The following is a 121896-nucleotide window of genomic DNA, read 5'->3' on the forward strand; positions in this document are numbered from 1 at the left end:
CTGCTATTTTTGAAAAGTCCTGAAAATGTGGCGCAAATCTTTCAGAGCGAACATTTAACTAAAATCTTTGCTTCTATTTATTTTTTGTAATAAATATAAATAATAATCTGCAAAGTAACTAGTAACTAATGTTTTCAAATAAATGGAGTGAAGTAGAATATTTGGATCCGAGATGTATAGGTTCGTAGAAGTTAAAAAAAAAGTGCAAATGCCTCAAAATGTTAACGGATGACCAAAACCTACTCAAATTCCCTCAAACGGATTTTAACATTGTAACATTATTGTAGTAACCATAACAGTGTAAGGCTAATGACATTGAAACACTGCAATACATTGTAATATTGTAAATTACAATATTAATATAATATACTATTACAATTTTAATAGCATTGTAACACTAAAACTAAATAAATAAATTCCAACTCACCAGTCTGCCAGGTCCACAGGCCGGGGAGAGGCAGGGAGCCAAATCTGTACCTCTCCCCCACGCTGTTCTGAGGAGGAGAGGCAGGGAGCCAAATCTGTACCTCTCCCCCACGCTGGTCTGAGGAGGAGAGGCAGGGAGCCAAATCTGTACCTCTCCCCCACGCTGGTCTGAGGAGGAGAGGCAGGGAGCCAAATCTGTACCTCTCCCCCACGCTGGTCTGAGGAGGAGAGGCAGGGAGCCAAATCTGTACCTCTCCCCCACGCTGGTCTGAGGAGGAGAGGCAGGGAGCCAAATCTGTACCTCTCCCCCACGCTGGTCTGAGGAGGAGAGGCAGGGAGCCAAATCTGTACCTCTCCCCCACGCTGGTCTGAGGAGGAGAGGCAGGGAGCCAAATCTGTACCTCTCCCCCACGCTGGTCTGAGGAGGAGAGGCAGGGAGCCAAATCTGTACCTCTCCCCCACGCTGGTCTGAGGAGGAGAGGCAGGGAGCCAAATCTGTACCTCTCCCCCACGCTGTTCTGAGGAGGAGAGGCAGGGAGCCAAATCTGTACCTCTCCCCCACGCTGTTCTGAGGAGGAGAGGCAGGGAGCCAAATCTGTACCTCTCCCCCACGCTGTTCTGAGGAGGGTTCCAGACAAGAGCACCAGGCATCATTCTCCTTTAGAAATAAACAAGAAAAAGGATATATATATTAAAAAGAAAAACATCAGACCCGTCTGAAGTGAGTGGTAAAGGAAAGGAAAGGTACTATGATTACCCAGGGTAAAAAATAATCTGCAAAGTAACTAGTAACTAATGTTTTCAAATAAATGCAGTGGAGGTAAAAGTAGAATATTTGGATCCGAGATGTACACTGTAAATCCCTGGAACATGTGACGCGTTTAAACCTAAACACCATGTGTGTAATAATAAAATGCCAAGTGTTTATTAATATTCATACAATACAGTAGAACACGAGTTCACTCAAACACCTCACGAGAACACCTAGTGTTCAAATTCTAAACACCTATATGACTGACTTTGATTGTAAAAACTAAACACGTTTATGTGTTTAAAAAGTGTTACAGGGATTAAACATGTTCTTCTGTTTATAATCTAAACACTGTGACACGTTTAAAAAGTGTTACAAAATTATGTGTTTAAAACAGTTTATGACCTAAACGCTTGGGTTTAGTGTGTAGTGGTTCGTAGAAGTTAAAAATATTGGGGAAAAACTTAAGTGCAAATGCCTCAAAATGTTAACGGATGACCAAAACCTACTCAAATTCCCTCAAACGGTTTTTAACATTTTAACATTATTGTAGTAACCATAACAGTGTAAGGCTAATGACATTGAAACACTGCAATACATTGTAATATTGTAAATTACAATATTAATATAATATGCTATTACAATTTGTAATAGCATTGTAACACTATAACTAAATAAATAAATTCCGACTCACCAGTCTGCCAGGTCCACAGGCCGGGGAGAGGCAGCCATGGCTGCTGGGGGGCTGGGGCCCATGGTCGCTGCTGCGCCGATGGTGGCAGTGGAGCTGGGGAGGGGGACTCCGGTCCATCTCTGATGGCAGGGTGATCCGTGCTCGAAGGTCCATGAAAGAATTGTATACTGTACGAAGGGGTTTGCTGGTTGTAGGCTATATCACCCACACTGTACTGTACATTATGTGTTGCATGTCGTTATAGGTGAGCTGTACTGTACTGTACTGTACATTATGTATTAAAGCATGTATCTATTTAGAATGCAATCACAGTTGCGACCGCAATGTATCTATTTATAATGCAATCACAGTTGCGACCGCAATGTATGCGGTATCCCGGCGCAGAGCCGGCTCCGACCCAAAATGGACCGGACGGGGGGAATCACTCTACACCTGAAATCAGGGGGACGAAGCGCCGAGGCGCTGCGAACCCCAAAAGCGGAATCACAAGGATTCCGAAGGACAATTCCAATCTGAATTCAAAGGGACGAAGTGCCTAGGCACTGCGACACCCCAAATGCGGAACCACAGGGATTCCGAAGGATACCGAGGGACATAGACGACCCACCGAGACGGTTTAAATGGTTGTATGCGGCACAGGCGGGCGAGGACCGAAGTCCAAACGCTCGGCAGCCACATCCAGCCAGGACCAAAGCAGAAGGCGCCCCTCTCCCACTCCCTTACGGGTGTAGGCCAGGACGCCTCTACTTTACTGTGGGGCCTTGAGCCCACGCGGGCCGGGCAAAGAGTGGTTGTACGCAGTGTAGATGGGCGAGGGCCGGAGCCCAGACGCCCGCCGACCAAGCACAACCCGGAACTCTAGATTGGTGGTATATTCCCCTCCCAACGGAGGAGCCTTACCCGAATCGGGTTACGAGCGTAAGGCGTCCCTGTGGAGCCCAAAGGGTTGCAGTGAACGTTAGGTCACCGCACTGCCCTCCAAGAGGGTGCGCCGCAAACGTTGCCTGCGATCCGAAGATCCTAGCAAACATGCAGGCTTCATGCGGATTGACACCGTGCTCTTCCCCCCGACCGAATCGAGGCGAACTGCCGATCGAACAAGGCGGACGCCCCCGCACCGACCCCCACGCAAGCCCATGGGTTCCCCACCCGCCATGGCGGGCAGGCGGATCCATGAACGGCATGCCGGATCAAGCAACGAGAGCGCCCCTCGCATCCATCAACAACCCTTGCGGGCACAGTTCGGAAATACCACCAAGAAGGAGCAGAAAGCCCCGCTCCGCACCCAAAGAGCACGGGTCGGGGAACTGCTTAAGGGGCCTTGAGCCCCCGCGGGCCGGGCAAAGACTGGTTGTATGCGGCACAGGCGGGCTCGGCCAGCTCGGCAGCCACATCCAACCAGGGAAATTGTCTGACTACGCTGCTTCCCGTAAGGGATGGCAATGAAGGTCAAATAATTTAGGCACAAGAAGTTTGAGGTGACCTCATGGGTAGGAGGACACCTCGGACCCGCCGGCCACCGCCGCGCCCGCGAGGGACACTGATCGACTGATCGACAGTAACAGTAAAAGGAGACAGGAAACAGCCGTACTGTACTGTACGTGTACATTATGTGTCGCATGTCGTTATAGGTGAACAGTAATGTACTGTACTGTACATTATGTGTCGCATGTCGTTATAGGTGAACAGTAATGTACTGTACTGTACATAATGCGTCGCATGTCGTTATAGGTGAACAGTAATGTACTGTACTGTACATAATGCGTCGCATGTCGTTATAGGTGAACAGTAATGTACTGTACTGTACATAATGCGTCGCATGTCGTTATAGGTGAACAGTAATGTCGCATGTCGTTATAGGTGAACAGTACTGTACTGTACTGTACATAATGTGTCGCATGTCGTTATAGGTGAACAGTACTGTACTGTACTGTACATAATGCGTCGCATGTCGTTATAGGTGAACAGTAATGTACTGTACTGTACATAATGCGTCGCATGTCGTTATAGGTGAACAGTAATGTACTGTACTGTACATAATGCGTCGCATGTCGTTATAGGTGAACAGTAATGTCGCATGTCGTTATAGGTGAACAGTACTGTACTGTACTGTACATAATGTGTCACATGTCGTTATAGGTGAACAGTACTGTACTGTACTGTACATAATGCGTCGCATGTCGTTATAGGTGAACAGTACTGTACTGTACTGTACATAATGCGTCGCATGTCGTTATAGGTGAACAGTAATGTACTGTACTGTACATTATGTGTCGCATGTCGTTATAGGTGAACAGTACTGTACTGTACTGTACATAATGCGTCGCATGTCGTTATAGGTGAACAGTAATGTACTGTACTGTACATAATGCGTCGCATGTCGTTATAGGTGAACAGTATTGTACTGTACTGTACATAATGTGTCGCATGTCGTTATGGGTGAACAGTAATGTACTGTACTGTACATTATGTGTCGCATGTCGTTATAGGTGAACAGTAATGTACTGTACTGTACATAATGCGTCGCATGTCGTTATAGGTGAACAGTACTGTACTGTACTGTACATAATGTGTCGCATGTCGTTATAGGTGAACAGTAATGTACTGTACTGTACATTATGTGTCGCATGTCGTTATAGGTGAACAGTACTGTACTGTACTGTACATTATGTGTCGCATGTCGTTATAGGTGAACAGTACTGTACTGTACTGTACATTATGTGTCGCATGTCGTTATAGGTGAACAGTAATGTACTGTACTGTACATTATGTGTCGCATGTCGTTATAGGTGAACAGTAATGTACTGTACTGTACATTATGTGTCGCATGTCGTTATAGGTGAACAGTAATGTACTGTACTGTACATAATGCGTCGCATGTCGTTATAGGTGAACAGTACTGTACTGTACTGTACATTATGTGTCGCATGTCGTTATAGGTGAACAGTACTGTACTGTACTGTACATAATGCGTCGCATGTCGTTATAGGTGAACAGTAATGTACTGTACTGTACATAATGTGTCGCATGTCGTTATAGGTGAACAGTACTGTACTGTACTGTACATTATGTGTCGCATGTCGTTATAGGTGAACAGTACTGTACTGTACTGTACATTATGTGTCGCATGTCGTTATAGGTGAACAGTAATGTACTGTACTGTACATTATGTGTTGCATGTCGTTATAGGTGAACAGTACTGTACTGTACATTATGTGTCGCATGTCGTTATAGGTGAACAGTACTGTACTGTACATTATGTGTCGCATGTCGTTATAGGTGAACAGTACTGTGCTGTACTGTACATAATGCGTCGCATGTCGTTATAGGTGAACAGTACTGTACTGTACTGTACATTATGTGTCGCATGTCGTTATAGGTGAACAGTACTGTACTGTACTGTACATTATGTGTCGCATGTCGTTATAGGTGAACAGTACTGTACTGTACATAATGCGGCGCATGTCGTTATAGGTGAACAGTAATGTACTGTACTGTACATAATGCGTCGTTATAGGTGAACAGTACTGTACTGTACTGTACATAATGCGTCGCATGTCGTTATAGGTGAACAGTACTGTACTGTACTGTACATAATGCGTCGCATGTCGTTATAGGTGAACAGTAATGTACTGTACTGTACATAATGCGTCGCATGTCGTTATAGGTGAACAGTACTGTACTGTACTGTACATTATGTGTCGCATGTCGTTATAGGTGAACAGTAATGTACTGTACTGTACATAATGCGTCGCATGTCGTTATAGGTGAACAGTACTGTACTGTACTGTACATAATGCGTCGCATGTCGTTATAGGTGAACAGTAATGTACTGTACTGTACATTATGTGTCGCATGTCGTTATAGGTGAACAGTACTGTACTGTACTGTACATAATGCGTCGCATGTCGTTATAGGTGAACAGTACTGTACTGTACTGTACATAATGCGTCGCATGTCGTTATAGGTGAACAGTACTGTACTGTACATAATGCGTCGCATGTCGTTATAGGTGAACAGTACTGTACTGTACTGTACATAATGCGTCGCATGTCGTTATAGGTGAACAGTACTGTACTGTACTGTACATTATGTGTCGCATGTCGTTATAGGTGAACAGTACTGTACTGTACTGTACATTATGTGTCGCATGTCGTTATAGGTGAACAGTAATGTACTGTACTGTACGTTATGTGTCGCATGTCGTTATAGGTGAACAGTAATGTACTGTACTGTACATAATGCGTCGCATGTCGTTATAGGTGAACAGTAATGTACTGTACTGTACATTATGTGTCGCATGTCGTTATAGGTGAACAGTACTGTACTGTACTGTACATAATGCGTCGCATGTCGTTATAGGTGAACAGTACTGTACTGTACTGTACATAATGCGTCGCATGTCGTTATAGGTGAACAGTACTGTACTGTACTGTACATAATGCGTCGCATGTCGTTATAGGTGAACAGTACTGTACTGTACTGTACTGTACATTATGTGTCGCATGTCGTTATAGGTGAACAGTAATGTACTGTACTGTACATTATGTGTCGCATGTCGTTATAGGTGAACAGTAATGTACTGTACTGTACATAATGCGTCGCATGTCGTTATAGGTGAACAGTACTGTACTGTACTGTACATTATGTGTCGCATGTCGTTATAGGTGAACAGTACTGTACTGTACTGTACATAATGCGTCGCATGTCGTTATAGGTGAACAGTAATGTACTGTACTGTACATAATGTGTCGCATGTCGTTATAGGTGAACAGTACTGTACTGTACTGTACATTATGTGTCGCATGTCGTTATAGGTGAACAGTACTGTACTGTACTGTACATTATGTGTCGCATGTCGTTATAGGTGAACAGTAATGTACTGTACTGTACATTATGTGTTGCATGTCGTTATAGGTGAACAGTACTGTACTGTACATTATGTGTCGCATGTCGTTATAGGTGAACAGTACTGTACTGTACATTATGTGTCGCATGTCGTTATAGGTGAACAGTACTGTGCTGTACTGTACATAATGCGTCGCATGTCGTTATAGGTGAACAGTACTGTACTGTACTGTACATTATGTGTCGCATGTCGTTATAGGTGAACAGTACTGTACTGTACTGTACATTATGTGTCGCATGTCGTTATAGGTGAACAGTACTGTACTGTACATAATGCGGCGCATGTCGTTATAGGTGAACAGTAATGTACTGTACTGTACATAATGCGTCGTTATAGGTGAACAGTACTGTACTGTACTGTACATAATGCGTCGCATGTCGTTATAGGTGAACAGTACTGTACTGTACTGTACATAATGCGTCGCATGTCGTTATAGGTGAACAGTAATGTACTGTACTGTACATAATGCGTCGCATGTCGTTATAGGTGAACAGTACTGTACTGTACTGTACATTATGTGTCGCATGTCGTTATAGGTGAACAGTAATGTACTGTACTGTACATAATGCGTCGCATGTCGTTATAGGTGAACAGTACTGTACTGTACTGTACATAATGCGTCGCATGTCGTTATAGGTGAACAGTAATGTACTGTACTGTACATTATGTGTCGCATGTCGTTATAGGTGAACAGTACTGTACTGTACTGTACATAATGCGTCGCATGTCGTTATAGGTGAACAGTACTGTACTGTACTGTACATAATGCGTCGCATGTCGTTATAGGTGAACAGTACTGTACTGTACATAATGCGTCGCATGTCGTTATAGGTGAACAGTACTGTACTGTACTGTACATAATGCGTCGCATGTCGTTATAGGTGAACAGTACTGTACTGTACTGTACATTATGTGTCGCATGTCGTTATAGGTGAACAGTACTGTACTGTACTGTACATTATGTGTCGCATGTCGTTATAGGTGAACAGTAATGTACTGTACTGTACGTTATGTGTCGCATGTCGTTATAGGTGAACAGTAATGTACTGTACTGTACATAATGCGTCGCATGTCGTTATAGGTGAACAGTAATGTACTGTACTGTACATTATGTGTCGCATGTCGTTATAGGTGAACAGTACTGTACTGTACTGTACATAATGCGTCGCATGTCGTTATAGGTGAACAGTACTGTACTGTACTGTACATAATGCGTCGCATGTCGTTATAGGTGAACAGTACTGTACTGTACTGTACATAATGCGTCGCATGTCGTTATAGGTGAACAGTACTGTACTGTACTGTACTGTACATTATGTGTCGCATGTCGTTATAGGTGAACAGTAATGTACTGTACTGTACATTATGTGTCGCATGTCGTTATAGGTGAACAGTAATGTACTGTACTGTACATAATGCGTCGCATGTCGTTATAGGTGAACAGTACTGTACTGTACTGTACATTATGTGTCGCATGTCGTTATAGGTGAACAGTACTGTACTGTACTGTACATTATGTGTCGCATGTCGTTATAGGTGAACAGTAATGTACTGTACTGTACATAATGCGTCACATGTCGTTATAGGTGAACAGTACTGTACTGTACTCTACATTATGTGTCGCATGTCGTTATAGGTGAACAGTACTGTACTGTACATTATGCGTCGCATGTCGTTATAGGTGAACAGTACTGTACTGTACTGTACTGTACATTATGTGTCGCATGTCGTTATAGGTGAACAGTAATGTACTGTACTGTACATAATGCGTCGCATGTCGTTATAGGTGAACAGTACTGTACTGTACTGTACATTATGTGTCGCATGTCGTTATAGGTGAACAGTAATGTACTGTACTGTACATAATGCGTCGCATGTCGTTATAGGTGAACAGTACTGTACATTATGTGTCGCATGTCGTTATAGGTGAACAGTACTGTACTGTACTGTACATTATGCGTCGCATGTCGTTATAGGTGAACAGTATTGTACTGTACTGTAAATTATGTGTCGCATGTCGTTATAGGTGAACAGTAATGTACTGTACTGTACATAATGCGTCGCATGTCGTTATAGGTGAACAGTACTGTACTGTACTGTACATTATGTGTCGCATGTCGTTATAGGTGAACAGTAATGTACTGTACTGTACATAATGCGTCGCATGTCGTTATAGGTGAACAGTACTGTACTGTACTGTACATAATGCGTCGCATGTCGTTATAGGTGAACAGTAATGTACTGTACTGTACATAATGCGTCGCATGTCGTTATAGGTGAACAGTACTGTACTGTACTGTACATTATGTGTCGCATGTCGTTATAGGTGAACAGTAATGTACTGTACTGTACATAATGCGTCGCATGTCGTTATAGGTGAACAGTACTGTACTGTACATAATGCGTCGCATGTCGTTATAGGTGAACAGTAATGTACTGTACTGTACATTATGTGTCGCATGTCGTTATAGGTGAACAGTACTGTACTGTACTGTACATAATGCGTCGCATGTCGTTATAGGTGAACAGTACTGTACTGTACTGTACATAATGCGTCGCATGTCGTTATAGGTGAACAGTACTGTACTGTACTGTACATAATGCGTCGCATGTCGTTATAGGTGAACAGTACTGTACTGTACTGTACATAATGCGTCGCATGTCGTTATAGGTGAACAGTACTGTACTGTACTGTACATTATGTGTCGCATGTCGTTATAGGTGAACAGTACTGTACTGTACATTATGTGTCGCATGTCGTTATAGGTGAACAGTAATGTACTGTACTGTACATAATGTGTCGCATGTCGTTATAGGTGAACAGTACTGTACTGTACTGTACATAATGCGTCGCATGTCGTTATAGGTGAACAGTACTGTACTGTACTGTACTGTACATAATGCGTCGCATGTCGTTATAGGTGAACAGTACTGTACTGTACTGTACATTATGTGTCGCATGTCGTTATAGGTGAACAGTAATGTACTGTACTGTACATAATGCGTCGCATGTCGTTATATGTGAACAGTACTGTACTGTACTGTACATTATGTGTCGCATGTCGTTATAGGTGAACAGTACTGTACTGTACTGTACATTATGTGTCGCATGTCGTTATAGGTGAACAGTACTGTACTGTACTGTACATAATGTGTCGCATGTCGTTATAGGTGAACAGTACTGTACTGTACATAATGTGTCGCATGTCGTTATAGGTGAACAGTACTGTACTGTACTGTACATAATGCGTCGCATGTCGTTATAGGTGAACAGTACTGTACTGTACTGTACATAATGTGTCGCATGTCGTTATAGGTGAACAGTAATGTACTGTACATTATGCGTCGCATGTCGTTATAGGTGAACAGTACTGTACTGTACTGTACATTATGTGTCGCATGTCGTTATAGGTGAACAGTACTGTACTGTACTGTACATAATGCGTCGCATGTCGTTATAGGTGAACAGTACTGTACTGTACTGTACATAATGCGTCGCATGTCGTTATAGGTGAACAGTACTGTACTGTACTGTACATTATGTGTCGCATGTCGTTATAGGTGAACAGTAATGTACTGTACTGTACATTATGTGTCGCATGTCGTTATAGGTGAACAGTAATGTACTGTACTGTACATTATGTGTCGCATGTCGTTATAGGTGAACAGTAATGTACTGTACTGTACATTATGTGTCGCATGTCGTTATAGGTGAACAGTAATGTACTGTACTGTACATAATGCGTCGCATGTCGTTATAGGTGAACAGTACTGTACTGTACTGTACATTATGTGTCGCATGTCGTTATAGGTGAACAGTACTGTACTGTACTGTACATAATGCGTCGCATGTCGTTATAGATGAACAGTACTGTACTGTACTGTACATAATGCGTCGCATGTCGTTATAGGTGAACAGTACTGTACTGTACTGTACATTATGTGTCGCATGTCGTTATAGGTGAACAGTAATGTACTGTACTGTACATTATGTGTCGCATGTCGTTATAGGTGAACAGTAATGTACTGTACTGTACATAATGCGTCGCATGTCGTTATAGGTGAACAGTACTGTACTGTACTGTACATTATGTGTCACATGTCGTTATAGGTAAACAGTACTGTACTGTACTGTACATAATGCGTCGCATGTCGTTATAGGTGAACAGTACTGTACTGTACTGTACATAATGCGTCGCATGTCGTTATAGGTGAACAGTACTGTACTGTACTGTACATAATGCGTCGCATGTCGTTATAGGTGAACAGTACTGTACTGTACTGTACATTATGTGTCGCAATACCAACCCCAGTACACAGTGTGTTCAGCAAGGCCAGTTGTCGGTGTGGCAGACCTTCCTCCTGTGATGCTTTCTTCTGGGTCCCAGATGTAGTGGTGACAACGTGTGAAAGAAAGAGACAGATGCTCATTATTAGCTAGTTGTTGTTCTTGCTTACTGTAAATTGTTCTGGATTAAAGGCATCTGTTAAATGCCTAAATTGTAAATTGTACATTGTTGATAAAATAAAAAATATACATACAAACACCTTGCTGTGTGTGTGTATATATTTAATATTATTTAATCAACAATGTACAATTTAGGCATTTAACAGATGCCCTTAATCCAAATAGTATAGGTAATATAGTTACCTTGCCATGATGGGACTCCAAGGAATGATGGGAAATTAAATGAAATTCTTAGATTGTCTTGAAGAAATGAAATTTGTCAATTGTTTTATTGAATGAAACACAAACACACACGCACGCACGCACACATACACGCACGCACGCACGCATACACGCACGCACACACACACACACGCACACACGCACGCACACACGCATTAACATCCACACCACCACAACGTCCTTATAGCCATGTAGGGTAATACGGTACGGAGCTGCACTAATTAATATCTGTTAATTTATGTCACTAGAAGAGTGACACAAATTCAACGTTTGCCACCTGGAAAGTACTACGAAAAGAGGTTAATCAAACAGAAACTACAACATTTGGACAACCTGGCGGGAAGGAAACAACAAGTTAGGGAAAACTCACACAGCTTCAACAAACACACGGCACACACATGCGCGCTCGCTCACACAGACACACAGGGGGGGAGCGCTGAAGTCCTTCAGCGCCCCCCCCCCTGTGTGCCCCCCCCCCAAACACACACACACATACACACCCTTAGGCCCATCACAATTACTACATAAGTATTTGTGATAATTGCAATACTTTTGGGATAATAGTCAAAATCGTTCCCATGTTAAAAAGTAGTGGAAGTGGCAGATCTAGGAGCTCAAAACTGTTTTGATCTCGTAGATCTGATACTTTCACTATTCATGTATGTTTTATTGTAATTTAAATCATTTATGAATACTTGTGACGGGCCTAATGTACCTCAATGTAGCAGCTTGAGCGGTCCATTTGCATGGGGATTCCAGACAACATAGCGCGCCCACTATCGTTGACCGGGCGGGGAGACCCCCCAGGCATCTCGACCCTATCCCCGGCGTTCGGAAGGTCACTCCCCTGGCGTTCCCAAGGAGCATTCCAGACATCAAGGGCAGCTGGCATAATTTTCCTTAATAAATAATGCCTATAAATAAATAAATAAACACAAAAAAAGGTGTTAAAAACAAGTGTTAGAAATGACTACACCTGTACGTGCCCATCGGCCTGCTTGAGAACGATGCAACTAGGGAACCTGATAATACCCGTTGTCAACTTGTCATAGCACCCGTTTTAACGGGTCCCTTTTGTGCCCATACTGTATATGGAGGTCTCTACTGTATCTGTCCGTCTGTGCCTGAAGAGTGCAAACCGACTGTGACAAGTGGTTAACCATTCTCTGAGTCTGACCGGGAACCCATTTTGGTGTTAGCGCTATGTTATGCTTTAGCTATTGAAAAATAGCAGATCTACAAGCTCGTAGCGCGCCACTCGGTGGCGCGCTATGAGCTTGTAGGTCTGCTATTTTTGAAAAATCGAAGAACGACTGACATTTTTTTAGAATCTGATCTCAGGTCAGAATGGGTTCATCAGACCAGTGTGTGTCCAGTGGAAACCTCGTATGAATCTGATCTTAGGTCAGAATGGGTTAAGTAATCAATTAGCAGCTGTGGGGTTGCCGTGGCAATCAATTGGCTGAGGCAGAGACTGGCAATTGCACAGGTGAGGGACTTGGGCTCATTAGGTCCCCTGGCAGAGCCTGACCAGAGCCTTTTGTGGCGTTTCTGGACAACCGTGTTTGCCACCGACCCCTAATTGCTACTCCACTACATCTCAGACGCAAATATTATGCTTTTACTCCACTACATTTATTATTATTTTAAATCTCTGAAATGACAAATACAAAAAAACTAATAAGACCATTGCTGCGTCTAAAGCAACCAACTATACCAAAGATTATAAAACATTAGCCAAATTGGTAATCACATCAGAAAGGCAAAGATTTAGAAAAGAACAGCTCGCAGTGCAAGGTATTGCCACTGCAATGCTGAAAAATACAATATTTCTAACAGCAATGATGAATACTATTAAAAAGTATAAGCAGTGTTGGAATTCTCATTTCTGAGGACAACTTTAGTTTTTTTCAACCAAGGTTCATGTTTTAGGTTGTTATTAGAGAAAGCAAAAGATGAGTGTTGATTGGTTTATTTTCATTTGCTGCTTTCTTTCGTTTTAACGATTTTAGCATTTTTTGACAGGGGGGCGGGGGCATTCGAACATGGGGCTAAATACATTTATTTTACAAAATGTTATGACAATTTCTTTAATATTATTTACTATAGTCCTACTAGACCCCAGAAAATTACATCTGGCCACAGAAGATCACAGGATCAACTGAATGTGTAGGAGGATACTGTTCACATTCAACAGATCCTGTGATCTTTTGTGGCCAGATGTAATTTCCTGGGGTCTAGTAGGACTATATTAAAAAATAAATAATAATAACAATAAAATCGCTATAGCATTTTGTAAAAAATAAATAGAAATAAACATATTTAGCCCCATGTTGGAATTTGGATCCGAGATGTAGTGGTTCGTAGAAGTAAAAAATATTGGGGAAAAACTCAAGTGCAAATGCCTCAAAATGTTAACGGATGACCAAAACGTACTCAAATTCCCTCAAACGGTTTTTAACATTGTAACATTTTAACATTATTGTAGTAACCATAACAGTGTAAGGCCAATGACATTGAAACACTGCAATACATTGTAATATTGTAAATTACAATATTAATATAATATGCTATTACAATTTGTAATAGCATTGTAACACTATAACTAAATAAATAAATTCCAACTCACCAGTCTGCCAGGTCCACAGGCCGGGGAGAGGCAGGGAGCCAAATCAGTACCTCTCCCCCACGCTGTTCTGAGGAGGAGAGGCAGGGAGCCAAATCTGTACCTCTCCCCCACGCTGGTCTGAGGAGGAGAGGCAGGGAGCCAAATCTGTACCTCTCCCCCACGCTGGTCTGAGGAGGAGAGGCAGGGAGCCAAATCTGTACCTCTCCCCCACGCTGGTCTGAGGAGGAGAGGCAGGGAGCCAAATCTGTACCTCTCCCCCACGCTGGTCTGAGGAGGAGAGGCAGGGAGCCAAATCTGTACCTCTCCCCCACGCTGGTCTGAGGAGGAGAGGCAGGGAGCCAAATCTGTACCTCTCCCCCACGCTGGTCTGAGGAGGAGAGGCAGGGAGCCAAATCTGTACCTCTCCCCCACGCTGGTCTGAGGAGGAGAGGCAGGGAGCCAAATCTGTACCTCTCCCCCACGCTGGTCTGAGGAGGAGAGGCAGGGAGCCAAATCTGTACCTCTCCCCCACGCTGGTCTGAGGAGGAGAGGCAGGGAGCCAAATCTGTACCTCTCCCCCACGCTGGTCTGAGGAGGAGAGGCAGGGAGCCAAATCTGTACCTCTCCCCCACGCTGTTCTGAGGAGGAGAGGCAGGGAGCCAAATCTGTACCTCTCCCCCACGCTGTTCTGAGGAGGAGAGGCAGGGAGCCAAATCTGTACCTCTCCCCCACGCTGTTCTGAGGAGGGTTCCAGACAAGAGCACCAGGCATCATTCTCCTTTAGAAATAAACAAGAAAAAGGATATATATATTAAAAAGAAAAACATCAGACCCGTCTGAAGTGAGTGGTAAAGGAAAGGAAAGGTACTATGATTACCCAGGGTAAAAAATAATCTGCAAAGTAACTAGTAACTAATGTTTTCAAATAAATGCAGTGGAGGTAAAAGTAGAATATTTGGATCGGAGATGTACACTGTAAATCCCTGGAACATGTGACGCGTTTAAACCTAAACACCATGTGTGTAATAATAAAATGCCAAGTGTTTATTAATATTCATACAATACAGTAGAACACGAGTTCACTCAAACACCTCACGAGAACACCTAGTGTTCAAATTCTAAACACCTATATGACTGACTTTGATTGTAAAAACTAAACATATGTGTTTAAAAAGTGTTACAGGGATTAAACATGTTCTTCTGTTTATAATCTAAACACTGTGACACGTTTAAAAAGTGTTACAAAATTATGTGTTTAAAACAGTTTATAACCTAAACGCTTGGGTTTAGTGTGTGGTTCATAGAAGTTAAAAATATTGGGGAAAAACTCAAGTGCAAATGCCTCAAAATGTAAAGGGATGACCAAAACCTACTCAAATTCCCTCAAATGGTTTTTAACATTGTAACATTTTAACATTATTGTAGTAACCATAACAGTGTAAGGCTAATGACATTGAAACACTGCAATACATTGTAATATTGTAAATTACAATATTAATATAATATGCTATTACAATTTGTAATAGCATTGTAACACTATAACTAAATAAATAAATTCCAACTCACCAGTCTGCCAGGTCCACAGGCCGGGGAGAGGCAGGGAGCCAAATCTGTACCTCTCCCCCACGCTGGTCTGAGGAGGAGAGGCAGGGAGCCAAATCTGTACCTCTCCCCCACGCTGGTCTGAGGAGGAGAGGCAGGGAGCCAAATCTGTACCTCTCCCCCACGCTGGTCTGAGGAGGAGAGGCAGGGAGCCAAATCTGTACCTCTCCCCCACGCTGGTCTGAGGAGGAGAGGCAGGGAGCCAAATCTGTACCTCTCCCCCACGCTGGTCTGAGGAGGAGAGGCAGGGAGCCAAATCTGTACCTCTCCCCCACGCTGTTCTGAGGAGGAGAGGCAGGGAGCCAAATCTGTACCTCTCCCCCACGCTGGTCTGAGGAGGAGAGGCAGGGAGCCAAATCTGTACCTCTCCCCCACGCTGGTCTGAGGAGGAGAGGCAGGGAGCCAAATCTGTACCTCTCCCCCACGCTGGTCTGAGGAGGAGAGGCAGGGAGCCAAATCTGTACCTCTCCCCCACGCTGTTCTGAGGAGGAGAGGCAGGGAGCCAAATCTGTACCTCTCCCCCACGCTGGTCTGAGGAGGAGAGGCAGGGAGCCAAATCTGTACCTCTCCCCCACGCTGGTCTGAGGAGGAGAGGCAGGGAGCCAAATCTGTACCTCTCCCCCACGCTGGTCTGAGGAGGAGAGGCAGGGAGCCAAATCTGTACCTCTCCCCCACGCTGTTCTGAGGAGGAGAGGCAGGGAGCCAAATCTGTACCTCTCCCCCACGCTGGTCTGAGGAGGAGAGGCAGGGAGCCAAATCTGTACCTCTCCCCCACGCTGGTCTGAGGAGGAGGCAGGGAGCCAAATCTGTACCTCTCCCCCACGCTGTTCTGAGGAGGGTTCCAGACAAGAGCACCAGGCATCATTCTCCTTTAGAAATAAACAAGAAAAAGGATATATATTAAAAAGAAAAACATCAGACCCGTCTGAAGTGAGTGGTAAAGGAAAGGAAAGGTACTATGATTACCCACGGTAACTGGACTAAGGAAAGGAAAGGTACTATGATTACCCAGGGTAAAAAATAATCTGCAAAGTAACTAGTAACTAATGTTTTCAAATAAATGCAGTGGAGGTAAAAGTAGAATATTTGGATCCGAGATGTACAGTGTCAATAAATTAACACATTAAAACCCTTTTAGTTCTTGTACTGTTACTTAAACATGGTCTAGATGTTGTACACCAGAATCATGATGCAACACAACACGACTGAACAGTCATCATCATTTGACTCAGGTGTGTGTGTGTGTGTGTGTGTGTGTGTGTGTGTGTGTGTGTGTGTGTGTGTGTGTGTGTGTGTGTGTGTGCGTGTGTGTGTGTGTGTCCAATCCAAATCACAATGTTGCACATTAAGCTATATCAACTGTGGACCCAGGGGGACGATTTGTATGAAATGTATACAAATAGCTAGACCTAGAATGCCTGTGATGATTTAATTATACTTCGTAAATGTTCATGTATCAGAGGCATAGATGGCTTCCACCGTTTCCTTGTAGATATGAATATGTGCGCCATAAATGTGATGAATGCTCCGTTTGTACTCACCCATTAAATAATTCCAAAGATGTGGTGTGAAAAATGGTCCTCTAGTTTTATATCCATGTGAATGTCCACAATTGGCAGGTGGTGTGATTAATTACCCAGCACCTATCGCAAAGCACCTGCCAATTGTGTGACCGCAAACTTTTGTGTTTCCCTGCAGGTCAATTGGTGATGACGTCTGCGGTAAACAACAGGAAGGTTCAACTATCACTCCGGCCCCCCCCTCGCCCGGAGAGAAAGGCGTCCGTGTGCATCTCTTGAAAAAGTGGAGATAATTCACTAAATACGCGTTTTGTGCCAGAACTTTCACATGGATATAAAACTAGAGGACCATATTTCACTCCACGTCTTTGGAATTATTTAATGGGCGAGTACAAACGGAGCATTCATCACATTTATGCCGCATATGTTAGAGTTCTACCACAAAATACGAGGGTGATCTATGGCTCTGTATGTGAAATACTGTACATACTGTAGGTGACAACCAGAGCCGTTCTAGGGCTAACAAATAGCAGATCTACAAGATCACAACATGTCCAAACAGCCACACACACACACACACAGTCACACACACACACACACACACACACACACACACACACACACACACACACACACTAAAGTAACCAAAAAATAGCCACTGAGATTCATATCACATCACACAAAACAACAATACATGCTATAACTCAGTGGTTCCCAAAGTGGGGTCCGGGGACCCCCAGGGGTCCTCGAGGGAGTTCCAGGGGGTCCCCATGCAGCTAAATGATCGTTTGGAACCAAATGGACCTGTAACTCTGAGAGACCCCATAAACGGATCCATTTATACTCTCAGAATTAAATAAACATTGATTTCACAATATATAAATTGGGGGTCTCAGAGATAGAGATGCCATTAAATGGGGGTCCGTAGCGTAGACTAATGTCAAACTGGGGGGTCCTTGAAATTATAAACGGGTTGAGAATCACTGCTAGAGCCTTATAAACCTTCTCTTATGGGGGTCCCTGGGGGTCTTCTCTTATGGGGGTCCCTGGGGGTCTTCTCTTATGGGGGTCCCTGGGGGTCTTCTCTTATGGGGGTCCCTGGGGGTCTTCTCTTATGGGGGTCCCTGGGGGTCTTCTCTTATGGGGGTCCCTGCATGCATATCTCTTCAAATGGGGGTCCGTGGGCTAATTATAGTGTCAATTTGGGGGTCCTTGACATGACAGTTTGGGAACCACTTAACTAACTATAACTATTTGCTGCTATACATCAAAGTGAAATTATCAACTCCTTTAAAGGTAATTAAAACAGCTAAAATGAGCCAGTCCACCAGTGGGCCTTGAGGGTGTGGTTCCAGGTGGTCCGCATGCAGATATGAGTTTAACCAAATGGACCCTTATAATAACCTTATTAGATCTGTAACTCTTGAGATAGAATGAAACCAAATGGACCCGTCAACAGTAAAAATAATAATAATAATAATTGTTTAATGCCTGCATTGGGCTAATTAATTTACCAGAAGTCTAGTTAGCATTTTTGATCAACGTTTGCCTGTTATCTCTCCTAATGGTTCCAACATCAACACAGCATGGGCGTGTGGACAAACTCTTATCCAACGGCAACAAAATATTCTTTAGTTTTGGGTCCGAGAGGCTTAAATGTCATCAGATGGTGGTTCCGTGGCTCAAATGCTGAACACATAAACAACGGGCCCGATGTGTAAAAGGTTTTAAAGCACTGATCTTAAAGCTAACAGCTAACAGCTAACAACACGGCAGCAAACACTCACCTGTTGAGGGGCTCTCAGCTGGATGATATGAAGGCCTAACTTCTGTTTGATCAGCTTCTTCTTCTTTGTAGAACTTATTGGTGTTTCTTCGTTTTAGTTTTTCCACCAGCTGGTAAAACAAAACACTGTCGACTCTCATTAGCTCCATGTTCATGTCGATGAAAGTTACATTCCGACGTGTTTAATATTAAAACAAACGGCTGTTGTTGTAACAAACAAACACTATAGCAGCGTGCTTGTATTTGGGCGTGTGACGTAGTGTCAGTGACTGTGTGTGTCAGTGTGTGTGGTGGTCGTGTGACCAAGAGGTGGCGCGCGCACCCCCCCCCCCCCCCCCGCACGCACGCACGCACGCACGCACGCACAAAAAGCACGCACCCACGCGCGCGCGCACACAAACATTACACACACAAACACACGCGCACAATGTATTTATGTATTTATTCATTCATTAATTTCACGACAGTAAAACTGAATTGGCTGCATTGAAGTGTATGATTCAACTTTTCATGGTTTATATTAAATTGTTTTAAAATGTTAATAATGTTATAGTATATATAGGCCTATAGTAAAAAGTCATGACGAAATATTAAAGAAGAGTAAAGCTCCAGTTGCCACGTATTGCTGTATACTGCAATATTTTTTGATGAGAAATATTTTTTTATGGAATATTTTATATTGGGTAAAATATACCCGTACGTGTTTGGTGATGGTGTAACAAAAAACATGTTTAGTGTTCTAGGGTTAATAAGGTAACAAACATTATGTCATTAGTATGAATGTAGGCCCGGCTAAGTGTTGAACTCTGCTGTCAGATGACAAGTCAACATTGGTGTATGGTGTATGTATGGCGTCTCGTATGACGCCGAGAGGCTAAAGCGAGGAGACGTTTTAGCTGTCAGACTCGCTGCTTTAGTCGTTGTCTGCATGAGAATCACTGCTCCAGGCCAGGCTACTGCTTTTGTTATATTTTATTAAATGTAGAACAAATACCACAGTGAATCACAGCATAATGAAAGCGATTGCGGTCAGCGAAGTTGGACCTTCCTTCCCCGTTCACCCCCTCCTCTCTCCTTCCATTCATGAAATGCCGCCTTGCGAACAGCTGACTTTACTATGAGTGACGTAGGCTAGTAGCACGCAACACCACGTGAGCGACAAAGTACAAAAAATAAATAAAATAATACTGGCCAAAACAACATTCCAATAAAACAAAACAAACACGTGAAAAACTATATACATACTATAGGCTACTGTTTTAGTGGGTTTAATGAGCTGGAAGCCAAAATTGTGTAAAGATAAACAAATAAACACTTTAAATCATTTACGTTGTGCATGTGCACTGAATCTATAATTTATGAAAGTTAAACTTTTTTTAATGGAATTAAAATTTCCATAATATTTATTCAGTTTTTATTTTTGGAAAGGTGCTGTATATGAAGATCATTTCACGACACTGACCTCATCAAACCCTGGATAGCCATACATGGAGAATACTGGATCATCACCTATACATCTGCATATATGGAGCCGGGCCAACAACTCTATACATCTGACCTCAAACCCTTAGATCTCCATATATGGAGCTGACCTGTTCTGACATTCCATAATGTTGATCTGCCCTCATCAAACCCTGTACACTCAAGACACACAATTCACATAATTCACAATTCGCCAGTACACAATTCATTCCATATGTTGATCTGACCCCTATATGCCCCTATATATTATTATTTTTTTCTGAGGGGCCCCTGGTGCCCAAGGGCCCCTGGGCACGTGCCCAAAGTGCCCATATGGTAGATCCGGCCCTGCCCTGGGGCACACAACCTCGCCCTTTTAGGGCATCTTATACTCAAATTGAACTGAATTGTCCCTCCTTCATTCATGTAATGTAAGGCATGCCGGCATACAGGCGTGGGCCAGCTGGCTCTCGGCCAGCTCAAACCTCTGGCCTGCAAACTGGCTCGATCTCCTGGCGCTGACACCATAACCTCCCTCCTCCTATAAGGACCTCAGAGAGACACACAGAAGACAGAGAATTTTTACTGTAACTCCAACTGATCGCATGCAAAATAATAGCTTTCTTTCTCGTACTTCCTATTCTAATAGGGAAACGTGCTTTGAAAATGTCTTTAACTGTCTGTGCGTGACAGAAGTCAGCGATAAGCAACAACACACCACCATGTGGTGTCCGTTTACTTTACACACAGTGGGACTGGTCCTCGTTCGATGAGCCAAGTCCACCTACAGAGCTGTCCTGGGACCTCTCCTCACCTGGTGGGTCCATTCCAAGTGGAGTTGGACCTGCTGCATGTTCATGATCCTCAGCTCACATTGCATTCTGAGAGAGAGAGAGAGAGAGAGAGAGAGAGAGAGGGAGAGAGAGAGAGAGAGAGAGAGAGAGAGAGAGAGAGAGAGAGGTGCTGTTATATCTTCAAATCATTGTCACTTTCTTCAAGGAAAGATGCATGTTGAGTTAAAACTCATAAGTGTGGAGCATGATGGATCTTCTGTCTACAAGACACCTCAGACCTCAGACACAACTACATCTCCCAGAGTGCATCAGCTGCAAGATGGCTGCTGGTGCTCATTTGGCTGATTGAACACACCTGTTAAACAAGCAAGCTGAAGGTCTACACAAGAGAGCTCTATAAACCACAACGACGCCAATGGTCGGTTATGTTTATTCTACTTATTCTACTTCTACTTTATTCTACTTATTCTACTTCTACTTTATTCTACTTATTCTACTTCTACTTTATGCTTACGGCTTAATGTGGTTAGAAATCTGGCCTTAATGGGCTAATGTCTGTAGATTAAGTTCATTTTGGAACTTTCAGTATAGCCTCAGTTTGTTTGAGTTTGCATTTAAATGTATATTTACTAACTTAAAAGACTACAAAAATGTGAATCTATAATGATTTACCATGTTTAAAGGCATGTCAAATGCCTATAGGTTACTTGGAGCTGATCTCCAAGCTCTACAAGTTCAGTGTTTCCCTTTAAATACTTACTTACTTAAATACTTATACCTAACATTTGTTGTTTACAAAATTCTCCTAAATGTATTCAATCTTAAAGTTTATTCAATCTTAAAGGTTACAGTAATCTAAAATGTTTAATTGAAAATGACTTTAATAATTTTGGTTAAAATGTCGACTTTATAAAAAAAAAAAAAATTAAGACATTACATTTTGGCATTCATTGGGTTAAAAACACTATCGTTAAAACACATTGTTTAAGACGTTTGATTATTTAAAATTTTTATTTAATGTTTAAAATCAAGCATGTTTAAATTTTATAAAAAAATATTGTTTGGCATTGTTGTTAAAACCTTTGTTTCCTTGTTTTCGAAGGTTGTCAACCTAATTGAAGAATCGACCAACCAACCAACCAGTCACAAAAGCAACTGTGCAAATATCTGTGTTGTTGTATCTTCAAAACATTGTCACTTTCTTCAAGGAAAGATGCAGATGAAACTGGCAATACGATTACGAATATTAATAGTGGTTCAGTTAGTGATAATACTTGGTTTATGGCTGGATTCCAGACACATCGTCGTCATTGAGAAACAGACGACCCCAAAAAACGAGTCGACGACGACCCCAAAAGTAGAAAAGGCACTGGCATCCTGTCCCGGGACCTCTCCTCACCTGGTGGGGCCACTTCTGGTGGAGTTCAACTGGAACCGGACCATGGAGGACGTGAGAGCAGAGATGAAGCCTTCTCTGCTGGAGGAGGGAGGACGCTACAAACCGCCAGACTGTATTTCGCCTCATAAGGTTTATAGATTAAAACACATTTAGTGCCGAAAGTGCTTCAAAATAGGAGCTCTGGGGTGCCAGAGTTGTCTGATCGCTTTTACTCTGAAAGCCATGAACCGGAAACACTTTCCTAAAAAAGTTGACTTGACAAATTGACCTAACATCCTGATCATCGTTTTTGTCATTTCGTCATTTTTTTCAAATCCTCAAAAATGATGAAAAACGGCGTGCCATAGTATGCCGTACGATATGGGCTATAGCCCACGGTCCAAAATGATGAGAAACGAGGCTAACTTTTTTTTTCAAAATTTCAAAAAACATGGGCTATAACCCATCGTTTTTTTCATTTTTTCATTTTTTTCAAATCCTCAAAAATGATGAAAAACGGCGCGCTATAGTATGCCGTACGATATGGGCTATAGCCCACGGTCCAAAATGATGAGAAACGAGGCTAACTTTTTTTTTCAAAATTTCAAAAAACATGGGCTATAACCCATCGTTTTTTTCATTTTTTCATTTTTTTCAAATCCTCAAAAATGATGAAAAACGGCGTGCCATAGTATGCCGTACGATATGGGCTATAGCCCACTGTCCAAAATGATGAGAAACGAGGCTAACTTTTTTTTTCAAAATTTCAAAAAACATGGGCTATAACCCATCGTTTTTTTCATTTTTTTCAAATCCTCAAAAATGATGAAAAACGGCGTGCCATAGTATGCCGTACGATATGGGCTATAGCCCACGGTCCAAAATGATGAGAAACGAGGCTAACTTTTTTTTTCAAAATTTCAAAAAACATGGGCTATAACCCATCGTTTTTGTCATTTCGTCATTTTTTTCAAATCCTCAAAAATGATGAAAAACGGCGTGCCATAGTATGCCGTACGATATGGGCTATAGCCCACGGTCCAAAATGATGAGAAACGAGGCTAACTTTTTTTTTCAAAATTTCAAAAAACATGGGCTATAACCCATCGTTTTTTTCATTTTTTCATTTTTTTCAAATCCTCAAAAATGATGAAAAACGGCGTGCCATAGTATGCCGTACGATATGGGCTATAGCCCACGGTCCAAAATGATGAGAAACGAGGCAAACCTTTTTTTTCAAAATTTCAAAAAACATGGGCTATAACCCATCGTTTTTGTCATTTCGTCATTTTTTTCAAATCCTCAAAAATGATGAAAAACGGCGTGCCATAGTATGCCGTACGATATGGGCTATAGCCCACGGTCCAAAATGATGAGAAACGAGGCTAACTTTTTTTTTCAAAATTTCAAAAAACATGGGCTATAACCCATCGTTTTTGTCATTTCGTCATTTTTTTCAAATCCTCAAAAATGATGAAAAATGGCGTGCCATAGTATGCCGTACGATATGGGCTATAGCCCACGGTCCAAAATGATGAGAAACGAGGCTAACTTTTTTTTTCAAAATTTCAAAAAACATGGGCTATAACCCATCGTTTTTTTCATTTTTTTCAAATCCTCAAAAATGATGAAAAACGGCGTGCCATAGTATGCCGTACGATATGGGCTATAGCCCACGGTCCAAAATGATGAGAAACGAGGCAAACTTTTTTTTCCAAAATTTCAAAAAACATGGGCTATAACCCATCGTTTTTGTCATTTCGTCATTTTTTTCAATTTCAATTTCCGCAATTTCCGCAATTTCCAAATTCCGCAATTTCCAAATTCCAATTTCCGCAATTTCCGCAATTCTTCTAGGACACATTATGAGGCTGATTTGAATGATTTGGGTTAGAGGTTCTTCCTTGGCCTACTTGGAGTGTGCAACTGTGCATGCAAAGTTTCACACCGATTGGTCCATTGGTGGAAAACAATACCTGCTCCCGGCCTTTCTAGCCCGGCTGTGATAACAAAAAAGGAAGAGGCAAAACACGTTAACAACTTTCATTAGATAGCTAGATTTAATCAGCGACTTTTAATGAACAAATATAATGTACTTATGAAACTATAACTTCTTCAGTAAACACCTAAGAAAGCCCCATCTCCTACCATCTGCATGGTGTGTAATATGATCCATTTGCTGTGCCAGACAGCTGTTTCAATGATAACCACCAACCCATATAAAGAATAAAGGTACTTCAATGATAACCACTAACCCATATAAAGAATAAAGATACTTTGTTAGGGTACCCAATGGGCTCTACTTAATCTCCTCCTTTTTTCCATTACACCAAATATCATTTGCGAAAATAGCTAATCTACGAGTTCACAATACATTGCAATTGAACTTGTAGATTGGATAACATCTCCCCCAGAATAGAGATGCTAGATGACATTGTGATGGTGTCACAATGCCTATTATGACCCCAGCAAGGGCCACTCCAGAGTCCCTCTCTGCCAGGAGACCGGGATTATGTGAAAGAGATTGATTTTCAGAAGCCACTTTTTGGCACTGAAATATCAAGGCAGCATAAGTTTAGCTTTTTTTTTTTTTACCCCAATACTGCTTCCAATATTCTTAACAATACATACATTTATTCATTTATACACGAGAATATACAAGCTTTAAATGATTGCATTTATCTATGACCCATTAAACTCATTTATTCATTAAAGATATAAATTAACAAAAGCAAACTGAAAAAAAAAAAAAAAAAAAAAAAACATCCATTCCAAGCTTGAGTATCTATATAAAAAAAAGATGTATCAAACATGGTTTGGGTATAAAAAAGGAAAACATACAAAAGAACAAATGGGCAGTTTTACTTCATTATACAACAGACAGTGACTTATTTTTCTATATCCTTTCATTTCTGATATGAACATAAAGTCAACACATCTCATAACAGTGTATATATTTTGGTATGTAACGCTGGATCAGTTCTGTGTTTCAGGAGACAGACATTTTAATGAGGTATTCAGATAATATTTAATCAGAATATATAACATATTCAGAGTATAACTTCTCAGCACTTGTCTGGGTAACACTGAACTGACCTAAATTAAACTCAATTACACTGCAACTTCTGTAGGGAGACAATGGGACGACAAATATTCTTAGAAAAGCACACTCCTTGACTGAAAATCCTTGAGTCTAGTGGTTTCCAACAGCCCTGATGCACATGCCATCATGTTAGTAAACAATGTCAAGTTATCACTTTTTCCTCCTTAATGTTTGCCGTTAAACATTTTATACCGTAATTTCATCCCCCTATTAACTTGTATTTAAACATTTTCTTAGATCTTTTCATAGAGGAAGAGGTGATAATGTATCAATGGCGCCTTCATTCTGCAGGCATCTCACTCATAACATGTGACAACCACTATGTACTCTGGTGTCTCTCACAGTACATTCTTGTCATATGAACCAGTAGTCCTTTTGATTAGTTATACTGTAAACTACAACTTCTAATAAGGTTCATGTGAGTAAAATAATGTAAACTTACTAAATAATGTCTGTACTCATAGTTTTGTTAAAAGTGTAGCCCTGTTTTATTAGAATACTCGTATGTTAAATTCCCCAAGCATTTCTCAGTCAATTGTGAACTGAACCACAAGGGAGTGACATCCTGGAGTTTCCTTTAATGTACACTACAGCAACAACTAGTATTTCTTCTTTTCATTCTGCTGTTGCATGTTCAGTCTGGTGGTGACCGTCTCTGATGCACCTGGAAATATACAATATCATGTGAAGAACCTCGACTTCTCAAGGTCAACTCACTTGGACATGTGGAAAGAACATCGTCTGTGGATATCGTACAACACTGATGGAGATCAATGCATTCATCATTCTGTAGTCTCTTGTTATGTTGTTTGTGTGTGTGTGTGTGTGTGTGTGTGTGTGTGTGTGTGTGTGTGTGTGTGTGTGTGTGTGTGTGAGAGAGAGTGAGAGAGTGTGTGAGAGAGAGATCCAACCGGCGGACCCGGTTGGATATCTCTGCTGTCCGGAGGAAACCTCATAACTCCAAAATATACATTTTTAAGCAAATGAATAAAACCAATTTTAAACGATGCAATACTGCTTCATCAAAGTTGGTGTTGTGACATTAGATATTGTCAATTACTTGCATGAGAAGGAGAGAGGTGGTGGAGTTAGCTGTTTTAGCAGACAGTTTGATGGTCCAATGGAGTTAAGAGGTTTTGTCCAATGTGTTTTTTACTACTTTCCATTGGTCCAATATTTTCTAAACACGTAAAGGATGTTCAATAGCGCTGATTTATGGGAAAAACCTCAAAATGAGGTTTCCTCCGGACAGCAACAATATGTTCCAACATCGGCAACAACCACACTGGACTGGATTTAAACTCCACGGGAAACTTGCTTGTCTTCCCCATGCTGACCACTCTGTTCCCATCCCCATGCTGATCACTCTGTTTCACATTCATTTCTAAGGAACACTGCTCTCAATGAGGACATTATGACCTTTTACAGATCCTCCCCACCAAACTTAACCTTTCATGAATAGTTTTACACTGTCTGAGAATGTACAAACATTCTTCTGTCAAACCTTCCATGTTTCAACTGAAAATCCTGAAATGTTTCCACATCTCTCTGCTAATAAACCAGATCTTGTTGTCATTGAAAGGAACAGATCAGTTTCCATTCTTGAAGTGTCCTGCACCTTTGATTCTAGCTTAGAAGAAGCCTTTATGACCAAAGTAATTAAATACCAGTCACTCCTCCAGACCATCACAGAGCTAGGCTATAGGTGCAATCTACTTGTGTTTATCTTTGGCAGCCTAGGACATGTATATGGTTGGCTGTAAGAGGCTTCGAACAACTTGGGATGCCGAGAAAACAGCTAAACGGCCTGCACAATTCTGTGCAATCTCTTCTACTATCGGTAGCCGCCAAATATGGCGAAGACACTGTTACTTGTACTTGTGTGTGTGTGTTACTGTGTGTGTGTGTGTGTGTGTGTGTGTGTGTGTGTGTGTGTGTGTGTGTGTGTGTGTGTGTACACGTGAGATAGACAGATAAACACTTGGGATAATAACTGATGGTTTGATGACTGAAACCAGAGGCTATAGGAATAACATTTATGCGCTGTCGGATGGTCCAACATGAAGAAAAATGACAAGACACACAAATGTATAAACAATAGCACTCACACCACACACAAATACAACCTTCAGCACTTCCGATTGATATCCCATCCCCTGCAATACAAACATACACACAGGCTACTGGCTAGACAGACCCACAAGAAGCAGAGAGGTCCGACTGAATGGAATAACTCAGAAGCAGGAAGTGCCGTGCACCCCCAGATTAGCAGATGTCTAGTCTTTACAAAAACATAACAGAGGAGAATCACGTCTCTCTTTGCAGTAGAGGTTGTGGTTGTTTTTGCCATTGAAGATGGTTTTGCTGTGTCCGTTTCCTGCCCAAACCCCCTCCTTGCTCACACAGATATTTCGTAGGTGGTGCCTCCTACCCCAGTGACCTTCTTGACATTACTGTGGCGACCAGGGCTGAGTGGGGTGCCATGGGCACTGGGGTGACAGTCCATTTGCCCATTAACTTTAATGGTCTCTCTGAATGGGAAAGAAAAGACAAAATGAATTAATACAAAGAGCCAGAAGTGTACTGTAGATAATATTGCATGCACAGGATCTATTTTGTCAAACTATAGATAGTATTAGTGGGTTGTTTAGTGTCACATGCATATTCAGCTGTAAGTTAAGAACAGAAGAGCTACATTCTCGGGACTCATGAAATGAGACAAACATGCCAATAGCCTGTGATTTGTTAATGAAGTCTGGAGGTGTGCATTGGATGAGTGTGTTGAAAAAGCATGCAAGGGAAAATAATAGTGTAGTCAAGCAACTTTATTTTTCTGACAGCAGATTTAGCAAACAGTACAAATGTTTTAATATTTTTCTATGAAGGCAAACGTTTAAATTCAATTATAATACACAAAGTAGTTCACAAATCATACCAGACAGAACTTAACAATGAATGGTTATGATGGTCTGACAAATACTGTACACATAAGTAGGTTACAGTATACTGTGGACACGGCTATGCCACATGTGGACTAAACCAAAGTAGACTAGTTGCCCACAAATCCCCGGCTCCACTCCACCAGGAACAGAGTTTCGAGCTGGAATTGCATGCCCCCAAGTCGCTCTTCTTCCCAATACTTATCATGCAGTCCGATAGAGGGGTATGTTACAATTCATACCTGGGACCCCCCGGGCGGGGCGCGTCTGTCCTGTCGAGGATGTAGGAGAGTTTCTGGTGGGTGTAGGATGGGGATCGGGGTATGGCGGGGGAGTGGTGAGGCTGGTGGCCTGGGGAGCGGTAGGAGGGCTCATGGCCCTGAATGGCCCTGCCCTGGCTGCTGTTCGAGCTACTGTGCTCTGTGTGCAGTGAGCTTGAGGAAGTCCTGGGGGCTCGGCCCAGAGCGGAGCCCGCATGGCGCAGCACAGGGGTTCGTTGGCCATACCCTACCAGCCCAGCCCCCATCAGATTGTCCCTCGATCCTCCATAAGCTGGAGGTGTGGGGCCCCTGGAGAAGGGAGGACCTCCAACGCGGGGCCCGTCGGCATAACAGACACCGGGGGGTAGGCCGTAGCTCCCAGGGCTGTCAAACACTACACCTGAGTCCTGGCCGGTGTAACCATGTGAACGGCCATGCAACATCTGCATCTTCTCCCTCTCCTCCATCTCCTTCCTCTCCTGGATAGAAGCCATGATGGTCTGGGAGAGGTTGTCGTAGCGCACTGGGGAAGGGTCCCTGTCCCTATGGTGGGGTGACTGCCTGCCCATCGCCCTGGCTGACATTACTGGGCTATAGGTCGGAGGCACCTGCTGCTGCCTCTGCAGTTCGGGCCCCCGTCTGTGGCACATTTTGGTGGGAAGATAGGGTGAGTGGAAGCCCATGGAGGGCATGCTGGGGTGGGCCATACACTCGGCGGCAGTGGCTGGAGAGATGATGGGGTTCAGTAGACTGTCATAGGACAGGCTACCGTTACGGTTGGAAAGTGTGTTGGGGGCAAACACACTCTTGTAGGGGGTGGATGTGACTGTCTCAGGCTGTAAGGCTGACAGGTGACCCTTCTCTAGCCGGCAGTGGCTCTGCTTCAGGCTGAGTGAGCGGGAGTTGATCGGGTAAGAGTCAAGCTGGAAAGGCGAGGACTGGAAGGTGCGGTGGAGTGGAACGTTGCTGTAGTCAGGAAGGTCCAGATTCGGTTCTGAGCGATAGTCGTGACCACGGACGCCCTCTTCCAAAATGGCTGATGTCTCCCGCTCATCTGGCATCACGATCTGAGAGGAAATCAACACAACAGGACATTGTACACACATGTTTCGTTCAAATGGCTGTGTGTTGTACAGAACAATGCACATTAGAGCAAGTAGAGAAAGAAGACTGCATGTTTCCACTAGTTTTGATTCAAGCTGGATAACACTGCAATTTATTTTATCATTCAAATTTGGCTGGTTGGTTAATCCATTATTCTGTGATGTGACAAGCTGACATAGCTGAGTAAACGTATTATTACATATTATTACACTGATTTACAGACATTTAAGACGGAAAACTCTGCAGTCCTGACTGGGGTGGGAGGGGGATGGATATGATGCTCTTCTACTGTGCATACCTTCTCTCCAGTTACGTGGTAATGGACTTTGGGCATGGTACCGAACGATGGTCTGAACTTGTACATTGCCGGGGTGGACGGGTGGGTTTTACCTGATAGAGAACTTTCTAGAACACACAAAGAAAAGAGGGACAAAGGAAGGAAGGGACAGAGGAAGCGAAAGAGAGGCAAATTAATGATCAGTCACAGGATGAAATTAGTAACAATTCCAGGTCTAGATAATATCAATGGTTGTATTTGAAATGCTGTTTTCAGGTATTGGTACAGGTATTCTAGGTTTTTTGTTTTTGTTCTTGCTAAATGACCAGTAAGTGGGAAGAATCATAGGACTGTGTAGTCATCATCATCATTTTTCGACCGTGGTCGAGATCATGGATTCCACAATGCTACGCCAGACTTCCCGGTCCTTCATTGCCACCCCCAGTTCCTGCCTACTGAAGCATGTGTCCCTAGCGATGACATCTTTCTACCTCTGGTCTGCCCTGAGGCAGGACTCCAGAGAAGACGGTGTAGTACAAAGCCACTATAGGTCCCATGTTAGACCCAGAAATGTTGGTTAGTATAAACTTTTATGATTCAAATCTCATCTATAGGCTTAGCAGATGAGATTAAGCTTGGTTGCTAAAAGGTGCATGTTGAGCAATTTGAGTAATTAGCATAATAAGTGACCATACCATTAACATCCTGTATAAAACAAAAAATAAATCTAAATTTCACCATTCTTTAAGTATCATGTGATGTGTTAAACTAGAGTGTTTTCATGATTCTGAATCCAATCCAAGCATTAGTTTTGCACAAAAAACACTTGCTGTCATGACAAGTGATGAGGTCAGCACAATTGGGCAAGTGAAATTTCCAGTAGACTATTTAATTCTAAGGCAAGCAGCAGATTAGACTCATCCTGGGACAGAGAACAAAACACACTGCTCAAACATTTTTTACCCAAGGCCAGCTCACAAAAATGTTTAGGAAAAATGGCTGTACACAGCCCAGATGATGTATGACACCATGATGAATCGTTGCAATGTTAGGTACTTGATGTGCATAGTGTTTTAATAAGGCAATAAACGAATCCCGAATCAAAGTTTCATAGTGGCTAATATGGAGAGAGTATTACGAAATGCAAAGAGTGTTTGTTGAGCAGTGAAGTATCCCAACTAGCATTTCAACAACTGCAGTACTGTACACTGCCACCAGAGAGCAGTAGTATTTCATAGAAGAAAAGACTGCGTTCCCTCCCTGACATAATGCACCATGACAGTAGACTATGGATGGACCGGTCTATCATAGGTTCTATACTTCTATAGGACATGCTATCCACAATCCACATTTCACACTACCGAATGACAGTGTGATTGCAGCCGTTATCAACCAGTGGGTCTTTTCTTCTTAAAGATATATTTTGCAGTTTTTTTGCCGTTATTGATAGGGTACAGTAATTAGACAGGAAAGGGGGAGAGAGATGGGGAGTGACACAAAGGCCGTGAGTGACAAAGGCCGTCGGGCTCGCGAGTCGAACCCGCGGCACGCCGTCCGGCTGGCTTGGCAGCCCAGGTGCCCAGGCAGTTGAGCTAACCGTCCAGGCCCAGTTGACCCAAAACTGTCTCGTAAAATATTGACACATTTCATGGAGAAATAATTATAATAAGTATGATTTGGGTCCTAAGAAAACACAACTGAGAACTAGTGGTCAAACTCAACACACTAGCAACCAAAGGACACCCTGGGATATCCAATAGCCCAGTCATTCATTCTGCATTTAACACCCATTCCTAGTTCATATACCTCTCCTGTCACTCTCCTCCACATCGGTCCACATCGGAGTGCAATAGTCATTAATTCATGACAATTGGAATTAATTTCCTCTGTTGCTGATTCGATGTACAGAGCCCACATTGTTGAGGTCTATGGCCATCGTTGATGGCCATAGACCTCCCCATAGAAATCGCCCCTGACAGGAGGATGGAAATCCAACAGATTTAACGCTCCGTCACGCATACTGGCACACACAGTGATGGAGAAGAGAATTTGGAGACAGACAGACGGTTTGGTGCAGACCTGTTACGTGAAAGAGGTAGGGGAGTAGTGGGTTAGAGAGAGAGAAAGAGAATAGGGAGTTGGTATGTAGACTGTTTATCTGTTTGTACGGTGTGTCTGTGTGTGCGTGCATGTGTACAAGGGGGGGGGGGGGGTGACAGTGACAGTGAATGAGTGGGGGACGGAGGACTGTGAAGGATGGAGGACTGTGAAGGCTGCACGCACCATGGCAGAGGGCTAGTTAGATGGAGGACTGTGAAGGCTGCACGCACGGTGGCAGAGGGCTAGTTAGATGGAGGACTGTGAAGGCTGCACACACCATGGCAGAGGGCTAGTTAGATGGAGGACTGTGAAGGCTGCACACACCATGGCAGAGGGCTAGTTAGCTTATTCCCGTTTCTGCTCCTTACCTTCACTGGATGTCAGCTGGCTTTTCAGCTGGTTATACCTGTCAGCCTTGGGAGGCAGCGGTGGCTGGGTGTCTTTATCGTCCAGGCCTTCCAAACTGCTCTTTGACTGCAAGAGGAAGAGACATGGGAAGAGGTTGCAGTGGGGAGGTTACAAATTAGGCATTGTGTTAGTCCATGCAGGGCACAGAGGTCATACTCCCCACACCAGCCTCAGCTGTAATCACCTGTCAGTCATATATGCAATACACACACACACACACACACACACACACACACACACACACACACACACACACACACACACACACACACACACACACACACACACACACACACACACACACACACACACACACACACACACACACACACACACACACACACACACACACACACACACACACACACACACACACACACACACACACACACACACACACACACACACACACACACACACACACACACACAGCCCTAGTTTTCTCTAAGATATCAGGAGGTCAGAAGAGACATTAAACAAGAACTTGACCACCCCTGAGTCCCTAGTTTGGGCATCATTATAGGCATCATTTTTAAATCTTATTAAATAACCTTCAAACGTTGTGACACATTGTTGTGCGCTTGTAGACTGGTTATTTTTGCTGTGCAACACCGTCATGCAAAGAAAAGAAAATAGGGCTCAAGTGGAAGAGCAAATGATAAGATTGGACGAGGCAGAGAATAGATGAAACGGGGACTGTTCTTCAAGCTAAAACACATTTTGCTGGAGGGGACGCCAAATACCAGAGACAGCGTGGATTTTGAAAAGCCAATCACTGGCAAATACTGTATGTTGGGAGTGTCTCGTGAAAAAAACATTCCGGGGCAGAGTTTCAAAAGACCACTAAAAAGCATATTGAACACTGATCTTCCCTCCCAATTTTCCAATATTTATTCATTTATTTATTGCTTTATTCCAGATGGCTACACAGTAATTAGAGAAACAGGAAAGGTGGGATAGGGGGTGGGGGTATGCAGTAAATTGCCTTTGGTTGGATTCAAACCAGTATTAGCTGCAGTAAAGACATATGGTATGTGGCACTACTGGGGTGGGCATTTTCCCCATAGATGTTGAGAAAAGTGGATATATTCTCTGCTTTTAAAAATAGTGTACAGGAGTGGATAGATATAGTAAATTACATCCATGTAATGATAACTGGGCTTTTTTTGCAATAAACCTCATTGGTCTTTATTTTAATTCCTCAAAATTTATATTTTATTGACTCTCTAGTAGCAACTAGCTCACAGCGCAGATTGTGAGCTTGTAGATCAGCTATTTTTCAATTAGCCCAAGTTAAAATAGGTTAAAGCGATGCTATTATTAACCGATTCCGTCAATGGCCCTAATTCCCTCACTGACCCTTGGGGTCCCCACAGGCCCACACCCCAATTTGGGAAACAGTGTTCTTACAGTAAAAACCTCCACATGTGAGCTACTCACCTTAGAGCGAACGATGGTGCCATGGATCCCATTGTCACTGACTTTGATGGTGATCTGTCTGTCAGAGAGGTCAGGTCTGATAAAAGGAGGCTGGATTTTCACTAAGGGTTTCTTCTTGGGGTCCAGTGTGTACCTGCACAGGAGGAGTTCATTTCCTTCAATGTACATTTCTTTACGTTTGTTTTTACTTGGGAATCCAACTTTATACTTTGTGTTTCAAGACCCTATATATACAGCAGGGTTCTTAAATGTTTTTCAGCCCAAGAACCCCCTAGCTGAGGGAGAGATGAAGCAGGGGCTTCCACTATACATATTGTATAAAATGGTGTTGCAGATGAAACATTTTCACACAAAAATGTGGACAACCCCCCTGTAGTAGCGTCACTGTTATATATGCACCCACTTCAGACATGAAGTTGAATGAACTTGAACTCGAAAATTATGGTCTCGAATTATGGTCAATTGGAGTTGGATTCCGCAAAAACCTGACATATTACAAATATTGAAATAGAAAAATGACATCGTCCTTTCCAAAGAGATGTCTTACCTTGGAGCCAGGGGACTACATAAGACATACTCCACATTGAGATGTCTTACCTTGGAGCCAGGGGACTACATAAGACATACTCCACATTGAGATGTCTTACCTTGGAGCCAGGGGACTACATAAGACATACTCCACATTGAGATGTCTTACCTTGGAGCCAGGGGACTACATAAGACTTACTCCACATTGAGATGTCTTACCTTGGAGCCAGGGGAGTACATAAGACATACTCCACATTGAGATGTCTTACCTTGGAGCCAGCGGACTACATAAGACATACTCCACATTGAGATGTCTTACCTTGGAGCCAGCGGACTACATAAGACATACTCCACATTGAGATGTCTTACCTTGGAGCCAGCGGACTACATAAGACATACTCCACATTGCCACAGCAACCCCTGGTGAAGGGATTCACTCCTCCACGGAACTTGCCTGTCACCTGAGAAATAAAGACACTCCTTTAGCATTGTAGGGAAAATATACGCAAGGACATCGCATACACACACACACAGAACATAGTGTATGGTTGAAGGTGGTGTGTGTGTGTGTGTGTGTGTGTGTGTGTGTGCGCGTGCGTGCGTAGAGACAACCGCATTTGTGTGCATCCATGCGTGTCGCTTAATATAACCAGTGCACTTCGTCTGAAGAAGTACAGGATTTAACAGCTGTCCTCCAAGCTTCCAAACGTCTCACCTGTTCGTTTGTGGTGCGACCTCTGGTCACCAGCACCATATGAAAGCCTGTCAGGCCCATGACTGGGATAATAAACAGCCCTGCTATACACATCACAACCAGACTGGACACATGCAGGGTTAAGGAAAACTAATGTATTGTACATCTTTGGTTTACTCCCCATCACAGAGACAACCTGGTTCATTTACCAAACACTTCTCAATCAAGCATGAAGTAGGTCGGGAGTAGGTCGGGGGTGGCTTATTGTCGGTATCAGCCGGTAACACACAGAAGTCTATCCCCGTTAAAATGCGCTAGACACCTGGGAGATGGATTGCTGAGGTGAAGCGCCACACCTACCATCAGCTCCCAGTACTTCCCGCAAGACTTGCTGCACCAAGCCGTGCTACTCATTCGCTGAGTTGGCGGTGATCGAACCCATGAAGTTGTGGTCCAAAGGCGAGAGCTCTACCGACTGAGGTACCCGGACATTATACATGAACATGTCTGACTAGGCAAAGAAATAAAACATGCCCAAGGGGCAGTTAATATCCATGTTGTATAGAGCTGAAGCACTCTGCTATTCAGACTTTGGTAATATTCTACATGGTTTCTCATTAGCATATATGTTTGGCAGAGACAGGGCTCAGGAATGCACTCATTTGGCCCAATTAAAAAAAAATCTAATGGTGTCAGTAAAATATTTAATTGCTCCCCCTTTCCTGCTATTTTGCCTCCATAAATTATTGACATGCATTGTTGCACATGTTAAAGTGTACTTGAGGACATAACCTTGACTGCCACTGCCCTCCTGGTGTTAAGTGATTTTGAGTGTTAGCAACAGCTGTAGACGCGGCCAATATCATACAGTCAGACTCAGCAGGCACCTTTACTGGGTGATAGGTCACGTTAACGCTTAAAATTGTATCAAGTTTGATTAATATTAATATGACGCTGACACAACCACCTCTAGCAAAGTGTCTAGTTCGACTTGTTTACTTCAACCCAATCTGGGTACCCATTGCATGGCAAAACAAAGGAAAAACAGCGCCATCTTTTCCTTAGTCACAGTCTGTCTCGAGAGACTAACTTCAACCTAAATGAATCAAGAAACACAATTTAAACAGAAGGAATCACAAGCATTAGCTATAGATCTGCAGGTGGTGGAAGTATTGTTAACCGCACATTTTGAATAAAATATCATTTATTTTAGTCATATTTTAGTCATCTGATGTGTTTTAGTGTTTAGTTTAGTTTAGCATTTAGTCAAGTCGACTTAATATCAATTCAATTCAATTCAATTCAAAGGGCTTTATTGGCATGAGAAAACATACGTTTACATTGCCAAAGCAGAAAGAACAATACAACAATACAGCAATACAATTAATTTTTTTTTATATCATAACATTTTACTCCACTAAATCTACAGTTGATTCTGTCGACTAAAATGTATTTTGTCCATGCCTTGATGGCGTTGTAATGCCTGATTTTACACTTGGTTGCATGCTTAAAATAGCCTCCACTAGTCCCTCCCTAACATTTTGGTCTAGATTTTATTTGTTGACAAAATTCTCAGTATATTTTAGTCATAGTTTTAGTCATCGTGGCTTAGTTTTTATTTAGTTGTCGTCAGTCAACGAAATCAACAGTGTCTGGAAGGATACGTGACGGTGGTGTGCAAGGCGGCCAGCCGCTCCCGGTGGTGGAGGACGAAGAGGAGGCCAAAGGAGAACACACCCACCATGTGGATGCTCAGGGACAGCAGGAAGAGGAAGAAGTAGCGGTAGTTCCTCCTGCCGATGCAGTTGTTCACCCAGGGACAGTGGTGGTCGAAGTCCTGCACGGAGACAGATGGACAGATCATTATACTCAACCCATTAAGACCTGAGGACCAGATTCTACAAAATGTCTTTGAAAATCACAACAGTTTTCTATGTCAGTGGTTCTCAAGCTATTTCATGTCAATGACCCCAAACATTATATTGTAAATGGCCGTCAACGGTCGACCCCCATCTGAAAATATGTTGTTTCAGGGACCCCCCAGAAGCAAAGATTTGAGTTAAAAACGTTCGCTGTAAAATAATATATATTCAAAGATTTGCACTCGTTTTCACGACTTTCCCCAAAATAACAGATCTAGACACTTGTAGCGCGCCATTCAGTGCTATATTGTAGATCTGCTATTTTATATGTTTTTAAAAAATGGTTAAAAGCTATAAGGTCCAGGGGCACGGTGGCACAGTTGGTAGTGCTGTCGCCTCACAGCTAGAAGGTCCTGGGTTCGATTCCCGCTCGGGACGCTGTGGGTGCTGGCGGCGTGTTTCCTCCTCCGCGTCATCAGTGCCCATACCCGAAGGCGGGGTTGGTGAAAGGGCCTTTCTGTGTGGAGTTTGCATGTTCTCCCCGTGTCCCCTAGGGTAGGTACCCTCACAAAAACATGCAGTAATCCTGGTCACTAAACTGCCTCCCCCTCGCCAGCCGGGGCGCCTGATGGAGGGGAAAGGTACTGGTTGGAATAACGTGTTCCTTCCACGCGCTACGTCCAACCAGGGAAAACTCCCCCCTGTCAGGTGTAAAGGAGCAACTTGGTCACTCAGGCATGAAGGAAGCATGAGTTCAAGTCCGTTGCTCTCCCCTTGTCCCCCATATATGGGGACTATGTTGGAGGAGGGTGTGTAGAGCCCAGGATCACATTAGATGATTGACACAGGGGTGAAAAATGAGTTACAAAATTGTGGGATAAAAAAAAATATAAAAATTAATAAAATACGGTCCTCAGGTCAAAATGGGTTAACTTAAACTAACAAAAATGGAGGGAGGAAAGCAGACAAGGAGGTTAATAGGGTGGGATGGAGGCCAAAGAGGTGGTAGGGACGATGCAGAATGGAAGAGGAGGGAGGGAAGGAGACTTGGAGAGCCAGCTGGACGGGGAAACATAAGAAGACAGGGACGGCCATTTGGAAGAAGACAGAAAGACAGCGGTAGAAAAGGACAGAAGAAGAGGGAGACAGTGCATAATGAGGTTCAGCGATGGGGTGTAGAATTATAATGGCTGAAATATTAGTCTTTTCTATTTTTTGTTGAGACATGTATATTTTCTGCTGTTACATCTATGTATACATATTGGCAAACAAAAATTTGACTCCCATTTCTCTCCAAAAGCACTTGGATATGATGGAATATGACTAAAGCTCACATTTCACATCACACACCATAATTCACTAGCCCCCCTAAGAAAATCATTTATTTTATTTCAATAAATCGATTAATATCGTCGGGATTAATATCGATATATATCGATATATCGTTACATGCCTACTTTTTACCGTATCTACTACCTACCATAAGCAGACATTATTGCACCTCTACGTAACTTACTATAGATCGGAGTACCGCTACACTATCTGATGGTTAGTTCAAAGCCATACTAGTGTATGACCCCTTTCATATACTGAGATGTTGTGTACTGTACATGAAAGCTCTTAGGCAGCTTCAAGGACAGCAGCCCAGCTGGAAAGAACAGCTTCAAACCAAATAGGGGAAACTAATATCGAGTCTCAGGGGTGTGCAGTCATGTGTCACAGAGGACCACGGCACATACTGTATGCACTTGTTTCCATTCCAGCCAAACAGTACACCCATTAATTAGTTTCCACCGCCGTGGTTTAAGATGTGTTAATTAATGAAATCACCTGGTGCAGTGTTAATTAGATACCATCAGTGGTCATGGTAACAATAACAAGGATCACGTGTGATGTGATGATAAATAATAATGTCTTAAAGACTGTATCTGTAAGTGAAATCCACATGGCGTCTGGTATTTTGTATATGGCCATTGGGTGTATGGCCGTCTCCAGAGGACCAATTAGTCACTACTCCCCTTAGCGCAGTGTTAAAACACTATCCCTTTGCGAGTGTTTACAGTTGAAATACCAATCCTGTAAGGTAATACACTGGTTATTGAAATGGTAAACACCATTATCTCATCTGCTTTCCAAAATCATTATCAAATGATTATTTGGGGTAAGCCAAACCGAACAAAGTCAATTGTTTTATAATGCTTTATAATGTGTTATGGGGGGCACGGTGGCACAGTTGGTAGTGCTGTCGCCTCACAGCTAGAAGGTCCTGGGTTCGATTCCCGCTCGGGACGCTGTGGGTGCTGGCGGCGTGTTTCCTCCTCCGCGTCATCAGTGCCCATACCCGAAGGCGGGGTTGGCGAAAGGGCCTTTCTGTGTGGAGTTTGCATGTTCTCCCCGTGTCCCCTAGGGTAGGTACCCTCACAAAAAACATGCAGTAATCCTGGTCACTAAACTGCCTCCCCCTGGCCAGCCGGGGCGCCTGATGGAGGGGAAAGGAACTGGTTGGAATAACGTGTTCCTACCACGCGCTACGAACAACCAGGGAACTTGAAACCAGGGAGCAACTTGGACAGCATGAGTTCAAGTCCGTTGCTCTCCCCTTGTCCCCCATATATGGGGACTACAGTAGGTTGGTGGGGGTGTGTAGAGCCTAGGATCACATTAGATGATTGACACAGGGGTGAAAAATGGGTTACAAAATCGTGGGATAAAGAATATATTAAAAAAAATATATAATGTGTTATGATTATTGTTCTAAAGCATTATGAGTAGGCTATTTATGAGTTATCATAACTAGGGTTGACTCGATCCGATCACGTGATTGGAAAACAGGGCCGATCACGTCATTTTCGGTATCGGATCGGGAGCAACAAAACGTGATCGGAACTTACTATAATGATATAGTAAGCAGATTATAAAGTATGTTTATAATGCATGCCTTATAGACAAGGGATGCATACTAAGGGCGCGTTTGGAAATACCGCACCAGAGCACACTCGCCTATTAGTTTGCATTGCACAGTGCACTCAGTGTGCTATTTCCGAACGCACCCTCCGTGTTAACGTGAGTTTTAGTTTGAAATAGTCCGTAATAATAATAATGTGTAATTATTTGTGTGCCTCAGTATAAAATGCAGCTGTGAATTATTACTATGTGTATTTAGTAGTAATTTAGAGTGGCTTTACACCGGGACCCCATTTTGTATCTTTAACATAAGATTGTGATTTCTCTATCAAAGACATTATTATATCGTTCTCAACCTGTTGGCCAGGGCCTAACTAACCCTAACCAATTTTTTAAATCTTGTATATACAGTACGTAAATACATACATACATACATACATACATACATACATACATACATACATACATACATACCGGTACATACATACATGTGGGTCAGTGACGTGACACCCCAAAAAAAGTGTTTTTTTAAAACCTTTAAATAACAGGAATATAAATGATTTACTTTTGTTCTACTCACTCTCATCTTTATGGAAACATATTTTGTTTTTAGATATTTTATTGGAATCAGAGTTTATTCAGCATTTTGTTGTACTTGTGCCTAAAATCGTCATATGGTGTGACATGACAATAATTGTTTATAAAATGAAAATGGAGTACACCTTTCTTAAGTTGCTCACTTTATCAAAGTCCTTTATCATAACTAACCTGTAATCCACTATAGTTTTGTGAAAATGTATTAAATCTGTATATTATTTCCGTAATCAACACTCAATGTGAGGCCCATGTTATCGGTCTTTCAATATATTTTGTATTTATTGTGACAAAACTTTCTCTAAAATTACACAAATATTTGTGACTCTTCCTTAGACTATTTGCTATGTAATCCATGAACATTAATGGTTTCATCATTAATAAAGGTATGATTTTTTTCACTATTTGGAACGTCACACCAAATTATTTAGTGTCACACCGTATGATCATATCTTCATTTTTCAAAGCAAACTGTGTTTTAACCTACTTATTAGTGAGTACTGAACTTTACAGATTGATTTAACAATTACTCAGGAAAAACAGCAACAGGAAATTTGCTTTAACACTGAATAACATGGCAATGACTGAATAAAACGAAATTAAACACAATTTATTGTGGATAGTTGCAGATTTTAGGTGAAAATGTTTAAAACAAATGTTTAAATGGACAAAAGAAGCATGGGACTTTGTTATTTATTGTTATATCTGTAGGAAAATACAGTTTGTACCATATGGTGTGACAAAAAACTCATATGGCGTGACAGGAAAACAGTCACACCATTATGATAAAGTGTCACACCATATTACGTTTTCTGCACTTAACATAACATTGAGGCTACTAGCTACACGTTAGCATGCTAACAACATGCTAGCTATAACAAAGCAACATAGATTTACATGTAATTATGACCAAAAAATCTAATACCTTTAGCTTTTTTAATGAAAAAGGTGTCACACCCACAGACACTTGGAAGAGTCGCATTGGTCAGCGTTCCAACAAGATCGTATTTCATGAAAAGGTTAAAATGATAATTCACCACAGACACCTGTCATGCTATTGTAATGCAAGTGCTGAACAGCCTTACTGAAGAAGTACCTCTCTATCCCAATGGGTGTCCAAACAATTGCCTGTTGAAATGTCCCAAAATGGTGTCACACAATATGATTTTGGTTTGGGGGACAAAATCTTTTTGATCAGAAATGACTGAAAACATTATGCTTGGACTTTGAAAAGATTAGGCTCACAAATAGACATCTATATTATATTTATGGAATTTTTAAAATAATTTTAGCATTTTTTTCCTTAGTTTTATTTAAGTTCCTACTTTGAGAAACAAGGCCGGGACAGTCGCACCATATGATTTTTGCTGTGTTTGGTTGAAAATTCTGAAGAAATGAGGAATGAAATGTTTTAATCTTGAGTATGTTCACATGGAGCATAATGTCCTGCACAATATTCAGAAGGTTTTTGACAAATATATGTTTTATTTATACATGAGTGACACTGAGGACAGCCAGGGACACCATGTCACGTCACCCACCCATACATGTAAAAAACTAACCAAACATGAATAAATTAGTAAATCAATATTTGAGAGTCGAATAGGATGAAAATACGTTTTTGTTTGTACAGCATGACTTTTTAATGTTTTTTAAAGCAACCGGAAGTTGCGTCATCACTCCAATATGGCGGAGGCACTGGGCGCTGGTTGTTACTATAGGACTTAATGGGAGTGTCCTCTCTTTATATAGAATCTCTTTTTGGGCCCGCCCCCAAATGCAAAGGAAACACACAGCACAGGGTGCTGTTTTTGCTTTTTTTCCACCGATGGGTTCCCAGATAGGGCACAGTGTGAATGTCCTATTCTCACCTCCACACAGTTGTCACAGACACTGCAGTGTGAGCATCGAGGTGGCCTGTAGAAGTGACAGGTGGCGCACCACTTCATCCGGACCTGGATGCCTTTGATATCCACGTTCTTGTAAAGTGGTGCCCGGAAGTCATCGTCCTTGTCTTCGTCCTCGTCCGCTGTAGAGGGGACACACAGAAAGACAACGTTGTGGTGTGGACGCCTACAGATAGACTAGACCAAGACTAGACCCGAATATGAGCAAACAAAGTGAGTGAGGCACATGCACTTTCACTCCATCTCTTACTCAAACACACACAGAGTTGTGATTTATAACTATATGAGAGAGGAACAACAGGGAACCGCATTAAATTAAGATAGCCCCTATACTGTTAGTTGTTTATGCAAAGAGCAACACTCAGTTAAATGGAAATTGTATACATAATCTAGTCTAATTTTAACTAAGGGGCTGACAGGGGTTTACTATTAAGCAAGGTGAATATCTTAATCCAAAAACGTGTGATACAAACTATTATTGACATGGTGAAAGTGAACCCATTGAGTCACAAGAAACTCTCCCACCACAGCATAGGCCCCTGGAACCAAATGGACCCCTCAGGGTTATGAGGATATTTTGCTACGGCAAGATTCACCACACATATTTATTCTCGTTTAACTCTTAGCCTATGGTAGTGCCTCCTCCGTTACACATGGAGTTGCCAGTACCAGTCCCTTTTTTCACAGGGAGAAGTTTTTGGTACAGAACATGCTGAACTTGCGACACAGAATACAGCTTTCTACGTCGTCTAAAAATGTCACTGTCATCAGAGAGGTCATCTGAAATAACAGGTACACATACTCATTACTCACACTGAGAACCAGCAAGATAGAAGTCTGGGAAGGTCTTCTCTGGCTCTGATAAAGATATTTCTTACTCTTTTTAGAATTATATATAATATCCACTCCACCTTGGAGACCATTCTGTGTTTTAAGATACCTCAGACTTGTTCCTTTTTATTGCTGGGAAATATCCCTGAAGAGTTTCTAATACATGATAAATATTTAATCAAGATCCTCTTAGCAACAAGTAAGAAAGCGATCACACGACGCTGGTACCAACAGGACCCACCAACGAAAGAACATTGGATGGACATTACTGAGGAACTGTATGTTATGGAAAACTAACATTCATACTTAGACTACAAGTCTACAAGAGGATAAGTTCTAGAAAAAGTGGGAAAAGTGGGATCTTTTCTCTCAGCCTAGCGATAATGCAAGAGGATTTCAATTAATGTATCTTGTAATATGCATAAATGCAGCCTTGTCTTTGTTTTTGTCTTCCTCCTTTTGTTCTTTTTTTTTTCGTATTGTCTTTTTTTTGTTTTGTTGTCTGTCTTTTCATCAATATAAATTAAGTGAACAAAATAATAATATTTATATATAATATCAAAATCAGCACCGTACTGCGTACATATTCTCAGGAGCTGTTGGAGACCAGCACTGTATGGGCTGAAGATGACCAAATCATCTGCGTACATAAGGTGATTGACGGTCAGATCACCCACCTTACATCCCGTACCAGAAGCATTTATTTTAAACACAAAGATTGTTCATATATAAATAAAATAAAATTGGGGATTGTATTCCTCCCTGATGGACAGAGTTAGATACATGGAAGGGAGTAGAGGTTATATTTCCCCACTTCACCCTCATTTTCTTATGTGCATACCAATACACCAATATTCTAACCAGATAACTGGGGATCCCACTCATGATTAATAGGGTCAAAGGCTCTGGACGCATCTTCACACAGGTGTGATTTTTATTCTAAAAATCCAATCCGGCTAATCACTTGTGGCGTCCTCAATTTTCTGTCTTCACTTTTTATCCTCAATACAATACGTACATTGCTCAGCCAATCAAATCATCGCTATGGGGTGCTCAGCCAATCAAATCATCACTATGGGGCCAATCAAATCATCGCTACACACAAAGCTGGGCATAGGAGGGGCTAGCACCCATAAAGAAAAATCTGAGAACCACTGTCCTAGTGGGCTCCTAATGTGCCATACTAGTGTCATAATAAATCAGTGTCATACATATTCTGAAGAACATCTGGAGACTGACATTCAGTTATTTAGACAAAATAGTGTGTAAAAACAAAAAAAATCTCCCTGTGAAAAGACGGACTGGTACTGGCAACTCCATGTGTATCGGAGGAGGCACTACCATAGGCTAAAAGTTAAACGAGAATAAATATGAACTAAAAGGTGGAGAATCTTGCCGTAGCAAAATATCCTCATGTATGACTGATGAGAATAATGACTTTCCCACGCCTTTCCATGTCGCTACACTAGTTTTTTGTGGATGTTTGCACGCAGCACCACAACACAGTGAGGGCCGTGTTGTTCTGTTGAGACCAAAGACAAAACCTTCTTTCAGCTGATCAAAGAGCTCATTCAAACTGAGAAAGGATCAGTGAAGGGCACCATCTTGAAAAATGATTTCACACTCTCACAGTAAAATACCTGGAGGGAAACAGAGGCAGCTAAAGCACAGGTGGAGAAAGAGAGAGATACGGAAAGACAAGGAGAGAGACACACACACAGGGAGGCAGATGGCGAGAGGGAGAAAACACATCAAGAGAGAGAACGAGCTTGAGAGAAAGAGAGATTTAAGGCGGCGAATAGGACAGAAAAACTGACAGAAATGGAACGAATGAGTGGAGAGAAAAAGCAGAACGAAAAATTAAGGAGAGGCAGAAATATAATAGAGATAAAGACAGTAGCAGAGAACAGAAAGAGAGACCACAGGAATACATTCCATAGTTCCATAGTTTGAGAGATTACTCTGTCATTATGGCACCTAGTCTATAAATAGATTTCAAATATAAATAGATTTCAAAGGTACACTAGCTGAAATATGCCAAAAAACATATGCACTCGTTTGACAGCTCCGGGTCTATAATCTTTTCTTCCCTAAATGAGAGATGGCAGTCCACTGAACCCTGCTACGGTATATATTATTTTTATTGAGATTGGCAGAGGGAACGCTGAGCGGGATATTGCATATGATAGACATAGGAGAGAAGGATCAGCTGTGATTCAATTTAAGCCCCACAAGACCCCTATTTAAGGGCAAATACACAGTCAAAACTAATTTAATACTAATAAATCCCTGTTTGTTATTATAACTGATCATAGTACGTAACTGAGATACTGGGCCAACAACATACTGGATAAGGGAGAGGGAGCATCTGTTACACAGTGCATTAAAGTAGATATCATTTATATGATTAAATCCTCATCATTTATCATGTATCATGTATTAGAATAATTATATAGCACTAGCTTGTCTGTGTTCCAAGCACCTATTGAGTACTGATATTATTATACCACTATAACCATATTATTTTTTGAGGGCTAATGAAAGTTATAGGTATGGTGTGCGATCTAAGGTAGCATATACCTGTATAGACATGCTGATCACTGTGCACAAATTATATACTGTACATAAATCTTTGTGTTTCAAAAATGTATTTTGAGAGCCTGCAAATGTTCCGCGTGGCAAATATTCTCCCCAGAATAGGGATGCTGTGGGTCAAGTGGTTAATTACCATTTCTTGGTAATGTAGACATATTTCCTACAGTCCATGGCTCAATTTTAGTACCTGACTCACTGGTAAAGGAACACTATTTCAAAAGATATAATCCCCTTGTGTTACAGAGAATACAACATCTAGCATGAGATCACCTTCTTATCCTGTAACGCCAGCGTGACATCATAGCATGACGTTACATCGTTATTTATACATACTGAACCCTGAACCCGGCATACAGATCGAACTACAGATAACAGCGATATAAGAACACATACCATAGTGTAGCGAAAGTAGCTATAAGATCACAGATCACAGAGACGTTCCTCAGACCACTGGGGTACTGGAACACAGTCAATCACATCTCCACGACAACCTACTATTATCAATAGAATCTTATTCTTCTGCCATTATTCTGTATATTCTGACATTAAGGATTTAAGTGGCAATTCACAACCCAAACCAGTGCCTAAGCGCATTCTTAATTACACAGAGATGAAAATAGGGTGCGTTTTGCGTCCCAAAACGCATATTATTGATAATGGATGCATGATTAAACCAACAACCACTGCGTCCACAGGACGCAACTTTATCCTGCACTGAAGACTATGGCACTCTCGGATAAGACTCTCGGATGAACATCCAAGGTGTAATTTAATTCAAATCTTTAAGGTAATTATGTGTGATGTACCAGACATTTTGTCCCAAGACAAATATTTAGTTTCTTGCAGACTTTGCAGGGCCCTGTGCGAGAGACAAATAGGTCATTGCTTCCGTCAAAGCTGAATTCATAGTCATAGCAGATCCAGCGTCGGGGCGCAGCCTCATAACTCTATGGGAGCAGCAGCGACAGTTCTGGCACACACGTTCATTCACTGGTCGCACGCAAAAGGTGTCGCTCATGATTGTGCACACAAATCCCATGTATGGGGCCTTTTGATTTGGTGTAGCTCCAGGGCCCTCAGAGGGGTTGATTCGGCACTTCCAGTCTGTAAGGATTTATAGTCTCTAAATCTGTCTCTTTCTCCGAAACTCTGATATGAATCTCTTCCTATATCGTGTCTGAATCTGTATGTGCAGCATGTGCACTGGCAGATCACGAGTATACGACTGTATTGTCGGAGACGGATCTAGCGAGCCCCCAGAGGGCATATCTACTAGAAGGAGGGATTAGACTGCATTCATTCCCAAAGCCCCATACATCAGTGTGAATGTGTGCACGTCCCATTTGTGTGAGTGGTGCATGTGTGTACTGTACTTACTGTATACATGAGTGTGTGCACACACACACACACACACACAGCTAGTAGTATGCCGTGCCAACGCCGTGGGGGGAAAAAAACATATAGCGTCTGCTAATCATGTCATCCATTGACCACGTGTGTGAGCGTATAACCTATACGTGCACATGTCGTGCAGGGAATAAATATGGTATACTGTTTGAAATAAACTAGACTACAGCACACTAATACCAAAGGCTTATATACTGTCACAGTACAGTAACCAGTATTGCGAACTCATGCTCATGCTGTCCCTCCCTACTTTATGAATTCCCCGTTTCTCCATAAAAGCCAAAGCGGGAAGGGTAGAAGGACTTCATTATCTCTCAATGGAGGGTAAATAGCCTAGGCCATATGCACTGTAAAGATAATTACTCCTTTATGAGGGCCGGAAGGCACTTCCTAAATACAGGCGCTTATCATTTACAACCATACATACAAACACTAACCTGGAAATGGGTTCAATGATTGTTATTTAACAATCACCCTTGTGGTCCTGGAGTGACCCTGACTACTATTTTTCCGGGCTAGAATGAAATGGGGCCTTGATATAAAAGAAAATCAGTTGTCTGGATCTTCAATTCTTCATCACCAGAAATGGAGCTATGACTCTGGTAGAATGGATTACTAACGGGGCACGGTGGCGCAGTTGGAAGCGATGTCGCTTCACAGCTAGAAGGTCCTGGGTTCGATTCCCGCTGGGGGCGCTGTGGGCATTGGGGGTGTGTTCTCTCCTCCGTGTCATCAGTGCCCATACCCTGGGTGGGGTTGGCAAAAGGGCCTTTCTGTGTGGAATTTGCATGTACTCCCCGTGTCCCCTAGGGTATGTACCCTCACAAAAAACATGCAGTATCCTAGTCTCTATACTGCCTCCCCCTGGCCCCCTGGCCAGAGGTATAACAAAAATTAGGGAAAGAAAGTTGATTACTAACTGGGCTGATGTCTACTAGCCAATGTACAAGCTTGCAAGCTATGTTCACCTACCATGCCTTACATGCCCAAAATCAAATGAATGGTGGACCTTGAAAAGACACTGCAAGACTCTGTTGAGAGCCACTGCAAGAGAGATGTGGTATGGCAGAATGTACAACGTTTTAGAGGCACAAACAGCTCCGATCCTGAATACATGCCCACAAACGGTAACGCTTCCAACAGGGCTCCATGGAAGACCTGGAGGTAAATCCCAGCCTACATGTATGGAGGTATGGATTCGAACAAGCTGACGAGGGGAGATAATGGGATGTTGAGAAACGGCTTTGGCGTGTGGTGTTGTGAGCTCTGGTGTAGGAGTAGTGAACATACTATGTGCACAAGACACAGAAGACACCATTAATCATAGTCACATGTGTACATGCATTGCACAGTGCACACGCACGCACGCACACACACACACACACACACACACACACACACACACACACACACACACACACCAGGGTAGCGACTATTCTTGTGTGTGTGCAGTCCCTCTAGAATCTCTAGATAGAAGAATAAAAAAGGGAGATATACTGAAGCTGTGTTAATGACTAAAACTGGAGACAATGCAGATGTCCAGGGGAGAGCCTGACAGAGTTTATGAATTAATAAAGAGTCTCCCTCTGCCTGGAATAATGACAGATACATTTTTAACACAAAAGCGAATGTGTGCACACATTGCACACACGGACAACATATTGTTAGCTCTAACCCTAGCCTCGGAAACCACAGGCCATCTAAATCACTAATCTTAATCTTTTCCTAACTCCCCCAAATATCCCCAAATACAAAATAACCACACACACACACACACACACACACACACACACACACACACACACACACACACACACACACACACACACACACACACACACACACACACACACACACACACACACACACACACACACACACACACACACACACACACACACACACACACACACACACACAGACAACTTTCCCCCTCCACAAGCTCATTAAGGTTCTATTAAGCAGCAGTACACATTTATTTCCATAAAACAATTGTTGGTTGTGCTTGGTGTAAAGCATAGATTTGTTGAATGGAAGGTGCACAATACATTTCATTTGTGTCTGTCAATCAATCATTCATTCATGAAATAGAATCCCTAATGAAATGTCACAATTTAGGTGATATAATTTCTATGACTGTTATAAACTGAAATAAACTTCCATATAATCCAGAGACATCAGTTTGTAATGGATTGGACTTCTCTTACTGTTGCACAGGACTGCTATTAAAAGAGCAACCTGTGGAAGATGTAGCTTACATTCACGTCCCATCAATGAATGTTACCTCCTGGTTTTGCTTACTGACGTCTATATTTCACCTCAAGTAAACCAAAAAGCAACTGTAGATTAACAGCAGTGGCTCTCTAATCTCTCGAGACAGAAGAGGGTGCCGTTTTTCCTTTATTTTTGGACGATGGGTTCTCAGATTGGTGGCACTCAAACCTTTCAATTTCAAAGACCCCCATTGTGGTATGCAATAGGCTACAGAATCCCGTAATTCTGAGTGTATAAAAGGAACTAAATTAATCCATATGGGGTGGAGTGTCTTCCTTTACTGGGAGTGTGCAAGCAGGTGCTCGTTGATCCAGCAGTTTCTGAGATTATTTGCACCCAGTCACACAGAAAGACGCTCGCACACACACGGACAGGGACCAAATGTCCCCCTCTCAACCTTCCAGCCTGATAAGAGCATATTTTCAGGTTGGCAAATGATACATTTGAACCATATGACAACGAGAATACTTAAGTTAAAACACATTGCCTGCCATGGACGATTGGACGTCCCTGGACGTCAACTGCGTGTTTTCAATGATTATGCTATTGGGTGCTCTTTGCCAATGTATGAATGATACTAGGTTGCTAGGAGACAACTGGAAATACAGCTGGACCTGCAATTCCTCTTTGTTCTGGCAAACTTCAGCATGGCTACCTTCATGGACCCCGGAGTATAGTGCGCGCACACATGCACGCACAGTACTGACTCTGACTCTAAGTGGACTCGGTGGGGGAAGTCCCCCGAGTCAATTGGTCCGAGACCGAGTCAAGTCCAAGTCATATGAAGGGCGAGACCGAGTCAATGAAAATGTGGACTCGAGACCGGACTCGGGACGAGTCAAGGACTCGAGTACTACTGTACAACGCACACGCAGACACACACACACACACACACACACACACACACACACACACACAATTTCCAACAGCCATTTCAACACAAACCTCGGGGGAATACTCCAGGGTCCATGAAGGTAGCCATGCTGAAGTTCGCCAGAACAAAGAGGAAGACGACGCCATTATAGAGAGGCACTGCAGCGGAGATGGCCTTGGTCAACCAGGGACACCTGGGGAGAGACACACAGAGAGAGAAAGATTAAATAATTTATATTACCCTAAAATGTAAAAATTTTGCCCAGGTGAGACAATCTATTTAAGATTCTGTAGTGATTATTCGCAGTTTTCAACCGGGCGTTCCCATTTTGGACTATTTCCGCAATTTGTCATATACAAGTGTAGAGGGATAACGTGGTTTTAAACAAGGAGACAGAAGGAAATTAGATTTTCTTTTTTTTTCTTCAGTTTTTAGTGTGTGTGTGTGTGTGTGTGTGTGTGTGTGTGTGTGTGTGTGTGTGTGTGTGTGTGTGTGTGTGTGAAATACACCGGGGTAGCGACTATTCTTGTGTGCGTGCAGTCCCTCTAGATAGAAGAATAAAAAAGGGAGATATACTGAAGCTGTGTTAATGACTAAAACTGGAGACAATGCAGATGTCCAGGGGAGAGCCTGACAGAGTTTATGAATTAATAAAGAGTCTCCCTCTGCCTGGAATAATGACAGATACATTTTTAACACAAAAGCGAATGTGTGCACAAATTGCACACACAGACAACATATTGTTAACGACAACTAATAAATCAGACATAGGTCTAACCCTAGCCTCGGAAACAACAGGCGTTTTGTCTACTCTAACCCCTAAAGTTAACATCTAAATCACTAATCTTAATCTTTTCCTAACTCCCCCAAATCTAAAATAACCATTTGCACACACACACACACACACACACACACACACACACACACACACACACACACACACACACACACACACACACACACACACACACACACACACACACACACACACACACACACACACACACACACACACACACACACACACACACACACACACACAGTCTGACGTCAGTCGATTTCCTGGTACCAGTAACCTGAAATGATCTTCAATCTTTGTCGCCCCATTCCATTCTGCCATGGGTGCTTTGTTAAATAATTCAGAGCAGTGGCTGTAGAGAGTTTGGCTGCTGTAATTACAGGCCTACAGTTAAAGCAGACATTTTGAGAGCTTGTTTAGGCCTTAAGATATTGAACTTGGGCACAAAGCTCAGCCTTAATCACACCAAACCATTTCACTGACAAGACCCTGAGATTTTGCCTGATGAAGGCTGACATGGTCACTTTAAATACATTTGTTTGGAAGCTTTAACCCAGTGTGCGGATATTTTCAATTTTCTTAGAAGCTAAGAAGGAAATAAACATGATTTATCCTACTTGGGGTGCATACTTAGTTTAAACTAGTCATTGGTTAGACATGGGTTAAGGTTAGGTTTAGGTGTGCTGCCCCGTGGGAGGTTAGGTTTAGGGTGAGGGTTTGAGATAGGTTGTAGTTGTAGGACTAATGACTGGTCAGCACCCATGATCCCAAGTGGAATGATCTACTGAAGCAATTTTTGCTGAAATTAGCTCTTTTCAAATCTCCACATTTTTACAATCTCAGAATTCAACTTAAAAGATATTACCTGAGCACTATGGTTCTGACTTTGTACTCCTTGAAATGTCACACAGTGTACAAGTAGTAACCATGATACCAAGACACTACAGTAATTAAGTGCCTCTTAGGTAAGGAACAGTCTTGATCCTTTAGCATGTACACTCCACTGCAATCCCTAGACTGTCTGTAACGCCATAATCCTCTCTACAGATTACAATCCTGAACTATACCTCAACCTCTGAACTATGATTTAGCCGTCACCTAACTCACCCATCTCCGAGCCAGCTGAGAGGGGAAAACGTGTGGTGGCCAATGGCAATTGAAGTGATACTGTAGCCGACAGCCAAGGGTAAGAGGCAGAGAGAGAGAGACAAGGCAGAGCAAGGCACCAGAGAGACATTATTAAGGAAAGGAGAGGTTAACCACATGAACCCTAGCATCCCAATACTGGACATGTCACAACAGGATTTTGTAAAAATAGGCAAACATTCTGTGAAAATAGCAGATCTACAGTAGAAGCTCACACATTGTGAGCTTGTAGATTGGCTTTAGTGTAGGGGGGGGAAACTGAGGGAACTAAGTATAGACACCCCCGGCCCCTAGGGGTCTCCGATTAATCCCATCCGTGTGCCAACCGACCAGCAGGGACAAGATCCCTCACCGGCTTCGCATCCACTAATATCACTTTGTTGTAATGCCTGCCTGGCCAGCAGCACCGCTGCCAGGAGTTGAAGCCAGGTCTCTGCGGAGGCGGGAGAGTGTTTTACCCGCAACACATTTGATTCATGCTCAACTGAGCAGACTGATGCTCTTCTACAGCAGTACCCTGCTTCATGCTCACATCTGGGAGATCCCCAGACAGTCAACTAGTGTTCTACTGTTTGAACCAGGCTACTGAGTACAGCAGCAGAGTACAGGCTACACTAGTGATTCTCTTTTTTTGTTGTCGTCTCAGCCAGGTCACCCCTGTAAATTACTTGTTACTTTATAGAACCTTACAGGGCTTGACATTAACTTTTAAAGTACATTTCCCATTCACTTGTCTGGGCACAAAAGTCACTTGTCCGGATCAAGAGCACACACACACATACATTTTAAATCAACTGACTCCAAGTTGGTTTTGGTGAATAGTGAATACATACAATTCAGTATAGGACCTACAAGTTAATAGCCCTAGAATGTCTGTGACCTTACATACATTTCATGAATTCCAAATACACAGCCATAGATCAGTCTTATCCAGCAGACTGACCTCGTTGGTATTTAAACTTGTAGCACTGCGTAGTGTACACTCACCAAATAATTAATTCCTAAGACATGGAGTCAGATATTGTCCTCTAGTTTCATATCCATTAGAAAGTTCTTCCTATCAAAATGATTTTTTTATTCCCACTACATCAGAGTGATAGGCCTAAATCCACACTGACTGGTACGTGCTTGAAGAGGTTTATTCATATTTATTCATTTTGGATACATTTTCTTTTAGATAAATCCCTCCGAAATACAACAACAGAGCAATCAAAAATGATTGACGAATCCACTATCTAACAAAATAGCAATTTTAACATCAGTCAGTGGCAAAATTATGCTTTGAGCCAAAGAGAGAAGAAAATGCAGTGACAGCAGCCATTTGCAAGATCTATAAGGGTCCATTTGGGTCCGTTTTCACACTTCAATTAACAGGATTTTACTGCGTGGGAGCAGACAACATGAGAGGGAAAACGTGACAGGGGAGACTAGGTTGATATTACCCAATTGTGTGGATACAAACAAATAACCAGTGGCCACTTATCATGGCTGTTTTACAAGTCACTTTTACAGCTTATGTAACCATGATACCATGGCAGGGAGGGGAAGCATATAACTCGACAAAAAAAGAAAGAAAAAAAGTTTGGACAACTCTTAGTGAGTGGGCCTCTTATTGCTGCCAAACGAGCAGTAATGTAATGAATTTGGTTCTTTGTTCGATTCTTGCTCCAAAGCTGGCCACCAAAAGGCCTGGAAACTCTGTAGTAATTAAAACTGCAAAAAAGAGGCGTGTGTGTGTGTGTGTGTGTGTGTGTGTGTGTGTGTGTGTGTGACTGTAGCTACAGTTTAGGTACTGTAGAAATCCTTCAGGCCCACGAGCCAGTATTTGTGAAGTTTTCACTTTTCACCTTCTTTGAAGAGTCTGCATGTTTGATCTCACAACAAAAGAACAATGACACAAATATTTTAAGCTGTTCTATATTCTCCCCCAGATGAGTTAGAACCATAGACTGTAAAAAATATGGACAAAGCGTTCCGCGGGTCTAACATGAACGTAAAATGAAGCCTGTCAGTCCTTGCAATGGAAGTCGCCATCTTTCTAGATCCGTTTGGGCCCAGCTGGCCATTGGCTGGCCCAGACAACGAGGCGGGACTTCCCCCCTTCTTCTTCGTTGGTTTTTATTTTGACTCGAGTGGGTGGGGGATCCCGTTCATAGACTGTAACGGTAGCCACGCCCCTCAGAACATGCGCGACTTTATGGTCATTTTTTTTATAAATGGGACCATAATTTTCCTAAAAGAATATTATGACATTAGAAATGAGACTTTAAACTAGTGACTGGAAGAAGAAAGTATTCATGACCATGTTTATTAAGGTAATACAGTCTAGGTGAAGTTGGGCCCAAATACATGGACTTCTATGGGGCTATGGGTTTTTTTGAGCCCAATGACAGCGCCACAACAGGCCATTATATGAACTTTCATTTCCTTAGTGGCTTCACAAAATATCTGTCTGACTGCCCCCCTGGTTAGAACTTAGAAGAGAATTTTGCGCTATAATAGATTAATAGAAGCAAAACAGAACTCAGCTAGAGCTCCTCAGGGCTGGCAGAGTGGGCACTTGTGTAACCACACATATCGTACATAACATTTACACAGAACAGATACACAGACGGCTCCCCACATAGACAGAAAGCTGCCACGCACGCACGCACGCACGCACACACACACACACACACACACACACACACACACACACACACACACACACACACACACACACACACACACACACACACACACACACACACACACACACACACACACACACACACACACACACACACACACACACACACACACACACACACACACACACACACAGTGATCAGTGTGTGAGGCTGCAGGCAACATTCAGGATCTCTACACAGCAGCTTTGTACTTGCAGTATCAGTATCTCATATCAGAGTCACAAGACTGGGGCTGGCTTCTGACTCGGTTTCTTCGCTGCCTCAAAGGGAATTTCATTTCCTCAGTCAAAGATGGTTCATTCATTCTAACTAGAGCGGTGCCCATGTTGTGATGTCAGAACAGGCGGATCCATATACAGTATGGACCATGGGAAGGGGCCCTGTCCAGAGCCCGGGCAGAGGCCTTTTTGGGGCGGTTCTGGACAACCGTGGCTCCGACTGACTCGGCACCGGGCACTGCACCCCCTGCGGGGATGTCGAACGCGAGTGTCGAATTTGAAGTGGGTGAGGCGACCGGTTCTATGGCTCTATGGAACACTATGGCTAGGTGGGGCGAACGGTTCTATGCCTCTATGGTTCTATGGAACACTATGGCTAGCTATATGAAGTTTTCTATTGATCAATACAGTGTGAGTCACATCCTGCATTACAACCGGCTCTTTAGTTTCCCTACTGGACTCCATTACATTTTTCAGTACGATGAGACCACAATGCTGTTTAGATTTAGAAGTGCTTTATTCAGCAAAACAACAAGCACCTACAAGGTGAGTTGGTAAGTATAGAGTTATGCATGACGTTGCAGTGCACTGCTGCTTAAAACATAATGAAGACATACAGTACACATATTACGTGTAGTACATATGTATGATATGCATTGTAGTTGTACACACATGCATACTGTATTGTGAATTAGAGAAACATCCCCTGGTTGACTAGTGACAAGAAGCCATCTGCCTGGCTATAAAGGCCAGGCACAAATCCTGGTCCGCCGATGATCATCAGTCAACGAAGACAGATTCTCAGGCATAATAGATTATTATTTTTTATATATTTTTTTATTCTGTATTTACCCAGGGAAGTAGCTGAGCACAGGTGCTCATTTTCAGCAACGCATGTGTTGATTCGACTAAATATGAGAAGGGAACCTTTTTGAAACTATATAAAAAATATCAAATATTCCAAATATTGTGGTTGTGGAAAGAATACAAAGCAAAGAAAAAGGCATTGTGGACTTTGGTGGAGAAAGGCCTTGTTACTCTATATGTATAGAGATGGTTGGATGCTACGCTTGCAGTGCAGGGTGAAATGGGGCTATGATATCAAAAGGATCTAAACACGCACGAACGAACGCACGCACGCACGCACACACGCACGCACGCATGCACGCACGCACGCACTCACGCACACACAATGTCCTTGAGCCATTTTACTACTCAAATCTGCCAGTCCTTCATTTGCCTGCTTTTGGATCAGGGCAGAAAATCATCCCTGACTTTGAAACTGGCAACTGCATGCTCTCACTTGTTCTCTCACGCTGCAAGAAATTACCACCCAAAGGAGCTTGTCCACCAAGTCTGAAATTTGGAAACTTGGTGCATCACATTGTGTCAATCAAGTTTACCCACAGCCATCGTTTCCAGACCAGGTTCGATTTGTTGCCTTTTTTCGCAACATCTTGCAGTGTTTTCAGGCTTTATAGCCTAATTTCAGGAAAGGCTCATTGTCTAGCATGCTTTTTTTCCGATGGGACGATACTCAGACGATTCAAGTGTGTGTGTTTTCATTCCCTAGGAATGAAAACAAAGACGCACCACTAGAAGAGGAGGGCTGAAGGAGGGTGAACGGGCCGACGTCTCTATAGTACCCACATTGTCTTGAAGTTGTTACTAATGTAGACTTTTGGAGAGCAAAATAATGTAGACCTAGATTGTTTCAGGATCTTTCCTCAAATAAATTAAACTATCCTAAACCCCTGGCAGATTTCTCAGCTGTTTTGTAGTAGGAAAAAAAAAAGATCCATGTGTTATTGAATTAATTGTTAACATGGCTTTCCTCAGCATTTGTTGCGCTGTGAAAGAGAAGGGTGTGTGTAAGGGCTCAAGAGTCTGGAACATCAAAGAGAGTCAATATGAGTTTTTAGCACAGTGATGTAGAATTACTAATACTACATGACATGTCTTTCATTCCGTATGGAGGACCTGGGTGCAGTACTTAGTTTAGACAGTACTTTGCACCCCGATGGCTTCTCAAATAGAAACTGATATTGGTTAATTCATTCAAAGCTGTGATCTCCCATGGTGACACAGATGGGAAACATATGTTCATCCAGGCTGCCTGCTGATGCCCGCTGATCCCAAAATGCCCTGAGAGAACCAGGCCATGCCACCACACCAACCACCCACTGTGTGTGATGCACAAGTACAGAGATTCTCTTCCATGCTGCAGTACAAGTAGGCAGGGCAGCCTGGGACACAATGAATGAGTGATATCACTCACTCACTCACTCACTCACACACACACACACACACACACACACACACACACACACACACACACACACACACACACACACACACACACACACACACACACACACACACACACACACACACACACACACACACACACACACACACACACACACACACACACACACACACACACACACACACACACACACACACACACACACACACACACACACACACACACACACACACACACACACACACACACACACACACACACACACACACACACACACACACACACACACACACACACACACACACACAGGTCTTATTATAGGGAGACCAGTCAGACCACCTCCAACCACAGCAGAGGTACTAGTTATTACAGTTATACTCTACCACACAGACTGGTTAAAATATAAATGTATTCATTAAAATAGGTTCAGGATTGCAGCTTTAACCAGAATCAGACCCTCGCAGACCAACACAGTGATGAGGCTCAGGTTAATCTAATTGGTTTATTAACTAGTCCTGCGATTTAATAGATATATTATCATTGATGTATGTATTTTGAGGTGTAATCTATTTGGTCTCAGAGGCACTAGTAGAACAGGAAAGTAGCAATTTTGGGGAAATTGCAAATAAAAAAGTGTGGTTGGTTCGAAGACACAGACGCCTTCGTAAATATAGGCCCCTCCCACTGATTTAGCTAGCCAATTACAACGTCAAGTCACCCCTGTGATCATGTGTAAGTAAATAGCATTTACGGCGCCCCCTATGGATGAAAATGGAATGCTTTTGTGTCTCTGTTGATTCAACCACCCTCGACATGTGATTAAAATTGATGGACATTGCGTTTGTGATATTTTGATCAGATTGGCATCCGTTGTTTCGCCTATCGCCCTATACAGATAGAAATCGCCTTGTTTTCATCAAGTCAGAACAGGAAAAGATTTTCACAAATCAAATTTGAGCCAAATTCCTACTGTAGGTGGTTTGAAATGCGATTCAACTCAGATTTCTAAAGACGTGTCTCAGTCTGGACACGAGTGGATGCTAAAGCCTGATTTATAGTTCAAAAAGCCAATCAATAAGCTCACAAAGCCGTTTAAACCATTTTGGGCTGTTTTAAACATTATGTTATATAATTTAGCTATTGAAAAATAGCAGATCTATGAGCTTGTAGGTCTGCTATTTTTGAAAAATTGTGAAAATATTTATTTCAGAAAACTGGAGGATTTAGATTTTCTTTTTTTCGAGGTCAGGCCTAATAATAAATGGGTTAAAAGTGGTGTGTTGTGGCGCCTCGTAGATCACGTCTTTTCGGCAAGCGATCTGATCACTTATCTGATAACAGTGTGGGCAGTCAATCCTAAAGATCAGATTTGAAAAACAAATTGGCTTTGCCTACAGTCTGAACGAAGGTTAGAATTCTACTTTCACAGCTGGTAGGGTAATTAGACGGCAACAGAGGTGTAACATCCAACCACAGCTGCCTGATGCTACACCTCATGCATCATGTGAATTTCAACTGAGGGATGAACTTGTTTCACTTTTACATGGATGCATAAGAGGGCCGTTTGGAAACGGAATGAAATCCTTCGCCCTCTGATATGCCCTTTTAACTCAACATTTACATATTCATAACTCCCTTTCCATTTTCATCAGATTGTGAGAGACAGGAAAGGAGGAACGCTGTCCTAGGCATTGCCATAGATAATTTCAATTTGACAGATTCAGCATGTTTTAGCGATGTGGACCTAACTGGCTTACTACTGTCCTGGAAACGCAAGAAATTAGGGGAAATATGCAAATGTGTTATTCTCCGTTACCACTGATGCAGGGGAACACAATTTTAAAGCTTAATTTTTGGGGGAGTTTTTTTTTTAACCTGAACTGAGTGATGTTTCTTGTCCTCAGGGATAATCTGCAGACAGTGCAGAGTAGACACACATTTGTAATCTCTACTCATCATTAACAAAGTATCTGCCAATCTGTCACAGAGCCGGCGATGAACCCACAATAAACCACAACGTGACAATACCTGCTCACGGAGCCCCTACCCCCACTCAGATTAACATGCGTCTATGAATGGAAACAGTACCACACCCACACAGTGTCTCTCTGGCTAGGTTTTTGCATTAGATGTTTAACATGTTTAATTACATTTACATTTAGATTGCACCTGGCAATCTAAATTAGAATAATTCCTCCGCCACTCAGAGAACTTAATTGTACTCTATCATTCTGATAGATTAGTTCTCTGGTGGACTAGCTCGTTTTGACTTGTAGATTTGAATAGACTTCAATAGACTTGAAGTGAATTTGGAGCTTAGAATACTGTGGACTGATATGTAGCATAATCTCCCTAATAGGAAATGACATATGGTAGCATCTGGAAGATCCTCCAGTCAGTGATCAGGCTAACCGTCGGAAATGGAAACCCACTACAGTTCTACGGGTCAACTAGAATAAGTTAGGGCTTAGGGGCCAATGACATTGGGGCTTAACCACACTAGTATCTGTGAGTATTTAGACCACCGTAGCAAGGTCAATCACAGTCTGCAAATACAAATGTCACCACTCTGTGTGTGTGTGTGTGTGTGTGTGTGTGTGTGTGTGTGTGTGTGTGTGTGTGTGTGTCGATGTGTCTGAGTGAGAGAGAAATAGAGACACGTCCGTCCAATGTGACTGTGCGTGCATGAGTACTGAATGTGTGTCTGCAATCATGGTAGGCTATGTACATGCAGACGTACGCACATGCGAAACAACGCATTGTCCAATCCGAAATATCTGCATGAAACCCTATATGGGCCAGGCTTATAGTGGAATAGGTGGGAGGGTGAGGGGGTCTCGGCTAATTTGGCCGTCACCTTGTTCCAGACAAACACTTGGGCCTCTTCCAGTTGCTAGGCTGAAATGTGGCGAGTCTGAGCAATGCATATCTGAATGGCAGAAGTTGGCTTAGTCTGTCTGTGTTACATTCCTCAGTTGTTGTGAGGCTGCATGTGTGGGCACCATCACCTCATCTAGGACCAGGCAGGATGAATTAACTACATTTTTGGATAGTACAGTATATTGGCTAAATTTACTACTGATTGTACAATGAAGTACTAAGTGGTTAAACGAATTAGGGAGACTGACCTGCAACAGAAAATGGAAAATGTGAAAAGCCATAGCGTGTAGGTTCAATCCCAGGGAAAACACCCACATACGCTCAGCATAGGAAAAAGCCCAAAGAGGTAGGGCCAAACAACACACAGGAGTGTTTAACTTTAACAGGAGTGAGACAGATATGTCCATCACTTGCAGAGTCGCTGCAACCTGGACTCCCATGGCTTGTGTCTCAGGGCCCCTTGGCCCACTGTGTCCTAACCACCCCTACTCTCCATTCAGCCCCTATGGACCCAGATGCATGCCCTCCCCCCCTGACACAGTCCTGACTGTTTATCTCCAAGCGTCATCAGCGAGGTCAGTCCAACTCTATGCTCACTTCCTGCAGGGTTTAACTTGGACTGGGCAACCAGCATGCAAGCATACATGCATGTTATGTATGCATACTATGGACCTGCAAATGCATGCAGATTGCAGACGTACACACACACAAATAATAAAAAATAATACTACTGATGTGAGGACCTTCCATCGATTTCTTACCGAATGCAGTCATTCAACTACAAAACCTCAAAACCACTTGCTAAACGTTTAAACGTTCTTCAAAACTTAACCTACAGTATACACTGGCCCTAAACACCAGAAATATGTCTGCACAAAATATCTTTCCATCTTTGTGAGGGCATGTGATTCTGTCACAAGAACAGAGCTAATGGATGCACAGACTCATACTGTACACACAGCACGCTGACCATTCCCCAGTGACAAGACCAGTCCTCTGTCTGAAACAGACACCAGATGTTAGTCTGTGTCCACTGGGAAACAAAAATAACACGCTGGATTTAAACAGATGGGAGGAGGGGGAGTGCTGGTCATGGCTGAAGTTCCTCAGCATCTACAGTATTGAACTGTTGAGGAGGTGTGCGTACACTTAAACCCTACCTAGTACCTACAGTACATAGCCCATACAGTCCCCTAGGGGTCTATATTAGACCCCTCAACCCCTATATATCTTCGTCAAAAATAGATAATCTCCAAGCTCACGGGTCTTCTTGTGACACGTTGTGAGCTTGCAGAACAGCGATTTTGGCTGAATGTTCGCCCCCAGAATAGGGACGCCAGGTTTCATGTGGTTAACTCCCAGCTGCTCCAAAATAAGTGCTCAGTGGTACAAGGGTGCATAGTTTGACACTGCCCACATGTAAATGCGTGACTGACTATATGAAGTGAATGTGAAGTAGGGCATTGAAAAATACCTCAAAATAGTGTACATGCTCAGCCATCCATATACAGAAGAATACTTATGTACAATCACATGTTCCTGTGCTGGCAGCAACAGTAGGTGCTGCTGATGGCTCAGCTCTTTGCCATGCCGCCTGGTTCTGGTGATATTTACAGTAAATATACAGCAAATACCCTGCTTTCCAAAAACACAGATTAAACAGCTCTATGGTACAGTTCTCACCACTGAAGCATCTCCTGCCACAAAGCCACGGTCCAACTTTGAGATAATATACAAAACCCAGGAAGTAGACAACTACAGTACAAAGTGTACACTAGTATGTGTTCTGTACAGTAACTGTATCCTTGCATCTAATGGACACTTTCTACTCGAGTTTGCTGTATCTTTGTACCAGACAGAGTTGGAAAGGGAATTAACCATAATAATAATGCTTGTAATGTTGGTAATATGCGAATGAAATCAACTCAAAATCTTGGAAATCCTGATTTTGTGTTTCACAATATGTAATCATGAAACTTGAAAATTAATTTTAATACATATATTCAGTATATTAATATTTATTTATTAATACTACTAAGCAGAACACTGTACAACGTCAAGCTCACAGAGGCACAGTACAAACATAGATACAATTTGACCTAACGTGGTACGGATAAACAATAAAGACAAAGATTATACAAAACATTGGTGGCCCTATCTTTGCATTTTAGCCATAATCGTGCAATACTGATCTAAACTGATCAGATACTATCACTTCCCACAAGTAAGTAAGTAGGTCGGAGAGGCTTATTGTCGTTATCAGCAGAGAACGCAGGAGATGGATTGCTGAGGTGGAGTGCTACACGCTCCCAGTACTTACTGCACCCAAGCTGTGCTACTCCTACACTGAGTTGGTGGTGCCTGGGATTGAACCCACGACCTTGTGGTCCAAAGGCGAGAGCTCTACCAGCTGAGCTTTTTAAAATTATACTGTAGGCAGTAACTACTTTTTGGGGGAGGTTGGTGTGATTTAATTCTAGGCACTGCAGCTGCATAGTCATCTGTAACATGGGCACATTATTAACTCACAACGTGTCAGCCTCAGAGGCCTAAAGTTAAGAGGCCGAAAGTTAACGTTATGAATTTGCTGCTCAATTAATCTTTGGGAGTATTAAGATGGTGTGCGGACCTGCTCCTTCTCTACAGTGCTATCTATTCTGATTCAGCACCAGATGAAAAAGGAAAAAGCTGACGTGGATGTGCGTCAGCCTGGGACCAGACGAAGCTGATGGTCGACCGCTATACATCCCTCATTGAGCAGAGTCATATTAATCCATTTTGACCTGAAATCAGATTCTAAAAATGTCTTCTACATCATGACAGTTTTCTGGAAAAGCTATGTTTATGTCAGTCGTTCTTTGATTCTTCAAAAATAGCAGACCTACAAGCTCATAGCGCGCCACCGAGTGTTGCCAATGAGCTTGTAGATCTGCTATTTTTCAATATCTAAAGCATAACACCAAAAGGGGTTCCCGCCCAAAAAGAGGATAAATTGCTGGCACGGAAAACCAGGTAAGAGCACGGCATGGCAGATTCATGCCGTATGTCAAGTCCACCATATGTCTTACAGAGGAAGGGCCTGTCCATGACCCCATCGGCCTAATGAACTGATCATCAATCACTTTATGCGCGCGCGCACACACACACACACACACACACACACACACACACACACACACACACACACACACACACACACACACACACACACACACACACACAAAGAATGTAATATAACAGAAGGGAAATGTCCAAGCATATTGTTTATGCTCCGGGTTCACAGTGTGACGTGCATGATGTAAGTTTATACAGTTTATGAAGTCATTTCATATATTTTACCTTTATTACTGGTTATTGATTACTGGTTGAAATCTATACAGTGTCCCGTATGCTGTGTGTGTGTGTGTGTGTGTGTGTGTGTGTGTGATTGATATGGCCTAAATGAAAATCTCAATTTCCTGCTTATATAGTAGCTGATGTTTTTTCACAGCAGCTTAGAAACACCCAACCCCTCCCCAAACCACACCCAACCCCTCCCCAAACCACACCCAACCCCTCCCCAAACCACAAACACATGCAACACTGTCAAATCAGACTCTCTTTGAGCTTTACTGTACGATCAGCTAAACCCCGTTGTCGAGCCTAACACCTCTGGGACATTTCATTTGGAGAGATTCAGCTGTTCATTCATCTCTGATGGATTTGACATCGTGGTCAAAGTCATCACTGGATATTCTCCGAGGACAGTATTATGAGATATTCACGGCCAGACCTGCAATATGAAAACCATAATCCCAGGTGATAGACCATACATACAGTATGTGGCTCAGTGATTGAATCTATGTGCAGGCGATTGACTGCATATCGCCATGTCTCTACTGCTCGCACACACCGTGAGACAATGCCCCGGTTTCCCAAAGGACACCTCTTACACCATGGTGTAAGAAGTGGTGTTGAACATGCTCAGTTGCTCCTCTAGCCCGCACACCGAAGCCTGTGATTGTGAACATAGACATTCCGTGCATCGATGTGCCACGCAATGGTATAGGCCTCAGGCCTCAGGTATGGTAGGCCTCAGGTCTACCATTCTGAAATGTAATTTTTTTTAAGAGAGTAAAGAGACCCTACTGTCAGCTGTCCAGCAGTCCAAATATTATTCAATTAAATTTCAGAATGGTAGACCTGAGGCCTACCATACCAGGCCTCAGGCCTGAGCCCTGAGGACTATACCATACCAGGCCTCAGGCCTGAGCCCTGAGGACTATACCATACCAGGCCTCAGGCCTGAGCCCTGAGGACTATACCATACCAGGCCTGAGGCCTACCATTGCGTGGCACATCTATGCACGGAATGTCTATGTTCACAGGCTTCTGTGTGTGGCCTAGAGGAGCAACTGAGCATCTACCACTTCTTACACCATCATGGTGTTCTTTGGGAAAACAGGCCAATATCCTCAGTGGCTCTGGTAGGCGTGATTATTGAGAGAGAAAACGAATTGTGCTCTTTTTTATAGAAAACTTAATATTTCTGTATTTTCATTTCATAATACAAAATTAATCTTCCCGAGTACCCGTCTGCTTAATACCTTATGACAGTAAAAAATAAAGACATTTGGAATGAATTCTGGTTCATCCATCCCGACTAATTTCATGTGGGACACTGAAATGTACAGAACAAGATTCAAGCAAAGCATGAATAAAAGGACACAATGTCCTTCAACTCAAGCTCAAAAGCTAACCAGTGTGCCCACCACCCGCCTCCTCCTCCCTCTCCCCTCCCTCTTTATTTTTCTCAGTTTCACCTCTCCATCCATCATGAGGCATGTAGCCGAGGCAGGTGCATTCAGTATACATCCCCACGTACACCATTCCTCTTTCCATCTATCTCCCTCTCTCTCCCTCTTCCAGGAAACTCATCAGTGGGTCTTTCAGATCTGCAGGAATCTTAATTGTATATTGTCAGACAGGACAGGGTTCTTATCCAGCCAAGTGGGCGCATGTGCGTGTGATGTTGAGATCTGCATGGGCTGCGTGACATGAATGTATACTCTGTCGCACACGCACACACGCGCACACACACACACACACACACACACACACACACACACACACACACACACACACGGTTCATCTGCTGCTTTGCATACAGTATCTATATATACAAGTGAAAAGGTGTACCCATACTCATTCTTCATGCTCTATCTCCGACCGAACCACACTTTCACCACACATCTCTATATGCAAAATAAATTCGCCACCCTCCCCGAACTGACATAGCCTATTTTTTAGCCCTTCAAGTTTCTTATTTACTCTGCAAATATTACTTTTATGAAAATCACGATCGAGCCAGCAGATAAACGGGTGCCACAACACGCCGAGAAACAAGGAATTTAACCACGCTACTTGCATACACTGCAACTCGCTTACAATTCGCAAACCTGGCAACACTGCCTGCCTCTTACGTCACCAGCTCTGTTCCTCCTGGCCTCCGTAGTCCGTCGCGCTCACAATCTGTCGCAGCCATCTTGCTTTTCTTTTGGATGGGCGAGTGGACATTTAATGCTAATAAATTAATTATAGGTCCAGCAAGCAAATCATGATGGTCTGATTGTGCTCAATAGGTCACAATAACATTCCGAAATTAGGTGTTGTGTTTTGTATGGCATTTTCCCCAGTAGTAGTTGCATATCTATCTCAGCTTTTGCCTGATAGCACACATGCTAACGTCAGCAGCCATAGCAACATACAGTGTGCGCAGACATAACATGAGTTGTTTACAACACAAACACACGGCCTTTTAACCACGCAATACACACAACAGCTCGGGAGTTATTAAACCGAACGTGGACGCTGTTTCAGTGTTACATTTGCTGCGCATATCGGATAATTGTAACGGCATGCATGATAAATGTAACAACGCTAAAAAACACCATTAAACATATCGTTTTCAGCTTAAAGCTATTACATTTCATTGAAGCAACTCCTTAGCATTGTTTTCATACCATGGATGTGATAAGATAATGTATCAAACATAAGGGAAATATTAAATAGCATCGGGTGTACCAGTTTGGCCATTTCTTTTTTTTCAATGGGGCAATACATTGATTAAACAAACGTTTGATTGATTGAGTTGTACAACGTTATACAACCCTAAACTAATTTTAGAATACACTACACAATACAATACAATTTTAGAACATATTTTGCACGTTCCATTTTTTTACTCAGAGATCCCTTTAGCTACACATGTAATATTTCCAGGCAACGGACCTACACATGTCAGCTACCATAAACCACTTCAAGTTATTAGGACGAAATAACTGACAGGAGTGACGGTGCTGTGCTGTGAGTAAACTAATAGGGGAGAGCCGCCAAGGATGTAACATTTTGCACGTTTCATTCTTTTACTCAGAGATCCGTTTAGCTACACATGTAATATTTTCAGGCAACGGACCTACACATGTCAGCTACCATAAACCACTTCAAGTTATTTTTTTGATAAAACAGGTCGGGAGTTATTCAACCGAACGTGGACGCTGTTTCAGTGTTACATTTGCTGCGCATATCGGATCAATTGTAACGGCATGCATGATAAATGTAACAACGCTAAAAAACACCATTAAACATATCGTTCTCAGCTTAAAGCAATTACATTTCATTGAAGCAACTCCTTAGCATTGTTTTCATACCATGGATGTGATAAGAAAATGTATCAAACATAAGGGAAATATTAAATAGTATCGGGTGTACCAGTACCAGTTTGGCCATTTCTTTTTTTTCAATGGGGCAATACATTGATTAAACAAACGTTTGATTGATTGAGTTGTACAACGTTATACAACCCTAAACTAATTTCAGAATACACTACACGATACAATACCATTTCAGAACATATAATATTGGCCAATATGTCAAATATGTAAATATTACATATAATGGCATTGAATGGAAGCGGACCATTTGTAACACATGTTACAAATGACCCGCTTTTGCAAGTTTTCTTTGCAGTTGCTTACAGACCAGAATGAACGTGAATTCCGTCTAAACACGATGCAAACTAATGAAGAACATAAGCATGAACACATCCATGTGGATTTTTATTCACCAACACCAAAGACAAAAATTGTACCACACATATACTCCAGGTGTAAAATTAGACGCATTTTGAAGGTAAACACTTCAAACTTCAAACTCCTGGCCACGTAGAGTACGTTGCTGTACACATACTGACGCGATGGCGTCATGGTGGCGTTGACCAATCAAGATATAACGTCCATGTTACAACCGTGAAGCGTTACAACCTTGGCGGCTCTCCCCTACATTTGTTACTAACATTAGGTTGTGGCGAAGTAGACACGTGGCCAGCAGATACTGTGTTTTGGACAAACAGGCTAGGTATTGGTGTTGATTTGGGTCAACTGGACAAACAGCGTGGTGTTGTTTTGTGTCTGTGTTTGTGTTGGAGCGCCTCAGTGTGGCCGTACAGGTCATGTGCAACCTCTTCCACAGAGAGATGGAGACACTAAATCTCAGCTGGACAAACATGTTTGCATGCATGCATCGCTGCCTTGCATGCTGTGTGCTACTGTTGAGTCTGTCACTTACTTTGACTGATTTATGGCATTGTCTTTCTGTTAAAATCCAACTATGTTAATTTAAGAACTCTGGGCATATAGGTCATTGTTTATTCACTGTGCACACGTGTAGCCTATTGTATGTCAGACTGTATGTCTGTCCCACAGTCACAATCCTTTAGTACTTAGGCTGTGGAAATATTCAGGACAAAACAATGGTACATTTCCAATAACCCATTCGTTACTACATGTGGAGTCAACTCCCGCCATTTATTTCTTCCCATAGTGCGTGGCAAAGTCGCTCTGGGATGAGTGCGCGCGTAGCGCGCACGAAATTCTAGTCTATTATACATTGGAGAAGTGGTACCCAAAAAGCTGTACGCAATACGTTGTACCCAGAAGAAACCCAAAGCCACAACAGCTACGTCGCTATTGCAACATCCACAACACCATCTTACACACTACACCCACGGGCAGTGACGTCACACACTTACCCTTCGCAGTGTTCAAAAGCTATCTCCTCATAAGGCGCCGGACGCCAAAGCAGACCACCGGCCGTCAAACAATAGTCTTTGCACTGCCAAAATAATGCCTCCCTTCCACACTCACGCCGGCAATGCATTTGTTTAATACAAACATTCTCGCCCCAATCACCCACACCCCGAGTATGCTGTTGCCCCAACAGGGCCAGAAACAAGGCCTTTAAACCACGCTACTTACATACACTACAACTCGCTTACAATTCGCAAACCTGGCAACACTGCCCTGGCTCACACGTCACCAGCTCTGTTCTCTCTGTCTATCTCACAATCGCCAGCCATCTTGCTTTTTTTTTATATGAGTGGAAATTTAATGCAAATAAATTAATTATAGGTCCAGCAAGCAAATCATGATGGTCTGTTTGTGCTCAATAGGTCACAATAACATTCCGATTTTAGGTGTTGTGTTTTGTATGACATTTTGGCCAGTAGTAGTTTTATATCTATCTCAGCTTTTGCCTGATAGCACACATGCTAACAGCATTGATGACAGGTTGCCATAGCAACGTACAGTGTGCGCAGACCTAACGTGAGTTGTTTACCACAGAAACACACAATGTAACATTATAAACTCATGTAACCTTGTGTGTCTAGATTGCCCGTTTTTTATTTGACCAAGACAGACCATGCTAACGGTGTTAGCGCGTTAGCATCACACAGCTTACAGGCTCAGTGTTGCATGTAGAATACTTTCAAACATGACAATCCAAACGTTTTTAATGTGAGATGTTCTGGTGAGTTGGTGATCACAGAGGATTGTGCATTATATCAACCTGGGATTTTATAATAGGCTATAAATTGCATTTTAGATTTATTTTTGTCTCATGAAAAGCGTTAATGACCTGAAAATGAAAAACCATTTATTTTATTTCAATTGAAGTTTGCTTTGGACGAATGCAACTACAACATGCGCGCCGTTACTACATGTGGAGTCAACTCCTGCAATTTCCTTCTTCCCCTAGTGCGCGGCAACGTAATCTGGAATGAATGCCCGCGAAGCGGGTATGAAATTCTAGTTTAATACATACTGAACATAGTAACACAAACACATGCATGCTTTCACTTCACCATCTCTCTTATTCATCCACCCTCATTATGCATTGTGTCTCTTCTCCCCAACTCTTAGCGACTGACGGCTCTCTTTAGTTGGTCGTAGAGTTAAGAATGAAAAGTGACAGCTTGCTGGTTCTGAGTCTCTACGGCAGGGGTGCCCAAAAGGTAGGTCGCGATCTACCAGTAGATCACAAAGGCTGTGCAGGTAGATCACATGACATGCCCCTAAAGAATATTTCAATTAAATATATAAAAGACAATTCTTGGCATCTGCCACTTGAATTAAAGGTGACTTGATTGATTGACATCAAAAAGCGCCTGTCAGCTCAAATCCACAATGCAACATTTTGTTTTCAGTGTTGTCTGTGTTGTCAGGCTGTTTGTCTGTGCACAAACATTGGTAGCATTATAAATTAAATACAAAAAAACCCTATACCTATTCCATTTCTCCCCCTTTATTTCCCATTCCAAGTGCATTTGTCTATGTAATGCCAGCACCGCTATTCTAAAGCACCCTCAGGTACATATTTAAACTATTTTCAGGTGGGTATATCTTGGTGGTCATTTTGAAAGTAGCTCTCAAGTCAAAAAAGGGTGGGCACCTCTGCTCTACGGCTTCTCCACCAGCCTCACAGAAGCCATGCCAGATACAGTATGATCTGCTGACTGTACACTTTCACGGAAAACACCACTATGACTTAAATCCCATTCTGTGACGTCCCAGGTTGAATTGAGGGATGGGGAAAGAGGGAACAAAGTTTTCCTTTGATTTAGCAGGCTCTGACAAGACAATGACCGCATTTAGCAATTAAGCATGGACGCGCTGGGGAAGGGCTCCTGCCAGTGTTCTCTGGGAATTGGAAGTACAAAGAACGGGAGCGATAAGAGGGTAGGCAGGTTAATAAACTGGGTTGACCTGCTATAGACCAATCCACGGAGGGTTGACCTGCTATAGACCAATCCACGGAGGGTTTGGTCTATAGACCCATAGCTGATGTGTACCATTAAGCGCAGCTCGACACCTCAGTATTGATTGCCTACACCTGGCCTACAGGGCACTGCTCCATGGATTTGTCACGTATAAAAGGGGGGGGGGGGGGGGTTGTGGAAAAAAAGAAAAGAAAACTTCTGAATAAAAGACTCACATGGATGAATGATAGATTTATAATGTCACGGTGAAGAGAAAATACATCTGCACACAGTAAAAAGTGTATAAGTGTTCAATAACAGACGGGCGGCTTCTTAATATGTGCATGCAGCCGATTCGAAAAGTCATTCAATCATACATTCAAGTGGTCTGATCAATAGCTGTGTTTTATTTAGAAACAAAAGCCTTGTTGCGTTGTTATTTAGCCTTTTTTGGGGCATGGTCAAATAAATTAATATAATTTCATGGTCAGCCACAGCATCCTGGTACTGTAGGGTGTAAGCTGTATATAGTATAGTATATTATTATATTATAATATAATATTATCGTTGTGCCTATGCACACAGCCAGCAGTCTGATGGATTAAAATAATAATAATAAATATTATCGTTGTGCCTATGCACACAGCCAGCAGTCTGATGGATTAAAATAATAATAATAATAATAATAATAATAATAATACTAAATATTATCGTTGTGCCTATGCACACATGTAGCCAGCAGTCTGATGGATTAAAATAATAATAATAAATATTATCGTTGTGCCTATGCACACAGCCAGCAGTCTGATGGATTAAAATAAGCTGCCTGCCATCATATGTAATTCTCTGAACGGATTGATTGCTTTAAAATGCTCAAAAACATTCATATGGCTCTGTTGCACTGTATGTGCTCTAAATCAGGACTGAAACACTTGCTGCTTTAGCCTTCTGTTTTTGTGATAAAAGAACAAATCGTCTGATATTTGCTATAATATAAAATGACAACCTCAATTACCACCTTGTGGTGCAACCCCGGTCCACACCAACATCGCTCAACAGCTTACACTGCCCGTTCTTGAAATATAACCGATTATGTTGGTTAATTTTTGACCCAAGCCTACTGATCATTCCTAGTACCGAGTTTCATGAGAATCTGACTGTTCTGTCTCCAAAAAAGGAGAAAAGCCAAAATATGTATTATGTTTTAAATGATCTTGGTGTTTTGTTGTAACAATCTTTGTGGAGGTATTCAAGCATTATTGACGTTATAACTGCGGTACCAAATCCTGTCAATAGATGGCAGTCTCGTCTGTCACTATACCTCACAGACGCTGTACTAGAGAGTTGCGTTCTCTTCCTGTCTGTCCGCCATTATTTCTGAGTCACGTTGAATGCAAGCAGTGTGTACAAGGTCCCAGAGTTGTTTTCTGCGTCCCAACCTTGGAGCAGATTTATTCGTGAGTGTGATACACAGTGCAAATGTGGATTGTTTCAGAGTGTAAAATATTAGTTTTACTGAAGAGATTTCTTGTTGTTATGTTGCCATATCTCACAGTTACTCTTTATTTTATCATTGCTGCTGGTAATGATTACCTATGATGGATGTCCTTCTGGACTCTTGGAAATATAATGTATTTACAGTATTTACATTATTCCCACTTCACACTATATTTTATTATGGTAAAATTATCCTGCCTTACGCTGTTCAGTGATATATGTATATTTTCTGTTTATGTGTTACAGTTTTACAATGTTATGAAGAACCTTCCAGTAAAGCCATTCTTTGAGGAAAACGGTTGACTGGACCTTCATTTTGTTATCTGTCTGTCTAAGCCTTGCTAGGACGCGATTGCTAGGGCAGAACACTGACCATCTATTCTGAAGTTCTCGATTTCAACTATTTCAATTATGTTTGTGAAACACACACATTAATTGCTGAAATGTCCATTGATGTGGCAATGGTTCCTTTTTATGCAATTAATGTTTTGCGAAAATAAATAATGTTTCTCTAAACTTTAAAATCAAGACAAGCCTACAAACAAGTTGTATTGACGGTGCCCTCTCGCACCACCAACACCTGCTTCGTTGAGAAACCGCCTGCTATTGGATGGATGTAAATAAATATCTATCATGTTAATCCCTCATGGGAATAGCCAGCCAACCCCCCCCCCCCCCCCTCCCTTCAACCAACCACAACCTCTACCTTCTCCAAAAAAAGCATGTCCTAATGCGTTCTTGGAGCGTCTATCTTCTCCAAGGTTGCAATGCTGAACCTGCTGTGTCTACTGGCTGAAACATAAGAGGGATAGATTGCACAGAGAAAGAGACGAGCTGTGGCTAAATCTGTGTGGATGCCAGTGGTGATGGCGACAGAGAGGTGGCAGGCAATAGTACAGTGAAATTATACTTACCGGTAACCAGCAAGGACTTAGGCCTGTCACAGTTAATACATAATCACCACGTTGTGAGCTTGCCTTGTACGACTTCAATTTATCCCCCGAGCAAGCAGGCTGGCTCTATTAGCACAATGGTAAAGAAATGCAGCACTCGTGCGAGAAACCGGGTTCAAATCCGGGGTAGAATAGGAATGTTACGGATGTACTGTATGTATTCAATATTGGTTTTAGGCCCGGCAGAGGAAAATCACTAAAACAGATGATGAGAGACAAACACAGAAGAGTGCTCCAAATTAATATTTCCTACTGCCAGAAAATGTATGAGAAAACTTTTTCAATTCCACAACTATTCATAGAAGACTACTGTCTATATACAGACTCAATTACAATCCAATCCACTGTTTGTAGAACACATTTAACCGATTCTGGACGGGAATCCCATTTGGTGTTTTAAGCATTATTATACTTTAGCTATTGAAAAATAGCAGATCTACCTACAAGCTCATGAGCTTGTAGATCTAGGTCGGAGTGGACTTTGGCCTCAGAATGGTAGCTGAAAATAGGTAAAAGAGCCAAAAAACCTTGAGGTCATGCTGTAGTGTATAGGTCCTCCCACTTGTTGATGAATTGAATACATATATGACCCCAATGGAAACAAGACCACAAAGACTTTTCAATCAATCAATCAATCAATCAATCAATCAATCAATCAATCAATCGCCATCTTTAGAGCCACATTGGCATTTATTGTCTGTTGGATATCATATAACACACATCACAACCTCAAGAGGTAGTGCCAACAATGCCCTCCTTAGAGCCACATACTATAAGCAGGCTGCCAAACATATAATTATAACCTGCCCCCTATACAGACTGCCCTCAACCTGCCCTGTATACAGACTGCCCTCAACCTGCCCTGTATACAGACTGCCCTCAACCTGCCCTGTATACAGACTGCCCTCAACCTGCCCTGTATACAGACCGCCCTCAACCTGCCCCCTATACAGCCCGCCCTCAACCTGCCCCCTATACAGACCGCCCTCAACCTGCCCTGTATACAGACTGCCCTCAACCTGCCCCCTATACAGACCGCCCTCAACCTGCCCTGTATACAGACTGCCCTCAACCTGCCCTGTATACAGACTGCCCTCAACCTGCCCCCTATACAGCCCGCCCTCAACCTACCCCCTATACAGACCGCCCTCAACCTGCCCTGTATACAGACTGCCCTCAACCTGCCCCCTATACAGACCGCCCTCAACCTGCCCCCTATACAGACCGCCCTCAACCTGCCCCCTATACAGACCGCCCTCAACCTGCCCCCTATACAGACTGCCCTCAACCTGCCCCCTATACAGACCGCCCTGCCTCAACCTGCCCCCTATACAGACTGCCCTCAACCTGCCCCCTATACAGCCCGCCCTCAACCTGCCCTGTATACAGACCGCCCTCAACCTGCCCTGTATACAGACCGCCCTCAACCTGCCCCCTATACAGACCGCCCTCAACCTGCCCCCTATACAGACTGCCCTCAACCTGCCCCCTATACAGACCGCCCTCAACCTGCCCCCTATACAGACTGCCCTCAACCTGCCCCCTATAGCCCGCCCTCAACCTGCCCCCTATACAGCCCGCCCTCAACCTGCCCTGTATACAGACTGCCCTCAACCTGCCCCCTATACAGACTGCCCTCAACCTGCCCCCTATACAGACCGCCCTCAACCTGCCCCCTATACAGCCCGCCCTCAAACTGCCCCCTATACAGACTGCCCTCAACCTGCCCTGTATACAGACTGCCCTCAACCTGCCCCCTATAGCCCGCCCTCAACCTGCCCCTATACAGCCCGCCCTCAACCTGCCCCCTATACAGACCGCCCTCAACCTGCCCACTATACAGACCGCCCTCAACCTGCCCCCTATACAGACCGCCCTCAACCTGCCCCCTATACAGACCGCCCTCAACCTGCCCCCTATACAGACCGCACTCAACCTGCCCCCTATACAGACCGCACTCAACCTGCCCCCTATACAGACCGCCCTCAACCTGCCCCCTATACAGACCGCCCTCAACCTGCCCCGTATACAGACCGCCCTCAACCTGCCCCCTATACAGACTGCCCTCAACCTGCCCCCTATAGCCCGCCCTCAACCTGCCCCCTATACAGACCGCCCTCAACCTGCCCTGTATACAGACCGCCCTCAACCTGCCCCCTATACAGACTGCCCTCAACCTGCCCCCTATAGCCCGCCCTCAACCTGCCCCCTATACAGACCGCCCTCAACCTGCCCCCTATAGCCCGCCCTCAACCTGCCCCCTATACAGACTGCCCTCAACCTGCTCCCTATAGCCCGCCCTCAACCTGCCCCCTATACAGACCGCCCTCAACCTGCCCCCTATACAGACCGCCCTCAACCTGCCCCCTATACAGACTGCCCTCAACCTGCTCCCTATAGCCCGCCCTCAACCTGCCCCCTATACAGACCGCCCTCAACCTGCCCCCTATACAGACCGCCCTCAACCTGCCCCCTATACAGACTGCCCTCAACCTGCCCCCTATAGCCCGCCCTCAACCTGCCCCCTATACAGACCGCCCTCAACCTGCCCTGTATACAGACCGCCCTCAACCTGCCCCCTATACAGACTGCCCTCAACCTGCCCCCTATAGCCCACCCTCAACCTGCCCCCTATACAGACTGCCCTCAACCTGCCCCCTATAGCCCGCCCTCAACCTGCCCCCTATACAGACCGCCCTCAACCTGCCCTGTATACAGACCGCCCTCAACCTGCCCCCTATACAGACTGCCCTCAACCTTCCCCCTATAGCCCGCCCTCAACCTGCCCCCTATACAGACTGCCCTCAACCTGCCCCCTATACAGACTGCCCTCAACCTGCCCCTATACAGACTGCCCTCAACCTGCCCCCTATACAGCCCGCCCTCAACCTGCCCCCCCCCCTACACAAATCTGTGTAGGGGGCAGATTTGACTACTACTACTACTGTACTAGTGTAGACAACGTGTAGACAAAGTGTAGACAACGCCCTGGTAACGTCTGTCCCAACAGCCAGGAACCTTGTCCTGGACAGTCAGCTCTCGTTCAAAACTCACATCACAGCTGTCACTCGATCCTGTAGGTTCACATGAGGAATTAGACCGTTCCTCACCCAGGAGTCCTAGCTCCTAATCCAGACAACAGTCTCCTCTCCTCTATCTCATCTGCATTCGACCAACACTGCCCGCTCTCATCCAGGCCAGCTCGCTCATGTCCTCCGGCTCCCTGGCTATCTGAAACTCTCAGATCTGAACGAACACCTCTAAGGGCAGCCGAAAGAAAGTGGCACAAGACAAAGCTACCAGATGACCTTTCCCACTTTCACTCACTCCTCTCTGCCTTCGCCCTCTCACTAACCACTGCTAAAACCTCTTTCTACCACACCAAAATCCAATCCTGTACTTCTAACCCAAGGAAGCTCTTCTCCACTTTCTCCTCCCTCCTTAAACCCCCTCCCCCCACTCAACCTGCATCCCTCACTGCTGATGTTTTTGTCAACTACTTCGAGAAGAAGGTTGATGATATCAGCAGCTCCTTTCCTCCCCTCCCACATAAAGTGGCATCTGACTCAACCAACACTAACCCCAACATACCATGCATGTCCTCCTTCTCTCCTCTTTCCCCAGACGAGGTTCTACAACTAGTGACATCCTAGACCAGTGGTAACCAACCTTTTCAAGCCCAAGAGCCCATTTTATTCCCAATTGTAAGCCAAGATCTACCACTAAAACGTGTTAGAAAAAACACTTGTTTTTTTGCTATTTCTGACAGGCTCAATGCATGTGCACACATCCACACAAAGACTAAAGCTTAAATTAGAATAAATACTTATAGTAAGTTATATTATCAATGTCAAATAATATTAAGACAAATTAGAAATAATTAGTATTAGAAATATTTTGTTTCTCATTTCAATGAATATTCACATTGGCAGATGTTCAAATGACATAGGCATAACATGACCATATATATTTGCACAGATATGGTGACATACACTCAGGGTCAGCCCACCTTTAATGAGACTGCTGTGACTGCACTTTATCTGCAAGCGTTTTGAAATCTGGTTCATATTTAGTGATTGCCAGTCTGAGGGTGTCATTAAGATGTGAGTCAGTCATACGAGTTCTATTACGAGTTTATTATTTTATTTGTGAAAAGGCCCAATCAGGGGATACTTCTCTGCTCACAAGAGACCAAAATTCCTTCTCTTTAGCTCTGACCTGCAGGTGACAGTCACTTACTAATCCAATAATCTCCATTTAAATATCTGAAGTTAATGCAAACACAACACATCCTGCATTTTATCGGACAGCAGTTCAATCACAGTAGGCTCAGTAAAGAGGAAAGGGTTTGATACAAAAGCAGCTACTTGACTCATGCGTTGTACTTCAACAAGTTTTCATATTTCATATTTATCATATTTTTTGCTCTATGTGTGCATGTGTACAGAATTCAAACTGTAGCATTGATTATTGTCACGGACAGAAGTCATTCTTTCCGTTTGCATATGCCCTGGAGTGCACTCGCCTATTAGTTTGCATTGCAGACTGGTATATTCAGTATATTTTTCTCATTTTTATATTTTTGTTGTTGCTGCGCAGCAGTTGAGGAGAACGCAACTATGCATTCCTTTAAGCAACACAACTTCTGCAGCTGCATCCATATGTTTAGAATTTGCATCAATGATCAAATCCCAATAATACAAAATATTATAACAACGAACAACAAAAACTGAAGGAGCAGCGGCGCTATCGGCTAGTAGTCCCAACTCAAGTGTCTGCAGCCTGTCACGAGCCCCGTAATGAACGCACGTTGTTCCGTATTTTAATGTCGGGTCGGAGAATAAATACAGTATGAATGACGGCGGGATTTATTTGACAACTCTGTCCTGCTTTCTTCACGAGAAGAGAAGAGCGCTCACAGCTGCTAATATGGTAGCAGCCCTGTGGCTGACCTGTTGAGATGTGAACCTGGGTCTGGGAAGCTCAGAGCTGCAGCCATTGGCTCATGATACGAGCACACGACCAATGGGACAGATCATTCAGTGTTGCTAAGATACCACCCCCCCACCACACACGCACACACACCCTTGGACGATGGGGTCTATTCTCAAACTCAGAGCCACAGCGCTCTGCTCAAAATTAATTTGCATGTGACGAGCGGCACTGACATTATTCCAATGGGTCTGACACTTCGCGATCGACTGGAAACGTTCCCGCGATCGACTGGTAGCTCGCGAACCCCTGGTTGGTTACCCCTGCTCTAGACCTACCACCTGTCCTCTTGACCCTGTCCCGTCTCCAATCTTCCAGACCATCACACCTGATCTGCTCCCCTTCATCACCTCCATCATCAACACCTCAGTAACCTCAGGCTGCGTCCCATCTGCCCTCAAGTCAGCCAGAGTAACACCACTCCTCAAGAAACCAACTCTTGACCCCTCAGATGTCAAGAACTACAGACCGGTATCACTCCTTTCATTTATTTCTAAAACCATTGAACGTGTTGTCTCCAACCAGCTCTCTCTCCATCTCTCACAGAACAACCTGCTGGATCACAACCAGTCCGGATTTAAGAAGGCCCCAACCACCAGCTGCTCCTAGACACCCTAGCGGATCTAGGCATCGGTGGAACGGCACTAAAGTGGTTCTCTTCCTACCTCACCGACCGGACCTACCAGGTTTCCTGGAAAGGTCTGTTATCATCCCCCCGAACCCTCCAAACTGGGGTCCCACAGGGATCTGTACTTGGTCCCCTCCTTTTCTCACTGTACACTAAATCCCTTGGCACTATCATCTCTGCTCACAATATATCCTATCACTGCTACGCCGATGACACACAACTGTTTCTATCCTTCCCCCCCCTCTGCCACTCAGGTGGAAGAGCGTATCACCTGGCTGACATCTCACAGTGGATGTCCTCCAACCACCTCAAACTGAACCCAGACAAGACTGAGCTTCTCTTCTTCCCAGCTAAGTCCTGCCCTATGCGGGAACTAACTATTTCCGTAGACAACGCCCTGGTAACGTCTGTCCCAACAGCCAGGAATCTTGGTGTTGTCCTGGACAGTCAGCTCTCGTTCAAAACTCACATCACAGCTGTCACTCGATCCTGTAGGTTCACGCTCTATAACATACGACGAATTAGACCGTTCCTCACCCAGGAATCAGCCCAGCTCCTAATCCAGACAACAGTCTTGTCAAAACTCGACTATTGTAACTCCCTCCTTACTGGCCTACCAGCATGTGCACTTAAGCCTCTCCAGCTGATCCAAAATGCCGCAGCTCGCTTGGTCTTCAACCAGCCAAAATTCTCACATGTCTCCCCCCTGCTCCGCTCCCTCCACTGGCTCCCGGTCGCTGCCCGCACAGAATACAAAACTCTGATGCTGGCATTCAAAGCAACCAAAGGTATGGCTCCCCCATATCTTGCAAGTATGATCGAACCCTACAAACCCTCCCGCTCACTCAGATCAGCCAACGCAGGGAAGCTGGAAGTACCCTCACTAAAAACGCTGGGACAACGCTCCACACGTCCCAAACTCTTCTCCCTTCTGGCTCCAAAACTGTGGAATGCACTTCCCGTTGCAGTCAGAACTGCAGCATCACTCACACATTTTCAGACTACATCATGGCCTGTAGCACTTAACCTACCCCCTTAGATAGCACTTTTTGTAGACTTAGATAGCATTTGATACAGACAGCACTAGAATTGCATTGTATGTCGTCATAGCACTACATAGTACATCATAGTATAGTATATATGTATAGTTTGTATGTATAGTTTCATTATATAGATACGTTACGTTCTTAGCTTATGCATGTTTCATGATAAATACTTTTTATATATGTGATGTATTGCCATGCTTTTTGTTCTTGCTTAGTGTAAATCGCTCTGGATTAAGAGTGTCTGCTAAATGCCTAAATTGTAAATTATTGTAAAATTGTAGTGTACTACTACGACTTCTACTACCACCTATGGGTGGCGCTAGAGGAGCCATGGGTTCATCAAAATCAGCAGAGATCTGCGGGAATCAAGCCATTGAGATATCCTATTTTGGTACCAAAGTGTTGGAAAGACGAACAGACCAACAATTCCAACATTAGAGCAATGCTAAAAATATAATATAAAGTATGAAGTGCAATTACTTCCCCAATGGGCAGCCCTGCAAGTCTTGCCTGACACTCAGATCACCCCATTTACTCTAAGCTGTGCGGGGGGAGTTTATACCACCGACAGGGTCCTGAGAACTGCGATTCCTAATGAAATTGCGGAGCAAAATGTAAAGGCCAGATTGACTTAGAGAACGGTGCCTGCTTGATGTCAATTCACTGCAAATTCAATAAAGCACAAACTCTAGACTGCTATGTCAAGCTTTAACAATACGCATGCATTGAGGGTTCTGGGATTTCATTACGGAATTGTTAAATGATTCTGGGCACAGCTGGTGAAAATGAACTTCATTGACAGCAGCAGCACTTGGCGGTGTGTGGAAATGAAGACTGATGCTTTTTGAACAAGATAAACTCCTACAATATTAACCTATATTACTACTAGAGTGCAGTCCCAGAGAAGACATGGTTTAACTGCAAATGCAGCCACTGGAGAATTCACACATTCACACTTGCCAGGATATAAATATAGACGTAGTGCAAGCAGTGTAGTTGCACTGGGCCTGTGGTGCAGGCAGGTCTACAGAGACCTCCAACAATGTGTTGGGTGGAGAATGGGTCCAGCACGACACTGAACCCCTAATTGCTCCTGATGTGCTGGTTGGTGCCTTGCATGGTTTCCGCCTCCATCGGTGTATGAATGTGTGAGTGAATGGGTGAATGTAATGCACAATCTATGTCAAGCGCCTTGGATAAAAGCACTATATAAAATGCATAATTTACCATTTAAACATTGTGCAGCCATTTTGGCCTAAGATGAGAACTCCCACAGATCTGTATTTTATTTTGGACAAACTAAACATTTTAAAAAGGATGTTTAATGAGAGTAAACAAATGTTGCCGTTTAGCAGGAGGAGGACCATCCAGGCCGGGCTAACTCAGCTCTGTGTTTAGCAGGAGGAGGACCATCCAGGCCGGGCTAACTCAGCTCTGTGTTTAACGTGTTAGGAGAGCCAGAGTTTGGCTATAAATACACACACTGACCTAATTATAGGTGGCGTAGAGTCATCTGTGATTTAGATTGTTTTTAAGCCAGCCAAAAATCCTCCCGAGTGGGCTGACTGGGTGTGGCCATGCAGGCAAGGCTCTGAAAACAATGAAGGTGGGACGCTGGGGACTTTTTAGCTTTCTTTTCTCTCTCTTTTTAAGGTTATTTAAAGAAACAATTCATAACGAGTTTAACTGTATACAGTTTAGTTGGCCTATCTATCCCTGGTGAAATTATATTATTAGGGGATCAAGCCCGGAGGGATGAAACCCTACCGTATTTATTATTTTTATTCTTCTGCTGCTGTTTTGCAAAATTCCCATTAAAGTTGGACAGACATCCATCTTAACTCACTCTAAACGTCTGATTTAATGTCTGATTTTCCAGAATTTTACATTTCTGATTGCTACCAATTTTTCCGGTGGATCATTTTTGGTGATGGCAGGACAAATGTCGGACCAATTTATTTTCTAGTGGCGAGATAGAGAGAATTATTCTGAATCTAAACATGTACAGGTAAGCTTTATTTCAACACAACCATATTTTATGTCCATCCATTACAACATTTCTAATTGGAAGCTGGTCAATAGATCAATTATTGGTCACTAAGCAGAGCCACTAGTACACACTATAACTAGTTCCAACTCAAAAGTACAGTGTATATGAAAAGACAGGTTATCCAATTTTCACTGCTGGAAAGAGATTAAACGTGATGTTCCACTCACAGGCTTATTTCATTCAAATTTTAAGCTACTCTTAAAATTAAGGCAAATCAAAGTAAGTTACTCGTTTTAAACAGGACTTCACGGGTCATGTCTGGGGATTAGATTTATTTTTAGCAAATATCACTCGTAGTGAACCTTGCTACTAAAATCCTGATTCACACTAAGCTTTGAAGCCATATTCCACTTCTCACACAGTTCCAGCACTTCTGCCCAAATGATGAGCTCTCCTCACATAATGACTGCAAATCGCAGCACAAAAAGCCACAAGGAATGAACATACCCAAAAGACATCACATCACCACTTACTGTGTGTGTGTGTGTGTGTGTGTGTGTGTGTGTGTGTGTGTGTGTGTGTGTGTGTGTGTGTGTGTGTGTGTGTGTGTGTGTGTGTGTGTGTCGTCGTCTTCCAAAAAAGGGAACTTTCCCACACTGTGACCAACAGTCAGAAGAGAGGCTCTGTTTTGACACCCACGGAAGCCACAGGCACCAGAGTATGATATAGTGAGCATCCCCAGCAGACCAAAATAGAGTGCAGCTTCCTTGTAATCCCAGATGAACAGGTGCTTCTATCTAAAGGATCAAATCCTCTCCAATCCACTCTGGGAATCCCGAACCTTCCTGACTTTTTCTTTCTAGTCCTCTCTGTCTCTCTCTCTCTCTCTCTCTCTCTCTCTGTCTTGATTCATGTTATTGGGGTATTTCACATCAGTAAAAATCACTCACAGTCACAGTAGGATCCCACGTCTGTGAAGAGGGCTGAAGCCTTTGACTGATCGTGCCATGATCAAGTGCAATGATGATTAGCTTGAGTCCAGCTTCTGTTGATCTCTTGCCTGTGCAAACACACCTGAACTGGCTTAAAGAGTGGCCAACCAAAATTGGATATGCAAAGGCAGGAATGGTTGAGACATGAAAGCAAGAGTACAGCTACTGTACAATGCTTAACAATGCTGGTTAATTAACCAGTGGTATGCCTGTAGTCACTGTAATGGCACAGACAGTGGTAGCTAGGGAATGTCCACCTCTAGACACAAAAATTGCCTGTAGGTCACGTCGTACCCTCCCGCTCTCTCTCACCCTCTCCCCAAGTGGATGCTGGCATCGCTTTAAAGAGAAAACACTTTTTTTCTGCAAAACCAAGCTTATCCCCTTTTGCCAACATACTGTTTCTCAAAGGTCTTCCTGGCAATACACTCCATATCATGGAGTGTATTTCAACGCCAAACTTGTCTTTATTTTGATGAATATAACATTACTACTCCCACCCTCTGTATTCCCACGTTACTGTACATTAAAACCTATGATTTCAACAATAGTCTTATTGACCATCTTTATTTACAGCATTTTGTTTTATGCACAACATATGTTATGTTATTTTTAATTATTTCGATTTATGTATCCTAATTAGTGATGCACGATATAATCGGTAGAGGTAGCATAATCGGAATGGGCCATATCGGCCATAAAAATGCCATATCGGTATCGGAACGGTCTAAAAATAATCTAATTAAATAATTAATTGTTTTTTACCAGCAAAAATGTAAAACGTCAATAAAAATATAAATCAAAAGCGTCTAGTACCTCTAGTCTAGAAGAAAGTCCAAATCAAATATGATGTAAAATCTAAGTAAAAATGTACCGATCTCATTCAGTTCACAAGACACTTTGAAAAGAGTATATTCTATTTACTGATTGATTGAATACTTTATTAACAGGCTTTGGGCCAAGCCCCTAGGGCCTAGGCTTGTTTCCATTTTGGGCCTCTGTATAATATCGGAATCGGTCAGAAGGGCAAATAATCATCATAGTCATAATTTCATAATCGTGCACCCCTAATACTAATGTAATTTTATGATTGTGCTTCCTTTGCTTGATGTTCTGTGTAAATCACATTGAATTGCCTTGTTATGTGCTATACAAATAAATTGGCCTTACCTACAATCTTTAGCAATTTTTTATGTATGGTTTTCATCTGCCTTTGTAAACTGCAATGCAAATTGCCCCAGCCAGATTGGTATTAGTATCGCAACGCGAGGCTACCTCTCCCTCGCATCGTTAAGTCGGAAGAACCACTACATGTGCACGCTCTACCTGGGTGGATCTTATCTGTGGCAGACGCGTGCACAGGGGTTTAGGCAAGGGTCCTACAAGGGGCTCTTGAGCACAAACTGCATTTTCTAAAGAAGTTGAGACATGTATCAACTTTATCTGTAGTCTGCCTGCGATTCCAGTCCTACTAACAATTTGAACCCACCAACAAGGCACCCGTTTTATTGCGTGCACAAGTTTGTGCCAAGTCATTAAAATAAAAAAGTCAGGGCAATGTGGAGATTTCCATTTCTTCTTGCACAATGGTTGACGAAATGTTCTGGACAGGTTCATAAGGAGCGCTGACAGAAAGGCCAGTAGGAAGGGGGAGAGAGGGACAGGTGCAGGGGAGACAAAGTTTACTTTTGGTACTCCTTTGTTTCGTTTTTTTCACCCTCTTGGAACAGCTGAGAAGATGCCATGCGGCTGCACTGTCGGCACACAGTTAAACAGTGAATGACAGGACATTATGATGTAGAGTCTGGTTTTGACTGAAGCCACAAATGATTCATGCCCACTCCTCAAGTGGTGGGCCATAATATCAAGGCAATAGCACAGTTAAGGAGAAGATTAAGAAAAGGCCTAGAGCCCTACCAAGCTGAGAATCTCAGTTTGCACTAATTACAAGGACCAACCACCCCCGGCTACTGCCATTTTCAACACCACACAGTAAAATCCTGAGATATTGTAAAAATGGACCGTAGCCTTCCAGTTTACACTTGGATATAATTAACACTCAGGATATTACTGTGAAGGTTTTCTCATATGCTGAATATCAGTATGGCTCCAAAATATGTACATAATAACAATCACACCCGTGTGAAGTGAGTGGCGCTCTTATCATCGTACATCATCATGACATAAAATACTATAGACTATGATGTAAATTCTCCTTGCATTGTCAATAGTAATTACATTTTTGTGTAGAACAAAAATATCAATTTGCTCAGACACATGACTAAATTATCCATTCATTGTCAATGGGAATTTAATGTTTGTGTAAGATAAAAATCTACACAAATAGCTGAATGCTCCCCTCAAAAAAGAGAACCTTTAATGAAAAAACAGTTTCTTCTAAGAATGAATGGGTCTTGACGATGCAGTACAGAAAATGCAAAGACTGTAATCTCTGCTCTGCTTGCTGTTTACTGTACGCAGGAGGTGAGGCCAGGGACTACATCGTCATAAATTGTATTGCTGTGGTCTAAATGTGTTATGTTATTAAAAGGGTATTTAACAGGCCCCTGGGGCCAAGTCGGGGGAGTCTGGCTATTCACTCAGCTAGAATGATGACCTTTCGAAATATGAATTTTATACGACCTGTGTGGTCTTGGGCTTTTGTCAGAGCACAATGTGATTACACATGAGCTCAGTAACTCGCACAAAGGAAGAAGAGGCCAGTAGTATCTGGGCAAAGGACAATGTTCTGAGGCTTTTAAAAGAGCCCTCCTTTTCTTTCCCTCGCCTGACATACATTACTCTCACATGATGTTCACACAAAGATGCTACAAATTAGCCAAAAATGGCATGAATTCCATTGAACTGTGAAATTCCATTGAACTGTGGAACAAATGATGCTAACACAGCAAGGCTCAGGAGTTCCATATTCCCTGCACCATTCATGCAGGGAATGGTTGCATGCAATGGTTGCATTATTACTGTTGGCTATATGCTATACATGCAGATGCATATTGGTTACACCAGTGTTAAATTGCTGCTCTGAGGGCAGCTTTTGAATGCTGCTCTCAGGGCAGCTTAAATGCTATACATACATAAATGTTAATTTGTTGCTCTGATGGCAGCTTTTGAATTCTGCTCTCAGGGCACCTTAAATGCTATACATACACCAATGTTAAATTGCTGCTCTGAGGGCAGCTTTTGAATGCTGCTCTCAGGGCAGCTTAAATGCTATACATACAACCATGTTAATTTGCTGCTCTGACGGCAGCCACTTTGTCCACCAAAATGTTAAATGCAGTACTTTGAGTCACTATGACCTAAACTGTAGAGCATTTGCAGAGGATGAAGTCAAGCTTTATGAACACCAAAAACATTTCAACAAGAATCCCCGGTTGATTAATTTGACTCGCCTACAAACACTGCTAGAGTATCCAACAATAAGCCCTGCGACGTACCCACAGCCAGCATCTCATCATGGCCAGTGTGTGTGGCGCTGCACCGTTCATGACCAGTGTGTGTGTGGCGCTGCACCCTTCATGACTTGGCAGGAAAACACTGAGAGCTTTGTGACCTCTCTGTCTGGTGCTGAATCACATCAATACACAGCCCTAGCAATTGACAGTGTAAACACAGGGACAGGATAGAGTCAGAGACCTTAAACAGAGAAGATACAGGGAAACAGAGAGATGAGTGACATGGATGACGTGATGTGGCAGGCGGGGCGAGAGCCAGAGGACAGAAGAGCCCATCACTTCAGATAGGTGCTGACATCTCAGCCACTCCATCCAGGGACCCAGGGATAATGAATCAGTTGGATTGCATCACAGAGATAAACACTGGCCATCCATGTCAGAATAAATAACAGTAGATTTTTCAAGCACTTGACTGTAACATCTTTCTTCCAATTTCAATGTATTAATTATTTTCTTGAACCTAATTATGTGTTATCTGTGTCTCTAAGATTATGTAGGCCTACCAACATTTTATTTTCGTTATGTGTACATTTCTCTTTACTCTTTGAATAAACTTTCCTTTTCTTCTTTTTTTATATCTTGCTTCATGGCTCCAATCAGAGTTCTTGCGGGAATCAGCCAACTGGTTAGAAAAGCTACAAGTCTCTACGACGTATTAGTGCCATCAAGTTATGAATTATCCATATCTCGTGACAGCAGAGTAAGCCAACAATACAGTAGATAGAGTAGATTTTAAACTAGTTGAGTGAGTTGTATATCAACAGTTAACGCTCAGTTGACCACTGTAACATGATCGTCAGCATAGACAACGCTTCTAAAAATCAATCACCGTTTTACTCTTCAATGTGAAACATGAGCCCTCCAACTCTGAAGTTGTCAGTGATCCAAATTGAGCTGTCTGCCATCCAAGTCCAGAGACCAGCACAAAAAATCTATTTCATCGCCTGACACCGTTTGTACATCCCATGACACTAAACCAGTGGAGGGCTGTGCAATTTAACGTTTCACATCCAGGAGATTTACTGGCTAGGTCTAGGAGGTCATTATGGCTCTATAACAGAACAAAGGAATGTTCTCTGACCACATGATTACCGTGGTGTTGATGGTTTGACGTTCTCACACTTGAGTTTCCCAAATCCTGCTTCTGAGAAACTACTAGTGATAACATTTGCTCAAACCCTCAGCATGATAAAGACAAGCTGTGAATAATCAACATGAGCAATCAATCTGGAACCTCATGCTCTGTGAATTTATTTGAGATGAGACATAATGGGCCCTGTTCCTGAATGATGCAGCAAACAAGACACACAGGGCAGATTATGATCTCACTCGCAAAGAAATAAGTCAGTTGCACAAAATGTCCACTCACTCATATGGACTTAGATAATACTTTCCACTCAGGAAATAAAATTATCTTTACTTTTTAGTGTGGTTGCCCAACAGGGCAACCAGACTCTTGTAATTGTAACACTTTATTATTATTCCACTTATTATTTTTCTTCCACTAGTCTTTATTTTGACGCACTACAACTCCCTCAGTTTTGACTGTACGCACTTGAGCCATATGTCAAATTGACCGGAAAAATCGGGAATCGTGTGCGTGTACTTTGCTAAGAGAAATGTTGTATAGTTTAATTGATATGAATTTATTAGTGAATTAAATTATCCCATTGACTTCAATGGAAAAATGCTAAAAATCACATTCAAGTATTTTTCCCTCTGAGACTGTAAGCACTATAGTTACAAAACTTTCAGGGATATTTCCTAATTATCACTAAAATTAATTAAAAATATTTTTTTTTAGGTCGGCCTCATGGTGGCGCTATAACAGCCCACTTTACCTTTTGGCTCATAACTCTTGAACCGTATGTCGTAAAATCTAAATTATTTTTCCCCTGGATTCCTTGGGTCATGACGCATCTCCCCATATAGGCCACGCCCATGTCCGCCATGATGGATTTTCCGCCATTTTGAATTTTGTCCAAAACACACTTTTTGCTTTTCCTCCTACAGATTTTGTCCAAATCTCACAAAAATCTGTACACGTGATCTCTGGACCCATCCGATTAAAACAGATTTGCAGATTTTCGGTAGTGCGTATCGTTCGGCCGTAATCGTCTTCCGAAGTCAGTAGGAGGGGCCTATATCACGAAAAATGCCATAAATCACGAACGGAATGTCCAATCCATCCAAAATTTGAATCACATGTCCGGGGTGGTTCGTTCAACCGAGTTCCAAAAGCAATTCCATTTTCATCTATAGGGGGCGCCGCAAACGCGATAAATGTAACCGTTTGTCGGAAAACCAGAATTTCGGGGGTTAAATCCCCTCCGAATTACTTACACACGATCTAAGGTGTGACTTGAAACTGTAACAGGCTGCCAATATCAGTGGGAGGGGTATATATATGTAAGCCACTGCGGCAACCACACTCTGCAATTTTTTAAAATTGCGACCTCTCCGAGGTTGTCTAGTTGGATATGTTACAGCGAAGAGGGTTTTCTCCACTGCTCTTGGAGGGCTCGACCCATTTCGACCTATGCAGGGATATCCTGACACGGAACCTCTTCTTGGAGTTAATAGTGGAGGGTGAGGTTCCAAACGAGGCTAGGATAATGTCAAGTCTATACAAACAAACACTATAAAACCTTTCCTCAACACACAAAGTCACATGTGCTCCACTGTTTGTTACCATTTGGTGCATGCATAATGTAGTAACATACAACATCTATATTTTTGTACAAGGTTTGTTTATTTTAGGATTATTCAGAGTGGCATTCAAATGAACTAGAACCCTAAGGCTCTGAACAACAAACCAAGCCCCAGATTGAATCGTTGTTAATGTTCTGTATGTATGACAGCATCAACGGTATTATCAGACATCTGAGTGGGTCAGTCACCTGATGAGTATGTGAATCAGCCACCGATTCGGCGTGTTGGGAAGGGAGAGCATTTCACTCGCAAGAGTTGGGCAGAGAGCTAGTGTGTGAGAGAGAGTGAGCGAGCACATAATCGTAATGCTTATGGTCGCATGTCACATTTAATCATCTTCTCATGCCAGACACGTGTTCTTCTAGGTCTAGGAGGTGAGGTTATTTGTGACGAGTGGTGCTTATTGATTGAACTTCTATTAAAAGAATGTCACACTCTATATCAATGTCAATGTTGCAGACAAACAAAATGTCAGTGTTGAACCCAAAGAGCTGCATTCATTACATATTACCTTTTTGAGAAGGGTAAGTATATCAAACATTAACGGTATTAACATTAATGAATGTATTCGCCCATATGGGATATTTAATTCCTCTCACGCATGTGCAGAACAGAACCATTAATTTAAGTTCCTCTAGATGAGTGGTAACAAAGTAATTGCCATGTATAATCACATACTCAGTCTCTGACCCACCATCCTGCAAGCCGAGTATGAAAAGAAAACTCTCTCTGTTCTGGTAGAATTTTAAGACTATTCTCTCAGAAACTAGACAACTAGAAGTTAACTATTATTTCCCTGGCCTGTGGGAGACATTTGCACTGTGGAAAGATTTGGAAAACCACAGGTGGTATGAAAACAGCCTTTTTTCAGAATTGCAGAATCTATAAATCTGCAACAGTATAGTAACACAGGTATTCACAGTTGACAAATGACAGGGACATTCTTCTAATTCTCAATTATGGTGGCAGAAAGCCAAATGAAGCGCAGAATGTAAAGATGGGGCGGGATACATACATACACAGATGGAAAAGGAAAGCGAAAATGAGAGAAATAGAATGAAAAGGAGGTGGTCACAAGAATTATTGTAGTGTAGTATGTCCAGATTGACGGTCTCTTTGAAATGGAAATTGTCTCGTTCTTGTTTCCGCTACCTGGTCATGCTGGACTAAAAATAAACTTGGGCTAAATAAGCTTACTGTCCCACTTTTCTCCAGAGACAGAAAAAATGGAAAAAAGAAAAAGGGAGAGAGGGGAAAAGAAGAGACAATTCACTTTTCCTGTTTATTGAAGCTGGTCATGTTATTGTGTTTAATGGTTTATTTATTTGTCACACAGTGCATGGGTATTATAGCAGGAGACTAGCCTCCAATTTGCTCTGCTGTCATCCACCTAAAGACCATATATATGTAAACCATAAATCATAACAGTAGAACACAGAAGTGTGCAGGGATAAAAATCTATTTTGCACTAAGATAGCAGTGGCAAAACTCCATTCTGATGGTTGCGAACGCAGTGAGCACTAACTATGAGAGCCTGCAGATCATGTCTGTCTGTCTGTCCCCCTTTTGTGCCCATATATGGAGCTGAGTGATTTGTTTGTGATTGATGCAACACACTCCATATTTGGACGTATAGCTGCTTTGGGGACTCCTTATATGGTTATGGCTGGGTCATGGTGACATGAGTGTGATGGCGTGGTCACTTAACTTAAAAAAAAACGTAACTTAAAAAAAACTTAAGAAACCCCAAATATGTACGAGCTGCGTTCGCTTCCCGCGTTTGCGCGTCTTACTTGTATTAGTACTGGATTGTGATGGTGTGTGATCTTTATACTGTATCATAGACAATCTCCTTCCCATATTGTAACTAAATGTAAAACAAACCCCAGATTACCTTCAAACTATGTGAAAGAACTAAGAAGGGATATTCTTAAAATAAGGTGGGGAAATGTTTAGGAGAGCATTAACCTGCTCATCAGTTCATGGCAGAACGAGAAGACTAGAATCTAGCCCCACTAGCACCCCCCAGAGTTAATGCTGGACGACACCCTTGATATCAGTTACATGTCAAGCCGTCCATTAGATCTTGATATATCTTGTATACAGCTAGAAATTGCAAAGTTGCCATCCACGCAGCAATGGCTTCAAAGGAGAGGTCAGTCATACAGTCAGTACGTCAAAGGAGGCTCTTAAAAAAAAGACACCCACACAGACAGACCTAGGCCTGTCTCTCTCTCTGTGCCCAACAATGACACTCCTTTTCATCCAATCCACATTCAGTCCCCAGAGCCTGGATTATAAACCAGCTCGGAGCCCCAACTAAATCTCTCCTGACCAATGAATAAAATGAACGGTTTATGAGTCAGTCACACCTATTCACTGGGAGAAGAGAGAGGCAGCCGTCGACTAGGGTCCGCCCATGCCTCCCTGCGCTCATTGGTTCTGCTGAATGAATGGAGGCACTATTGAGACTGGCTTGGCTTTGCTGTGGCCCACGGTGGAAAATATGACAGGCCTCCTGCAGGTAGGAGACAAATGGCTGCTGCGAGAGCACACTGGTAGGAGGCATGCAACACCACAATTTACCCCCATTTAAAACACAGCCATGTATTATTGAGTTAGCGAGGTTACACCATAAAAGGCATCACTATCAAGGCACTAGGAGTTACATTGGGGTTTAAAGGCATTTCATTTAATAAAAAGCCAGATTGGGTCACTCTCTATTTCACATTTAGAATTGAGATATTTAGCAATAATCTTAAATTAAACTTCTAATTTACATAAGGCATTTAGCCGACACTTCCACCACAATTGATTTATAACCAAAGCAACAGAAGAATAGTCAAATGATTATGCAGAATAAGCCTCAATCCCCAAGCCATTAATTAAACCAGCAAAAGCAAGGTACTAGGTCAGCCACATTACCATAATATTTAATGGAAATACTGTTATTTCCTTTGAATGACTGTGTATGGTAGAAAGTTCTACTGTAGATAAAATAGATTATACCCAGGGTGAACAGACACCTAAAACATATTAGGCTGATGAATTAAAAGTTACAAACTAGAGAATCAATTTGATTTGATGCTGAAGACAGGAGCTGCAGGTAATGCATAGCAATAACATCTAAATGGTAAATGGTGCATTTACATAACGCTTTTATTCAAAGCACTTTACATAGATTGTGCACACCCATTCACACAACCTGGCAACCAGGCAACAACCTGCACATCGGGAGGAGGGTCCTGTTCAAGGACAAGGACTAGAGGAGGGAAACACTGGAATTGTTGACAACTCAAAGGAAAACATACACCTACCCTTACGGCCTTACCCTCTTTACCTACCCTTACCCTCTTTACCTTACCACTTTACATTGCATTTCATAAATCCATCTGATGATAAATGGTGCATTTGTATAGCGCCATTATCCAAGGCGCTTTACAATTTACATAAATTGTGCATTACATTCACCCATTCACATTCACACACCGATGGCAGAGGAAACCATGCAAGGCACCAACCTGCTCACCGGGAGCAATTAGGGGTTCAGAGTCCTGCTCAAGGACACTTCGACACTAACTCTGGGAGAGCCCGGGTTCGAACTGGCAACTTTGCGGTTCTATACTCTACCCCTGAGTCACTGCTCTTAAAGAAAGTGACTGTAGAATAAGCTTACTTACTGTACAATCACAATATCCAATCACATACGTAGCATAGTGCTATCAACGCACAATAGTCATCTCACACATCCAAATATTGAACAGCTATCAAAACATAACAGATGATGAAGGGCAGAGTCACACTCAGAATGTCATGATCAATGTTTCTTTACTTTTATTTATCCAATGCCATACCATAGTTACAAAAAAATCAATGTGAAGATGACAACCACAAACAAGCAATCAAAAATATTAAACAAGGTATGTGTACACTCCCTTAAAGGGCCACTTCACCCCTTTTGCAACCAGAACTTATTGTAATGATGTTTGGGAGACAAGAAACACTTTCCTGGGTTTTTTATGTGGGTAATGTGTGTTTTTAGATATTTCAGTATTTCAAAGTGATGTCATGGACACTGGGCTCACTTATTTCCTGGACTACATGTTGTCTCAGTAAGACAGCCCTCCCCCTATCCACAAGGAGGAGCTGTGGAACAAAGCATTATGGGAATTCTAGTCCAGTGAGCCCAGTGTCCATGGCCACTTTGAAATACTAAAATATCTAAAAACACATATTAACCATGTAAAAAATCCAGGAAAGTGTTTATTGTCTCCCAAACACCATTAAAATAAGATCTGGTTGCAAAAGGGGTGAAGTGGCCCTTTAAGTGACATTTCAATCTAATGTTCCATGGTGTGGACTGTGGAAACCTTTTCTGTCCCTTATTGTCACGATCAAAAGGACAGTGTCTGGGATTCAAGCCAAAAGGCTATGGTATTTATTTGCAGCACTGTGTATGTTACACATAGTGCTGCAAATAAATATCATAGCCTTGAATGTGTGCCAATACATATGTATTGGCACACAGGCCCAGTTGGTAAGACTCCTCAATCACATCACATCACATCGTAATGAGTCGTATCATCTTCTACTTGACCATATTCGCATGCAGACATTTTGCTCTTATGTCATACTAGGTGGGTGGAAAACCCCACCCCAAAAGGTCAACTGTGCACAAGGGAGACAAATTGAGCAGTACACTGACGGTTGTTAAATATTTAGAGCTGACCTATGGGCTGAAGCTCTTGGGATTCTGCAGCATTCCACGTCATGTTCCATTTCATGTTTCTATGTCGTCAAACTACTATGGGGACATTTAGGACTACAACCCACATTATGCCTCTGTGTAGGGATGCATGCCCTCTTCACTGGCCTTGTTGTTACCCAAATTCAACACTAATGGTTCTTTCTTACTGGACCACAACAGGGCCCATCCTACACGTGCAAATGTTTATTTAGTTTTTTTTTGCGGCTTTCGCCTATATATATATTTTTTTTTATAGAGGGACAGACAATAGGCTGACAGGAAATGGGGGAGTGACATGCAGTAAAGGCTGTCGGGATCGGGAGTCGAACCCGCGGCACACTGCCAGACTCGGACTACTGGCCAAGGTGCCTGGACTGCTGAGCCACGGCCCAGGCCCACGTGCAAATGTTTTTGATTGAATGACTGACTGACTGTCCCTGAGGGATGAAGATACACAATTTGTCAGCCGATTGGCCAAATCCCTCCAGGCTAAGGGATGTATCAATTACACCAGTGTTCCACCTGTTGGCCCATCAATGCACTAATTGCAGAGAAATCGTCCAACTTCACTGCTTGTGCTTGTATTTGTAATCTTAATTTTATTGTATTCATCACACTCAGAAACAATACAATGTAATATGTAATATGACATTATGAATGAAAAATTTAATAATGAACCCAAAACGAGATACATGTGCACACTGCGTATCACCACGTAAAACTAACACAACAAAGGATCAAGAAAGAAATAAGAAAAAACTATCCCAGACAACACCCCTCCCAGGACCAACGATGTCACGAAAAGGACGGCATACTGTACCTGAGCAAGGTTCTTACCACTGTGTAAGAACAGCCTAAATCATATCCTTAAGTTTATCTGCTATGCTAGACCATACGTTAACATAGAATCATAGATATACCGGTACTATATCTAAAAAGGTTAGTGTCCATTGGCAAAACGTTAAAAGTATGAGGAGGTATCCACCACATAGGAACCATCTTCTTAGCCGCTGTTAAACCAGCAAAGAAGACACGCTTGCGTGTGCCGTTTAAAATAAATAAAGATGGAGATGGATGGCATTTAAAATATAGATGGAGAAAGCGTAATATTAACTTGCAATGGTAATGAAAGTATAGTGGCGACCATATTGCAAAATGAGGAAACAATTTGGACATTCCCAAACCATATGAAAGAAGGTAAAGGGTACCAATAATATTTGAAGTGCAAAAATCCTTACTCAAAACATATGCACTCATTTCATTGTTGGGACATTGTTCCATTGTCCCAACCATCTACTGCTTGCTACAACAGAGAGTTATACAAGAATAGAATCAGTTTGCTGCGATTATGGAGAGGCTCAATCTCTGAGATTTCAGGATCATAGAAGAACTAAACAGGGAAAGTAGGTCTTTAGTGCACAGCTACTTTACCATGACATTATTCTCTTTTAGAGCTCCCCGTCTTTCACACACGCACACACGCATGCAGCAATGTATGCACGCCTAAACAGCAAGCTATAGCATTCGTTTAGCACCTTGCCCTCAGCTATAGCATTCACTTTGCACCTTGCCCTGAACTTGACCTCACATTGTGTGTGCGGACACCTGATTTTGTAAACTCTGTGCTTGTTTGGTCTCCTTGTATTATTCACATCATATTCAGAGTCACAGTAAGAGGAAAGTCAACATTATCTTTGTGTTTGAAATGGCTATATTTGGAGGGGACACACAGCTGAATGGACAAATGGGGTATCTTCATAGTGCTGAGTCTGCTGACTCAGCATTCCTTTCAGTCTCAAAGCTCATCTGTGCCCTATTGGGGGTCTACAACAAATGCAGCATATTTGACCCCACCTCACCCTTCTTAACCACTCACTATTCAAGGATAGGCTGGGTATTTGTAGCCTGTTGTTGATGCATAATAATGCCTTTTTTGTGCCGAGAAAGTTGACTTAACAAATGTTGACATAATGGAAAAATGCCATTAGGCAGCTGTCCAACGCAAGCAAGCAAATAGTGGTATAGTTCTACTGGGCACCACTGTGTATTTCAAAAGTGCTGACACACATACTGTATATCCACATACACACACAGACGCTGACACATACAGAGGCAGACTAGACCTATGGAAAAGGATTGGAACACTATCAATGCACATAAATCTCACTGCAATCTCGTTAAAAACATCAAAATAAATCTGTGCGAGTGTATGTGCTTTGGCACAGAAGATGGTGGCAGCATCACAGTAGCGGCAGAACTCTGCATTCAGAAAACTATATGATTAAATTTGACTTGAAGACTTAAAAATCAAGAAGGCTAAAAGACGTACGCCATCAGGATTTTCAATACTATATTTGTTGTAGGTCTAAATGTTCAATTAGCAACCATAACACTGAGCAGTCTTCTCTGTGTCTCTGATGTGATTCCAGGGAGGTATCACTGGGGTACCTCCCATATTAGTAACAACAACACTTTGCTTACTTACTGTTCTTTGCTGCTATACTTGGTAGCTGTGACACTGTCCTTGTGTGTTTTGTTTATGACAAAATAGTGATATTGACTTCAGAAAATATTAATCAGGTTCAGGCTGATGTAATTGCAGGCCACAGTATGCTGGGGTGTGCCAGGGCGATGATTGCCTGCAAAATGCATCATGGGAAAGGTCGTTACAGGGAGTACCATAACATGATGGTGTAAGTACAAGTGTGTATGACCATGGTCTGTGTGCCATTATCTATGTTTGTGAAATTAAAACTCTCGCTAGCATCTGTAAAAAGATAAACAAAGATAAAGCTTGGTCATTCCACTTCCTCTCATACTAAGCGGGAGAAACCGGAGAACTATAGAGCGAGAGTCCATTATACGTCTAATGAGAAAGTGGAAGAGTATCCGCTTGATTCCAAACATGCTGTGTCAAAGCTCCTCAGCACAAATTGCCCAATTTGTCAAACTGTCAACGGAACTTCTACCAATAGGTAATACATTAGTCCACTGGTTTTAAAATCAGGCACACAAACACATTATAAATAATGAACCATTATTTGAGGTTCGTGGTTCATACAAGCCACTTGGTATAGTTATAACCCAAGACAGATCAAATGCATCCCACTAATATTCTGTGATTTCCGTTTAAAACTTGCATTCTCATAGTGTTGTATCAACTGATTATGCCCATCTGGTTGGGACCCATATCCCTCCTCAGCCTGCCAGACTGTGTGTGCGTGCGTGTGTGCGTGCTGGCAGGGGTACCTGTATTAGGATCTCTGTGTCAGGTGCATATGTTATCTGTGCTTGTGCCCGTTTTCGTCCACGCGCTTGGGAGTGTGGGTGTGTATGTGTATGCTCACAGTGCACTGCACGTCCCCAAGAACAAGAAGACCTCCTGTGATGCACAGGTGTCACCAGCAGAGTCACTTCCCCACTTAAGCTCCGGCCCATCTGTTCCATTCATTCCCAATGGCAGCGGGCCGTGGGAGCAGCCAGGCATGATGAGCCGACTGGCGATTGGAAGTGAACTTTCAAATAAGTGCCTTATGATTGTTTGCAGATCTTGAGATTTATGCATGTTTGTGAATGGCTTACCCCCCCCCCCCCCCCCTTTTTCCTGAACTTGACATTGTGTGTGAGGGAGGAAGACTTGAAGTGGAGGTACAGATAATAAGGTTTGTCTGAGCCGTTTACACAGTTCAGCCGACCAGGCCTTCTCAGGCTCTTAAGTTTATACACACTGCAGGACGATAAAAAATGTCCTCTGAATGGGGTTTGAAGATAAGCGCTGGCAAGGAGCCAAAACAGACAGTGTCCACAGACACTGCTGGGATTCCTGAGTCCCACAGTCTGGCGAGGCCAACCAAGGCCATACCAGCCTCCCAGCTCTCATCACACACAAGATGGTTCTTCTGAAATGCCCTGTCCACATACCGTTTACTGTATTGTGGTTTATTCAGAAAAAAAAGAAGAAACGGAAAGGGACTGAAAAGTCTGATTGATGCCTGTCTACCTCTTAGCCATGTTCCCCGTTTCAATAAGAGAGCACTGTGCTCCAGTTACAGAGGAGTGTAAAAATAGGCCTCACTCAGTCACCACTTAACCTGCCAATGTGGAGAACAAACCACAAACTAGAAAAGTGTGCTCCTCTGAGCACAGATCGGGGTTGACCGGGTTGCCTGCCTGACTACACACATTGTCATAGCCAAATCAAGTACCGGTAAGTAACGCACACAAATAGTACAAGCTCAACACTTTGCTCACAGGGCAATATAAAACCACACAGTATTACTTCGAAATTATTGTATTGCTTGTATTGTATGTAAAATAATAATAATAATAATAATTTTGCATTCATGATCTGTTCCCATTCTATATGTCCTGTAATCAAAAAGTAATTAGTCCAAGCCTCATGCATAAGCCATAAGATCAGTCTCCTCATTCATTCTGAATTTCTTACTGCTCATTCTGTGCTTATGAGGCAATCGTCTGGACAAGGACGTTGAAAAATGTGTCAGCAGAAGGGAGGGGTTCAGTGTCTTCCTCAAGAACACACACATCCACCGGACACATCGGTGGGAGTTGAATGTGGGCCATTTCCGTTACAATACAATCACTCAAACCATTTGGCCATCGTGCCAAACTGCTGGGTAGCATCACGTTTTCACACACTTTCGTCTTTGTGCTGCTGACTCAAGGAGTGAGAGGAATTACAGGACACCACTGTCTGCTCTGCTTACACCAGAGTGGCAATACAGCTATACACTGGATTACTGACAGAAACAGCAATCAATCTCTTTCAAACAGGCATCCTTGTTTTGGACGACACACAGTCTCTCTCTCTCTCTCTCACACACACACACACACACACACACACACACACACACACACATACACACACAGACACAGACACAGACACAGACACACACACACACACACAATATGCTGCCTGCACAATACTCTAAATGGGCATGTAAAACTCCCTCACCTTTTACACAGAATAGAATTTCAACACTAAAGACACGACGGCTTTTGCCGTATGGGCCCCTTTGCTGTGGAACTCACTGCCTGGGGACCTCAGGCATGCAAACTCAGTGTCCTCTTTTAAATCTCTTCTAAAAACTCACCTCTATTGCACAGCCTTTTTATGAAATGCTGTACTGTTTATGCAATTATTGTATTTGTAAACTTTAAGTTATTATTTTTGAGTGGTGCAACCACTCCTATAGACAGCTATGTGTGTCCCTGGCTGGGTCTGTCTGTCTGAGCACGAAATAGCGTTTGGTTGGTTTTCACAACCAAGTGTCACTGTTGCACAGCCACACACACACACACACACACAAAATGTTTGGAGAATAATTGACAAAAGTCCATAGATTTTATGACTTACAGTTCGGGAGTGATGAAATTATGTTGCATTATTAAACCTGCTCTGTGACGAAATTATTTGACAGCTGTACTTGTCCACCATTTACTTGATAGAAACCCAGATCACTGTACCACTCTCAACAATTTGTTCAATGTTTAGATTCCGGCGCTACCAAAGTGTGCTTTCTGCTTGCTCTGCAATTTCTGGCGCAGCTCCCTCTCATCTTGTGGCAAAGGTTGATTTAGATTTAAAATCCAATACATCAGGACTTCAGGAGGTTGTTGCAGGGAGATGCAGTTCCATTACTGGTCAGTGCCTGCACTCCCCCACAAGCTCTCACCCTAGCAACATAATTATAACTGAACTGTTACTTCCTATCACAGAACCTGAATGGGAACATTCAGGATTTTGAAAAGCCTACATAATGAGCACTAATGAAGACCAGCCTAAAAATATGTAAAGGTTTCTTACTCACCAGTATTAAGATATCCCACAATGCCAGAGATTCAATAAATAATTATTAATAATAAATGTGTTCAACGTTCTTTTCCACTAAATATATTTGTTGCCATTGTTCGGAAAATTTGCAATGAATTTGCAAAAGAAGAAAGTGTTACATACTTTAATATACTGACTGTACTTCAATTAAGTTATGACAGGCACCTATGGAAAAAAAGGCTTCAATGCACCCATAAACCACAAATGTTCTGAACAGAAGATCTTCAAACCAAAAATGAAGACAGAATTACACAATCAACTTGTGTTCCAAATGCTTATACAACACAATGTAATTCATGATAAGCTAGACCTTACTAAAGGCATTCTACTACACACAATGACAGTGGTGAAATCTGAACGTGCAATACCTGGGGTGTTAATGCAGGCTGAAATATGCTTAGGGATGGGAAATGTTGTGAGCTTGTCAAAGATAAACATCCAAACCCTGAACGAGTTCATTAACACAGAGGAAATAAGGCAGACCCACAGGCACATATACTGTATCTGGGGGGATTTAATATGGCTCAGGAAAAAGATGAACTCCACATTCAGAGAGAATTGTCTAAGAAAGAAAGAGCAATTTTCGTAACTGGAACTTGGAACAAAGTTTCAGTTTCACAAAGAGACACACACAGTTCTGTCAGTGCAATTAAAGGAACTATGCTATGGGCTCACATTTTGAGGATCTAGAAGAGCAACTGCTTTGCTTAATAAAGGATAGGAGGGCTGTGGGCAGTTCAGAAACCGTCTTCCAGTGACATCATCGATGGGGAATCCAAGCTAATAGAAACTGCAGGCTTTCTAGTCCTGAAAAGTTGCAATGCGAAAATGGAAGCCATCGTTCTCACGATAATGAAAATCTAAACATTTTTGTAAAAAGTTCTTGTTTAAAAAAAAAGCCTAATGATGATGTCACTGGAAGACAGTTTCTAAACTGCCCACAGCCCTCCTATGAGACACAGACTGAGTAGAAAAGAATCGTGCCATTTTTTCATGATTATTAGTGAGGAGTCCGAGGACCTATTATATGAAGATAGGTTGAAAAGTGGTTTAGTGGTTCTTTAAAAGAAAATGAGGCATTCAATTAATTTAAAAAATAAAATCTTGCAGGTATGTTCTGCACGTCATCCATTTATCCTGTGCAATAACTCATATGGCAATATTAACCCTATAACCCTTTTGTGTTGACTATTAGACAATAGCCAACACAGAGCATTTCGAAAAATCTTGAAAGTGTGAGAACTGCTGATTTACAAGACATTTTTAGAATCAACCTCAGGTCTTACTCTTGGCGTTCAAACAATACAATTCCAAGCTGAAGTGAATACAGCATCATTTTATTCTAACCAGTAGCCTTTAACCACGGGCTGGGATCTCAGACTAGATAACAACTACATTCCAGAGCCATCAGCGGAGTAGGTGGTGAGAGAAATGTGAGCCGACAGTAACTGGTAGTATACTGTAAGTGTCAAGAGTATAAGTTTGGAAAGCGTCAAATAAATGTACCGGGGCAGCAAGCACAGAGCTGGGTTGTCATGGTCTTGCATACTGTTCACTTCAGTAAAACACTGATGATATGCACAAACATTTTGACTGATTATTCAGTGAAGAACAGTGTAGGAATATAAGTTCCACTGTTACCATCAGCCTTAAGAGGGGGATAGAAACAAAGAGATGTATAGACTGAGAGAGAGAGAAATACAAAGAGAGGAAAAAGAGAAAGTAAGATGTTCAGATCGAGGGATGTGTAAATATTGTGCTCTGGTAAGCTTTGCTCTTGAGGCACATTAATTAAGCAATGGCAGTGATACATCACGCAAGCTGTGGCTCTCATTTTAAAAGGGTGGTACTCAGAATACTGAGTGGTACAGTCTGGAGCAAGATGACATCACTACACATCCATGTCCATGAAAACCTGCCATCAATGTCACTGAATTTAACCAAGTTGTTATCCTTTGATAGCGTGCCTACTTGGTTATTTTTTTTTGGTCAGATGTCATTGGATTTGAAGCAGCTGTCTGCTGTACTGATAGCAGTTAAGGTCTGCTGAAACCAAATGATTGTACACTGCATGTATGCTCTGCTATGCTTAAGAAACAAAATCTTCTCCACATGTTTACACTCTTACACATGGGTCTACGTCACACAACTGGAGAGAGCTCTGTGAGGCCTGTATTCAATATTTGCACTCATCATTTGGCTGCAGAAACTTGGATTATGTTGCACAAGCTGTCATTCTTTGCCCCGTTGGACACCAATGACTTCATCTGTTTAGGAGAAATCGGCAATGAAGATTTGTTTTGCAAGCTCCTTGGTATTGTGTGTTGTGAGGACGAAGACACTTTATCTGTTTCAACTGGCATGCAGTTAGTAGATAAAGATAGAATTCAGATTTATTTATTTTTTAATGTTGCTCAGTAGAAATATCAAAATGCTTTTATATTCCAAAAATTCAAGAAATGCTGTCATCTACAATGATGGTTGAGTTTGTGCCAGTCTATCAATGAATCAGATTTGACGTTGTACAACACAATACAATACTTTGACCTTGGTTAATCACTGAACTAGTGAAGAATGAAAAGAGTGCTCAACGTGCCAGGCGGTTTGAGGGTTGAGGCTGAGCATTGTTCTGATTCTTGGCTTGGTGAAATATACAGTACATTTTGTGGAAGAGAACCATATGCTAAAAGTATAGATATAGCATATTCTTGTATTTCTTTTTTGTAGAATGTTCACAGTTGTGCATACCACATAAATAAGGCTATAGTCATTGCTGCAGCAGAGGCCAATTTGAATTCAACCTGAGGCACTTTATATCACCGTCTCCCTGTCACTCTGTTCACTGTGTCACATCACTGTGTCACATCAAGAAAAGAATATCTAAATACTGAATCAATCAACTTAAAAACTGTCTGGGGTGCTCACAGAAGCCTGAGTGGATGTTCAAATGTTAACATGTTTCAAAGTGAAATATCCCTTTCAGTGGTTAAAGGGTAATTTCCCTGACTATACAGTCAACATCAGTCCAGACTCGGTAAAGGAAGTTCATCATCTGCAGGTGCCAGGTGGAGAGTAAGAGCTATATTTTATTTTGTGCCACCCCTTACCGCTTATCCCTAAACTTATTTGCCATGTTGTTTTACTATTTTGAAAAACCTTTCAACATAGTTCAAATAGCCGATCTACAAGCTCACAACATGTTGATTTTAAAATGTTTTTCAAAATAGTAAGACATTGCAAATAAGTTTCTGGATAATGGGGTGGCACAAAATAGGGCCGTATGTCCACTATTGAGGGGATGGCTTTGGCAGGCCAAATAATGGGATCAGTATAATCAGTAATTTAGTGATAATTCACATTGTTAGGAGCCAGAAGGACAGCCAGGTTTGGGACAGACTTTGTGAGCAATAAAAAAGGTCACTAGCTTGTTTCACCTCTGACTGAGTGGATTGTGATGCTATAAACAAACTACTCATAACCTGAATTAAATCATGACAATGTGTGCATGAAAAACGGCCTCGTGGATATAAATTACGTGTGCATACGTGCGCGTACACACACACACACACACACACACACACACACACACACACACACACACACACACACAAATGCCGTTAAGTTTAACAGACTAATTTCTTAACGCGATAAATCGATTAACTATTAACATCCCTAACTACATTATATTTACAGTTATATGTACAGTACATCTACAGAAGTCTTCATATTGATGTGTATTAATGTGCCCTGTATCAGCATTTAAGAATACAGTGAGTTTCCCAAAGAGACCCACAGCATAGACTGCACTGCCAGTGTAGCCAATGGCCACTTGGTCACTAGCCAGCACGCAGAGCACGGTGCATTCATCACATTGCTCCCAGCCTGGCTCAAACTGCACCATGTGACCACATAATCTACATATGGAGACTAGTTGAAGAAGTCCTCACTGTGTTGAATAGGATCAAGCTATTGTTCTACATCAATATCAAGCACATTACCATAGCTGCACAATACTACAGCTGAGTAGTAAATGTGGACTTTAAGAAAAGTCCACAAAAAGCGCATCCACGTCACGTTCATGTGCGCTCTCAGATGTTGTGGGTTGTAAACGTTCATGTTTCATCCCCTAACATCACAAGAAATTAACTAAGAGTATATTGACCTATTTTGAACACTGAATTGTCTAAAAATATCATAATAATTGCAGATTTCATTTTGTGGGCAAATACAGCAACAGCCAAGAGAAGCAGATGTGAGTGTGTGTAAACAAATCCTATTAAACAAGTCTTTGTTGTAAACAACAACACCTCCCACTCATCTTTCACAGCACTTGTATCAGATGTGGGTATTGGCCATCATCCACAATCAGATGGAAAGTAAACCAAATTATATTCTGCATTGGATTGCACATCCAAATCAGGTTGCACAGTCAAATCAGCCAATTTGCATCGTCTATGCCTGTACAACTTTTGGCCCTTTTCAAGACAGAGCATGGAAACCAACATTAAATGCAGCCAGTGCGCAGTTTCGTTGCAAACACAACTATCCATCAATGCTGAACAGCTTCTGGATGGAGGGATGCCTGACTTTGTGTCAAGATAAGTGTCTGTGTACATAATGTGTATGTACACGTGTGTATGAACCAAAAAGAACATGCTCACTGAAAAGTATATTTCATAAATGGATGCTCTATTTTATACTGCAGATCTATAACCACTCAACAGATCTACAAGCTCACAATGCAATGCCACATGTGAGCTTGTCGATCTGCTATGCTTTATTTTTCTTTTCTTAAATGTATGGAATCTTTGAAAATGTTGACCTATCGCATGCTCAAAATAGGGACACCCATGGTTGAAAGTGGTTGTGTCTGTGGGTTTTGTAAATATTTAACCAATTTAACATAAAACAACACACACACACACACACACACACACACACACACAATTTACACCTAACAATATTCTTTATTAACTGTCAAAAAAGGTGACAACTATCACAGGAATACCCAAATTAACCAGTTTCTGGGCATGTCATAATAGGCGAACATTGGCCAAAATATATATATTCTACAAGCTCACAGTGCACTGTGTTGCAACGCATTGTGAGCCTGTAGATCAGACAGCTATAATTATTGGTGAAGACATTTGGTGTAGAGCCAAAACAAGAAGGGGACCAACTATAGACCAATGAAGTACAATGAACTACAATTATGTAGGGTTTAAGTGGTTAACCCGTTTTGACCGGAGGTCAGATTCAAAAAATGTCTTTCAGTTTTCTGAAAAAGCTATGTTTCTATGTCAGTCGTGCTTTGATTTTTCAAAAATAGCAGACCTACAAGCTTGTAGATCTGCTATTTTTCAATAGCTAAAGCATAACATAATGCTAACACCAAAAGGGGTTCCCGCCCAGAATGGGGATCCTCAGTGGTACACTACAAAAGTGGTGAGTGTAGAGGTATGATAATGGTGGCCATTTATGTCCTTCAACAAAATCAATATGGTGTAAGCTGTTTTTGTTGTCCCCCTCAAACAATTCCTAGGGCAGCATTGCAGTAAAATGTGAGGCATCTTTACGGGCTACTGATGTAGGTTGTGTAGAGGTCCTCCCTGCACAGTAAAAATCCACTGGAGGTCGATTTGTCCACTCTCAAAGTTCAGCCTACTATGGTACAGATGAATGAATGGCACCTCCATTTGATGTGCCACAGTCATGTCCAGAGATGCTTTTCTGCCTGAAGTGCTGATTTCTGAGAAGTGGGCATAGATATGGTATGACTAGTATGTTCTTAACTTCTTATAATCGCTCAGTCAGGCCAGTCTCCCCATCTCAGTCACCCATGCCCACGGCTAAAGCGCGCGCACACACATACACACACACACACACACACACACCTTGATCTCTCCGAAAAACCCCTCTGTATGTGTTTGTGTGAGTGCACATAGGGAGAGGCGGCAGAGATCTGTTTCTACTTATTCCCGGTCACGGTCTCCCTCTGACAAAACAACAGGAGGTTAAAACAGAGTGGAGACACCCAGGGAGAGGCTGGAGGGTCTAAATCAATCCCACATGTTCTACCAAGAGGAGGGTTTTCCTCATCTCAAACAACCTGTGTGCTCGCAATTGTTTTAGCTGTGTCCTCACATGGACAGAAAGTGGAAAATTCGATATTTGTATTTCTTCGCTTTTCAGAGATTACGGTTAAGGTCAGTCTTGAAGGCTACAGTTTGGCTGCGAATTGTAAAAAATCGATGAAGTGTCCTCACAAAGTCACAAGTATAACGCAAAACTGTTTGTCTGTGGAAGGGCTTACTCAATACTTTTCCCGCACTTTTCGCACCCACACACTGCTGTGTGTGCACTGTAGCTCATGGCTGGCGTGAAACGGAACACATGGATCCATTTTAGTCTAGCCATTGCCATCACAAAGGAACTATTTTATTTTTGGCAGGCAGCAAAGTTCTTCAAAAGAAAAGTAATTATTTAAAAATATATATATATATAAGATTATGCCAAATGACACAGTGGGGTACAAACTGTAATATAAAATGTTTGTCCAATTCTAAAATAAATCAAAACACAGATGGCAGGATTTGACACATTAAAGACAAATCCTCCCTGGTTTGTGAGGGATATTACATTTGTCATCTGACTGTGAATGCACAATACAATGCACTTGCAGATATAACGGCTCCTTTTATTGTGTATACATTTGTTTGTGTCCTATGTGGACAGAAGGCTTCAGAATGCGTGATAGAGCCAGGTAAGTGGATCTGTCAGCATTACCTTAACCCAGTTGTCAGGCAATGACAGGAGGACTGGAACTGAATAAGATTAGATGACCTGGTCCATTATTCTGGGAGCCGTGTTCGCTCATCTGTCTGTACTGGATAGATCTGTACTTCAACAAACTGTTGGTTGGACCAGGTTGTGTCAGACAGCAGGAGAGGAGAGGTAACGGGTGGGAAGAGGAGATAACAGCACTAAAAGTATAGAATTGTGTGTGTCCAGCAAATGTCATAATACATTCTTACAGCTTAAAGCTTAAAAGATGTACCTACCCGGATAAGACTAAAAACACCACATTTTATCCAACTACACTGGTAGTTACTAAAGGGTCCTTTGGTTACATTTGTAATACAGTACACACCCTGGGCAAATGGATACATTGAAAAACAAGGAAATGAAGCAAGCACTCAGTTGAGTAGTTCAGCGTAAAAAATATATCGGGTGCCCGCCTGCACAGAGACAGTCCATACAAAAGAATACCATTACTCAGTTTATATCCAATAGGATTCTCTTGTTTATTAAGATTTATTGAGGCCTTCCTCAGCGGCCTACGAGCCAAAACGTTTGTTTGCTGCTGGGGGAAACCTTAATAAACAAGAGAATCATATTGGATATAAAGTGAGTGCTGGTATTCTTTTCTATAAATGGAAACATTAACACTCAATGTTACTGTGCACAAAGCCTAATTGTAGTCAGTTTTACTCTGTCTTGTTGTATGCCTCTGCACCAGTCTCACCAAGACAAATAAACAAGCTTTCACAAGGAATTCAATGTTATTCTTATTGCAAGTGCAATAAGAATAACATGCACTCAGTGCACTGCTGAAAGTGTTTCAGATTGTTTTTTTTCTTCTTTTCTTTCTTTTTCTGAGGTCTAGTTGTCCTTGTAGCCTGTGTCAGTGATGGTATGAACCTGTATAAGCTGTCAACATATCTCTGCTCTGAAAAAAAAAAGTGCTTGGGAAGTGATGTGATTCTGGTCCTTTATGGGAGCTGTGGGTGTCCTGGAGCTTGAAAAGAACATTTGGCTGTGACGGGGGAAGGAGAGGTGAGGAAAGGAAAGGGGCTGTGGCACTGCAATGCAAGAGAATACTCTGAAGAGATGGAACAGCTGGAAATACCTTGGTTTGGCAGGAGACAAGGTTGATATATGACAACTCGCCACCATGCTGCATTGGCTAGGTCTAGCTATCGAGTACGAGTGTTTTAGGGGTGGGAGGAGCAAGAAGAGTGTGAGATGGTAGACCTACATTGAAATATCCTGGTCGCTGAGTATATAAATGGACCCTTACAGTTCATACTGAGTTACATTAACACAAGATTTTGCCGTGTGAGTGTTTTGGTATTCCAGAAGACCATGTGGGTCAGTGAATGAAGTGTGACACACGTTAGCTTCATGCTATTAGTTTGCCCTGACTCAACCCATCAGTCACGGTTTGAAGTCCCTAGAACACTCTTTTTATCAGATACAGTCTAGTCTGATCCATATGTCGAAGCTCATTGCCGCTAATGTCATCAGCTAGAAACATATAGACTAAATCCATATAACAACAACCGTGACGTGCGTGACATATATTGTCTCTTTCATCAAAATAGTGCCATTTTCTTGATCATTATTATTCTTACACATCAATGGAAATTCAAGGAATTTATATAAATTCTCCTTCACCGTCAGTTGCTCGATAGTAGGCTATTAATTGTATCGTATTGAAATTTGTGTGGATTACAGACAATGCTGCATTAACATTTTGTATTGTATTGAAATTTGAAAAGTAGGGTGTGGATAATAGACAATGCTGCTGGATTAAATCATTACCAATGCTTGCTGTGTGAACCAAAACAAGCACCAATTGCTTTTAATAAAATGTTAACATATTTCTTCACCCCTTGAGAGCACAACAGGAAGAAGATAGGCGCACAATCAGATAGGAAAAGCGAAAGAGTGTATGAGAGCATTATTATGTACAAATGGGGAAGCTGCATGGTAGCAGGGAGGCCTCGTCACTGGAGAAACCATCTCATAACCATAAGGTAACAGGTAAGAGGTTTCCTCTCTGAACAGCTAATGAGTCTATCAGCCAGGCCAGCTATAAGTATCCTTGAACAATACACTGGGCCTCTAGCCGTTTCCTCATTGTGATTGGCTCTGGATATACAGTAAGTCTAAAGAGCATTAGCTTTTCCTAATATGTAAATTATCTCTCCCCTCTAACTAACCCTAGTTGGGAGTTTGGAACCAAGACTCTTGACACGTGATGTCATACATACAGCACTGAATACAGTAAAAATATGAACACAAAATGAAACAGAGATATAACCACACATTGTGGTCCACAGACAATTTGAACTGCAGTTCTGTAATCTCCTACGGAGAGGTCTACATCACACGGAGTGGTCAGAAAGACGCGGAAAAAAAACGCTTACCGGAAAACCGGTAGACTGATTTAAGATCCAACGATCTTCTGCGTAGACTAGTGTTCAATGGATTTACAAAACATCACTGTTCTCTGTGTTAACCACTATCCAAGTGTCCCAATTTCGGGCATGTTATTAGAAGTGTGAAAAACAAAACAAAGAAAATACGTTTTTCAAAATCCGATCTGAGCTTGTAGAATAGATTGCCATTTTTGTCTCCACCAGGCCGAAGGCATGGGGAGAAAGTATGTTTTGCACCAGCTAATCTCCGGCACCGTTAACCTGGTCGATGCCAAATTTTGCATGCACACTCCCTGGATGTCAACGATGAACCGAATTTCAACATTGGCCTGTTATATAACCAAGAGTCCGACTTTTGAAAAACATTTTTTTTTGCTATTACTCCTCCAGATTCTGTCCACAAATCGTTACACACTATCTCTATGGTCATGTGTTCAAGGCGGATCTGTACGATATTTCATAATCCATCCTAATTGGCTAACATTGGCTTTCAAAGTTTGCAGGATTGGCCCGTTTGGAATATATCCCACCCTTTTTACATTGGCCTGTTATAGCGCCACCAACAGGTGGATTTTTGCAAAACACATTTTTGGAACAAAATGAATCAAATCATCCAATTGCCATCCAAGGCGTAAGAAGAAATGCCACCCTTTTCACATTGGCCTATTATAGCGCCACCAGGAGGCCACAACCTGACCTGCCCTGGTGGAGACCTGTACCATGAGGGGAACTTTATCTAGTTTTGAGGCATATGTTCTGTAACATACTCTTTAAGAGCAAATGGGGAAATGTAGGCTACATCACATTGTAGGCTACATCATCAGCATGAATTCACAGCTTTGTTTTGGGACTGTGTTTTAGTTTAAGTAGAAAATTGCTCATGTTCCCTTACCTCTTATACCTAAACTCATTTACCTTTTAATATATTTTGAAAAGCATTTCTGAATTGTTCAAATGGCCAATCTACAAGCTCACAACGTGTCGATGTAGATCGGCTAGTAAGCAAAGACATTTAGGGATAAGGGGTAAGGCACAATAGGTCCCATAGTATATTAAAATAAGGCAACTAAGACAGCCCAAACACACCAAGTACTACAAGCAAGAAATAGTTTCACAACTATTAGCCTAATAGAGTGTACAGGGAGTAATGGACTCTAATATTATACAGTTCACACTGAACTGAAATCATTAACAAACAGGAGCTTGAGTGGTTAGTGAAATCCACAGAACAAAAGCTCCGCTCTCTGGATGCAGATTAGGTTGAATGAAAACAGACATTCAATTATGCTTTTAAACACCCCATTAATATGAGCAGATTACCACAATGTTTTGAAACACCACAGTGAAGAGGGCATGGCGCTGAGCAGCACTTAACGGCTATAATCTCAGGGATAATAACCACATGTGAAAGCACCAATATCTCACTGTTAAACCAGGGAGGAAAACACATTTCACACACTTAAATTAAAAATATTTGATAACATATTGTTGATCCCTTTTTGTCCCCTTAATTTATCTCCAATAAATGCAATATCTCCAATAAATGCCCATGCAAATGCAAATTTGCATGGGCATAATAGTTCCAGTCTCTGCCAATCACTCTGTTTGGTCTGAGGAGGGTATAGACAACTATGTGATATGCAATTGGAGTCACCTGACAGAGGGGAATTTGTTAGATTTTTTTTAATCTCTGCATGAAATCACTGAAAGAAAGCTCCTGCACACTGTCATAAGGCCTATTCATAGTCTGGATTTTCGGTGGTGAGGTGACCAAAGTGAGTAAAAACAGAGAGAATTGGGCTGGAGCGGTGGCAGTGGTTTGATCTTCACCGCGGCTCGTGGCGTCATGTTGTAGTTTGGTGGTCACCCCACCACCGTAAATCCAGACTATGTATGAGCCTTTAGTGTCTTCAAATGCAGTAGAAAAGTTTAAGGGAACAGAAACGTTTCGGCTATCTTTCTATGCCTTTTTCTGTACGTCGGGCACCTGGCTATCCATCTCATATGCACCTGTAGGTGTGCAAAAGTCTTGCTTTTGTTTTGCATGAAATTACAACAAAATCATTGAATTTTGTTTTTAATTCGGGAAAAAACAAATAGCTGTGATGGGTGAAATTCATTTTTGTGCAAGCTCCATCATTTTTGAAAAACATGAAACAATACATTCTGCCAATATGTGAATTAAGTCCAATTCAATGGATCCATAGTGAAAAGGAGGAAACAGATGTGGAAGTTGAAGATTAGGTTCCTGTCAGGACCAGTCCTTTCAGAATTTAAATGCCACTACCAACAGCCTCTTAGTGAATTTACTGCCATACAACAAAACATGGTGAACAGATGTTTCTGCATGATCGATTGATAGTTTCCACACTACACACATTTATCCATACCTACTCTTGAAATATTGGGCTATTGTGACAGTTGGCCACCCTGGTTATTTTGTTTAGACAGTTAAATGCAACTTATACTGTGTATAAGTAACATAGAGCTGGCTATAAACAGTAGGATTTCTATGCTAGAAATAGTACATCAAAGCTAGATACAGTGGGGCTGCGGCATCTAAGCTAGATATGGCAGGATCTCATTGCATACATAGAATATGGTGGGGTAATATTATTATAGATAGATGTTGCCACGGCCAAAGGCTGAGTTTATCATCTGTTTATTACTGCCGAGTTGTGGTCATGCTGTGTAGAATAGATATAAATAATTCTCCACTAATGTGTTCTAATTCTATCTCAGAGGGGAACACAGACTCTCAGGCATCAGTAAGCAAGGCACGGACACCGTAGATTCAGTGTACAGTGAGCACACTTTGGCCAAAACTATACCTCCTCCAGGTGCCCAATGGACTCAATGCCATATAACAACTGCTGCCATGGAGCTCTGGCACCATGGCATCCAGTAAAGGTCCAAGTGTTGGTTTATCTCCACATCTCTGCAACACCTTTGCACACATACAATGTTGTTGAAATAAGAATATAAGCCTCCTAAACTGTTACACTGGAAGTCATCAAACTAAAATATCATGTCAAATGTAATTAACTTATTTAAATAGTTGTAAAGCTCAAAGGCTAACAGTCAAAGACTGAACATGTGTGGATTCCCCAGTAGCAAATGCAATAGTGGATTTGCTGAATCAGAATAGACTACTAGAGTGTGCTGTCCCAGACTGGACCTGTATTTCCCTAGGGGGTCCCAAATATATCAGCCTCAAATCCTTTGGGCCTTTTACTGGGGGAAACAAAGAGCAGCAGCGTAAAGTCCTAATCTTCACCCCCAACCCATCTGCTCAGGGATCAACCCATTCAACCCAAACATATCCCTGTTGGATTTCTGGACATTTCAGCATGCACAGCAATGTCAAAGTATGTATGATGTTATGATAAATTCCTCATGGAGTAAAAATGCATGCATGCAACAATGTCTTACAACACTATATCTTGCAATACTACGTTATGTAGTGTTGTGTTGACTCTGTGACAAAACCTTCCAGAAGAAGTCTTAATAGGCCTACTGAATCACATTCACTAGATCAATTAATGTATATGTTTACTCCACTTTGGAGAATATACCAGCTTTTGTAAATCAGACCATTTGTTTATGCAATGCCTCAAACAGCAGCAATAGTTCTTGGTCCCAATAAAGGGCCACTAGAATCTTTCCACTACTAATCAGCACCTGTATGTATCCGCAGGACAAAGTTAACATTCTAATATAGAATCTCGAACTGTCATGTCATGAAGCAGGAACAACACTGGTTAGTGGTTATGGATCAGTGATAACTTCCCAATTGATTGCATTGCATTGGCAATAAAGCTATCCTATCGATCTAGGTAATGAGATCAATCAGGGGAGGTCTATCATGATCATCACTTAAATGTCTATGCCATGACACACTGCTTTATGTCTACAATGTCTAGTCTATTGAGAACCAGCGACAGGTGAGATGGAAGAGAAAGACATCAATTCATTTCTTCTCAAAATGATTAAATGAAAGAGCAGATAGGATAATTTATTTGCACTGACACCGTCTGTGTGATAACTGATAATTGCGTTACTGTAACCTAACCATCCTGAACCCGTGACAACAGAGTCCAGACTTACTCTGACTGTCGGGACAATGTAGTACCATTTTAATTGTAGCAACTGCCTGCAGGCATTTCTTCAATGGAAAGTGAATAGCCGCGGCCTAAACTGTCGCCTCCGAGTCCTACACACTACAGTACACACACACGGTCGTTACTGCCGCCGCTTAACTTGCACGGCATGAAGTTTGCCTGCAGATATGAGATATTACAGTAAGAAATGCGATCCAGGCGACATCTGACTTGGACTTGTAAAATGACTTCAAACGGGTCAGACTTCAGAGATGCCCCGGGTTCGATTGCTATGTTAGGCCGGCCGGGGGAGAATAATTCTATTAATATCACAAAACACACATTTATATTAAACAGGACTCAAACCGTCACAAGCAAACTTCAAACTGCATTTGACTCCAGCCTCTGTATTAAACGCACACGAGGCTGATGGAAACGGTAAAAAAGATATATGCTCGAGCAGAACAAAAACAGCAACACAAACTTACGTGAAAACGAAGAATAAAGTGGTCGATCCCACAAGAAGTGTGGCAGCTGTGGACACCGGGATGTATTTGGTGGGTTTAAATCTCTTTCCAGCGCTGTTGGGCATTCTGTAATGTCCACATTCCTCAATTATTTATTCCGATTGGAGAGCGCATGTAAACATCCAGTGAGCAATATTAGCGGTCATTTAGCGATTCATCCAGTCCGTGTTCGCTACCGTTAACCCGCATAGATCCAAAGATAGACGGGCAGAAGCACAGCGCTGCTCCCCGAGCCTGGAAATCCCACCCTTACAATCCAATCCAGCCCACTGGTGGTGAGGTCACTCAATCGCTCAAAAGGTGGAGCCTCTCCAACAAACCCCTACAAGAGGGTAATCACAGGCTCAGCATAGATAGTTCATATTGTGTTTAAATGAATGAATACAAAACTTTAACGTAAAAGTAACATTAAAATGCTGTTTTATTATTATGTATTTTAATAACTGGGCCCTGCGGGTTGGTTTCAAATATTTGTGTTAATTAGTTAGTTTTACTTTCATAGTTATTACATTTAGTAATAATTCAATGTAGTAATTTAGTACTAGTAGTGACTTTTGAGGTTTTGGTAGGAATGGGATAATATTAATTTGACCATGGGGGGGTGGGGGGTAATAATATGGATAATATGGATTAGATAGATTAAACACTCAACGGCTCATCTCATAATAAGTAACGGGCTCCCTCTAGCGGCAGTCTGTGTGGCGTATGAAAACCATAGGCTCTGTTTTGACCGACACGGGACACCGTAGGACACACAGTCATATGGACATTCTGTAGACAGGAACATTACATAGCGAGCTAAAGTTGTCCCCTCCCCAGCAGCACCAACGCTCTGATGGTCGGTGTCATTTAAGTTCGCGTAGCCGTCTAGACATTCTGGACCCAGAAAGCGCATTGCACTGACTAACGACCCGCTGTTTTGGACAGTACATTGTTAATAAGCCCAGCGGCGTGTTTGTGCGTCATCATTTGCTAGCTGGAAGAAGAAAGAGTCTACATTAATTTAGGAGAGGAGACGGGGGCTAGTGATCCATCATCCATCCAGGTATTAACGTAGTTACCGGTAGATATCTGTCTCTCCAGCATGTCATTCAGGAAAACTGTCAAAGTCTTATGCGGGTTCGCCGGAGGATCTGCGGTGTTGGTTTTTGCGGCCGCCGCTGCTGATTCTCGAGGGTGTTTCGGAGAACCAGCAGGTGTGTGGAGCAGACTGACTGTCCAAGCTGCACAGCCTGCGTGGACAGCGGCCAACAACCACACTCCTTCACCCACTGGACATGCGTGGGACTTCAACTGGGATAAGTATGTGTATTGTGTGGTGTGCTGCACACACACGGCTATATGATACACAGTTAATTTTAACTGTGACCTTTACAGGTCCAGCCATTGTACACTCAGATTAACCCTCGTGATTTTACTATCTCTGTATAATCTCCCGTCTATGCTGTGTACTCTCGTCGTCTGACGTCTGTCATCTGTCGTCTGTCATCAACACTTTATATTTACAAGGTGTTCCTGGAACCCACCCAGTAGGTCATGTAGGTCATGTTTTCACTTAATCTTGAAGCAAAGCCACTAATCTCATCAACTCTTTGTTACTCTATGTAGAAGGGACCAGGCGACCCTGTCAAATGGCACCAAGAAGAAAGAAACCTCAACTGAAGACCCCAGTTCAGAGCAGGACAATGGCAAACCTAAAGCTACACGCAATATTCTCCTCATCAGACACTCCCAGTACAACCTAAGTGGAAATGGAGACAAGGAGAGGGTCCTCACACCATTAGGTTAAATAATCATCTGACTAATATTGTTCCTTTTTTGTTGTTGGTTTTATTCAGACAGACCATTGTTTGTAGAGATGCAAAGGAAGAGAGACATGCCACCATCTCCAGCTGGAAGCCAACTGGGGATGTGTAGTATTGATGACATTACTGTATGTCCGCACGCAGGCCCAATACTTTCATAAACATAGATGAGGTATTTTTCTATTGTATTGTTATATTGTTAGGTTGAATGCATTGGCAGCATGTTGAGAAGCAAGGGTCTCACTGTCACCACGGCAGAATCTCCTGCCTGCAATTCCACCTGCACATTGCCTGTGGATACACACTGTCTTTATTTAATTCATACAGAGCAAATTAGAAATGGGAAGTTGGTGGCATCAACTTGTCCAATAATTACATTAGCAACACTTGCTAAGAGAGGAGAGATGGCAAGCTTTCCTTCTCACCCATTGAGATGCATGTTAAATGACGGAATTTCTCCAGTAGCAAGAGCTTCAAAATGTCTTCTAAATCTAGTCAACCAGGCCTGCAGTAAGCTATGCAATGGAAAAATATGCATGACATTATTCCAATAAACTAGAATACGAGGAATTGTTAGAGAAACGGTATCCAACTCAATCAACTTATGACCATCCGAGGAGTTTTCATGTAATGCATGGTAAGACAGTAAAGACTACGGTGATTAGTATTATTGCCATCGCCAGGGTGGTTCAGTTAAGCTGTGTATGTATTCAACAACACAGCCATGCAAAATAGCACTGACAGCGAAAACATGAAAGTTTGACATCCTTAGCAACGGTTGCTAAACTATTTGGATTGGCACTGGACAATCGCTTTTGGGGTGGGGTTTAGTGAAGGGCTAATTGTAACATAATTATTCAGCATATCAGTATGTTATGTTATAAACAAGTCTTATTATTATATAATTTAAAGTGTATGTACTACTGTATATATATTTTTGAGGGGCTATGTCCAGCTTTTGCTGTGTACAACCCAAATGTCCTAACACAAACATTACATGAGAATGAATGGACAATTTTGAGTGTTTGTGTAGATGCAAACATTGCATAACAAAAACATTGATGACGAAAGTGAGGACGTAAATTGTGATTGCCCGGAATGAGATGATGTATGATGAATTGATGATGTACGTCAGTGCATAATGAGTGTGTGATCTTTATATTCCATCTAGCTTGGGGACTAAGAGAGCAAAGTGTTATTTATTTTACAGCAGCAGCCTGAGAGCACAATTGTAGGGATTGAAATTTAGCACCTGCCAAGTGCAAAACATCTTAATTTTGTTTAAATAACGTATGTGGTGGTTTCAGCATGAAGTTCTGTCACACTTTGAAAGAGACACGAGAGAGCACGTATTGGACAATGCATAACATTGTCCTAAATGTACCTTACTGTCTATGTATTATGTCAGAGCTAAAGTGTTCCTTTTCATCTAGGTCGGGAGCAGGCTGAGCTGACCGGCGAGAGACTGGCAGCCCTGGGACTAAAGTATGATGTACTCATCCACTCCACTATGAGCAGGGCCACTGAAACTGCACACATTATCAGCAAGTACCTCCCAGGTCAGTCAACACCCACTACAGAGAAATATGTAGATCTTCATTGTCACACCAACATCAAGTGCTCCTTCGGGTCTGGAATGTCATCAAGTATAGTGAATAATTTACAGGCCATCATAAATGTTTCACTCCCAAAATGACATTTCACTAACCCCGTGAAGATGTTTGTCACATGTCATATGGCGAATAAAGAATAAACAGATTTTTAATAGTTGTTTTATAATCTTAGACTTTTTCTTCTTCAATTCATCAAGTACCTTCTTTGTTTTTGGATTCTTCATTCACTGTAATTTAAGGAAAGTGAGAAGAAAACCCATTGAATACACATTTTAACAATGTGTGATAAAGTTAATTTGGTGACATATTCCTTTAGAAGAGTTTAGACTGACACAGGAAAAAGGTGGAAAATAAATATTGAATTCTAATACACATGTTACTCAATGCTAACCTGACTCCGCCAGATTGCGGCAGTATTGAGTTCACACGTTCCCTCCTCCTACCTGCATCTGGACTCTGTCAAGCAGAAACGATGAAGCCGAAGCAGCGCGACAAAAATCTGATATCTCCATAATAATTTCGAGTTGTAGTCTTGTTAGGTTGTGTTTACATGTGCGCTGTGGCACAGCTTCAATATGTCATCAGTCGCATTGATCTCTAGAGCATATCACTCCGATTAGCACAGGTTCGGAGTACATAGTCTGATTCGTCTGGGTGCAGGTCTTTTTTCCGACACCCCTTTTAGCCGACGGGGCAACGGTCCGACAATGTCGGACCGTTGCCCCGTCGGCTAAAAGGCTGTCACCAACAGTCAGACATGACATTAGACAGACAAAAGTTCGACCCAATGGTAGACAGGACCCGATTCGGGTCTGCCCGAGAGACCAGATGGAAGCAGGAGGAGGAACTCACTACTGCCACCATCTCTGGTGTAGTCAGGTTATCTCAATGCTGATTCCTCTATAAATACATATTTGTTGCTGAATTGAAAATGTCCTCATCTCATCTCGTTAACTGGTCAAGGAATTGAGCTGCTGAGCTGTGATTTGCTGAGAGAGGGAGCACCTATTGAGCCTGTGCCACCTGTCACTCATTGGAAACCTGATGCTGTGGTGAGAGAAACCACGCTCACTCTAGACTAAGGGTGCATTCGGATATAGCAGCCCGGTGCGCGTATCCGAGCTCACCCTAAATGTTGACAGATGGTGTGATTTCCCATGTTCCTTTGCCGTTTCTAAGATAAATTTCAGCTGTGTACATGCAAATGTCTTGTACAGTGTGTGTTACTGTTTAGGCACCTGAAGCTACCCACAAACACAGATAGTTTATGTCCATTTTGAACAAAAAAAGTCACACTTGCCTCATTCAATGCCATCAAATAACAGAGGATACAGCCTCTGTAAATGTTTGCATTTATCGTTTGAAAACTAGTTTTGTTGAAGTTCAAGAAGACTTGCAGACATAACGCATGCAGATGCAGGCTTGCAATAGACAAAATATTTAAATATAGTAGGCTCAGCCATCAGGTGATGTGGGTTAAAGGGCCATTGTGGTAGTCTGGCATATTTAGTCCATGACACTAGTTGCGAACGCAGTGAGCACTTACTACGAGTAAGACGCGGGAAGCGAACGCAGCTCGTACATATTTGGGTTTTGGACGTATAGCTGCTTTGGGGACTCCTTATATGGTGCCCCTTTTGTGCCCATATATGGAGCTGAGTGGACCTGGCCCCTTTTGTGCCCATATATGGAGCTGAGTGATTGCTGATGCAACATACTCCATATTTGGATAGCGGGACAGACACACGGACAGACAGACTGACATGATCTGCTAGGTCTCATTGCGAATGCAGTGAGCACTTACTACGAGTAAGACGCGCGAACGCGGGAAGCGAACGCTCAGCTCCATATATGGGCACAAAAGGGGCCAGGTCCACAACAAACAAATCACTGGCCTCTTTTGTGCCCATATATGGAGCTGGGGTACCTGGCCCCTTTTGTGCCCATATATGGAGCTGAGTGATTGCTGATGCAACACACTCCATATTTGGATAGCGGGACAGACACACGGACAGACAGACAGACAGACAGACAGACAGACAGACACACACACAGACATGATCTGCTAGGTCTCATAGTAAGTGCTCACTGCGTTCGCAATGAGACCTAGCAGATCATGTCTGTGTGTCTGTCCGTCTGTCCGTGTGTCTGTCCCGCTATCCAAATATGGAGTGTGTTGCATCAGCAATCACTCAGCGCGTCTTACTCGTAAGTGCTCACTGCGTTCGCAATCATAGTAAGTGCTCACTGCGTTCGCAATGAGACCTAGCAGATCATGTCTGTCTGTGTGTGTGTGTGTGTCTGTCCCGCTATACGTCCAAATATGGAGTGTGTTGCATCAGCAATCACTCAGCTCCATATATGGGCACAAAAGGGGCCAGGTCCACTCAGCTCCATATATGGGCACAAAAGGGGCCAGGTCCACTCAGCTCCATATATGGGCACAAAAGGGGCCAGGTCCACATACACAGTAACAGCGGGACAGACAGACAGACAGACATGATCTGCAGGGTCTCAGCTGCGTTCGCTTCCCGCGTTTGCGCGTCTTACTGGTAGTGTCACAAGTATACTTGTAAGTTGTGAATTTACTAGTGACAATTTCCCAAAACATCAAAATCAAATTCACAGGATACATCGTTTATAACTTCCAGCTATGATGATAATGTCATGCGGCACATACCCTCTATAGGCTCTTCATATGAGGAGCATAGTAAAGAAGTATTATTCTTTTAAGTCACAAATTTTCACCTGACACGGCGGCTGTCCAACCCTCTGTACCAACCTCCAGCAGTACCATGAAGACGGGGCTCGGATAGAAGCTGCCTTCCGCCGCTACATCCATCGTGCTGATCCTAAGCAGAAGGAGGACAGCTATGAGATCATCGTCTGTCATGCCAATGTCATCCGCTATTTTGTCTGCAGGTGTGTTATGTCATGGCAATTTCCGTTTCCAGTGGGGTCAATATTCTCCCTGACTCATGGCTAATTTATACTTTGTTGTATGATAGTGTAGTGTAGATTTTCAACTGAAAAATGCAATGAATCTTGTTTAAGTTGCTTTTGGTGGTCATACAACAAAGTATACTAGAAATAAGGCTTCAGGTGGAGAATTTGTCTGGCCTTTTGTATGTTGAATTTTATGTTAGCTTATTGCTGCTAATTGTTTTGAATACAGTAGTAGAACTTTGGCATAGCTGTTTGTTGTAAGGTTTTCTGACTTAATCTGTGCTTGCTACCATCAACATATGTGCTTTATGTCAACATTAAATGCTTATTTAATGTAAACGTTCTTACCTGCTTTGTAAACTGTTAAAAATACTTGTTTGCAGTGGAGTTACTGCTGTGTATGTTAAAGGCTAATTTGATAGGCCACACCTATCTATATAAATGCACCACGTCTCTGTATGTGTGTAATGCACGCAACCGTTCGCCCCACCGACTTCAAAGGCCTCTGCCCGGGCTCTGGAAAGTAAAGGGCCCCTTGCCCAGGGTCCCAGGCTCTATATATGGATCTGGCCTGTTTTGACATCACAAGACTCCATATTTGGGCATGCCTGACACAACTCCATGTATAGGAATAAAGGACATGGAGAGACAGATACAGAACTTACATATATGGGCATAGAAGGGACGCAGACAGATGGGTGGGTATTTCCAGGTGGGACATGGATCTCCAACCAGTCTAGTACAATTAATGCTTGATCTTCTAATCTAGCACTCTGTTAAGAATTTAACCATAATCACAAGGGTTCATATCACACTTATAATTTATTATATTGGTGATAAGAGATTGTGTAAAGTGTCAACCACACTTGTACTTTGTTTGCCAAGAATTTGTGGCAGCGCCATTGTCATTTCATTTGTTTTGTGTGTTTCTCAGGGCTCTCCAGTTTCCACCAGAGGGTTGGCTACGCATGGGTTTGAACAATGGTAGCATCACCTGGCTCACCATCCGCCCCAGTGGCAGGGTGGCCCTTAGGGCTCTGGGAGACTCTGGCTTTATGCCCCCAGATAAACTGACACGGACCTGATTCACTCACATACTCGGCACAAGGGATGTACTCGAGATGGTTGTCATTTGTTTCGCTGGCTCAGTTTTCCTCAAGTGTCTTCTTGACAGTAAATTGTTAATTAAAATAGTGTATAATTTAACCACTTACTATAATGCCATGGTAAGTTTTTTGTGATCACTCCAGTGCCATAGTTTACCACCTACAGTACAAAGGGAGAATACTGCACAGAGGCCAGGTGTCTCACTAAAGGATCCGACTGCCAACTCTTGTCCTGTCCAACAGCAGACAACCACTTTGGAGATTTCTCCTGAATGTAACCCGAGGACTTTTACACTTAAGTGACTAAATGGTTTTTAAACCAAGGATATTTCTACGTAACGTTTGAGGTGCCCTGTAAATGAGGATTTCAAATCCATTGTGTAATACTGAATACATGTGAAAATGATTTAATTAAAAAAATCAAAATCATCCATATTGGTCTTGGTCCGATTACTTATCCCCCTAGATTTAATTGTGCTCTTTGCATCTCAGTTCCTTATGAATTTTGCCAAAATTACTGTGTAGTTCGAACAATTATAAATGCATGAATTATTTGTAATATTAGTAAGGAAAATCAAATTGACACCTCAGCAGCCAAGTAAGGAGTGACATTTTTATTGATTAGTTGAAAGTAAATGAGTACATCCAGAGAAAGGAGATAATTCACTTTTTTAATAAAGCACAGAATGCCCAAAGCACAATAAGCATGACTTTAAGTATTTAGGTGCATTTTTGCAAAGTTCCACATTCATAAACATTCAGAAGACCAGAATGAGATCTGCTGTTGACACCTGAGAGCACACGTACAATACAATCCTCTCCAGGAAGTTGGGTTGTGCTCTCCAGTAAAGGTATAGCTCAGGGGATTTTACATTCACAACTTGTTTCCTC

The 121896-nt window shown here is 42.5% G+C and overlaps 2 protein-coding genes across 3 annotated transcripts; one reads left to right on the plus strand and one right to left on the minus strand.

The window, feature by feature from the left end:
* Window positions 1-25329: 25329 nt before the first annotated feature.
* Window positions 25330-113772, minus strand: zdhhc8b (zDHHC palmitoyltransferase 8b). Its single transcript, XM_080766469.1, has 11 exons — window positions 113497-113772; window positions 50792-50913; window positions 42704-42861; window positions 37137-37309; window positions 35494-35596; window positions 35148-35239; window positions 34251-34383; window positions 32771-32876; window positions 30324-30430; window positions 28904-29988; window positions 25330-28253 (listed from the first exon to the last, which is right to left on the minus strand). Exons 1-11 carry the CDS (start codon window positions 113598-113600, stop codon window positions 28121-28123), a joined length of 2316 nt encoding a protein of 771 aa, XP_080622595.1. The 5' UTR covers window positions 113601-113772; the 3' UTR covers window positions 25330-28120.
* A 533-nt stretch (window positions 113773-114305) lies between these two features.
* pgam5 (PGAM family member 5, serine/threonine protein phosphatase, mitochondrial) lies at window positions 114306-121460 on the plus strand. Of its 2 annotated transcripts, none has more exons than XM_080765444.1 (6): window positions 114306-114837; window positions 115144-115319; window positions 116774-116899; window positions 117917-118005; window positions 119742-119875; window positions 120834-121460. In XM_080765444.1, the coding sequence occupies exons 1-6, from the start codon at window positions 114620-114622 to the stop codon at window positions 120982-120984; spliced, it is 894 nt and encodes a 297-aa protein (XP_080621570.1). In that variant the 5' UTR covers window positions 114306-114619; the 3' UTR covers window positions 120985-121460. The 2 variants fall into 2 exon arrangements, with proteins under 2 accessions (XP_080621570.1, XP_080621569.1); XM_080765443.1 differs by having other exon boundaries at window positions 116774-116898; window positions 117910-118005; window positions 120834-121459.
* The last annotated feature ends 436 nt before the right edge of the window (window positions 121461-121896 follow it).

Source organism: Protomyctophum bolini, assembly GCF_963924005.1.
Source record: "Protomyctophum bolini genome assembly, chromosome: 6".
NCBI lineage: Eukaryota > Metazoa > Chordata > Actinopteri > Myctophiformes > Myctophidae > Protomyctophum > Protomyctophum bolini.

What these genes read in the sequence shown, in the direction of transcription:
- pgam5 (XM_080765443.1), top strand. Translation starts at nt 114,620, where the DNA reads ATGTCATTCAGGAAAACTGTCAAAGTCTTATGCGGGTTCGCCGGAGGA. An exon ending in ATTGGAAACCTGATGCTGTG is followed by an intron (nt 118,006 to 119,741) that starts GTGAGAGAAACC and finishes ACCAACCTCCAG; the next exon opens with CAGTACCATGAAGACGGGGC. An exon ending in ATCCGCTATTTTGTCTGCAG is followed by an intron (nt 119,876 to 120,833) that starts GTGTGTTATGTC and finishes TGTGTTTCTCAG; the next exon opens with GGCTCTCCAGTTTCCACCAG.
- zdhhc8b (XM_080766469.1), bottom strand. Translation starts at nt 113,600, where the DNA reads ATGCCCAACAGCGCTGGAAAGAGATTTAAACCCACCAAATACATCCCG. An exon ending in GCCTTGCACACCACCGTCAC is followed by an intron (nt 35,597 to 37,136) that starts GTATCCTTCCAG and finishes GCATGTGTCCAG; the next exon opens with TCTGGTTGTGATGTGTATAG. An exon ending in TGTAGTCCGCTGGCTCCAAG is followed by an intron (nt 34,384 to 35,147) that starts GTAAGACATCTC and finishes CCTCCTGTGCAG; the next exon opens with GTACACACTGGACCCCAAGA.